Source organism: Aulonocara sp. 'chitande type north' Nkhata Bay, linkage group LG18, assembly GCF_057382095.1.
Source record: "Aulonocara sp. 'chitande type north' Nkhata Bay isolate Kocher_YH1m ecotype deep benthic linkage group LG18, A_spYH_male_GT1.1, whole genome shotgun sequence".
In the NCBI taxonomy this organism is placed as follows: domain Eukaryota; kingdom Metazoa; phylum Chordata; class Actinopteri; order Cichliformes; family Cichlidae; genus Aulonocara; species Aulonocara sp. 'chitande type north' Nkhata Bay.
The window spans coordinates 5,761,426-5,904,377 of record NC_141361.1 but is presented as its reverse complement, the minus strand read 5'-3'; the positions used below and the strand labels follow the sequence as shown (position 1 = coordinate 5,904,377).

The 142,952-nt window shown below is 40.3% G+C and overlaps 12 protein-coding genes, 1 long non-coding RNA gene and 1 pseudogene across 14 annotated transcripts; 1 reads left to right on the top strand and 13 right to left on the bottom strand.

Moving 5' to 3' along the window:
- Positions 1-2,837: 2,837 nt before the first annotated feature.
- LOC147307833 (uncharacterized) lies at positions 2,838-6,125 on the bottom strand (annotated as a pseudogene).
- Positions 6,054-16,619, bottom strand: LOC147307832 (uncharacterized). Its single transcript, XM_086273164.1, has 4 exons — positions 16,487-16,619; positions 13,500-13,764; positions 11,131-12,243; positions 6,054-6,280 (listed from the first exon to the last, which is right to left on the bottom strand). Exons 2-3 carry the CDS (start codon positions 13,747-13,749, stop codon positions 12,176-12,178), a joined length of 318 nt encoding a protein of 105 aa, XP_086129290.1. The 5' UTR covers positions 13,750-13,764; positions 16,487-16,619; the 3' UTR covers positions 6,054-6,280; positions 11,131-12,175.
- A 4,403-nt stretch (positions 16,620-21,022) lies between these two features.
- Positions 21,023-30,786, top strand: LOC147307831 (uncharacterized). Its single transcript, XM_086273102.1, has 3 exons — positions 21,023-21,156; positions 23,372-23,630; positions 26,925-30,786. The coding sequence occupies exons 2-3, from the start codon at positions 23,387-23,389 to the stop codon at positions 27,908-27,910; spliced, it is 1,230 nt and encodes a 409-aa protein (XP_086129228.1). The 5' UTR covers positions 21,023-21,156; positions 23,372-23,386; the 3' UTR covers positions 27,911-30,786.
- LOC147307830 (uncharacterized) lies at positions 27,588-33,265 on the bottom strand. Its single transcript, XR_015126216.1, has 3 exons — positions 32,576-33,265; positions 32,331-32,445; positions 27,588-27,678 (listed from the first exon to the last, which is right to left on the bottom strand). It is a non-coding gene; the product is annotated as an uncharacterized LOC147307830 (long non-coding RNA).
- A 14,571-nt stretch (positions 33,266-47,836) lies between these two features.
- LOC147307829 (uncharacterized) lies at positions 47,837-62,801 on the bottom strand. Its single transcript, XM_086273078.1, has 3 exons — positions 62,632-62,801; positions 59,838-60,072; positions 47,837-50,936 (listed from the first exon to the last, which is right to left on the bottom strand). Exons 2-3 carry the CDS (start codon positions 60,055-60,057, stop codon positions 49,693-49,695), a joined length of 1,464 nt encoding a protein of 487 aa, XP_086129204.1. The 5' UTR covers positions 60,058-60,072; positions 62,632-62,801; the 3' UTR covers positions 47,837-49,692.
- A 2,471-nt stretch (positions 62,802-65,272) lies between these two features.
- On the bottom strand, positions 65,273-68,038 carry LOC147307828 (E3 ubiquitin/ISG15 ligase TRIM25-like). Of its 2 annotated transcripts, XM_086272981.1 has the most exons (2): positions 66,976-68,038; positions 65,273-66,268 (listed from the first exon to the last, which is right to left on the bottom strand). In XM_086272981.1, exons 1-2 carry the CDS (start codon positions 67,777-67,779, stop codon positions 66,212-66,214), a joined length of 861 nt encoding a protein of 286 aa, XP_086129107.1. In that variant the 5' UTR covers positions 67,780-68,038; the 3' UTR covers positions 65,273-66,211. The 2 variants fall into 2 exon arrangements, with proteins under 2 accessions (XP_086129107.1, XP_086129106.1); XM_086272980.1 differs by having other exon boundaries at positions 65,273-68,038.
- Positions 68,039-73,658: 5,620 nt separating this feature from the next.
- LOC147307827 (uncharacterized) lies at positions 73,659-87,790 on the bottom strand. Its single transcript, XM_086273032.1, has 3 exons — positions 87,621-87,790; positions 84,828-85,062; positions 73,659-76,086 (listed from the first exon to the last, which is right to left on the bottom strand). The coding sequence occupies exons 2-3, from the start codon at positions 85,045-85,047 to the stop codon at positions 74,675-74,677; spliced, it is 1,632 nt and encodes a 543-aa protein (XP_086129158.1). The 5' UTR covers positions 85,048-85,062; positions 87,621-87,790; the 3' UTR covers positions 73,659-74,674.
- Positions 87,791-90,821: 3,031 nt separating this feature from the next.
- Positions 90,822-93,297, bottom strand: LOC147307826 (tripartite motif-containing protein 16-like). Its single transcript, XM_086272979.1, has one exon. It carries the CDS (start codon positions 92,828-92,830, stop codon positions 91,151-91,153), a length of 1,680 nt encoding a protein of 559 aa, XP_086129105.1. The 5' UTR covers positions 92,831-93,297; the 3' UTR covers positions 90,822-91,150.
- Positions 93,298-97,583: 4,286 nt separating this feature from the next.
- On the bottom strand, positions 97,584-100,165 carry LOC147307825 (tripartite motif-containing protein 16-like). Its single transcript, XM_086272997.1, has one exon. It carries the CDS (start codon positions 100,047-100,049, stop codon positions 98,376-98,378), a length of 1,674 nt encoding a protein of 557 aa, XP_086129123.1. The 5' UTR covers positions 100,050-100,165; the 3' UTR covers positions 97,584-98,375.
- Positions 100,166-100,720: 555 nt separating this feature from the next.
- On the bottom strand, positions 100,721-104,000 carry LOC147307824 (tripartite motif-containing protein 16-like). The gene has a single exon (XM_086273112.1). It carries the CDS (start codon positions 103,965-103,967, stop codon positions 102,294-102,296), a length of 1,674 nt encoding a protein of 557 aa, XP_086129238.1. The 5' UTR covers positions 103,968-104,000; the 3' UTR covers positions 100,721-102,293.
- A 2,357-nt stretch (positions 104,001-106,357) lies between these two features.
- LOC147307823 (uncharacterized) lies at positions 106,358-111,738 on the bottom strand. Its single transcript, XM_086273116.1, has 2 exons — positions 111,460-111,738; positions 106,358-108,705 (listed from the first exon to the last, which is right to left on the bottom strand). Exons 1-2 carry the CDS (start codon positions 111,629-111,631, stop codon positions 107,795-107,797), a joined length of 1,083 nt encoding a protein of 360 aa, XP_086129242.1. The 5' UTR covers positions 111,632-111,738; the 3' UTR covers positions 106,358-107,794.
- A 12,350-nt stretch (positions 111,739-124,088) lies between these two features.
- Positions 124,089-126,078, bottom strand: LOC147307822 (uncharacterized). The gene is made up of 2 exons (XM_086271977.1): positions 125,829-126,078; positions 124,089-125,168 (listed from the first exon to the last, which is right to left on the bottom strand). Exons 1-2 carry the CDS (start codon positions 126,076-126,078, stop codon positions 124,198-124,200), a joined length of 1,221 nt encoding a protein of 406 aa, XP_086128103.1. The 3' UTR covers positions 124,089-124,197.
- A 2,795-nt stretch (positions 126,079-128,873) lies between these two features.
- Positions 128,874-130,559, bottom strand: LOC147307821 (tripartite motif-containing protein 16-like). The gene has a single exon (XM_086273115.1). It carries the CDS (start codon positions 130,539-130,541, stop codon positions 128,874-128,876), a length of 1,668 nt encoding a protein of 555 aa, XP_086129241.1. The 5' UTR covers positions 130,542-130,559.
- Positions 130,560-140,569: 10,010 nt separating this feature from the next.
- LOC147307820 (uncharacterized) lies at positions 140,570-142,661 on the bottom strand. Its single transcript, XM_086273123.1, has 2 exons — positions 142,412-142,661; positions 140,570-141,709 (listed from the first exon to the last, which is right to left on the bottom strand). Exons 1-2 carry the CDS (start codon positions 142,659-142,661, stop codon positions 140,865-140,867), a joined length of 1,095 nt encoding a protein of 364 aa, XP_086129249.1. The 3' UTR covers positions 140,570-140,864.
- Positions 142,662-142,952: the final 291 nt, after the last annotated feature.

The window sequence follows — 142,952 nt, the reverse complement described above, 5'->3', positions numbered from 1 at the left end:
AACACTAAAGAAATTAACTTCCTTGACAAAAAAGTAACAAAAAAGAGAAATCTCTGTACCTCTCTGTACCCCCAAACCTACTGGAATACATTACATTGCAAAACAAAAGAAAATGCTGCACTGATTAAAATAACTCTACTGTAACTGTGGGAAAGGTTTTGCAGAGTATAATTAAAAAAATCTAGCACTAGGTCTGGGTCATGAAAGTTTCCATCCTAGCCACCTCAAAAAAAGCTTACCTGTAAGCCAATTGATTAGCCTTAAACGTATCTGTGAAATTCCAGAACAATACTATGAGAATAAAGAAGAGATGTTGAAAAAAGTTAAAGAAAGAAATTATGAAGGACTTGATAAGATCTGCAGAAAAAAAAAGGTCGACTCAAAAAGTAGGAAGTTTTATTTAGAGATCAAGAAACCTCCAAAACATAAATCAAATCTTGTCTTCTAGACAACTTTTACACAAACACCCAGGAACATTAAAGAAATCATTTTAAAACATTGGTATAACCTTCAAAGTGATCCAAGCTTATCATTAGGGATTTTTAAAGAACCGCCAATGATAACTTAAGAGAGGTAAAAACATAACAGATAGGCTTGTCAGAGCTTCATTTTCCTTTTAATGTTCCTGTAGGTACTGTATTTTTTATATTAACTTGTTTGCAGGTTTCTGTGTACTTTTTTAGCATGTATTACATTAAGACATGCAGTGATTTTTTACATTGGGGCGATTGTAGCTCAAGAGTTGGGAGGTCGCCTTGTAATCAGAAGGTTGCCGGTTCAAGCCCCGGCTTGAACAGTCTCCGTTGTTGTGTCCTTGGGCAAGACACTTCACCTGTTGCCTACTGGTGGTGGTCAGAGGGCCCGGTGGCGCCAGTGTCCGGCAGCCTCGCCTCTGTCAGTGCGCCCCAGGGTGGCTGTGGCTACAATGTAGCTGCTATCACCAGTGTGTGAATGGGTGGATGACTGGATGTGTAAAGCGCTTTGGGCTCCTTAGGGACTAATAAAGCGCTATACTAATACAGGCCATTTATCTTTTCTCCCCTTTTAATCTGAAGTGGCTCAGTCCAGAACCTATTTGGGCTGTGGCTTAACCAATTTACCAATACCAACCTGTTAAATGATAATTGGTCAACTGCTTTATTTGTGAAGCTGTGATTGGTCTAATTGGAGATTTCTTTTTCTGTTTCCTGATTTTTATTTAAACACAAGCCATTTGACATTTTGCAATGACGCTGATGAAGACTACAAACCGCGTTGGTCACTAAATAAAGCTGTTGCCTATTACTTTACATGTCACTGGAGTTTAAGTCACCAGAGCCTCTATCCACACACTCCGAATGCCTCTAAAGATCCTCGGGAATTGTCCACATGTCCACATGCCCACATGAATCCTGCGATGATCCCGCAACCCCCACATCTCCACAAATTTACACAACTGTATTGTGTGACTTTATCCCGGGTCTGATATCAAGCAGTCTTAGCTGACTAATCTCCTCCTCATACCGGACGATCGTCTTTTTAAACTCTGAGAAGATTTCTTCTGCAGCAGAAGTTAATCTCTCCTTGATAACCTCTCTCAGATGCTGAATTTAAGACATTATTGCAACAACAACCGATACCGCCAAACCAACGTCTTCAAACATAACTCAGGATTGCGATAGAATCTCTCAATGGCGCCATTGCCACTATTCTTCTTCTGTTGTACTTACAGTAGACTGGAGGTGTCAAAGGCGTAATACTGCCCTCATCAGGTCAGTCCAACAAAAATCAATTCCTGACAAAGTCTGGAGCTTTGCAGAAACCTGGATAAAGAATTTATCGTTCCCAATTATTCAAGTTGAGAATTAGCTGTAATGCCCATCTCTGACAATTCATTATGCTTAAGGTGTCTTACTGCAGACCATCAAAGTATGCTTAACACTTTACATGCCTCACACTCACACTGTTGCTTTATTTTCATCACAGCTGCAGTAAAGTAAAGATGCTTTATTGGCAAGGGTAGATTTTTCTTTTCCCTAATTTCCTTCGGGATTAATAAAGTATTCTGATTCTGATTTTCTCCTCTCCATCCTAAAAGCCATTAATACGGTTCATGCAGTAGCTGTGTCCAGAGACAATAGTCCCCAGATTCTTTAGAACATAGGTGTCAAACTCTGGCCCATGGGCCAAATTTGGCCCGCAGCCTAATTACATTTGGCCCGCGAAGCCATACCAAATTATTATTAGAGCTGGCCTACCGGTATTATACAGCTAATATATATTGTTTAGTATTAAGCTTTGCTTGTTCCATGTTCAGTTTTTCAGCAAAACTTGTTTGAGTCCATAAGAAGAGATTCATTCTTAAATCTGGAGGAAGATCTTTTTTTCAATAAATATTAATGTTAGCCCGCGACCTTGTTCCAGTTTTAAATTTTGGCCCACTGTGTATTTGAGTTTGACACCCCTGCTTTAGAAGATCCAAACAGATCAAACAAGAAAAGGTTTCTTGGTTCAGCTGAACTTCCTTCTGCACCACTTCTATTCTTAGTATCAGTTATTGTGTGAGTCTCTTCTTTATAACGGAAACAAAAGGTGATGCATTTAGGTCCATGACTTAAACTGAAAAGCAAGTGTCATAGTGAAAATCAGAATCATTATTCAACAGATATAGTTCTATTGTTTTTAAGATCCACGTTTTTTGTTGTTTTTATGGCATTTTGATTTTACCTTTCCTTTTGACATACTTTATTAACACAGTTTCAAAATCAGACAAAATAAACAAAATCAGAGTACGAAAAAGTTAATTTTTTTACTGTAAAAACCACAAACATGTTTAACAAATAATTTTCTTAACTTGGAATGCAAATAGAAATTGTATGTTTTAAAAACTTATGCACAAGTTTTGCAAACAACAAAGTTATATGCAACTATTTACCTAAAAATAAAGCCAATGCCACAGACATTTTTAACCCATTTTAAATTATTTAGAGAGCAATCAGGTGTTTTGCATCAAATAGGATTCCACAAAAGTTATTTGTGCCACTCCAAAAAACAGTTTCTGTCCTCTGTAAGACTTAGTAAAACATCACAAGCCTGATACCTGCAGGCCTGAAAGCAGGAGGTGTATCACTGCTATTTTCCACCTGGATGCACACACACATGTACGAATACACATACATCCATAAATATTAAATATATGTAAATATGTAATATGTATGTAATATGTAAATATGTGTATATATATACATATGCATACACATATCCACACACCCATACATGTATAAGTTGCATTATGCTTGAGGTGGTTTACAGCTGAGGGCAACTTTGGGCTGTTAAAGTGACTCATACATATAAAATAATTACCACATGCATCTTTCGCCAGTTTCTACCAACCACATATTACAAACCTTTCAAAATGGAACACAACACTATCAAAGTTAAACATTAGTCCAAAATATTAGATAATAACCAATGTTGGAGAGTAACGGAATACATGTACCAGCGTTATGTATGTAAAATACAAAATACGAGTAACTGTATTCTGTTACGGTTACCATTTAAAAAGGTGATATTTAGAATACAGTTAGTTTGTTGAAATAAATGGATTACACAGCTGTTTTGTCCTGTTTCATATGTCAGGCTATCCCCTAAATATTTTTGGTAATTCCACGCTGGTGGAAACCCAAACAAGCCTAATGCCTGGGTCTCAAATACTCTGGCAAATGATGACAATTAGAGACCAGTGAGTACACAGCTGAATATAATCTAACTAATAACACAGTAAGAAGAACTACACATAATGCACATAAACAGAAGGTTGACACAGTTAAACAGCAAACATGAAACCTAAACCATGACAAAGTCTAAGACTGAAGACACTGTGTCAACGATCCAGGAATCCTGGCAGAGTACAAAAAGAAAACATTTTTCATTAGCAGTCAAAAACTAATGTGTACACTTATGTCTGCATTTTTATTTTGGTAAATACGAACGAAATTATAGCAGAAAAGCTGTCACGTGTCTGGTCAAAAGAGAGTATTAATATATTTATTTGGTAGTTCAATAAAAGACTTAAGAGAAAAAAAAAACTGCGTTCACGTTTGCAGTTTTGTCTTGTAATACAATATTTGAAATGGAAAAACAAACAAACAAAAGATCATATTTTAGGAATTGGTTGTGGGTGTTTTCTTGTTTATTTGTTTGGGGTTTTTTTGTACTACCTGAACACTAAAGTGGCCTTCCAATGACATGACAGTGTCAGAAGTGGCCCACAGCTCATTTAAGTTTGAGACCTCTGCTCTAATGTATCATCACACAGTAATATTACATTTTTGTAGTTGTAAAAAGCATTACTCCCATTGATTAATGTAATGGAATACATTACAAATTACATTTGGGGCCATGTATTCTGTAATCTGTAGCGGAATACATTTTAAAAACAACCTTCCTAACACCTATAATAACTTGGCAAATAGTTCTGATTACATTAAGACTCATGTGATCTCAAGCACTGTTGACACCGAACCAAAGCAACGTGAAGAAATGTCCATCAAATGTCAATCAAAAGCCCACGAATAATAACGGAATGGTGTCAGATAAAGGTGGTAAAGGTGCACACCTTTAAAGTTGTGAGACAAACTCTGTTTTTCTTGTCCATATGGAAACACAGAAACTGAGCTTTCAAAAATCTTCAGCCTTCCTAGAAGGATTTAAAAAAAACAAAACAAAAAAAAACAAAACAAAACTTGTTTATACTGTTTATATTGGGTAAAAAGCCAAAACAGTCAGAAAAAGTTACATTTACCAAATGTACCTGTTAATGTAGTCAGAGACACATAAGCTCCGCCACCAACATTTTCTAAAAATGAAACTTAGCATGTAGCATGTTTTCCTATATTTCAACTGTACCGAAGAAGTGAATTTTTTCCCATAGCTGCTACAACAATATAGAGGCCACACAGGTGAAAAACCAATGTGTATTTTCAAACTTGACATACGACTAAAAATTTTCCCACAGACACTGCAACAATGTGGCTTCTCATCTGTGTGGCCTCCCATGTGTCTTTTCAAACTTGACATATGAGTAAAACCCATTTCCACAGGCACCACAACAATACGGCTTCTCACCGGACTCTCATGTGAATTTAAGTTTGTGAGGGAACTAACACTTTTCCCACATGTACTGCAGCAATGTGGTTTCTCACCTGCGTGGACACTGATGTAGGCTTTCCAGTACTCAAGACAACTAAAACTTTTGCCACATGTGCTACAACAATGTGTTTTTTTTTACCTGTATGAACTGTTATGTGACTTCTCAAAGTTGTTGCCACACTAAAGTCTTTCCCACATGTGCTACAGGAATATCGTTTTTTTCACCTGTATGTGATTCCATGTGTATTTTAAAAGAAGCTTTATGATTAAATCCTTTCCCACATGTGCTACAGGAATATGGCTTCTCACCTGAATGAATTCTTATATGACTTCTCAAAGTTCCTTCCACACTAAATTGTTTCCCATAGGTAATACAGGAATTTGACTGCTCACCTGTATGAATTTTTATGTGACTTCTCAAAGCTGCTGCCACACTAAATCGTTTCCCACAGCTGCTACAGGAATATTGCTTTTCCCCTGTATGCAATTCCATGTGTATTTTTAAAGATGTCTTGTGATTAAATCCTTTCCCACATGTGCTACAGGAATATGTTTTTTCACCTGTATGAATTGTTATGTGGGCTCTCAAATTTGCTGCTAAACTAAATCTTTTCCCACAGGTGCTACAAGAATGAGGCTTATCACCGGTGTGAATTCTCATGTGTTCATTTAAATGCATTTTTAGAGTAAAATTTTTCCAACAGGTGCTACAAGAATGCGTCTTCTCACCTGTGTGAATTTGCATGTGTTGTTTCAAGTTTTCCATCCTATTACATTTTTTCCCCACAGGTACTACATAAATGTACTGTCTTGGAATTTTGAACTCTCAGTCCTGCTACGACTTGATCTGACTTTTTTCTGTGTGAGTCACCATCCTTGTTTTCTTCCTGATCAGTGTCAGGAGAGTTGTGAGAAAGGAGCTGGTCACTGCTTGGTTCTGGTTCACTGTGGTCGTTTTCTTCACGAGCAGGAAAAGCTTCTGTCTCCTGCTTTTGTACAAGTGGTTATGCCACTTGAGTGGTACTGAGTTCCTCCTGTTCCTCTTTAATCTGTGAAGAATCCTCCTGGTCCAGACTGGAGTTCTTCTCCTGGTTACGGACCTGCTGATCTGTGAGGCCCTCCTTGTCTTTACAGTCACATTGTGGAGGATCTGAAGGGACAAAATGATAATATCAGAAAAACATAAATTGGATCAACTGTAATGTAACCTCAACAATTAGCAGGTCCTTACATGGTAAACATGGTTCTCACATGTACCAGTAAAAGGTATGTTCTGGGGATAAGCTGTTTAGCTGACTCAGTGATAGACATTTTGGAAATCTAATTTCCGTAAATAAAAAGATGATCATGCATCAGGTGAGATTTAAAAACAGGACAAAAATTTTGCAGTAAAAAACAGATTCTCAGACAAACTAATGCTTCTAAATAAATATTAATGCTGTATTTTCTGTGTTACCAGCTGACTATTGACTCTCTTCAAGTCAATGTTATTGATACAGCACCAAATCACAGCAACAGTCGCCTCATGGGGCAGCTGATCAAGCCTCGTCGGAGGAGCTACTTAAGAGTGTGGTGGAGCTTTCTCCGACGCTGGATCATTGCGTGGCTTTATGTTAGTCTCTTGGCCAGTTAGTAAGTTTAATCTGCTGCATTGTTATTTTCCCAGGAGAAGTGTGGAGATGAGAGGGCAGCGAGCACGGGGTGCTCAGACACTGAGGAGCGGGGACAAAGAACACTAACACTGGGAAGAGGACATGTCACGGGAGTCGGGAACGCATTCGGGTTTTATTGTTATTTTCCATGCACTGTAAATAAACGCACTGCTTGCATTCACAGCTCCTTCCTCACATTCCCACAGTTGGCCAGCGTCAACTGTGACGGTCTGTCTCCCGAATCCAAACTGGAAACTGGTTTTACAGAACAGGGGCCTGAAAACTGAAGGCTCTCCTTCCAATTCTACTTTTAAATACTCTAGGAACAATGAGTAAGCCTGCAGTGCGAGAGCGAAGTGATCCAATGGGGTGATATGGTACTTGCCCTTGTGTGTGAATAGCAGGACTTTGAATTAAACTGTGGATTTAACAGGGAGCCAATGAATGGAAGCCAATATAGGAGAAATATGCTCTCTTTCTAGTTCCTGTCAGTACTCTTGCTGCAGCATTTTGGATTAACTAAAGGCTTTTCATGGGTTTTTAGTACATCCTGATAATGATGAATTGCTCGTTTGTGTTGTTGTGTTTGCACATCTCTGTTGCTTGTGGGGCTCGCACACAAGAATTTCACTCGCATGTGCTGTGCCAGTGTGCCTGCACATGTGATGTGACAATAAAAAAGTGATTTGATTTACAGTAGTCCTAGAAGTAATAAATGCATTAACTAGTTTTTCAGCGTCACTCTGAGACCGGATATTTCTAATTTTACAGATTTTGTGCAAATGGAAGAAAGCAGTCCTCCATATTTGCTTAATATGTTCATTGGAGGACATATCGTGGTCACAAATAAAAATCACAAACAAATAATAATCCCATCCAGAGTATCTCCAAAAGTTGATCCTATTCATCTGGATGTAGCGTTTCGAAACGTTTCGTCACTCATCCATGTGACTTCTTCAGTCTCAGCTGACTGCAGGTTTTCCTAATCTTATAAACTGTAATTTTGCATAATGACTGAACCTAGCACCACTGAAGGATCAATGGGCTGCGAGGTCAGTTCCTTCATCATAATTATGGAAATTCTCACGACCATTGATCAACAACCACTTATCAAAGCCCACTGATCAATGGCCATGAGTACAATTCACAGAGAGTTGGGGAATGGCTGCAATCACAGCATTGTAAGACGGCGAAAGATGTACCTTTAGGCCCCCTCCTCGATTCAGAGATTGTCTTTCCCTTTTCACGTAAATCGCCTCCTTGACTCCGCGCTCAAACCAGTGTTTATCCTAGAGATGGCACGATACCACTTTTTTATGTCCGATACCGATACCGATATCATAAATTTGGATATCTGCCGATACCGATATGAATCCGATATAGTGTTTTTTAATCAACAAAACTGTTTTTTAAAATATCTTGCTGCATTTTGCAAGTCTGCAAGTTCATACTCAAGTTTAAAACAACAACTACACTAAAGCTATTCTGTTATACCTGTATACAAAAAAAATATTTCATAGTTCAGCAATACTGATCAATCTAATAAACTTAGACCTACACCATCCTCCCTATTCTGGTATTTTAAAGAGTACTTAGCGTAAATATTAAGCAACCTAACTAATAGGGTTCCAACTCCCAGCAACAACAAAAATAAATAAATAAAAAATAAGGAACCACCCCTCACGCGCCACCTCATGATGCTTAATCGACGTAATCAACCTTAATTTGATGCAGTGTGAAAAAAAATGCACAGAAATCAATTATTTTTCAAGAAATATTAAATAGATTCAACATCTTTCTTCAACAAAATTGCAGACTGCACAGATGGTACCTTCCCAAAGTAAAAAGTACTATAGCTTACTAGGGTATATATATTAGACTTAATAGTCACTATATACAGTAATTGACTTCTATTCATTTTACATCAAATTAAAAGTTTGGGTGTCAGATAATTATTTATTAAAAGCTCGACATTTTAAATGAGAATAAGAAAGAAAAGTATGTCTTTGTGCCCACTTTTCCCTGTTCATGCCCTATCGGCCCCCCTGGCTAAACTTTGCTAGATCCGCCCCTGCACAGTTACCAGCGTCAGCTACGTAGAAAAAGATCCTGGTGTAGAAAGTAATATTAAATAAATTCTAACAACAGCTTATCAAGCTTAAACGTTCTGCTGTTGTTCAGCCGCTGGTTTCCTCTTTCTGGTGCAAAGTGGGCCAAAAACAAACAAGAGAGATGGACTCGCGACAGAAAAGCCGATCAGCTGATCATTTAAGCAGTTTCATGATTGAAGTAGCAGCCGGAGAGCGAGAGGCAGTCGCTTGTTAAGCTTAACGTGGGAATGCTTTACAAACATTCAGAGATGGACTTACACACTTGCTTTACTTCTCTCGGGGATAACTTTGTCGGAGATGAAATGCCAGGTTGCTAGCGAAGCTCCAAATGCTATCCAGACCACCGACAGGTCCGGCATGCCACAGCTGCTCTATCACGTGATGCATACTGCTCCGACTGCTAACGTTCTGAGGTGAGTTACGGCGTGTTGCAAGTTTTGCGAGGTGCTTTCGTGATATTTAATGGATCGGATTACATTTTTTATTTTTCTCCGATATCCGATCTAGTAATTTAGGTCAGTATCGGACCGATACCGATACGTAATATCGGATCGGTCCATCTCTAGTTTATCCCAGATGTCTTAGCATAAGGGCCCTTTCACAGTGGATGGAGCATGTGTTGCTAATGCTAACTGCTAACTAAAAGCCAAGGATTCAGAATTTGTTGCGCTGGCTGCTGAGCTCTGTGAGTTTTTGTGACAGCTCTATGTGTACTAGATGCGCCTGCTCCTTGTCGTTTCTATCTCTGACTTTATGTCCTCTTCTAGAGTTTGTGTTGTGTTATCTTCAAATGTTCAATAAAAACATGTATTGCTGGCATATAAAAGGGCATTTATTCTTCCAGGACCTGAAGTTCAGTAAAGCACCCCTTCAACAGCCAAACCCATCTGTTCTCTGACACAAAAAGTGGAACTGAGTAAACTGTGTGTCGGTGTGACGTAGTGCAGAAATATATATACGGATTTAGCTGGCAAAGAATTCTGAGCTACAACAAACACAAATCTTTTTTCTTTTTACCACACACACACCAAATTTTCACATATTTTGATTTACAAGGTTACAAAAACTCAGTACACATGTATTTGTTACCTGCTTTAAGGTGCGTATTTGAGAGTTATACTACAGAGTCAGGTACTTCTGATTCTTCTCTTGTCACATGAGCTACAGTATCCAGAGTCGTACGTAGTGAGGAGGTAAAATTATTAACAAGATAATCGACCTCTGTTGGAGTAGCATTCAGGTAGCTGCTCTGCGTTGGTACAGGGCATTAAGGATAACAACAGTGGGTGAATTAAATTCTTAAACCTTGTTACAGCACTTTCAGAAAGACATCGAGAGGCCTTGCCCCACCCTATCATGTGATTTACTGAGGTCACATGGCCCAGGATATGAGTGGGCATTAAGTTATTGTCTGGAACCGTCTTCTGACCTTTCTTGAGCTCAAGAGCTAAAGAGAGATTAGAGCATCCACCAAGCCGGGCATTTTAAAAACTTACACTTCTCTATATTTCATAAACATGTAGCAAGACAAACACAACCCTGTGTATATTGCAGATATTCATCAACAGCTGGCCACACCCTCAGGAAGTCCACCAATAACATCACTACACAGGCCTTGTGCTGGAATCCAAAGGGTAAGACAGGAAGACCCAGAAACGTGGCACAGGGACACACCTATCATAGTGTTGTGTGGTTTGTGAAAAGCTTAGTTTAAAATCGATAATTTATTTTCAAATTAAACATTCGGCACTAATAGGGAAAATTGTCAATTTTTAATTAATTTTAAATTGTCAATATATTTAAAAAGTTTACAAAACAGATGCATTAATGCTGCTTATTGCAGTTGGTCTTTAGATTCTTCATGTGCCCCTATAACATATCTCTGAGGTCTGAATAGGACCCAACATGAGTTTTATTCAGTTTTGTAGTAAGAAATCCATCCATTACAGCTTTGCATACATATTACCGTATTTTCACGACCATAAGACGCACTGTGCTAAAAGGCGCAGTCTCAGTTATGTGTGCCATTACTGTATTTAACACACACATAAGGCGCACTGGATCATAGGGCGCATACAAGTACCGTATGCGTATTTAAAAATAAAGCGGGAGCAAACCTGAGTTCGGTACCTTACTCACATTTTTATTACCAGTAATCGTCATCATCAACAACACACAAGCATACAAGTGTGCGTATTTAAAAATAAAGCAGGAGCAAAACAAAGTTTGGTACTCACATTTTTATCATCAATCAAACCCATTGAAGTCCTCATCCTCTGTGTCTGAATTGAACAGCTGCGCTAAATCTTCATCAAACATGCCAGGTTCACTGTCTTCACTGTCAGAGTCACTTTCCGTGCCGTGCGGCTCCTCGGAAATGATGCCGGCTTTCGCGAAAGCTCGAACAACAGTGCCAGCAGACATGTTAGCCCAAGCATCTACAATCCATTGGCAAATTGTGGCGTAACTCGCCCGGCGCTGCCTTCCACTCTTGGTGAAACTGTGGTCTCCATCGGTCATCCATCGCTGGATGTGTTTGTCGCCGATGTGTTTGCTGCAGTAGGAGCGGAAGATGGCCAGCTTTTCCTTATAATCCGCTGGAAGTTGCTGCGCTACCGTAGTCCTGGTCCGGATGGAAAAATGGCACCGTTTCATAAAAAGTGAAAGTGAAACTGCTTTTAGCTGAATGGTGACCGTCGAAACGCTTCTCCCGCTCGTTCTTTGCTCGATGATCGCCTTATGTCCGCGGAAACTCAGCTGCGTCTTCTTGACCTGCCGGAGCTTGTTTTCCAGCTTCCTCCACTTGCGAACCATCGATTCATTAATCTTAAATTCTCTCGCCGCTGCTCGATTTCCATGTTCCTCCGCGTAGCTGATGGCCTTCAGTTTAAACTGTGCTTCGTAAGCGTGTCTCTTTGCCATTTTCAGGGTTGTTAAAACAACGATGTCCTGCATAACGCACATACCTGTTCTTTTATACAGGTATGTGCAATAAAGTCAACGCACACACTTCACCCTTTAGCGTTCTCATGGTGTTCTCTACTACGTCCTCCTTACAACACACAGGGCGCACTGCGCTATAGGGCGCGCCACACTTTTTGAAGAAAATCTAAGACTTTTAAGTGCGCCTTATGGTTGTGAAAATACGGTATGTGCAACTTTACTTCAGTGTTCCACTTGATGCCCAGCTCCTGCCTGGTCGAGATGATGGTATCTTTGGCTTCCTTCTTCAGTGAAAGCTGCTTTCCTTCCTGACTGATGGACAATTCCTCCTGTTCGTCTTTAGTTTGTGAAGGATCTTTGTCCTCCTGGTCTGGAGTTCCTCTCCTGGTTACATATCTGCCACGAATCTAAAGAAAAAGAAAGACAATAAAAAATCAATCAATTTTATTTTGCCTACATAGTAGAAGGTAACTTTGCTTCTAAACAGGAAAATGTGTACAGTTAGGGGTTCAAGTGGATTTAGATAGTATTCTGGTCTAAATAACCCAAAATGTGATGTCCATATATGTGGATGCCAGGTCCTAGGAGGTTTAACCAACACTGGCCCGGTGGTGCCACCCACAATGCCAACAGTGATTATTAGACTTAATCAAAGTAGATTTTTGCTCCTTTGTCAGCACCTTGAGGTTGACACACTGATCTACGAAGTGCAGTGTTATTACAATAAGGCCAACAAGCTGTGGGCTTCCACTTCAGTGACTGTCAGTGAGATGTTTGTCCATTGCTCTCTCAGAATGTCCTGTAGTTTATCTCTGACCTCTGACACAGCTGCTGTCACATCCTCAAAGTAGCTCAGAGGACGGATATTGATGCTGGATGAGTCTGTAGACTCACTGAGTGCTGACAGTGAGGGGTAGTTGTGTAGAAACTGGATGTGATCCTCTGTGTGTGAGAGCTGCTTCAGCTCAGCATCTTTCCTCTTCAGCTCAGTGATCTCCTGCTCCAGCTTCTCCTGAAGCTCTTTGACTCGACTCACTTCAGTTTCCTGCTGGGATCTGATCTGCTGCTTCACATCAGAGCTTCTTTTCTGGATGAGATGGATCAGCTCAGTGAAGATCTTCTCACTGTGCTCCACTGTTTGATCAGCAGACTGATTGATGGCCTCCACCTCCTGTTGAAGCAGCTTCACATCTTTCTCTCTGTCCTGGATTCTCTGCTGGATGTTTTGTCAACTCACCTCCAGCTCTCTCTGCCTCTCAGTCCTTTCTGCTGCAGCTGAGACTGTGTCGTGGCCTTTATGTTCATCCACAGGGCAGAGATAACAACCCTGGCCGAGATATCAAAAAATGTTGGTTTATGCAATCTGAGCTAAGAAGGATGCAAATCAGCCATCTTAGGGTTGACTGGTTGGGCTCTCAAGCTTTGGCAATACGGACAAGAGAACTGCTGTCTTGTGATAGCCTCATGACCACAAAGAATCCAGAACACTCTTCTGTTCAGCAAAGAGTCGTTCTGCACCTGGTTCCCAAAAGTTGATTCTGTTCAGCAAGTTAAGCAAATTCAAAAAGCACCATACATGTTTTTTGTTGAAGAATAAAAGGAGAGGTAGAGTGTGTCTGTGCACAGAGAAAAACGCCCCCAACAACTATTAAGTTTTATATACCTGTGCAGTGTAAGTCTTCCTCGTGTTTCCAGATGTTATCCAGCACTCTGAATCGCTCTTTCCCAGTCCAGGCGAAGATTTCTTCAGACTCCTGCTTCACTACAACCTGTACTACATCCTGACTGGTGCAGACTTCCTCCTGTTCCTCTTTAATCTGTGGAAGTTGTGGACCATCCTCGCTCAGACCAAAGTTCCACTCCTGGTTATAGATCTCCGGGTCATTCAGACTCTCCTCTTCCTCACACTTCATATTGCTGTAGGGGATCTTAAAGGATAAGGGGACATAACAAGAAGGTTACTAATATGATGACAGGAAGGCACATCTGAGCAAATATATTCTAGCAAGTCTGTACACTGAGAGCATGTTGCTCACATATGTGAGTGAAATTTGGAGTGTACAAATTGGACAAATGTTTAAGAGCACCTGTGTGAGTGACTCGAGTTATCACATTTTTATTGACAAAGTTCAGAGTGCACAACATTCAATTGCTGATGCCAGCTTCATTTAAGGCAGTTTGATTTTCACTGTTGTATACTGAAATAAAACAGTAATTACATGAATTAAAATTTATATTAAAGCAAATGGTAACAATTTTTCAACCATTATTGAAGAAAAAATAATAATAATAGGACAGCAGTAAAACAATACATAAGAACAGATGGTAACACAATGTAACTTGATACAGGGTTCTTGAAAAGTAGCAAGAAGTGAATGTGTTTAACTTTTTTGATTATGGGATTAGGGCTGTGCGATATGACCAAAATCTCATATCCCGATATTAAGACATCCATCGTCCTGGGAACGATATAAATCACAAAAATTTAACATTTTCTATAAATTCTGTGAATCTCGGGCAGCTCGACTTGCATGAAGTGTTTCCAGCTGGGCGTCTCGTACCTGGAGTCGAGTGTTTTAATTGAAACGATACATTTTTAGACATAAGTTGTAACGGTCGCCGTTTTCTTTGTGAGTATTTCTTACACGGCGTGCTGCGGGGAAAAGCCTGTTCTAACGTTTGAGTCTAAGGTTTATTTTTTAGCACCTGGCGGCTCTTTTTTGCTTCTCATCCGTAAATAATCTGCTCTTTCACGTGATTCAGTTTATTTTGAAAAGTCTCAACAGGATCTTGAGCTTTATTGTGAAAGGTTTATGTGGAAAATAAACACGCGGACACATGGTGGTTTTACCGTCATTGTTGCTAAGGACAAGGCAAAAAAACAACAACAACTGCTTCTCTGTCTGTAGTGTGGTTATATCAAATATAAAGAGAACTTTAAAGAAAGAGAGAACTTTAAAAAATTAATATAGCCACTACTGTGACCATCAATATAATGAAAAAAATGTTGCCGTAAACAGTTTATTTTGTGACACCACGAAACAAACGATAGCGTAAAATGAAACATAGACGTTTTTAATATCGTCATCCGATATATATCGTTATATCGAACAGCCCTAAAGGGAAAAAGGAAAAAGGACTGTGGAAGTATACTGCAAAAACTCTCTTGGAAGCAAGCCAAGAGGGTCAGATTATGTGGAACACACAGATTTAAAAAAAGGAATGATAATGAGGCATTTGTAATAACTAAGCTGTAAATATAAAAAGATCATGGTCCTTTGTGTCTGAAGGATTTCCCTCCTCTCTTCATTTCTTTAGTTGTGGAAGGGGGGGGGGGGGTAGTGGGTCACTTCATGTGTTTGAATTAATTTTTAATTTTTATTTAATAACATTTGGAACACATTTCTGACCTATCTTGGTTTGGTTCAGACACCCAGGGCTGAAGAGACGCACACCTCCACGAACACAGAAAAAATATACAAGTTGCTGCTCTTAGCACAGAAAAACTGCTAATCCGGCCAGTATTCACCCCCAGTGAACCACCACGAGGATTATTCTGTGCCATCGCTGCTCTCTAAAATCATGACAAACATGTACCAAGTTCCTGTCCCATAGCCGTCTTTTTTATTGATAAATTTTAATTGTCTATTCCATTCTTATTGTTTAGCTGCTTGCCTTTATTTATACTCCTTTTCTTCTTTAATTGTTGCCGTTCAATTCAAATCAATTTAATTTTTAATTAAATTCAATTTTATTCATATACCACCAAACCACAACAACAGTTGCCTAAAGGCACTTTTTATTGTAAGATAAAGACCCTACAATAATACAAAGAACACACCAACAATCAAATGTTAAGCAACCACTTTGGCAACAGTGGGGAAGAAAAACTCTTAACAATATATCATTCAGTCATTCAGGTAACAGTCGTCTAAGGCGCTTGGAAAGAAAGTAGCTAGATTGCATGTTTCACCTCCTATCCGATACACTTTTTTTTTAAATTCTAAAGCCAAATGGTGGATAGTTCCAGGAATTTAAAACCTGGTGGGAGTTGCCCCTTAAGTTGCCCCTTAAGTCTCTCATCACACAACAAAGGTGTGAAAAGAGGGTCAATATCATAAGAGATTTTGTGTCAAACCATTGTGACACCCTGCCTCAGCTTATCATGTGACTTGAAATCACCTGTTCAAAGATGGTCGTTTAGAGTGCATACAATACACCAAGGGTAGGCAACTCCAGGCCTCGAGTGCCGGTGTCCTGCAGGTTTTAGATCCCACCCTGGGTTAACACACCTGAATCAAATGATTAGTTCATTACCAGACCTCTGGAGAACTTCAAGAAATGCTGAGGAGTCATTTAGCCCTTTAAATCAGCTGTGATGTATCATGGACACATCTAAAACCTCCAGGACACCGGCACTCGAGGCCTGGAGTTGCCCATCCCTGCAATACACTGAACACTTTGTGTGTGTAAACACACACACTTTAATGGTGAAATGTAAATTATGTAACTGTGCACAAAGGTTCTTTTTTCCCCTTTCTTTTCCGTTTCCGTGCTTTGCCTTCACACTACTTCCCGTTGCACGTCTAGTATTGTGTCAAATATTATTGAAGTAAGACGCACGTTTTGTAGTCGATCGTGTTTACATACCTGTTTATTTCGGATATCCAGCAGTATGCGCTCACAGCTGGTCCTCCTCAATCATAGCTTATTAATATTTGAGATTTCTTCGCCTGCAGTACCAAGTCTCTCAGATACTGCACCGAACAGCCAAAACATCGCGTCACGTCCGTTTTTTCTTCTTCTATTGCTTTTCTGGCAGATTGGACTGAAAGGCGTACTAGCGCCCCCTAATGATTCACATTGAGCACTGACTTAAAGGAATAGTGAATGACAGAGATCTCAAACTCATTTTACGTCGTCAATCACATAAACCAAATTTTAATCTTGAGTGGGCCAGACCAGTGAAACTCTGCTTTCTATCGATTTAAGTACACACTTCAGTATCAGTTTGAAATAAAATCAAACAAGCTGAGCTGAACATGATCCCCTCTTTAGCAGAAACTAAAATTAGAGCAACTGAAACAAGAGCATTTTACACATGCTGACGGAGCTGCAGACGAGTAAGGACAAAACGTATCCGCAGGAAGTCCTTTTTTACCATTTTATTAGCTTTTTACGTCTTGATGCATTCTCAAACATCCACTTAGGTAAATCTTCAAAGGTTGATTTTGTTCATCTGGACGTATCGTTTTCAGTGGGAGAAACGTTTCGTCGCTCATCCAAGTGACTTCTTCAGTCTCAGCTGACTGCAGGTTTTCCTAATCTTATAAACAGTACATTTGCATAATGACTGGATCTGCTGTAGGAACAACGGACTGGGAGGTCAGTTCCTTCATCATGATTATGCAAATTCTCATGACCATTGATCACCAACCCTTGATCAAAGCCCACTGATCAATGGCCATGAGTACCATTCACAGAGAGTTGGGGAATGGCTGCAATCACAGCATTGCAAGATGGCGAAAGATGTACCCTCAGGCCCCCCTCCTCGATTCAGAGATGGTCAAAAGGGAAAGACTTTTCATTTAAGTGAAAATCTTTAGGGAGAAACTTTGTGAGCATTGCAAAATGTTGCTGCACTTGTTATCAGAGTGCATAATCCATTCTCACACTCAGCTGCTGTTGACAAAGATACTCAGCAGACTGAGGAGAAAGGTTGTAACAGGGAATACTGGATTCAATTCGATTCAATTCAATTCAATTTCATTTATATAGCGCCAAATTACAACAAAAGTCACCTCAAGGCGCTTTATATTGTACAGTAGATACAGAGAAAAACCCAACAATCATATGACCCCCTATGAGCAAGCACTTTGGCGACAGTGGGAAGGAAAAACTCTCTTTTAACAGGAAGAAACCTCCGGCAGAACTCTGTGAAAGAGGCTCCGATTTCAGATTTCCCAATAGACGTCCACACCGAACGCGATAGACGTGACCAGAGCGTCAGGTTACAGTTTATTGTCCGGAAGGAAGTTATTCTCTCTAATATGATGTGTTCTCAATGAAAATTAATATAGTCATTTATGCATAGTGAGCTTTTTGATTTCCAATTAAAAATGTAGTATTTTATTTACAACTGTACTAGTTCTCACCACATGATCAAACTCCTCACCTTATCACTATGGAAGAAACTAGCCACCCTTTGGAGAAAAGTCATTTACACTGCTTGTATCTGTGATCCCATTCTTTCAGTCACTACACAGAGCTCATGACCTTAGGTGAGGGTGGAACCATAGATTGACCAGTAAATCCATGGCTTACACTAAAGCTGCATCAAAGCTCAAACCCCAGGAGAGTTAATGGCTTTCCACATTTATACATTTGACACCTAAAGTTGATTTTTGATTTCCTGAACTTTCTGGGTTGAAGTTAATCCACAGTTTTCATCAGTGAAGGGTTTTAGGGCTTTTGTAGAGGACACTTGTCTCTCCCATCTTTCCCATGGTCCCTTAACGCAGCATCAGTGTTACAGCTTGTGACTCCGGTGAACAAATTGACACAGTGTGATATTACACATATTTAAATCTCTCTTTACTGATGATGTTGAAGCTGCCGAAGGCACAGTGAAGCTTTTACACTGAGGTTAACAACTGAAATTTGAAAACCAAGAATGCACAACACAAGAGGTTGCCTTCATCCTGCTAACAGGGATGGAGAGGAAGGTAAAGCATTGCACCTTAGTTTGTCCATACATTTGACAATTTGCCATGTATTTAGGACAAGTCCTTTATAATAAAGGTTACATTATAATAAAGTGCACTGTGTCATAAAACATAACATATAACATTTCTACTAAAATATGCCGCAAAAAGGCAAATGTGCATTTTTTTAGTCATAATTACACTCAAACACCGTAGCAAAAGTCAATTTAGTACGTCCTATGTTCTATATATCCTTTTTATTGGATTTATTCTATATGCTGCCGTCATCATCATCATCAACTTTATTTATAAAGCACTTTAAAACAACCACAGCTGACACAAAGTGCTGTACATTGGAACTGTAAAATAAAATTACATGAGATATAAATAAAAAACAAATAAAAGAAGAGTGAAATCATTAATTAAATAACTACTGCATTAAAAAAAGAAACTAAGTCTCACTGAGGTTAAAAGCCAAGGAATAAAAGTGGGTTTTAAGACGTGATTTAAAAGTGGACAGTGAAGGGGCCTCTCTAACATGCATGGGCAAATTATTCCATAATTTTGGAGCCACAATAGAGAAGGCCCTGTCCCCTCTGAGCTTCCTCCTGGATCTCGGTACCTCCAGGAGCAGCTGGTCAGCTGACCTGAGAGACCGACAGGGTATGTGGGGATGAAGAAGCTCAGAGAGGTAAGGCGGGGCAAGACTGTGTAGGCATTTAAAAACAAACATAAGAATTTTAAAATTAACTCTAAAAGACACAGGCAGCCAGTGCAGAGAGGCCAGCACGGGGGTTATATGCTCTCCTTTTCGAGTTCCTGTTAGGAGTCGTGCAGCCGCATTTTGAACCAGCTGCAGACGTGAGAGCAATGACTGACTGACCCCCACATAAAGTGAGTTACAGTAGTCCAGGCGGGAAGAAATAAAAGCATGGATCACTGTTTCAAGGTGCTGCCTCGAAAGAAAAGATTTTAGTCTTGCCAGTCGCCTTAAATGATAAAAACTGGACTTCACCACTGCTCTGATTTGGTTGTCCAATTTAAAATCACAGTCCAACTTAAAACCAAGGTCAGTAACTACAGATTTAAAATAGACTTCCAGGGATCCTAAAACAACAGAGGAGGACTCACAGGGACCACTGGGTCCAAACACCAACACTTCTGTTTTCTTTTTATTAAAATTTAAAAAGTTTCGAGCCAACCAAGCTTTAATGTCATCTAGACATGTCAAGAGAGGTTTTATGGAGATGGCATCCTTGCGTTTTAGTGTCAAATAAATTTGGCAGTCATCGGCATAACAGTGAAATGAGATCCCATGCCTTCTAAGGATAGAACCCAGAGGCAGTAGATACAGAGAAAAGAGCAGTGGCCCTAAAATTGAGCCCTGTGGGACACCACATGACAGAGGAGCAGAAGACGATTCGTAACCGAGAAGGCTGACAGAGAAAGTTCTATCTGACAAATAAGACCTAAACCAATTGAGTGCAGTGCCACCAATACCCACTACATCATGTAATCGAGAAATTAAAATATTGTGGTCTACTGTGTCAAAGGCAGCAGTTAGGTCAAGCAAGACAAGAACAACATGGTTACCAGAATCACATGCCAGAAGGATGTCATTAAAAACCCTTAGTAATGCAGATTCTGTGCTGTGAAGGGTTTTAAAACCTGACTGAAAAACCTCAAAGATTCCATTTTCATCTAGAAAATCTTTCAGTTGACTAAAAACAATTTTCTCTAAAACCTTGGAGACTAAAGGCAGCTTGGAAATAGGCCTATAGTTCGCTAAAACTGTGTGATCAAGGCCAGGTTTCTTAAGCAGTGGCTGTACTACTGCATGTTTGAAATTTGCAGGAACCACACCAGAAGACAGACTGCTGTTAATAATGTCAAGGACATACTGTTGTATACTAGGAAAAATTTCTTTAAAGAATTGTGGAGGGACAGGATCCCGTGGGGAACCTGTGGGCTTAATATGGCGAACCACATCCTCTAAAGAGGAGAGCGTCACAAGCTCAAACTGAGTGAAAACAGCAGCGCAAGGGACAGAGACAGAGGGGTCAGAGTCAGGAGCTGTGATAAGAGCCCTGATGGTGACAACCTTTTCAATAAAAAAGTTCAGAAAATCATTGCAAATCTCAGGAGAAACTTCCAAACAGACATTCAAAGGAGTATTAAGAACAGTGTCAATGGTCCTAAATAACACACGTGGGTTATGACAGTTGGAAGAAATAATATTTGCAAAATATTCCCTTTTTGCCTCTTTAACAGTGTTCTGGTAGCGATGCCAGCAGTCTTTGAGAATTTGAAATGATACATGCAGTTTATCCTTTTTCCGCCGTGAAAAAAGGTTGCTGTCGAAAAGAGCTTTGAAGCACAAAAATACAGGACTTTTTTGTGTAAGGAGGGCAGCAACACACCTTTGATGGGTCTAGTCTGCTGTAAATGCAATAGAAGAAGGAAAGCGGAAGTGACGCGACTCTTACTATTTAGCAGCGTCTTCAGTGTCCGAGAGTTTAAGGAGAGACGAACTGCAGCCGAAGAAATCTCAGAAATTGAAAAGACATCAGTGAAGAGATCAGCAGACTGTTGGATATCCGAGATAAAGTCACACAGGTGTGTAAAACGGCGTCAATGAGCTAACGCGGGAATACGACTCCTGTAGGACCCTGATCAGAGCTCAGTTTGCAGGCTCAGATCTCAAACCAGCAAGGAGCTACGAGCTGTTTATAATAGGAATAACACAAGTTTCTCTCGCTCTCTTTTTAATGAAAACCTTTCAGCCCGAAGTTCAGTGAGACACGGGAGGGGCGTGACTAGTAAAAAGGCGGCTTTACACGTTTAAATCAAAGATACGTACAGAGAAAGTGGGGCAGGTCCAGATAGTCCTGAAATACCTCCTATTATGTCTCCTTATTCTAGCTACTTTTCCTCGACCTTGAAGGAAAGCGTAACGAGACCGATTAAAGGTGTGAATGAGAATTAATAAGCACTTTAAAAGAGAAGCACAGTTCAGAGAGCTGCAGTGACTCCAGACTGTGCAAGAGATGGACTACAAAACCCGCAGCTGGGTTCTTATAAACGAGGTTAACAAGGGGTTCAATATTCGCCATTTCAGCAATGTTTCTGTTATGTATTCAATAAATTATAATGCTGTATACGTATACATCTATACTTATATTTAATAGTCCTTTATTTATCCAGGTAAAAAATCTCATTTCAAAGAGAGTCCTGGCATCATGGCAGCAAAACTCAAAAAACATGTACCACATAAGCACATAACAATTAAATCAAATACAATATCCTGTACAAACATGTGAAAAATATAGAGTAACAGATCATTAAGAGCAACCAGTCTAGACCAGTTAATGGCACTTGTTGGTTTCCCCTAGACTCTATAAGCAGGGAATTTACCCAATGTGTTGTATAATATGTAATATGTTATGTGATTAGGTAGAGGATCTTAGGGGGTCTTTTTGTCCCTCTCGAGGGTTACTGCCACAGGGCTTAAATCTGGAACTCTCCACCATTTGACCCTAGAACTGATGAAGCTTCTCGGATGAGAGGTGAAACGTCTTCAAGCAACTTAAAGAAGTCCAGACACTTTTCTTTCCAAGCTCCTTAGACTATAATATGTAATATAAATTTATGCAATGTCATTTATGTAAATTTGTATAGATTATATTATATCTTATATACCTATTATGATATGCTATCTTATATTACAATGTGAATTTGAAGAGAAATTTATTTTGACAGTAGTCATAACAGCAATAAAAATAATATATTACTAAAAATGACACCACTGATGGTGAAAAAACAACCACATAACAGCAGTAACCTGTTGTGTATCTCTTATGTGTTTGTGGAGATGTGCATGGCTTCAGCCCCAGGTGTCTGACCAAGGTCAGAAACGGATTCCGGATGTCATTAAATTACAGTTTTTGTTACTCTGGGAGGAAGTTATTCTCTGTAATGTGATGTGTCATTACCCAGAGCTCATGAGCGACTAATGTGGAGATGGATGCGTAGGTGAGGGTGGGACCATAAACTGATGGCTTTGCTTTTACGCTCAGCTCTCTCATCACCACAACAGACATCAATGCACTGATGTCTGTTATCGGAGAGTGGGATTATGTCTGGAACCTATCTCAGCTGTCGTAGTGCAGGAAGCTTGGTACACCCTGGACAGGTCGCCAACCTGATGCAGGGCTAACACACAGAGACAGACAACCATTCTTACTCAGATTCTTGCCTATGGGCAACCAGTCACCAATTAACCTAACCCCACTAACTGCATGCCTTTGAAATATGGGAGGAAGCTGGAGTACCCGGAGAGAACCCACATGTACCACATAAGCGATATGGGATATGTTGTCAAAAAGAGTGTGTAATTGGCACGGGTAGATGCCTCAAAGCTTTGAGTAGAGCACCAAAACTTTCTCTATTATGTTACTCTTGACAGAGTCCTCACCATAAGTGTTTACAGTGGACCTGCACATTTTGCTGTTCCTCAGTAATACTGGTATTTGATGAAACATGGCAGAACTTAAATGAACTGTCTTTTCAGTTGTGCACACTGACTGAGCTAATAATGTGAAGATAAATCCAAATGAGAATATTGCAGCTGAAAGCTTTTCACTGCTGTTGCAGTACTCGTTAATACAAAAACCCTGTAAGATGTATCTCGCAAATATTTATAAAAAAAACAATCTTATCATTCCTCCACTTTATTTATCGTTTTCATATTTTGTCTCAAAACATTTGTCACATTTGTGTTTCCCTGTCATCTCATTAGTAACCTTTTTGTTGTGTCCGTTTGTCCCTCAAGACCTCCCACAACAACATGAAGTGTGAGGAAGAGGAGGGTCTGGATGACCAGCAGGTCTGTAACCAGGAGAGAAATTCCAGTCTGAACAAGCAGAGCCCAGAGCTCTCACAGATTAAAGAGGAACAGGAGGAAGTCTCCACCACTCAGGATGTAGACTCGCTTGTAGTGAAGCAGGAGGCTGAAGGAATCATCGTCTGGACTGGGGAAGAGCGGCTCAGACTACTGGATACAATCTGGAAATGTGAAAAACATGACAAAGGCATGTAATATTCTTAGTAAAAACAAATATGACTCGTGTAGGATTCCAAACGAGACACCAAATTACTTTTACTTTTAGAGGTAGAGGATGAATTTAAGAGCCAAATGCAAGTATCATTATACCTCTATTATTATACCTTTCCTAAGCTAACTCTATACTTTCTATCAGTCAGCTGATAAACTGACTTAAATTCTTAGACTGAAGAGGTGAGACTAGATTTTAATGCAGCATTTTGTCCAAACTGAATACAATTCTTTGCTTACTGAAGCTGAATCATTTTTAAATTCTTTATATTTACCCACAAATGTTGCTAAAAGTTTAGAAAGAAACAATCTTGAGAATGTAAATAATGGTACAACCCAAAAATAACATAAAATGGAACTTAATTTATTCCCAGTTAGATGTTTGTGCTCAGTAAACAGAGATGGGCAATAACACGTTACTATAATCCGATTACTTTTTCAAGTAATCAAGTAAGGGATTACTATTGCAAAAAAGGTAATTAGATTACTGTTACTTTACCGTAAGCACGCTGCGTTACTGCGTTACTATAACCGTGATTTATTTATTTATTTTTTTGCAAGAGTGTCTCATGACAATGACGTAAGCGAGTGTGACGTTTGTGGCAACAGCTGTGTGCAGATCAACAATGGATAATATATCGAGTGCAGGAGAGAGTATGAGCATGCAGCGTTTGAAACGTGGAAGTACTGACCTTACTTACTAAAAAGTGACAAAAACATTAGCGTACGCTTTGCACTGCGTGGGAAGAAAACTTCTTTTTACAGCGAAAAAACCCCATAAACTTCCAAGAAAGCACCCAGTACACTACCACGTAATGGGAAATTCAGAGAAACTCGCGGATTCTTCCACTGACCGCTGCGGCACACCTGCACCACTTGCATTTATTTGAAAGACTCAGTACAAACACAAAAAATATTATATTTTTATGTGCTGGAAGGTGCAGAAAATAGGTTTAAATGTTAAAACAATTTTTTTTCCAGTCAGAGAATGTTGAATATAATTAAATTTTTGCTTGATGCATAAAGTTAAAAGATTAAAACTAATAAAACAAGTTTTAAAAAGAGACTTTTCCTTTTGATTACATTTTGTATGATGGATTATGCAGAAAAAGTAGAATTGGGCTGAAAGATCTATCGCTTCATCACCTATTCAGGTTGTAAATCATGTTTTTAAAAAGTAACTAAGTAATTAATTACTTTTGAAAATAAGTAATCAGTAAAGTAACGGGATTACTTTTTGGGGAAGTAGTCAGTAATTAGTTACTGACTACTTTTTTCAAGTAACTTGACCAACACTGTCAGTAAACATAGTAAAAACATTGTTACTGCCTTGAAAACTCCAAGGATAGGAAATGTAATTCCAGCGAAAATAGGACAAGATTCAAATATTTTAATAACAAACAATAAAATGTTATGTTGCGTAGATAAATATTTTTTGTTTAATTCATCTTTTAACTTTTGAATTTTTGTTCAAAATTCTTTTTTTTTTTTTTTGGAGTTAGTTTTATTCAAGTAAAACATCATTCAGTTTTGGTCATAATTTAGACATTTAAATTGTTTTAGTCTAGTTTAAGTTAACTAAATATCATAAAACTTTCATAGACAAAATCTAAAGTTGATTTAATTGACTAAACAATAAAGTGGTTTGTTGGGTTTTTACTGAAGAGTGTTGCTCCACATGGTTTGCAAAGCATCTTATTTTCATTGACATTATATCTGAAATGTCTCTGTGCATGTACTCTTCTCTGCTTCCTAAATGTTGAGATTTCGTCACATTTTGATTAGAAACTGGAGGTATGGGAGTTGGCTAAACCCACTCTCCGAACCTGTTTACCAGGTGCAGATTAAATGTGCACATCTAACGTCACTGCAAAAGAAGATTACTTCTGATTGGATCACTTACAAACTTGTCCAGCCTTTCTAAACAAATGACATTGTTCTGATTGGATTGGAGAGCATTCACACTGTGTGCATAAATGCTTAACAGCTCTTTCATGTGGTGAACAAAATATGGGTTTGATCACTGCGTGCTGTAATGTGATCATATGCCTCCATCTTGACAGTGTAAAACTTTAGGTTCTGCAGCTCTTGGAATAAATATAAAATTTTCACCAAGTGCTATTTTATATCTATTTAATCAAATACAAAAATGTATATTTCTAAATATAATCATAGTAGTCCTAACCAACTGGTATAGTAGTGGTGGACAAGCAGAGGACAATGGCCATAGTAATAAAGGTAGATAATACCAAGTGATAGCAACATCAGGATGAAGGAGAACGAGAAGCTTTGAGAAGCTGAAACATTGGTCTCAGTGGTAATGGAAGCACTCTGTGCAGTGACCTTCAAGCTAGGCGAGTGGCTCCCCGGAACAACATCCAAGATCTCTGTCCAGAACAATGCAGTCAAACATTGTTTGAACAGCGTATTTTGGCCATATCATAATTTTATGCATATTTTTAAACTTTGAGCTGTATAAACTTGAGTGCTTATTGGACTTAAGCATATCAGGTGATGTTTATTTGCGTAATGAGTGAAGGCGTGGTCTAAGGATGTCACCACTTTATAGAAATGTGTGCATAATTTTTAGGCAGCTTCTCTTCCTCAGGCAAAATGGGCCAAAAGAGAAATTTAAAAGACTCTTAAAACTCAAAAAATGTGTACGGTCTTTCAGAGGGATGCAGCACTTTTGAAATTGCTCAAATATTGGGGCGTGACCACAGGACCATCAAACATTTTGTTGCAAAGATTTTTATTTTTTTTTTAGAAGGCACTTTCTTCAAGCAGTGGTACGGGAAAAATCTGCATCTTTCAAGAAGACCATGAATTTTATGCAGGACAATCGCATGCATCGAAGTATTCCACTGAATGGCTAGCCTTAAGGATGAAAAAATAATGACATGGCCCCCTTCCTCACCGGACCTAAAGCCTATTGAGAGCCTGTGGGCCCTGCTTAAATGGGAGATTTACAGGATGGGAAAACAATACACCTCTCTGAACAGTGTCTGGGATGCTGTGGTTGCTGCTGCACAAGCGGTTGGTCATCAACAGATTAAGACGCTGACAGACTCCATGAATTGAAGGGTTATGACAGTTATTGAAAAGAAGGGTGGTTATATTGGTCACTGATTTTTATTTATTTATTTATTAATTTTTTGACACGGCAGAAATGTTTATATGTAAATTTTGAGTTGTTTTATTATTTTCATATGTTTAAAGTGAAAATAATCTTTTATCAGATGCGTTTTTTCTATTATGTTTGTCCCTTCAGACTTCCTGCAACAACATGTCTGTAAGCAAGAGGAGGATCTGGATGACCAGCAAGTTTTTAACCAGGGGGGCAACTTGAGTCTTGACCAGGAGGACCCAGAGCTTCCACAGATTAAAGAGGAACCAGAGGAACTCTGCACTAGTCAGGTGCTTGTGCTGAAGGTCGAGACTGATACCTTTATGGTGACTTCTACTTATGAGGAACCTGAACCAAACAGTGACCAGCTTCTTTCTTACAACTCTCCTGAACCAGAAAGTCGAGATGAGGATGAAAGTGAGCATGTAGACTCAGGATCAAAAAGAAATGCAAAGCCTGAGAAGAGAGGACATCACAGAAACAGTAACACAGCAGACGGCTGTCCTGTGTCAGAGAGTCAGTGTGGAACTGACACAAGTAAAAAGTCTTTAAAATGTGACACTTGTGGAAAAACCTTTGAATATAAATACAAACTGACAAAACACCAGAGAGTCCACACAGGTGAGAAGCCACATTCTTGTAGCACTTGTGGAAAAATTTTTAGTTACATGTCTGCGTTAAAAACTCACATGAGAAGTCACACAGGTGAGAAGCCATATTCTTGTAGCATATGTGGAAAAATATTTAGTTACCTGTCTGCATTAAAAACTCACATGAGAAGTCACACAGGTGAGAAACCACATTGTTGTAGCACATGCGGGAAAAGGTTCAGTGATCTGATGAACTTGAAATCTCATATAAGAGTCCATACTGGTGAGAAGCCATATTCCTGTAGCACCTGTGGAAAAAGATACAGTGATAGGACGAACTTGAAAACTCACATGAGAATTCACACAGGTGAGAAGCCATATTCCTGTAACCTCTGTGGTAAAAGATACAGTGATAGGACAAACTTGAAAACTCACATGAGAACGCACACAGGTGAAAAGCCATATTTCTGTAGCACCTGTGCGAAAAGATTCACTTATAGGATACAGTTGAGAAGACACATGAAAATCCATGTTTGTTAAAAGCTTCCTTCTTAGATAATGTTTGAAAGCTGTTAGGTGGAACAGTTTAATAGTGGAGCACATGTTCATGAGGAACCAAATCACTTCAAAGCCTGAAGGAAGCGCTCATACCATTTTCAGGTCAATATGGTATATATCCTGTCTAGAATAGTAATTAACTCTACTCTCTGAATTGTTTATTCCAATTGTTAGCCTTTTTTTGTATAAGGAAAACACTGATTTTACAGCCATCCATCCCTTTTATGGCACTTTTCCAGGGCCAAATGTTAGGGCAGTCTAGGCAGAGAATTATAGACATCACTCATCCCGACAACCTGCTTCAGCTCATTTGGGGGACACCAAGGCATTAGGTTCTAGGTTAGCGATAATATATAATTTCTGTAGTGTGGCCCGGGTCTGCCCTTGGGCCCCTTTGTGTTGGAACACCTCACCTAGGAAAAGCTCAGGAGGCATCCTATTCAGATGTCTGAGCCACCTCAATTGGCTGCATGCCACATTATTTTTATTATTTAAGTCGTGTACATAGAACAAGATACAAAGCCTTAAAACGTGTTAAAAACACAACAGCCTTGATAAACATGGAGCAGTTAGGATCTAAAAGCAGGGTTCATCACGTCATCACTTAAAGACCAGATGACAACAAGCCAGATACCCCATGCTCCTATGAGGATAAAGAGCTGGACCTGAACCTGTGGTTCGATTAACACAGTCATTTCTCTTGTACCCTGGCATAGATCTTTCCAGGAGTCAGAATAATGTGTTGCCTCTGTAATTGGAGCACATCTTCCAGTCCCCCCTTCTTAGGCTACCACTCCAGTCAGAGTTGTAGCCTTAGATTGAAAAAGCAGAGAGGTGTGTCAGCCAAGAAAGTGCCACAACATTCAGAGTGTTGAGAAACTCATGGTGAATCTCATCCACCCCAGCAGCCCTGCCACCAAGGAGTTGTTTAACTACCTCAATGACCTCAGCCCCAGTTACGGGCAAGTCATCCCCCTAGTTTCCAGACTCTACTTCATGTACAGAAAGCATGTCAGTGGGATTCAGAAAATCCTTCAGGTTGTCTATTTCTTGTTTCCTCAGTTCAAGTCAGCAGCACCCCACCCATACTATACACCATATGAGTACAGCACCACTTTGCCCTCCTGAGTCACTTGGTAGTTTGCCAGAATCTCTTTGAGGGAGATCAAAAGTCTTGTTTCATGGATTAACCAGACTCCTGCACCAGAGATTTTGTTTCAGCTTCTTCCAGAGCCACACTCTGCTTGGCCCAGTGGAATCTGTTTCCTTTGGAATCCCACAGGATAACCACAGGAGCTCTTTCAGTTTGACAACTCCCTTCACCTTGGTTATTCACCATCTGTACAGGGATTACCCCATAACAGGCAACTCCCAGCCATAGCTCTGTGCAGGTGCCTCAACAGTGAAGGTGCAGAACATGGTCCACTCAGACTCAATGTGCCCAGGCTTCCTCAGAAAACTGCTACTTGATCCATCTCACCACCAGGTGGTGATCAGTTGGCAGCTCTGTTCCTCTATTCACTCATGTGTCCAAGACCACCAATAAAACATTGACAAAATCTATCCTTGACCTTTGACCTGGGGTGTCCTAGTACCACATGCACTTATGCGAATAACTTATGCTCAGACATGGTGGTTGGCACAAAAGTCCAGTGACAAAACATCACAAAAAATCACACCCCTCTAATGTTCATGTCTACATGATATTGCACACTAAAGTCTAAAATTAGGAAAATAAATTGTCCAGATGTGTCACTTTCCAGCACCCCACCTACTGACTTTAATAAAGCTGGATATTCTGAACTGTCATTCGCCTATAATCAGGACCAGGACCTGTTCCCTGACCCAAAGGTGCAGGGGAAAAGACACACTCGTCCACTGGGAAAACCCTATTGTACAGACAGTGAACTTGGTGGGATATTAGTATACCCATCCCTGCCTGTTGCCTTTCTGTGTATGGGGAATCTAGAGTTTGGAAGAGTCTGGAACGTCTCCAGCGCCTGAGCCATGCATTCAGGTGAACCTTACTATGTCTATATCCAGTCCCTCTCAATCTCATGCACTAGCTCAGATTTATGTCCTACCAGAGAGGTGACATTCTATTTGTCAACTTCAGTTTTCCTACCATGAGCCAGGGTTACAACTCCTGGAGCCTCTGCCCTTCACTGCGACCCAAAATGCATTGCACCCACCCTCTACAGTGCTTTCTGCAGGTGCGGAGTCTGCAAGAGCCCCATGGGTTAAGGCGTGCCCACCAGGTGTTCTCTCTTAAGCCTCCTCCCTAGGCCTGGCATAGGGATAGGCACCAGTATCCATGTCCTGGGCAGGGTGAACTGGTCCCTTGTTTTTCCTTGCTTCAAAGGGGTCACCTAAATCGCTCATCGCTGGCCCCTCACACAGGGACAATTTGCCTGGGAGACCCTACCAGGGTCAAGCCTCTGACATCATAGCCACTGTGATCACTGGGACAAACAAGCCCGGCTAATTTTACATTTGTCTGTATTTGTACTTTTGTTATTCTTTTAAGTTGTAGAGGTGATACTAAAAACATATAAAACAGCTTAAAACAGCTGTAGATTGAAGTTCTTAATCGTTTTTACTAAACTAAGCTTTGTTGTACAAAATAAAGCATGAATTTTATTTGGCTTGTTGCTTTTGTTTAATAGCCTAGATTTCTCTGTCATTCAATAAAGAGGTTTTACTACACAGGAGTAGAAGCTGTAAATTGACACACACAAGACAAATAATATTGAGTCATTATCAATTCATATGTTGTGATGTAGGCTTAAATTTCAATATGCACTTAAAAGTTATGTTTATAAAGTTTACATAAAACCTTAAATAAATCTTTTTGAGACCAACTCTTTTTCTGAACTGTGATCTCTAAGACAGGTGTGTCCAAACGTTTTGCAAAGAAGGTCAGATTTGGTGAGGTGAAAATGTGTCGGGGCCCACCATTCAGCCTGACATTCTTTGAACCATTAGTATTAAATGCAAATTACGTATTGAAATGTTTTTTTAATTTGAAAATGGCATAGTTATCATGTCTTCACATAAACACAAATAAATTCAAACAAGTTTTTATCCACATACAATAAAGAAAAAGTCTATCTGGGGAAAAAAAAACTTCAGGAAGATTAAACGTATCTGAGTTTGTTTTTAATATTAAATATTATTCACTATTAAATGCTCCCTGTAAACTGCTGGATTCAAAACATGAGCACAGGCATATTGTAACAGTGACTGAATCAGTGGATCACTCGCTCTTCTTTTTTTTAAACTGACAATCAAAGAACAAATATATATTATTTGATTTTGAATTGCCTATCAAAAGGAAATAGTACTTGTTTTGATTATTTCAATTTTAGATTTGGATCAAAAATATGAAATGTAAAAAAGGGCTGCTGGAACAAATTTAATTTTAAAATTCAATTTGTCTGCTTTACGAGACCTGGTTTCATTGTCCATTGGAAAATTAAAGAATTAATGATACACTGATTGAAAAGAGTCTGTGCATATTCAAAATTGGGGTTTTGATCATCAGAAAAAAGAATAGAAGTATGAAATAAATTCGCTGATATTTTAGAATTTATTCACCTCAGAAGACCAAACCAATAGCCTGCATTAATTTGAAGGGTGATACAGAGATCTCAATTACATTGAAAAAGCCAGGTCTTACTCAAAGACAGTGGTTTTATGTTACAGAGGTGACAGTCGGTTAGTCTTTATCTCTATTTTAAGAATAATTTCTCACACAGTACTCTGTAGTAGTAGTAGTAGTAATAATAATAATAATAATTTATTATTGCACTTTATTTGTGGGCACCTTTACTCAAGGTCCTTACAAAGCATAGAAGACAAACTCATTCTCAGGATCATGTTATCTTCGGACTCTACTGCAGAAGAGTATCAAATAAGTTTTCGCAAAATCCGCAGACAGTTACTGCTTGGTTTCTTTAGGAGTATGAAACTGTGATTTACTGTTTACTTCTGTCAGATCAGTAACACCATCTGAGCCGGTTCTAGACAGGCGAGGGGGCAGAGAGAAATGTGAATATTAACAAAACTTTAAAAAGTAGGCCAAGTTACAAAGAAAAAGGCAATAAATCAAGTCTTGAAAAATAAAACTGAAAAATAGAAATACAGAATAAAAAAAAATCTCCATCCAGATCTTTACAACCAACAACATAAAATCTATCTTAATTAAATGGCCTAATTCTCAAATAAATTTGCAAAATAAAGTATGAATAAAATAAGACATTCATTTCATGGAAACTCAAATTAACAGAGTCACATTAAACGCCTGCCGTAGCGTTCTTCACAGCTGCACTTCACCTTAAAGGTAGGTTGATAAATTGCATTTAGCTTAACCACAATACTTTCACATGTGTTCTTTATATACCTGAGTCCAGCTTCAAGGCGGTGGCAAGAGTCAAAACCTGCGGTCCACCCACTTTAGGCACAGTCCGTGTTGAGCGTTACTTCCGCTACACCAAGTTTAAAACAAAGTCTCGCAACTAAAGGAAAAATTAAAAAAATATTTAAAACAAATACAAAATTAAAACATTAAAATAATTCACTGTCAGTTACATTGTGACGATAGAGATTGGCTGCATAATTTTGCTCTGCTCTGATTTGCATACTAACAGTGCTGGGGTGAGTGGGGCAGCCTGCGCACAGAGCACGGAGGGAAACAACTAACAAGACATGAAACCCATTATCTCATCATTATCTTTATGAGACCCGCGATGTAAAATGAGACAGTGCTTAACTTGAATCATTGGGAGGGCGCTAGTACAAGTTTCCGACTAGCCTGCCGGAAACACAATGAAGAAGAAGAAGAAGAAAAACGGAAGTGACGCGGTGTTATCGCTGTTCGGCGCAGACTTGGTGCAGCAGGCGATGAAATCTAAAACCTTACTAAAGCTCGATGAAGAAATCATCCGTGAATGCAGACTATTGGATATCTGAGATAACAGGTATGTAAAACTGTCATGTTAAAAGATCCTCTACGAAACGTGTATCCTACGTCTTTCCCTGCAGGACTTATGAACGACAACCACTGGTAAAAAAGAACGCTTGAGCACAAAGGCGGGAGTTTTAAAGAAAAGCGAAGATATGTTTTTAGATTTACTCACCGTCTACTATGGCGTTATTTTTGTGCCACTCGTCTGAGCGCACGTAAAAAGAATTTGCCAGCACGAGTGTTGCTTTTTGAGGAAAAACTTTTTTTGAGCGAAGAAAGGCTAACTTTTAGCGAACAAAATTCACTGCTGCGTGCAAAAACTTATTTCAGTGTTTGCTTTTATCCATTTACACAGCCCCTCGCTCAGTATTTGCTTTTGCTCAGATCTCTGCGGACCTGCAGATCTGTAAGGCCAAGGGACTGTGCGCACCGCGCTCCCCCAATAACAGGAAGTAGTGTGGAGACAAAGCACGCAACGGAATTGAAAACGTAGAAAAAGAGAAAAAAACATTTGTTTTTACCCAGTTACATAATTTACATTTCGCCATTTGTGTGTGTGCGTGCGTGCGTGCGCGCGCGTCACACACATGTGTGAAGGGGTTGTATTGTGATGTGGATATGTGGGGTAAACGACTATCTTTGAGCAGAAATGTCTAAACCGGTGAGGTGATTTCAGTAGGCACATGATGGGCTGAGCCAGGGTCTCCCAATGCTTTCACACAAAATCTCTTATGATAATGACCCATAGCCTTTTTTTTTCACACCATGGCTTGTCAATGATCATTGACTCACTTAAGTAGTCCCTAAAGTGGGTCAACGATCCTCTTAATGGACAGCTCCCACTAGGTTTTAAATACCCGGGACTAAGGCTGGGCCATATCATACCATTCACGGTAATACTGGTATAATGTTGGGCAACGTTAAGAAGCTGCAACTGAATTCTGGTTGTGTTTACTGACCTCGAAACGATTTTATGTGGTACACGGCGCTCGAAAATGTGTCAAATGTTTTAGTACAACTTTGCTAAGCTATGAACCCGCACCGCTTGATGGATTGTCGAAGCATTACGGCATCGTAAGCAGGAGCCTTGTGGAGTGATACGTGCTGTGCTTCACAATGGGCGATGTATTGAGTTTTAAAATATATCGATATATTTTTATATGAGATGTGACAATATCGTTTATATCAATGTAGTCTATGTTACTTGAGCCGCAAATTTGGCTCTCTTAGGGCTGGGCGATATGGCCTAAAATCCATATTGCGGCACTCCATCCCCTTCAGGTCCCAAAGTCAAAGGAACACTGAGAGTTAAAAACAGTCTAAATTCTTTCATCTTTAATAAAATGATCAGCGTTGCTGCTTTACCGGGTGTAACAATTAAGTTACACCATGAAAACAGAAGTTATTAAATTTAACGGAGTTACAAGTTAACTGGAAGTTAGCTCGCTAGTTTCCACCTAAACATGACATGACATATTCTGACTGAGAGATTTTTGAAACTAATTAAAACGTACAGCTCTGCTACCACTTCCAACATAAATGAAGACAGAAAACTAAGCATTATTATTTAATAAATGCTGATAATTTATTTCTGAGTATTTATTTCTTGTACATCTGTGCTGTATGTTAATAAAAGTGCCTGTGTGAGATTTGGGACGCAGTTTTGACTAAGAACTCTCTTTTTGTTCTTACTTTATGGCTTTAAAAAATATCGAGATACATATATATATATATATATATATCGTATATCGCCATCCAGCTAAAGAATATCGAGATATGAATTTTGGGTCATATCGCCCAGTCTTACTTGAACATAATATTACCGTATTGTGTCTGTATAACCTCTTTTTGCGTTTTGTGGATATTATACATGGTTATGCTGAGGATATGTCGGCTAATTTCCACTGGAAATGCCTTTTGGTGAAACTGTCAGCAAGGAATTTGCATTTGCACTGTTAAATTTTTATATAACTTTAACGCACATAAAAACAGCTGCTTGTTTAAGTGAAAATACATTGATGGTTTTTTTTTTTTTTTTTTTTTTTTTTGCACTAATAAAGTTGTGAGCAACATGCTCACAGTGTACAGACTTGCTAGAATATATTTGCTCAGATGTGCCTTCACATCTGTCATCATATTAGTAACCTTCTTGTTATGTCCCCTTATCATTTAAGATCCCCTACAGCAATATGAAGTGTGAGGAAGAGGAGAGTCTGAATGACCCGCAGGTCCATAACCAGGAGAGGAACTTTGGTCTGAGCGAGGATGGTCCAGAACCACAGATTAAAGAGGAACAGGAGGAAGTCTGCACCGGTCAGGAAATAGCGAAGGTTATAGTGAAGCAGGAGTCTGAAGAAATCTTCGTCTGGACCGGGAAAGAGCGGTTCAGAGTCCTGGATAACATTTGGAAACGTGAGGAAGACTTGCACTGCACAGGTATATAAAACTTAAAACAGTCTTAATAGGGAAAATATGATTGATGTAGGATCATGTAGTGGATATATAGTGCATTTACCTCTTGGTTGAGCCCAGGCTCATAGTCAGGCTCACCTTAACCCGAGAACGCTTTTTCACTGTTTACAACAGTGTGTGAAATATACTGACTACACTTATACGGTTTTAACAAAATAATGAGCCAGCAGGCACGGCCCCTTCTGCTTATTGTGTTATGACAAAAATTTACATCATCGGGACCCAAGCAGACCTTAGAAAGCATTAGAAATATACAGCCCACACTCACCACAGACTTTTTGCACTCTCCCACAGGTCCGGACACACACGATATTATCAAACTAGAAGAAAATGGACCCCTCAAACACGAAGATTCTGACTCTGTAACAGTGCCGGACGAAGATGGGTTTTCTGTCCACTCCTCTGGGCTGGACTCTGCTGATAGTGATGATGAAACTGACTTGAGTGAAGAAATGTATCCGTACTATGACACGTACGTATACATTTATGAAATATTGTTTGTTTCTGAGTTAGAGAAAATAACTATGCAGCATTAAATATACATCATTATATTATTCTCATGGTGAATTCTTCTAACATTGTGCAACTTCTTTGTGTGAAGTGATGATGATTATGAGGAGGAGGAAGAAGAAGAAGAAGAAACCGAAGCCGCCACTACTCTGGTTGGAGGCAGAAGAAGATTAAGGAGTCAGAGGAGTTGGCCTTCAGCAAACAAAGCCAAGCGCTCTAGGTCAGAGCCACTCTCTGGTGATGCAGCTGCCTGGAAAAGTGAAAAGGACCCCGACAACTTGCCACACCCCCTGCCACATTTCCTGCCCACGAGAACGCCAGGTATCCAACTACCTCTTTCAGAGTATCTGACCAATCCATCTCCATCTAAGCTCTTCAAGATGTATTTTAACTGGGCCGCTGTCAAAACACTGTGTGCAAACACAAACAAAAATGCAGAAAAAAATATTGCTGCAGGTAAAAAGTTCAAATGGGCTGAGCTCACAGAGGCTGAACTCTATCGCTACATTGGCCTGACACTGTACATGTGGATTCTGAAGCTGCCAAATATCAGGAATTTTTGGCGTGTCAGTTCCATCTTTTATGCGCCGTATCCTAGCAAGGTAATGTCGAGAACCCGGTTCCTCCTCATCACCTGGAACATTCATATGAGTGACCCTGCTGAAGATGAACTCAACGACCGCAAAAAAGGCACCGATGATTATGACTGCCTGCACAGAATACGCCCCCTGTATGACAGTTTGCGGTTAGCTTGCAAAGCGGTGTACCATCCCCAGAAAAACCTCTCTGTGGATGAGCGCATGGTACCGACCAAAGCCAAAACTGCCCTAAAGAAAAACATAAAGCAAAAAAAGAGGTGGATAAAATTTTTTGTGTTGTCTGACAACACGGGGTACATTTTTGACTTCAAGGTTTATACAAGGAAGTCCACTCTGGCAACCGGGAGGGGCCTGTCATTTGATGCAGTGGTGTCTCTCGTCAACAAAAACTGCCTGGGATCTGGATATCACATTTACTGTGATAAGTTTTATACCAGCCCAGCACTGTTCCGCCACCTTCACGACCTGGGGTTCGGAGCATGCGGCACATTTCGGGACACGAGAATCGGCACCCCAAAAACCAAAGATAATTCCTTGACCAAAGAATCTCCAAGAGGGACAGTCAGGTGGATCAGAGAGGGAGCCCTCATTTTCATCAAGTGGATGGACACAAGGGAGGTGAGTGTGTGCTCCACCATGCACACTGCCTTCTCAGGGGACACTCTGAAAAGGATGTGTAAGGTTGGTGGAAAACGCAGAGTAGTCGAGGTGCCGGTGCCATCGGCTGTGAAAGACTACAACAGCTTTATGGTGGGAGCTGACCTGTCAGACCAGCTGATTGGCTACTATTCCTCATGGAGAAAGAGCAGGGCGTGGTATGTGAGGGTGCTATATCATTTCATTGACATTGCTGTAACAAACAGCTACTTAATCAGCAAGGAGCTGTGTGGCAGACTGGAGGAGCAGCCTGTGAAGCACCAGGCCTTCCTGGAACAGCTGATAACTGAGCTCTGTGAGGTTCCCCTACAATTGGTCCCAGAGAGGTATCAGCACATCCCTGTTGCCATTGTTGAAGGGGCATCTGGCCATAATAAAGCCTCAAAGGGGCGAAGGAAGTGCAAACTGTGTCGGAAGTGCACTCCGTTCATGTGTGAGGCATGTAGAGTGGCTCTGTGTGTTATCGTTGACAGGAACTGTCACAAGCTGTATCACAACTCCTTAAAGGGTACTGAAAATTAAAATTTGACTTCATGCTTCTCTGTATACAAGTTTCCCTGACACTTAAAACTTTGATTACTGTTGAAAATTGTTTATTTTGATATATTGTAACTTTGCAAATGTTTCACATGTACATTTTGTTTTAGTTTTTAATGCTGTTAATGCATTTAAAATGATTGCATCTCAAAAATGAAGCTATAAACATACTAGCAATAAATTTCGAGAGCTTCAAAAGGATTCTGTGACAATTTTCTTTTTCCATTTATAATTTTGAGGCACACAGCTATAAAAAAATTGTATGTAGAAAATTGCATCTTCATAAAAATCAGTTTTTTGGGCTTATTGTACTTTACCCATTTATTAGTTACTAAGAACTTATTACATATTGAATTTGGGAAATGAAGGTTATAATTATGTAGCCAGCTGAAATGGCACATTTCACACAGCATGTAAAAATACAAGGATAAGCTGTAGCAGACTTTATGGGAGATCACAACTTGGAACCCTCTTACCATCTGTAGACCAAAGAAGGGATTGGTCTGTAGGCCTGGATTAGTTCCACAAGTTACCATACCAGCGTATGTGAATGACCTTCATAATACTGAAAACCCAGGTTTGAACTTGAAGTTAACTCGATCAGCCTCAAATTTAGCTTCAAAGTACAAACTTGTGATCACAGTATCTGCAGCTTCTGTGTTTTAGTTGATAGTTGCTATGATAACTTTCTTTACCCTTAAAAAAAAACTCTGGCAGACTTGGAGTTAGCTGAAAATTAAACTTTGTAACAAATTCAAATCATTAAACTAATAAATAATGTCTAAAGATATATTTAATTGATACTATGTAATTTAATTAAGACAATAGAGGCCCTATGGCATACATACAACGACCAAGAAAAAACAAATGAATTCAGTTTTATTTATTTAGCGCCAAATCATAGTAACTGTTGCCTCAAGGTGGTATATATTGTAAGATAAAGACTCCACAACAATACAGTGAGTGAAAAAGAACGTGCATCATGGAAACCCCCGGTAGCCTAACTGCATATTGCAGAATATCTTAAGGCAGTATGAAGGGTCACGCAATCCAGCCCTAATATTTGATTAATATGCACATTGAAGGACATATACTCTTTGAAAATACCTTCAAGATTCCTCAGTGCAACTAGAGGGCAAGGTAATACCATCCACAGTAATAATCTGGTTTGGTACCATATTCCTAAGATTTTTAAGGGGCAAGTACAATAACCTCAGTTTTATATGAACTGAGCAGCAGAAAATGCAAGGCCATCTAGGTCTTCATGTCTTTAACACATTCCTGCAGTTTAACAAATTGGTGTGCGTTATGCCATCTTTGCCTTCTAATGATATTGCCTATAGGAAGCATGTAAACAGAATTGGCCCTAGCACAGAACCCTGTGGAACTCTCCATTTACACGAACAAATTGGAGTCTATTAGAGAGATAGAATTCAAAACACTGAAGCGCTGTAGCTGTTTAAGTAAGTTAAATAACTACAGCATGTTCTAATCACTGTAATAAAATACTATGGCCAATAGTATTGAATGCTGCACTGAGGTGTAGCAGGACATGAGTCCACTGTCAGGGACGAAAGAAGATCATTTGAGACCTTCACTAAAGCCATCTCTGTACTGTGATGGGCTCTGAAACCTGACAAAAAGTCTTCAAATAGGAAATTCCTCTGTAGATGACCGAATCCCCCAGGTATAGTATATTGTAATGTTTAGTGTGTGTGAGGAAATGAACCTTTGTAGATAAATTTTATGTAAGCTTTTATTTTTTAAACATTTTTCTGAACAGCCTCCACCACTTTGCAGTCTGCCTCCCAACCCACTACTAGCAACCATCACGATGCCCTGGCCAGCTACCGGCTCCTTTCACCGCTCCAGCCCAACACACCAACCTACACAACTATACAACCTCCCCAGCAAATAGAGTCTGCGTTGAATAATGAAAGTATGCTTTGATTAAATTAGTTTCATCACAATTTCATTGTAATTTTACCATCGAAACAGTAATTTATGTTATTAAATATCATCTTATTTTGATTTTTTAGATTCCAGAGACTGTGAGTCAACTTTTAAAAGGCAAATTCTAAAATGTGGTACTTTGAAATTTTACATAGGATTTCATCTACAGGCGAAAGGGATAAACTTGTAAACAGTTTGACCTGATTGAACTACTTAAACTTGAAATCAAAATGTGAAACCATAACTTATGGATATAGTTGTTTTTTTTCTCATCACAATGCTGATCTGGTTTATCACAAGCCAGTTTTATTGTTCTTCTTAACAGATGCAGCCTTCCAAAAACTGCTAACTATGGTGACAGAGCTGACCAGAGAAGTCAGGGACCTCCGTGAGGAGTTCAGAGCCTTCCGTCAATCCTGCAGCAATGAACCTGTTGATGCTGGCGTTTTGCCTCTGGATTTGCCTTTACATAATATGGATGAGCTGAACAATGCAGAGGCAACTCTGCAGTTACCGGAAGCAAATAAAACAATGGTAGGTACTTAAAGCTTATGTAACTTTTGTAACTCAGAACTTTATAAATTGTCCAATTTGGTTCAACTTCTTAAAATTGCCTGCTGCTGTATGTCCTGCTTGAATATACATCAACATGCTATCATCGGAAGATCCAACAAATAGGAATTAACCAAAATATTTCCTATTATCTCTGGAAAATTAAGCATTGGGAAAAAAAAACATTGTCTCTTTCAATTATTTCATATCAACTCACAAGCATATTCATACACATTTAAAACATAAGTCACAATAATTCAATTTTTGAAAATATTTTGATAGGTGAGACGCTTTTCTTTGATTGGAGGGACCACACTGGAGGTGCGAGTCCGTCGTATACTAGCCTATGCCATTACAAATGAGCTGGCCTCTGGACTTAACTGGACTGGGAGAAAAAATAAGGACCAGACCAAGCAAAAAAGGGCATTTAAAGAGACAGTGCTCTGCAAGTGCATCTTTGGTAAGTTTTATTGTTTATTGTAGTTTTATGAGCCTTCAGTGAACCAATAGAGTGGATCAATTGAAGTGCTACATGCATCTGTCATTTCCTGTGTCAGGTCTTTGCTAGATTTTTTGCCTCTTTCTTGAGAACATGACTTTTATGTCCTGTTAACCTGGAGATAGTGTTTTAGGTCTTCCACTTCTTTTGTCCTCCATTTGTTCAGTTTCTTCCCTTTTTTTTAAGGATACCTGGCACACAATGCTAAGACGTGCCAAATTTGCAGCTAATAGCTCTGTGGGAATCACCTTGTTGGTAAAAAAAATTCTAGTTATGTCCATCACACTGGCATTTTTCATGATTCAGCTTGACAGTTTAATTATGTATTTGGGACCGCTGAATTGGAGTGACAACCAAAAATTTCTTTGGACAAGCCAAGCCGCAAATGCTGAGCTTTCAGCTAATAACACTCAGAGTTTCTTGAAGTCTCTTCACAGGCACCTTAAAGCCCACCAACATCTCACGTTAGCTGATCTCAATAGGTAACATAATAGGGTGAGGCAAGGTCTCACAATGGTTTCACCTGAAACCTCTGCTGATAATGACACACCCTTTTTCACACCTTGATAAAGTCACCTTTCATGTGATGAGATACATGATCATTAGTGGGTTCTTGACCCTCTTAAAGGACTGCTATCACCAGGGTTTTAGTACTTGGGACTCTCCAAAGAATATTGAAAGACCGGAAACTATGACTGCGAACAAAACAAAGTAGTGTGGCACCTTGGAAGCAAAAAAGAAATAAATTTGGCAGACTTATTTCTACCTTAGCCCAGTCCTCGTTGAGGGATACAGGAAAATGCTTAGGACAATGTGTGTAATTTCAGGCCCCATGTTTAGTCCTGCAGCCAAGCAGATCATGAAATATAGCACACCGGTGAACAAAGTGAGGCAGTAGCTTGCTGATTTCAGCCTTGTGACTTTCATGTTAATCAGTCTACTAGTTTATAGCAGCGGTCCCCAACCTTTTTTGTGCCACGTACTGGTTTAATGTCAGACAATATTTTCACAGACCGGCCTTCATGTTGTCGTGGATAAATACAACAAATTAAAATGATATGACCAAGACAAAAACTGTGGTATTTTGTAAATATAATAATAAAATTCAGCAAATTCACAGTAAAATTGCGCAACTTTATTAGCAGCGTCCTCCTGAAATGCGCCAACAACATTGAGAGTAACATTATCCTCTCCGCCCCTTAATGCTCTCTGGTCACTATGGTAACCTGTAAATATTTCTTTCAAAATAAGAGACACAACTATAACATGGGAAAAGACCCAGGGTAACAGAGTTAACGATTAAAAAAAAAAAACTAACCCTAAACCCTATTCATAAATTTCACACCCGGGCCTCTGTTACCGGTCCGTGGCCCGGGGGTTGGGGAACGCGGGTTTATAGGCTTTCTCCCTGTTTTTTTAAACAATGTCTTTTTTATTAAGAGGTTTCCTTTTGTACACATAAACATCAACATATATATTATACATATAGACAGAAAGAAAAGAGAAGGATTACAGATGATCTGTACATTGAGGTTAAGTAGTACATTTAAGCTGTGAAATGAGTCCAAAAATGTATCTTCGGCTGTGAAATAAAAGAAAGAAAAAAAAAAGGAAAAAGGGAAAGAAAGAGAAAAAAAAAATAATATAAACAAATGTATAATATATCCCAAAGTATTCTCCCTGTTTTTTTTTACAAGAGGTTGTTCATATTTAAGCTCTAATTGGGCCTCTCTTTTTTTTCTCTTTATTTTTTTGCTTATTTGTTTTTGCCCTAGATGGCCTGACTCAGCAGGTGGGGGTAAATGCAGTTTCTGAGTTTGCCTTCGCCCAAGCAGTGCAGAAATGGCTCCGCTATGCTCCCGATCGGATGGGTGGTGCAGGACGCCCGATATCGAGCCCCATCCCGGAGTAAACTAAAAACAGTGACTTGTAAGTCACTGTTCGCCATCAAGCCCCACCCTCAACAGAGCAATCGAAGTCACATTGCCCAGCCTCGCCCCCCTTAGTTCCTTCTTACCACCTTCATGCTCTGTCTCCGCAGTCTGATGTGTGAAGGGTCCGGGCTGTGAGGATTATGGCAGTGGTGACTTTTCCCAGGAGAAGCTGGGACCCTGTTTACTAGAAGGTTTTAAAATCTCTGTACTTTTAGGTGACAGAAGGAGACATGTGGCCTGGTCAAAACACAGAGAGCTGCACTCTAAAAGATCTTTAAACATAGTAAACATACCTTGTGTGCCACAGACTGCTCCCAAACACGAGGGGACAAGTAATGCCTCTAAAACACTTAAGTTGGCTTTATTAAACATTAGATCTTTAGCTGGGAAAACATTTTTAATTAATGATTTAATCACTGAGCACAGCCTTGATTTTATGTTTTTAACTGAAACTTGGTTGGACCAAAGTAACAGTGGAGCTGTTCTCATCGAGACGACCCCTCCTAACTACAGTTTTATCAGTGAGGTCAGGGTGAGCAGGAGAGGAGGAGGGGTCGCTGTCTTATTTAATGAATCATTTCAATGTAAGCAGCTATCTCCTGGAAGTTTTCAGTCTTTTGAATATGTGGCTTTACAGCTGAAGGCCCCATCCAAAGTTGTGTTTCTTAATGTTTACAGGCCTCCCAAATACTGCACAGACTTTTTTAATGACCTCAGTGAACTGCTGTCTGTGATCTGTGTTGATTTTGACTGTGTAATTATTGTTGGGGATTCTAACATCCATGTGGACAACCCTCAGGACAAAGGGACTAAAGACCTGAGTAACACTCTGGGCAACTTTGGGCTGACTCAGCATGTAACAGAGGCCACACATAATAGAGGACACACTCTTGACCTACTGATCTCCAAAGGCCTGAGCATTTCAAAGGTTACTGTGTCTGATGTGGGCGTGTCTGATCATTACTGTGTTTTCTTTGAAAGTAAAATCTCAGCCCACATAAATATATCAACAACAGTGATCACAAAACGGTGTATAACTGAACACAGTAGTGCAATTTTAACCAGGTCTTCCCATTAACACCTGACCTGTCCAGAGGGTCAGTCAATGAGCTCGTCAATAGCTTCAATGCTAACATGTTAAATGTAATGGACACTATTGCTCCCATTAAGGTGAAGGTTATCTCTGGAAGGAAAAAGTCTCCATGGAGAAACTCCACACTAGTGAAAAATGAAAAAAGAGGGTGTAGGAAAGCTGAGCGCTGATGGAGAAAAACAAACCTCCAGGTTCATTATGACTTCTATAAAGAGAAACTTCACAATTATAATTTACAACTGAGAAGTGCAAGGAGGTCCTACTTCTCTGACATCATCACTAAAAACAGCCATAATGCTCGGGTCTTATTTTCTACAGTTGACAGGCTAACAAACCCTCCTGTGTCAGTGGCAGCTGAACTTCATTCGACCATGGCCTGCAATGACTTTGCCAAATTCTTCACAGAAAAAATCCAAAAAATTAGACAAGCAATTGGTACATCAACAGCAGATCCAGGATATGTACTGTGTCCACCAAAAAACTGTTTAAACACCATGAAACAGTTTCACCCGATTAACAGCAAAGACCTGGAGGACATCTTAGGTCAACTGAACTCCTCCTCCTGCTGTTTAGATGTCCTGCCAACAAGTTTTTTCAAAAAGGTCTCAAAGACTTTAGAGTCAGACCTGTTACAGATCGTCAACTTTTCTTTATTATCAGGTGTGTTTCCAGAATCACTAAAAACTGCTGTAATAAAACCTATACTGAAAAAGGACAATCTTAACAAGACACAAATGAACAACTACAGGCCGATCTCAAATCTCCCATTTTTAAGTAAGATCATCGAAAAAGCAGTTTCTCAACAGCTCAGTTACTTCTTAAAACAGAATAACTGCTATGATGCCTTCCAGTCAGGTTTTAGACAGAACCACAGCACTGAAACCGCTCTGACAAAAGTGTTTAATGACATATGTCTGAACACAGACAGTGGAAAAATGTCAGTCTTAGTTTTACTGGATCTCAGTGCAGCATTTGATACAGTTGACCACAACATATTACTCAAACGACTGGAGAACTGGGCAGGTCTTTCAGGAACTGTACTAAACTGGTTCAAGACATACTTAGAAAACAGGAAATACTTTGTATCAATAGGTAACTTCACATCTGAGCAGACAAGTATCACATGTGGAGTTCCCCAAGGTTCCATCTTGGGACCCCTTCTGTTTAACATTTACATGCTCCCATTGGCACAGATTATAAAGAACAACAAAATAAACCACCACAGCTATGCAGATGACACACAAATATATATCACAATGTCACCAGGAGACCAAGGCCCTGTACAGGCTCTTGGTAAATGCATTGAGGAAATTAATGACTGGTTGTGCCACAATTTTCTCCAGCTAAACAAAAACAAAACTGAGGTAATAGTCTTTGGCGCCAAAGAAAAACGATTACAGGTCACCAGAGAACTTCAATCTATACATCTAAAAACCACAAACCAGGCGAGAAATTTGGGTGTAGTGATGGATGCAGACCTAAACTTAGAAAAACACATTAAGACAATAACAAAGTCAGCTTACTATCACCTCAAGAATATTTCAAGGATAAAAGATTGATGTCTCAACAGGACCTGGAAAAACTAGTCCATGCATTCATCTTTAGTAGGCTTGATTACTGTAACAGCATCTTTACAGGTCTACCTAAAAAAATCAGTCAGACAACTACAGCTCATTCAGAACTCTGCTGCTCGAGTCCTCACTAAGACCAAAAAAGTGGACCACATCAGTCCAGCTCTGAGGTCCTTACACTGGCTGCCTGTCCGTCAGAGGATAGACTTTAAAGTTCTGATGCTGGTCTATAAAGCTCTGAATGGTTTAGGACCAAAATACATCAGTGACCTCCTGACCCAGTATGAACCTTCCAGATCCCTCAGGTCATCTGGATCAGGTCTTTTATCAGTTCCCAGAGTCAGAACCAGACACGGAGAAGCTGCATTCAGCTTTTATGCTCCTTATATCTGGAACAAACTCCCAGAAAGCCTCAGATCAGCTGAAACACTCAGTTTATTTAAATCCAGGTTGAAGACTCACCTGTTCTCAGCTGCATTTGAATAAAGCACCAAAGCCACACTTTTAAGCTTAAATTTCAAAACTTACATTAACTACTGATTTTTATCTACTGTTCTGATTTTATCTGTTTTGATTTTATATACTGTTTTGTTTGTTTGTTAATTAGTTTGTTTGTTTGCTTGTTTTAATCAATTTTAAATCATGCTTTTTATTTGTTTTTGTTTCTAATGTCTCTGTAAAGCACTTTGAATCACCTTGTTGTTGAATTGTGCTATACAAATAAATTTGCCTTGCCTTGCCTTGTAACTAATACATTTAACAATAAATCTTCTTTATAAAACAAAGTTTTTTTTATTGATACAAATTTGTCTATTGTCATTTTTTTAATTACATAATGCCCAGTGCTTAATATTATAGGGCTATTGTTATGAACATGATAAATTGTAGGATAATGTTCAACATATAATGGTTATCCTGTTTTTAGATCAAACACAATTGTCTTTTTCACAGGTTTAAGTGTTGATGGTAGCTTTCTGTGGTCTAGGATTGATGGAAATACATATTAAGTCATGTTTTAATCATGATTTTATTGTTGTTTCAATATTAACCAAGGGTACAAAAGTGGTGGAAAATCAACAGCGGAATTCAGCATTGATTCATCATTAACTGAGGGTAATAACTGATATAAAATCAATGCTAAAATTCAACACTGATCAAATATTAACAGAGGATGTAAAGGTGACATCACCTAAGAGCCAACAGAGACCCCTAAACAGGCCATGACCGCAACCCCGGGTTGAGCCCTCCAAGGAAGATGCTCCTGGGGAATCCCCCGACGCCCTAAGCCTTTCCCTTCCCCCACATCAATATGATCAACGAACAGAAAGTTCTGCTAATTTCTGTTTAACTCCATTAAGTTGCAGACAAAAAACAAAAATAAAACTAGGGTAGCGCTCTGCCCATAAAGTTCAACTGATAGCTAATCTATGTGCAGTGCATAAAGAAAATGATGGAAAGACAAACTAAAAGAAAATTTAAACCTCTTACACCATTAAAGACTTCAGTCGTTCGCAGTTTAAGGTTCAAGGTTTTTTATTTGTCACATGCATAGTTATACAAGTATAACACACAGTGAAATGTAGCCTGACACGCTCCTCGAGGGGGGGGGGGGTGTAGAGGAAGAACATATACATATACATACATATATATATATACATACACATACATACATATATATATACACACACATATATATATATATATATATATATATATATATATATATATATATATATATATATATATATATATATATATATATATATATACATACACATACATATAGTATATACACTGGGTGAATGTGCAGTAGTAGCAGCAAGCAGGTGAATTCTGTACATTAATATGAATAGACATCTGACTATTTTACAGGATAGACAATATAAACATATTTAAAATTAAAGGAATTGAAATGTACATTGTGCCTTGGTTTAGTGTCTGGAAGAGTCCTGTCTCAGCCAATTATAGATGATGTGAGAGGGCGGGTGTGTGTGTTTAGGGCACGGATGGCTTGGGGATAGAAGCTCCTCTTGAGTCTCTCTGTCCTTGCCCGGAAGATGCGGAACCTTCTACCAGATTGCAGAAGTTTAATGAACTCAGCAGAGACTCCAATAAAGAGCAGCTGAGTCAATCTGGTCTGGACTCTGGAGGAGAGTCATGGTTTCAGAGCCTCTATAGGACAGAAAACCTGCATTTATAGTGGGATAGTCTTCTGCTTAAATAACAGGATCATTCAAAACCGTTGTGTGACTCTGGAGGCTACACCCATAGACTGTGTATCAGAAATATGATTTGTGTTCAGTATTTGAGCAATTTTATATGGTTTCCATATTCTTAAAATTTACTTTTGAAGGCGAATTATCTCTATTTCCAGTTAGCATCGGACTTCACTGAACAAGCTGGGTGATGGAACAAGCTGATGCTTTAATTTGCTGAATTATTTTGCACATCTTGCCAGTGGTAACAACACAGGCAAAGTTTTCACATCCATTACACAACATGGTGAGCGTCAGTAGTTGAGGGATGAAGTCACATATGTCAACATACATTTGCATCAGAGAACAGTCTCTTCAATTTACTTTTATTTCTATTTCTATAATATGTGAAAACGAGAATATAAAATACCCCCCAATCTAACATCTCTCACAATACAAATGAAACTACAATGCTTTGTAGACTGCCCAAGAATTTGAACAGGGTACTGGGCTTAAGTATAACAGACCCAAATTCAAGCACACTGGGTGAAAAAGTCCATTGTAAAAATCTGAGTTTAAATAAATAGTTTCTCAATTTATATAAAACATAGTCAGACACCAAGAAACAAATTGTGGAAAAAAGCTAAATAAAGGAGAACATTGTTATGTTGTTTGCTGCAAAGAACTGGTTATAATCATTTTTGACATTTCTTTTTAAACTATAAAAATCAGAAAGGAATTTGGTTCCAGTAGATGGTAGTGATGGTGAGATGAAGCCTCATGATGAACTGAAGCTTTCCATCCAATTGGTCGACTCATGGTTCGAAGCATTGTGATGATTCATTTGCTCTACTGCGCCATCAAGTGGACAATTCAAGTGAAGCGGGCTCTTTGATTATAATGATATGTAAACCTTATGTACATCTGGATAATGACACAAACTAGTGTTTGGTGCTTCACTTTTTAATAAACTAAAAGACAGAAATCAGATTATAGGATGTGTAGTGTTGTTTATTTATATTTTGGTGTTTATCATTTGTGATATTTATTACTGTGTGCATACTTTATTAGGAGAGACAAAATTTAAAAAAAAAAAAAAAAAACATCTCTTCCTTGCCGGTTCCATCGAAGAAGAAATGCACAAGTAACTATGTAGCACATACGTAATCCAATTCCACAACACGGTGTGATGGGGAATCAGCTGTTTTCCTGCCCATGTTATTTCGAATCTGGCGCGAACCGGTGAACCAGTCCCTGAATCAGTCACGTGGTACGGACTGCCCGCGAGGCCTCGAACATCACTGCATACGTAATCAAAGCAAGCCTCGATACGCGCTTCAGAAAAACGCCCCCGCGATTACCCGACGCACGATTCGAAGCTTCGACACACAGGACACATCACTAGTAGATGGTGGCTCTCAAGCACAGCAATGTAAATCTCTCTCTTACACACACACACACGCACACCACCATCAACTTTTCTAAATTGCTAATGAAAACATAACTGAGCAGCAAAGTCCATCTAGCTCTTCACGGTTGTTGTGGTCGTGATAATTTTGTGAGGACACATTGAAAAGCCTCGGATGAACTTGCCAAAGTTCTACAAGTTAGGCGTCCGTAGCTTGTGTCCAGATCACATGTGTGTGTGTATGCATGTGTAATGTACATATAGACACGTGTGTTTATATGTACATTACACATGCATACACATACATACACAAAGCTGTGTAAACCAACTATAAATAACTAATCTAAACTTATATACATTAAATACAGAAATTAAATGAGGTGGAATGAATACTACAGAATATACATAAATAAAAAGCACAACTAACTAAATCAACATCACAACATGAAGTGACTTCCAGTCCATAATGACTCCAGATTTTTGGTCTTAGGTATTACTTGAATGATTTCAAATCCTTTGTAGGAAAACCAGAATGACTGATGAATTAAATGTTTGCAATAAAAAAATAATAAATGTTTTTTATAACAAAGTTTTAGGTAAAAAAAATATTAACTAACATCTACAATTAATATATACATGTTATCTGTACAGTTATCTGTACAGAAAAACATTCATCATAGTAACAAACCAATTAGTGTAACAAACAGTTGTTACTGTTACGGACATAAAATACCAAATTGAACTAAATATGAGGTAATCTTTTCCCTCATGCATTGTAGTGAAGCTCCGCTTTGAACATTGCTCCACCTTTGACACTTTCATGTACTGTGAATTCTCATGTGCTTTTTCAAGTGTGCCGCCTGACTGAATGTTTTACCACATATTTTACACAAGTGTGGCTTCTCACCTGTGTGGATTCTCATGTGAACTCTGAATGCTGACGCGTTACTAAAGCTTTTCCCACAGGCGCTACAAGAATGTGGCTTCTCACCTGTGTGGATTCTCATGTGCTTTTTCAAGTTTGGCGCCTGACTGAATGTTTTACCACATATTTTACACAAGTGTGGCTTCTCACCTGTGTGGATTCTCATGTGAACTCTGAATGCTGACGCGTTACTAAAGCTTTTCCCACAGGCGCTACAAGAATGTGGCTTCTCACCTGTGTGGATTCTCATGTGCTTTTTCAAGTGTGCCGCCTGACTGAATGTTTTACCACATACTTTACACAAGTGTGGCTTCTCACCTGTGTGGATTCTCATGTGAACTCTGAATGCTGACGCGTTACTAAAGCTTTTCCCACAGGCGCTACAAGAATGTGGCTTCTCACCTGTGTGGGTTCTAATGTGAGTGTTTAAGCTGTTAATCTGAATGAATCGTTTCCCACAAGTGCTACAAGAATAAGGTTTCTCACCTGTGTGGATTCTCATGTGAACTCTTGATGATGATGAGTGACGAAAGCCTTTCCCACAGGTGCTACAAATATATGGCTTCTCACCTGTGTGGATTCTCATGTGAGATTTTAAGTGGATCAGATGACGGAATCCTTTCCCACATGTGCTACAGCAATAAGGTTTCTCACCTGTATGGACTCTTAGATGGTTAAGCAGTCTGTATTTATACTGAAAGGTTTTTCCACAAATCTCACATTTTACAGACTTTCTACTTGTGTCAGGCTTACACTGACTATATGACATGAGCTGGCTCTCTACTCCACTTTGCTTTCTCTGATTTCTCCTCTTTGTGTTTGCATTTGTAGTTGATCCTGAGTGCACATGCTCACTTTCTTCCTGGCCTTGGCTCCACTCTGGCTGAGGACAGTTGTTAGAAAGAAAGTCACTGCTTGGTTCAGGTTCCTCATGAGTAGAAGTCACCATACATTTATTAGTCTCTTCCTTTAGAAGAAGCCGCTCTCCCTCCTGACTGGTGCAGGGTTCCTCCTGCTCCTCTTTAAATTCTGGAGGCTTTCGATCCTCCTGATCCAGACTGGAGATCCTTTCATGGTTAGAGACCTGTTGGTCTGCAGGAACCTCTTCCTCCTTACAGATCTTTTGATCTGAAAAGTCTCAAGAGACAAAAACAAAAACATAAAATGAAAAAAACCAAAAACTCGAACATTAAAAAAACAAAACAAAACATCTCATCAACTATTAGAAATTCTCTATGAGCATGTCGCCCACGTACGCCAGTGTAATTCAAACAGTTATGCTAGTGATACTGACACTTAGATACACCGGAATAAATTGAAGTTTGGGGAGCTACATACAAATCAAAAGATCTTGCTGCATTTTCTTACATATTAATTTTGTACATTACTACAATGAATTTTAAATAAAACCCCTCAGATGCAGTTTAAGTGCAGACCTTCAGCTTCAATTCAGTAGGTTGAATGAAAACACGGCATAAAAATGTGAGAAAAAAAATCATCATGTTCATTTCTAATACAGATGCTTGCTTTCTCCTTTTTAATACTCTACCAGGCCTTTACTGCAGTGACTTTCAGGTCTTGTTTGTTTGTAGGCCTTTCTGTCTCAAGTTTAGCTTTCAACAATAGAAATGCATGCTCAACTTGGTCAACGCTTGAGGGTTGACGGATGTGCTGACGCGCCAAAAATCAGACCACCAATTTAGGACAACACAGCAACAAGATGCAACGACCCAGAGTCTCCATTTCAACTTGGGTCGAAAGTGCGGACTTCAAACTTTATACCAGTTTTTAAATTGTGTTGACAGGCCACGTAAAACAGACGTATGATAAAAAATACACACAATGTTTTTTTCTGAATAAAATAGTAGTGTTTACAGTGGGAAGAAACTGTAAAAACAGTGTTTTTTTAAGGACAGCGCTAGCAAACACTCCTTTTTATCTTGTGAGAGAAAAAGACAAAACACCCCTTTCCTTCCCCATTAGTGAAAAAATGTACCATGTTGACCAATCGAAAATGATGTGGCAACATGTGGCATTTTGTTGTTTGGGAAGAGGTGGAGGTTTTAGGAGTGACACTGGCGAGTCAGAGCGAGCGAGCGAAAGAAAGCGAGAGAGCAAGTTTTGATGCGTGAGAGATTTGTCATACCTGCAGGTAGGGCTGCCACGATTTGTCGACTAGTCACGATTACGTCGACTATCAAAATCGTAGACGACTGATTTAATAGTCGACGCGTCGTTTGAAGCTTTGTAAGATCCCAAAAGACGCAGGAATAATAGCAGGATTTAAGAGTGTAATAACGGACTGAAACAGAAGATGGCAGCACTGCACGTACAAGGATGCCAGCTGCCGTTAAACCCCGAAGAAGAAGAAGAAGAAGCAGCTGTGTCCCAGAATTCATAGCGCGGCCCAGCTTAGTTTCCAACAATGGCGGCAGCTAGTTAGTTTTAATATTACTCGTATTATTCTTTCCGGGTCACAAAATAAACGTTTAACATATTTTCAGGCGAGAATGTAGCTGTGTAAACCTCAAATATCTGCTCAGTTTATCAGGACACCACATATTTTCAAAAGCGCTCCGACGTTTTCGGAGACGTCTGTTACCCGCTAGCTCGATAGCTAGCCGGGGGCTAGGTCACTAGCGCCGTGAGAAGACCGGATTCCCGGCAAATTGTTTTCAAACCCACCGCCGTCTTTCGCTACTCAGGTTAAATATATATGAGTCACTTAGATAAATTAAAAATGTTGTTGTTTGGCTTTTTTTTTTTTTTGTATTTTATTTGTTCCTGAGTAAATCGGTTTGTCTGAGATTAAAGTTATAGTTTTTACACAGCTGAATAAACGTCAAGCAGACAGCTGATTATCAGAAGTGTGAGATACTGGAGAATATACTCCGGTGTCCTGTTATATTTTAGATAGCAAGGAGTTTATTAAACTTCACCGAAACAATCTGCAAATTTCATTAAAATTGAATAATCTATCATCTTGTCTTTATCTTTAGTTAGCACCTTAAAAGCTTAAAGCTGTAAGCTAATGATAGTCATATAAGAGCAGATGCTGCTGGTGCAATAAGCTGTAGTTTTACGTCCAGTGGATGATGATCTGATTAGTCGACTAATCGCATAAATAATCGGTGACTAGTCGACTATCAAAATAATCGTTTGTGGCAGCCCTACCTGCAGGGTTTATACCTGTGGTGTTCTTCTCAGTCTTATGTGTGCATTTTTAGGTACATAGTGCCATGTACCAATGATATTTGCAAAATGTGTGCATAATTTTTAGAAATGTACAATTTCTATTTGCATTTTAAGTTTCAAAAATGATTTGTTAAACATGTTTGTGGTTTTTACAGTAAAAAATATAACTTTTTTCTACTCGGATTTTAGGTTTTTTGTCTCAATTGTCGTCAGTCGAATCAGAATTTGAATTTTTTTTGAAAACATGGACATGGCATCCTTTGGATTAATGAGGATCACTTGCTTGTTCTCAGTGCTCAGGTCAAAAACTTTCTTCTCTGATGGAATTTCCTATCAAACTGGCTGCTTAGGCGTCAAGTTTCTAACTCAACAATGCTCACATCCAGACGACGGGCTTTTCAGTGAAGGCCTTGCATCAGCTAGACAATATTAAACCACATACTGCATTTATTCCAACAACATGGCTTTGTAGTAGTAGAGTCCAGGTGGTGAACTGGCCTGCCTGCAGACATGGCAAATGTTTCTTTCATCCACTGAAAATATTTTGCATGAAAGTGAAAAATATGAAAATGGAGACCCAGGACTGTTCAACAGCTAGAATCTTATATCAGAGAAAAATGGGAAGAAACTCAAAACAGCAGCTGCTCTCCTCAGGTCACTAACTGTTGTTAAAAGAAGACAGAAAACAGTGGTAACATGGCTCCGTCCTGACTTTTCTGTTGCTATCTTCAATTTCAAAATAAGCAAATGTTTTGTATATTTGTTTGTTTTGTTGTTTTTCTTCTACAATATCCAATTGGGTTTAATTGGGTTTGTATCTGTAGAAATTTTATATCCATTAACAAATAAAGACAATCAGCATCATAATATGAACTCATTTTCAGGTTTCAACATTAACTAGACACAAGATTGTTTCTACTTTCTCAACCAACACACTTCGGCTTGTTCCTTTTAGTTTATATTATTCCTGTACCCCTGAAAATAAAGTTTAAGTTCTAATTAGAATCCTACATTAGTAATATTTGTTTGTCTCATCTATAGAGTATTCCAAACTTTTCATACTTTGTTGGTAAAATTATTTAGCACTAATTTCCTAGCAGTGGCTGTACTGTCCTGTGACAATTACACCCAGCTGTATTAGGAATTAGGTTAAAGAACTGTTTTGCTTTTTCGTTTAACTGTTGTTAGTTTTGCCATATTTGTGCCTTACCAACAGTGTTGGGTAGTAACGGAATACCCCGGGGTTCCCTTTACTACGGTTCGGAGCCACGGACCTGTTTCATATACGTGCGGAATAGTTTTCTATATGAGACCCAGCAAAAAGTGTAGCCGTACCTAATGTCCAACCTACTGATACTCATTTTACATTAAGATTTAAAAGTCTAGTTGGTACTGGTATGGCGAGTATCCTTCAGTAATAGTAATAAATCACACAGCAATTCATGTAGTTGTAAAAAGCATGTTAATATATTAAGTAATCCAAAGTATTCAGAATTAGAGATGGACCGATCCGATATCACATATCGGTATCGGTCCGATACTGACCTAAATTACTGGATCGGATATCGGAGAAAAATAAAAAATGTAATCCGATCCATTAAATATCACGAAAGCACCTCGCAAAACTTGCAACATGCCGTAACTCACCTCAGAACGTTAGCACGTCAGAGCAGTATGCGTCACGTGATAGAGCGGCTGTGGCATGCGGGACCTGTCGGTGGTCTGGATAGCATGTGGAGCTTCGCTAGCAACCTGGCATTTCATCTCCCATAAAGTTATCCCCGAGAGAAGTAAAGCAAGTGTGTAAGTCCATCTCTGAATGTTTGTAAAGCATTCCTGCGTTAAGCTTAACAAACGACTGCCTCTCGCTCTCCGGCTGCTACTTCAATCGTGAAACTTACTTAATTACTTGCTTAATGGGGCGATCGTGGCTCAAGAGTTAGGAGTTCGCCTTGTAATCGGAAGGTTGCCGGTTCGAGCCCCGGCTTGGACAGTCTCGGTCGTTGTGTCCTTGGGCAAGACACTTCACCCGTTGCCTACTGGTGGTGGTCAGAGGGCCCGGTGGCGCCAGTGTCCGGCAGCCTCGCCTCTGTCAGTGCGCCCCAGGGTGGCTGTGGTTACAATGTAGCTTGCCATCACCAGTGTGTGTGAATGTGTGTGTGAATGGGTGGATGACTGGATATGTAAAGCGCTTTGGGGTCCTTAGGGACTAGTAAAGCGCTATATAAATACAGGCCATTTACCATTTAATGATCAGCTGATCGGCTTTTCTGTCGCGAGTCCGTCTCTCTTGTTTGCTTTTGGCCCACTTTGCACCAGAAAGAGGAAACCAGCGGCTGAACAACAGCAGAACGTTTAAGCTTGATAAGCTGTTGTTAGAATTTATTTAATATTACTTTCTACACCAGGATCTTTTTCTACGTAGCTGACGCTGGTAACTGTGCAGGGGCGGATCTAGCAAAGTTTAGCCAGGGGGGCCGATAGGGCATGAACAGGGAAAAGGGGGCACAAAGACATACTTTTCTTTCTTATTCTCATTTAAAATGTCGAGCTTTTAATAAATAATTATCTGACAGCCAAAGTTTTAATTTGATGTAAAATGAATAGAAGTCAATTACTGTATATAGTGACTATTAAGTCTAATATACCCTAGTAAGCTATAGTACTTTTTACTTTGGGAAGGTACCATCTGTGCAGTCTGCAATTTTGTTGAAGAAAGATGTTGAATCTATTTAATATTTCTTGAAAAATAATTGATTTCTGTGCATTTTTTTTTCCACACTGCATCAAATTAAGGTTGATTACGTCGATTAAGCATCATGAGGTGGCGCGTGAGGGGTGGTTCCCTATTTTTTATTTATTTATTTTTGTTGTTGCTGGGAGTTGGAACCCTATTAGTTAGGTTGCTTAATATTTATGCTAAGTACTCTTTAAAATACCAGAATAGGGAGGATGGTGTAGGTTTAAGTTTATTAGATTGATCAGTATTGCTGAACTATGAAATATTTTTTTTTTGCATACAGGTATAACAGAATAGCTTTAGTGTAGTTGTTGTTTTAAACTTGAGTATGAACTTGCAGACTTGCAAAATGCAGCAAGATATTTTAAAAAACAGTTTTGTTGATTAAAAAACATATCGGATTCATATCGGTATCGGCAGATATCCAAATTTATGATATCGGTATCGGACATAAAAAAGTGGTATCGTGCCATCTCTATTCAGAATACATTACACTCACTGAGTAACTATGGAACGCCAGGACTGCCATAATGAATTAATTAAATACACCATTAAATAATTAATTAAATGTGTCAATAATTAATTAAAATTGGAATTAATTAATTAAATAAATAGTTATGACACATGTAATTAATTAATTATTGACACATTTAATTAATTATTTATGTATTTCACATTTTAATTAATTATTGACACATTTAATTAATTATTTATTGACACATTTAATTAATTATTTATGTATTTCACATTTTAATTAATTATTGACACATTTAATTAATTATTGACACATTTAATTAATTATTTAATGATATATTTATTTATTTCATTTTGGCAGTCCTGGCGCCTGGCTCTCGTCATGAAATAATTTTATCTGTCAGCCTCACCCATCAAACTCAGGGGGCGGGGTTAACGCTGCCCATGCAGCTTCTCTAACATTTGATTGGTTGCCGTGCAAAGTAAGTCAAAACAGGTCGATCCTAGATAATCGATTGCTTGTGTAGACTTGGGGCAGCCAGTTATCCCAGAATGCATTTCAAATCACAGGCAGCAATGGTGGTGGTGTAGTTTTAAAATACCCCGTTTTTCTGTCACCAGCTACACTTTTAACAGTGTTTTAGCTGCGAATGTCGCGCCGTATGTCTGGTCAGGTTGTCAACATAGAACATGTTTGCAAAAGTGCTCAGATGTTTTCAGAGATTTCACTAGCTCTGCTAACAGTTAGCATGCAGAGTGCACCGAGGGGGTTACGTTAACCGGTTTGTTTACATATTCCACTCTCCGTGTTCCACATGTTGCATTCGCAGATTCTCATTTTCACCGAACGATCGTCTCTTTCCGCCTGGTCTTGTGTCTCTGTGCTTCTGTAACATAAAGAACGAGCTGACATTTTTCTCACGAAACCAGCGATCAGCTCAGCAGACCCTCAGTTTACCTGCATGCATCCTCCTCCTCATCTGTCAGCTGTTTAACACCTGCTGCTAATTCAAGAAACACGCCTAGTTACCTGGTGATAGTCACAGTTTAACTGGGCAGCCGGTGCTCGATATAACGCAATGTCAGCGCATTTTTCTGCACAAGATAAGGAAATATAGTGTTTTCCCCGAGCGCAGAGCTGCTGGAGCTTGTTTCCTTACAGAGCACTTTATAGGCGAGCCAGCTTTATCAGCGGCTGATGTCCAATCACCAGCACACAGCTTTCAAACCTCAGCTGAGTTTTAGCTCTCAGTGGTTAAACGCTGGACTTCATTCACTCAGGTTCTGTCTGTCGGGTCACGTTTACTTCGCTGTTTTATTTACAACTGAGCAAATCGGTTTGGCTGAGGTTAAAGTTACGTTTCATAACTGCATAGTTTCACAGACGTTCAATGGTTCACTGGCACATGTGTTAGACTGAACTATCATCTAAATATCATCTGTTTTTTAATAGTTATTCAACTGTATTCTAAGCACCAGCTGTCTGTTAGAATGTGATTTTTTCTCTCTCTCTGTTGGCAGAGGTATAAAAATGCGCAGGAAAATCTGACGTGCATGGCAAACTTCACCGACGATATTTAGGGAGGAATAAACACACATCAAACATAAATGAACCATTTGCCTGTCTCCATAATTGAGAGCATTTTCTCTTCTTATGTCAACACTCTCTCTCTTTTTTTTTTTTTTTCTTTTTTTTTGCTTTTTCGGTCATGTTATGTTTACCTGTCAAAGGCTTGTTACAAACTATGAAACACATCGTGCAGACTTCTGGATGTTAGAAGAAAACTAATACTGCTCATGAATGAGACTAAAGGCAGGAAGGTGTCCTTTAAAACTAAACATGTTAATAGGACCTCCCTATTTATATCATAGTTTATGATATAGCACGTGTATTTCAGTAATAGCCTGCTGAGGCCACTATACGTGCTGGCCTCATATCAAATGTGAAGGCAGACTGAGTCTATGTTTGACGTTTGTTTATATCTAATCTTCCTTTTCAAACATTTAAACAGCAGCGAGTCTGCAGCTGAGGGAACACAAACTCAAATTGTCGGAACAGGTTTGCTCGTTTCTTGGATTCATTTGGTGATTTATTAAATGTATAACTGTTATTCTAATCTGCTGCTGGGTCTCTTACACTTTTCTTTATGCTGTATATTTTCACGTCTCTGGAATAGTTGGCAGTTAGTCAGCTGGGAAACTTTGTGTTAACTCATGGAGCTGAGGATATCGTGGATATGCTGACCTCGCTGCGTGGTGTACAGAGCGAGGTCAGCATGATTAATATTCACAATAAAAATATTAGCCGAACATCATGAAGTCTGTATGTGTTTCATAGTGTCGAACAACCTTTGTACAGTTAAAGCCAGCAGTTACTACATGACAGAAACACCAACGTTATCTCTTTTATGCGTTTATACACAGGTCACGCTGATTACTGAACAAAAACCCAAAGATCAGATGTTAAACAGATTTATTTGCTCTCTCTCCTCCTTAAACATGTTTTTAATGTTAGTTATAATTCAGAATTGGCGACTGAAACACGTAGGACACATAAGAACATCAGGAAATAAAACACTGATAAATATAACCTCAGTAAAAGAAGTCAGCGGGGGTTACTACAGCTGTGTACCGGGGCCTGCGCTTTGTCGGTGGGATTGCTTGCGAGGCGAGCGGGTCTATCCCACGCTTTGCCGTGAGACTGGGCAGACGTCTCCGAAATCATCGAAACACTTTTGCAAAGAGGCTGTATCTTGACAAACCGACCAGACACATGAAGATTAAACCACTACATTCTCGGCTAAAAAAATATTAAAACGGTATTTGGTGACACACAAACAGGGTTTTTCAAAGTTCAGTTCTGTTAGCTTCCACATGCCGGTTGTTGTGTGCTAGAAACAATGGCCACCAGGCCTAAGCAATGGTTTTGACTTGATCAGCGTTAACCCCGCCCCCTGAGTTTGATGGGTGAGGCTGACAGATAAAATTATTTCATGATGAGAGCCAGGCGCCAGGACTGCCAAAATGAAATAACTAAATATATCATTAAATAATTAATTAAATGTGTCAATAATTAATTAAAATGTGAAATACATAATTAATTAAATATGTCAATAATTAATTAATTAAATGTGTCAATAATTAATTAAAACGTGAAATACATAAATAATTAATTAAATGTGTCAATAAATAATTAATTACATGTGTCATAACTATTTATTTAATTAATTAATTCCAATTTTAATTAATTATTGCCACATTTAATTAATTATTTAATGGTGTATTTAATTAATTCATTATGGCAGTCCTGGCGTTCCATAAGTAACGAGTTCTGAATACATTACAAAATACATATATTCTGTAATACATTTTAAAAGTAACTTTTCCAACACTGCCTACTATTAGCAAACTTGCGAGCCACATGCTATGAAGCAAATCTATGGTCTACAGTGACCCCTTGTAGACATTGTGAGACATCGTTTCTGCTTCCAGAAAACCACAATTTGTGGGACTGTCAACTGCTCCTAAAAGAAAACTGAGCAACAATAACAGATATTACTTTTCCTTCTTCCCAGTGCAGACATCACTGATGCTTCACTCGTTCCTGCCTTCCTGATAGTTTCACATACCTTTGCTTTGTATCTGTATTTCAGGTTTCCAGATGGTATCCAGCAGTCTGAGCCTCTCCTGCCCGGTCCAGACCATGATGTGTTCAACCTCGTGACTGGTGCAGAGTTCCTCCTGTTCCTCCTTAATCTGAGGAGGCTCTGGGTCCTCCTGCTTCAGACTGGAGCTCCTCTCCTGGTTACAGATCTGTTGGTCTGCGGGAACCTCATCCTTACTCTTCATTCTGTTTTGAGAATTCTTGAAAAGAGACAAGTGATAACGGGAGAAATTAAAAATGAACAAATGTGACAAATGTTTCAAGAGCACCGTGTGAGTGACTCAAGTTCTGATACTTTTATAAGCAAAATTAAGAATACAAAAACTTTCAGGTAGCTGCTGCCAGCTTGGTAAATGGCCTGCATTTGTATAGCGCTTTTCTAGTCCATAGGACCCCAAAGCGCTTCACACTACATTCAGTCATTCACCCATTCACACACACATTCACACACACAGCTTCACAGTTGCGCAACTGTTTGTCATTTTAACCTGCCACAGTAACAACCAAAAGTAATTATATCATTAATTATATTTAGATGGAGGATTTTAGAGTATTTCTCACCACCTGACTATGATCTGAGTCCAAATTTCAAATTAAAAGCTGTTTCACTTTGTTTGCTGATTTGTGCTTAAAGCTGCAGTATTTTGTTTTGTTTTTCATTATTTTCAAACTACGAAATAATTGCAGTCACAATAATGAATTAATATCATGTAAATTATTTAAACGGTACTTAAGATGGTGGTTAACACTGTTGCCTCACAGCAAGAAGATTCTTAATTCGACTCAGGAGTTTGCATGTTCTGCTCCTCAGTGTGTCGGTTCTCTCTGGGTACTCCAGCTAGGGCTGCCACAAACGATTATTTTTGAGATAGTCGACTAATCACATCATGCATCCATTGTTGTAAAACGTACAGCTTATTGCACCAGTATGCACCTGCTCTTATATAACTATCATTAGCTTACAGCTTAAAGTGTTTAACGTATGTGCTCACTAAAAATAAAGACAAGATGATAGTTCATTAAACTTTTAATTAAATTTGCAGATTAAACACCACCGAGACAATCAATTCAGCAGTCTGCTCTTTGCTCCCTCAAATATAACAGGACATTGGAGTAAATTCTCAATCATCTCACATTTCTGTTCAGTTTTCTGTTTATTCAGCTGTGTGAAAACTGTAACTTTAATCTCAGCCAAACTGATGCACTCAGGAAACAATAAAACACTGAAAAAGCCAGATAATAACATTTATAAACTAAGTCACTTATATAACTAACCCTATAGATGAAAGCACATAACATTTTATTTTCAAAAGCAAATAACAAGCTTATAGAGCAGTAGTTTTCGGTTTTCAACAAAAGCATGCAATTTACTTTGTGTACAGTCAAATGGAGTTGAGTCAACTAGTGCCACCCGTGGCAAGGTGCCATAGCCTACAGCCAGATCAACTTGTGACACAGACATCTGCAGCACAATACATTTGTAACTTTCAATTTTTTCTGTTTTTGTGTCTTGCGAATAAACCTTTTTTATATAATTATATTATGCATTTATTTTTGGCCTACATCAGTAGAAAATGCCAAATTATATACACAAAGTTATTGAAATCACCAGTCCTGTTGATTATCATGATTTTAATTTTCTTTCCCATAACAAAGAAATACGTCTTGAACAAATATATGACACATTAATATTTCACATCCTGTTATCATAGCCTGCCTGTGTAGAGAATACATTAACATGGCAAATGTATTGTGCATGAAACAAATTCAAACGAGGTGCAGATGTGTGTCACAAGTTAATCTGACTGTAGGCTTTAGGCACTTGACCACAGGTGGCGCTAGTTGACTCAATTTGAGTGAACATAAAGTAAACTGCACGTTTTAGTTGTGCAGCGAAAACGCTGAAATCGGAGTAATAACACGTACGAGGGGAACAATAACGAAGACAAGATTCTCCCGATCATTTACTCTTGCTGTCCTGTGAACAACATCGGCGTGGTGTTAATTGTTTGCCGTTTTCGCGATCGCCTCGCGCACGAGAATATCACCAGGTAAACTCGCGACATTTCTAAACATTTTGTTATTAAAGAGCAACAAGACTGAGGGAGTGTGTTTGAGGTAACCTTATAAATGTCACGGATGACACATTTGGTGTTTATTTGCTGTTTTGTCGGTAGCGGCTACTGAAAAGCAAGCCTACCACACATCTGTTCGGCCAACGCCAGTTAATCCGGAACACTGGCCGCGAAGGATTTCACTCGCAGAAAAGGCTCATCGATGGTGGCTGGGATCGCGCCACGATCATCAGCCATTGCAGCCTAAGGCTCAGGGAAACGAGCCCGCCAGCCCTTTATAGTGGCCGAGCCCACTGGCGATAAGGAAAGGTAGCTCGTCATAGAGGACTCACGCTCGGGGAGACGTTTTTATGGTCGACTTAATAATGGAATAATGGCATGCATTTATATAGCGCTTTTCGAGACCCTCAGAGCGCGTTACAATCCCACTATTCGGTTCTATACTTAGGCTCCCAGAAGAGCCTCGAGAACCCTGGTGCTGTCTTTGCATACCTCCACAATGCTATGTTATTTAATCTTTTAAAAAAGGAGATTTCCTGCGTACGACCAGAAAGAGCCCAAGTACCGCGCGTTCCACAGTTTTAAAATAAATAACCTACAACATCTGCACGGTAACCACGTGGTGCGAGTTGAAGGTTTCTCTCACAGATTCTTTCGTCCGCGTGTTTAATACTAAAATCTTACCGTTTAAATCAAAGGGACGCACTTATGTGATGAGCTGCTGGTTGAATTTAGTCTGCGCTGATGGTTGATCTCACCCTGGTCGATTGTTTCTTAACCTCCGAGCAGATTTCTACCTTGAAAAACTCTCAAACCACTGTTGTTTGTTTGTTGTGGAGTTTGAGTGACGTCATTTCCGCTATACTTCTTCTATTAGAATTTCGAGTAGAACTGGCGCACTGCTGCCCTCCTCGGGTCATTCGTAGTCCAAATAAAAGTCCTTCCAAACAGTCCAGTGCTTTGCAGAAACCCGAATAAAGAATTTTAGTTCCCCAGTGATCCAAGCCAAGTATTGACTTAAACAGTCTGTAATATTCTGCAGCACAACTGGATCAGACTGTCTAAACATGTAAAGTAATGACACCCATTCTTTTCATTCTGTTATTGCTTTTTCCACATGCTGTTTTTTTGATGATGGATCCACATTCAGAAGACCCAGTGCTTATTAAATTTAATTAATTAATTTTATTTATATAGCGCCAAATCACAACAACAGTCACCTCAATGCCCCCCCCCCCCCCCCCCCCCCCCACAGGTTCTCCAGCCTTTAGATTGATGTTAGTGTCATCTTCATTAACTGAAGTTTCTGTATGTTTCCTTATCATTTCATTCATTTTCTTCACTCCTTAACACATATCTGAGCTCCTTTGTGAACAGTCTTGAACTTCATTTTGGACCTGTTTTAATCACTCTAGCAGCTACTATGTTTGTCATTTCCACTATTTTTCTTGCACTAAACTATTTGCACTAAACAATAATTTCAGATAAACTGTAATTCCATTCATCCATCCTGCTTTTCTCAAATTTCTCTGTGGCTTTTTCACAGTTAGAAGGAAATGCTTCCCAGTCTGCCTTACTGAAGTCAAATGAGCAAAGTCATTTGTTTTATTCAGTAAAGCATTCCAGAGCTTTTCAGAAGACAAGGCCTATGAACCAAGTGATGCTTCTGCAAGGGCCTCAGAAAAGTAAAACGCTACACTCATCCACACAAAAGCATGTCTTTCATCTCTTCTAGGAGGAAATACTATATTTATATTGTTATATATTATAATTAGTCCTCCAGTGAAGTTAGTCTCATATCACATGTGGCTGCATTACATCCTGCAACACCTCGACCGCCCGGGAACTTATGCCATGGTCCTGTTTGTGGACTTTAGTTTGGCTTTTAACACCATTGTGCCTGAACTTCTCTCCTCCAAACTATCCCAGCTCAGTGTGTCACCAGCTGCCTGTCAGTGGATCACCAGCCTGACAGACAGGAAGCAGCAAGTGAGGCTGGGGGAGATCACCTCTGAAACTCGGTCCCTCAGTATTGGTGCCCCTCAAGGATGTGTCCTCCTTCTACACTAATGACTGCACCTCCAAGAACTCTGCTGTTAAACTCCTAAAGTTTGCAGATGTCACCACCGTCATTGGCCTCATTCAAGATGGTGATGAATCTACATACCGACAGGACGTTAAGCAGCTGGTACTCTGGTGCAGTCAGCACAGTCTGGAGCTGAACACTCTTAAGACTGTAGAGATGACAGTGGTGTTGGAGCTATTTGTTCTTTATTTTTTATTATTTTTGAAATTAGTTAAAGTTTGTTGTTAGTTTACTTATATTTTGGGGTTTATTTACAAGTTTATTTGTAGGTTAATATTTGTTTCAATGTTTTGTTTGTTTGATGTTACTTTGTTAAATTAGTCAGTAAAAGCTGTAGGGCCATTTTGTTTCTATAAATAAAGAGACTGGTATAGGACCAGCATGCACTGGGGTGAGCCTATGGGTTTTTACCAGAGCAGGAGAAGCAGCAGGAAGTAACTAAAAATGGATCTTGTTATTGCCAAACTGGATGAATAAACCATAAAAACGCAACTTTCAAGTTTGGACAGTGGACTTCTTTTGCCTGCATACGGAATATTATCGCAGTGCAGCAGTGGCTTGTGGACTTTTAATTGCGGGATGTTTGGTTGGTCAAACAAAAGGAATTGCCACTACAATTGGACTTCAGGAGACATCCCTTAACTCTGCTCCCCCTTACCATATCAGACAGCCCGGTGTCTACTGTGAAGATCTTGAAGTTCCTGGGTACCACCATCTCCCAGGACCTGAAGTGGGAGACCAACATCAACTCCATCCTCAAAAGGACCCAGCAGAGGATGTACTTCCTGAGACAACTGGGGAAGTACAGTCTTCCACAGGAGCTGCTGATCCAGTTCTACACTTCAGTCATTGAGTCTGTCCTGTGCTCCTCCATCACAGTCTGGTATGGTGCAGCCACTAAACAGGACAGGAGCAGACTGCAGCAGACTGTACAGGCAGCAGAAAGGATCATCGGCGCCCCCCTGCCCTCCATCCAGGAGCTGTACCTCTCAAGAACCAGGAAACGGGCAGGGAAAATCATCACAGACCCCTCACACCCTGGACACAGACTTTTTGACCTGCTGCCTTCTGGCAGACGGTACAGAAGCCTGCAGACCAGGACCACCCGACACAGGAACAGTTTCTTTCCCCTCGCCATCTCCCTTCTAAACAGTTGACCTGTATTAAATCCCAGTTCTTTGTATTCCTTACGGCAAAGAAAGACACAGCTCAAAGTGGTCAAACTCAAAAAATGATCTTTATTTTACGTTACCGGGAAGGGAGACCTGAACACACGAACACACAAGCTCAGGTCTGAAGCACAAACAGGAAGCCTAGTTATTTATATACTTCCTCTAGACGTCACACACACTTTAAGTTTCGATCAAACACCCTACTTAGTTTCACTTTCTGCCCGCAACTCATGTTCTCTGCAAAAGCATGCAGTTTCCTGTCAGTACTTTTGGCACAGACTGTACTCAGAGTTGGGCCTCTCTTATCCATAAAACAATATAATCAGCAAAGAAGCATTCAGATTATATTATGTCACACTGCTCCCACTGCCAGACTGCAGCTGCACCTTATGTACATTCTGTAGTATTCATTCCACCTCATTTCATTTCTGTATTTAATGTATATAAGTTTAGATTAGTTATTTATAGTTGGTTTACACAGCTTTGTGTATGTATGTGTGTATATAGACGTGTGTGTGTGTGTCTGTGTGTCAATATACCAAACAGATAAATGTATTTGTTTCTTTCTAAAGTAAAGACAAAAAAAACCTGCTTGACAAAGAATGTTCTGCTAATTTCTCTGTTAAAGCCCATGAAGTAGAAGACAAAAACAGGTGGAGAAATATTTGTGTAAATAAAATTCATATCGATCACTGGTACCTTCAATGGACAAACAAACACAGGAAGGATCCCCTTTAAAAACTCAAAAACATCAAGAGAACAAAATGAAGATGTCAAAGTACCACCCATAATGTTTGACAGACAGCTGATCTCGGTGCAGAGCAGAAATGATGGAGAGAAAATAAAATGGAAACTAAAATATAGATTTAAACCCACAATATGAAAGTCTTCGGTCTATTTCAGTTTAATGAATTCAGCAATATCTCCATAATTGGTGTAAAGTCTAAGCCCAACGTAGAGCGGCTGAGTGAATGTGGTCTGGACTCTGTGGAGGAGAGTCATGGTTTCAGAGACACTGTAGAAGGACAAAATACCTGCTCTGTGATCCAGGTACACTCCTACTCTGGAGGAACAAGGACCTGAAATGGGAATTTCAGTGTTGTTATGCCAAAATGTGTAACTATTTTTGGAACAATCTAGTGCCCAAGACTTGTCATTACGACCAAATCCACATTCATTTCGAGTCCCTGCTCTGCTGATATTCCTATATGCAACTGCTACAAAAACTCCCCCTCTCCTCACCACCTCCCAGTAACAACGTCCGGTCAGGCTCTCTCTACTCAGGACCTGCCACCATCCAGTAAATCTGTCTGGATGATCCAAAAAGGATTGTTGATGATACATGAATGTTACTTTTCTGTTCTCGTCTGATAATAACAGCTGTTTGTGTGCTGTGTTTGGATCCAGTGAGATTTTACATGAATATTTTAAGAATCCAGCTCTGGTCTTTGGCTCTGCTGGTGGATCTGACAGTAAAACATCCACTTCAGTGACTGTCAGTGAGATGTTTGTCCATTCCTCTCTCAGAATGTCCTGTAGTTTATCTCTGACCTCTGACACAGCTGCTGTCACATCCTCAAAGTAGCTCAGAGGACGGATATTGATGCTGGATGAGTCTGTAGACTCACTGAGTGCTGACAGTGAGGGGTAGTTGTGTAGAAACTGGATGTGATCCTCTGTGTGTGAGAGCTGCTTCAGCTCAGCATCTTTCCTCTTCAGCTCAGTGATCTCCTGCTCCAGCTTCTCCTGAAGCTCTTTGACTCGACTCACTTCAGTTTCCTGCTGGGATCTGATCTGCTGCTTCACATCAGAGCTTCTTTTCTGGATGAGATGGATCAGCTCAGTGAAGATCTTCTCACTGTGCTCCACTGTTTGATCAGCAGACTGATTGATGGGCTCCACCTCCTGTTGAAGCAGCTTCACATCTTTCTCTCTGTCCTGGATTCTCTGCTGGATGTTTTGTCGACTCACCTCCAGCTCTCTCTGCCTCTCAGTCCTTTCTGCTGCAGCTGAGACTGTGTCGTGGCCTTTATGTTCATCCACAGAGCAGAGATAACAGATACTCTGCTGATCAGTACGGCAGAACATCTTCATCACCTCATCATGACGAGAGCAGATGTTCTCCTGGAGCTTCTTGGAGGGCTCCACCAGCTTGTGTTTCTTTAATGGAGCAACATCATAATGAGGCTGAAGGTGTTTCTCACAGTAAGAGACCAAACACACCAGACATGATTTCACAGCTTTCATTTCTCTTCCAGTGCAGAAATCACAGGCCACATCTTCAGGTCCAGCATAGCAGTGATCAGCAGGAGCAGCTTGGAGTCCAGTCTTCTTCAGCTCCTCCACTAAAACTGCTAACATGGTGTTTTTCACCAGGACAGGCCTCGCTGTGAAAGTCTGTCTGCACTGAGGGCAGCTGTAGATTTTCTTCTCGTCCTCTCCATCCCAAAAGCCATTAATACAGTTCATGCAGTAGTTGTGTCCACAGGGAATAGTCACTGGCTCCTTCAGCAGATCCAAACAGATCGAACAAGAGAAAGTTTCTTGGTCCAGCTGAACTCCTTTCTGCGCCATTTCTCCTCTCAGTATCAGCAACTGTATGAGTTTCACTTCCTTATAATTGAAAGCATTCGGAGCTCTTATCTAAACAACATGAGTTAGCTCTTCTGCGTCGCTGCACATTGATTACAGCCATGTTCAAAGTGCAGACCTGAAGGGGAGGGAAGAAGGAAATATATGGACAGACAGTAGGTGCTGAGTCAGAGAGCAGGAAGAGGAGGGAGGATTATCAGGCTATGATTAATTCTAAGAAGAGGAAAGATGTGTGATTAGTACTTCTTATAACAGAGCTTGCTTCACATTTTAAACAGTTTTAAACAGTGTGTTTTAAAAGGTCTTTTAAAATAATCTAAGTCTGCGAAATTAATTCATCTTTTTATTTGTTTCAGTATTTAAAATACTCCATATAAAGAGAGAACATAGTGAATAACTTTTCAAAACTGAGCTGAGAACAAATGTAGTCCATTTATTTTTTATATTTTTTAGTTACAAAACAGAAAATTCCAAATGCTCCTAAAAGAAAACCGAGCAACAATAACAGAGATTTATAACGTCTCTTCCTTCGTCACCTGTTTGTTTTTCAAGTTGCTTTTGACAGTTAGTTCTTATACTCTTGTCTCATGTGTGACAATATAGGGCACATGCCTTTATTGTTCATAGCAGGAGGTGTTTAAATTTTCATCCTCTGACTTGTTCTCAGGACGTCTAGAGACAATAATCAAGTGCACTCAAAGGAACTTTGCTTCAGTGACCATGCCCTTAGCCCACAGTGGATATTTGTAAGGGGGTGATTGCAAAACATTGCCGCTGTCACGCAGTTTCATATGATTGAGTCGTGTGTTTATGAGTCAGTAACTGTTATTTCATTGGCAGGTTAAGTGGATTATGCTGGTTATAACTGTTAAAGTTATATGTCTCATTTACAGATTATTCCAAACTTTTCATACACACTAAAAAATGCTGGGTTATTTTCATAATCAACTTCTGTGTAAAAGCTGTAGGTTCGTAAATCGGGTTATTGTGACCAAATATTGGTGCAAAAGTCATGACTCAGGAGTTGGGATGATGATGTGCCGGGTTCTTCAGTTCACTCCACAGCTTGACTAATCCTGTTGGGTCACAGGTTGGGCAGCTTTGATAAAACATTGAGTCAAAATTTCACACAATTGTTTGGGTTGAAGATAAGCCTCAGAAGAAGCCACATCAGTTTTCACACTGCCATGTTCAACTAGAAATGACCTGATCAGATATCACTGGACTTCTCCACTACTCAGGGGCGATTCTAGGATCAGAGCTTTGGGGGTGCTGAGCACCAGGAGAGCTGCCCAGCCAGGCAAGATAAACTTTACTTGTCACAATGAGACTTCTTCCCCATCTCTGTCAGTCCTGATTTTATGTCTTTATTTCCAGAGCCGGAAATTAGTGAGCCGAGCCGAAAGAGCCGGTTCTCTAAAAAGAGCCGAAAATCCCATCACTAGTATTAAGCCTTTTGGTTCTTAGTCAACAGAGATTGACAGACCACGTGACTTTCGCGCATTGCTTTGTGGGTACCCGTGGCAACAACATCAAGACACTGCATCAAACACTAGCATTTCCAGCACCGGTAATCATTAATTCTGAGGTTTTAATCCCTACTTGCATTTTATTTGCCCCAAAAACAGTTATGTACAAAACGACGAAGAACTCGGCAGGTCCGTACGAAGACAGACTTGACGAAAAGACCAAAAAACAAAGTACGAGGAAAAAATCAAAGGAGAGATTTTCAATCTCTACACACAACGCTAAGTTGTTAAAGGGTTAACCTGGCAGGGCTGAGAATGTTGGTTGACCCTCCTCAGTATACAGCTAATCTGTTCTTCACTTAAGCTGGGCATACAGTGTGCGATTTTCGGCCCATTTTGAGATGATTTTTCAGTTGTGCGTTGACCGTTTTGGGGATCGGCCCGAGTTTCACCTTAATCGTGTGTCTTGTAGTATACATGGGGTAACAAGAAGTGATTAACACCTCACGACCAGCTCCCAATCAGCAATCGTATGGTTGAAAGAAAATCAAACCTTTTTGAAATCCTGGTCGCCCCTCGTGAGCAGAGATGGGCAGTAACGCGTTACTTGTAACGCGTTACTGTAATCTGATTACTTTTTTCAAGTAACTAGTAAAGTAAGGGATTACTATTGCAAAAACGGTAATTAGATTACCGTTACTTTCCCGTAGGAACGCTGCGTTACTGCGTTACTAAAACCGTGATTTTTTGCGAGAATGGCTCACGACAGTGACGTAAGCGAGTGCGCCGTTAGTGACAACAGCTGTGTGCAGATCAACAATGGATCATATATCGAGTGCGGAGAGAGTATGAGCGTGCAGCGTTTAAAGCGTGGAAGTACTGACCTTACTTTGAGTTTGATTCCATAAAAAGTGACAAAAACATTAGTGTCCGTTGTGTGTGGGAAGAAAACTTCTTTTTACAGCGAAAAAAACCCCTAAACTTCCAAGCAAGCACCGAGTGCGCAACGACGTAATGGGAAACTCACAGAGAAACTCATGGATTCTTCAACTGACCGCGGCACACCTGCACCAGGGTAAACCTCCGCCTACCCCACTCCTGCTTTACAGGTGAAAATAGAGCAACAGGACCGCTGAGTCTTTGACTTTATTTATTTTCTGCTGTGTTTTACTTACATCTATTTGAAAGACTGAGTGTAAACACAAAAAATATTTTCTTTTATGTGCTGGAATGTGCAGAAAATAGGTTTAAATGTTAAACTAATTTATTCAAGTCAGAGAATGTCGCATATAATTAAATTTTTGCTTGATGCATAAAGTTAAAAGATTAAAACTAATAAAACAAGTTTTAAAAAGAGACTTTTCCATTTGATTACAGAGGGGCCGATGGCGCGATATGGCAGCCTCGCTTCTGTCAGTCTGCCCCAGGGCAGCTGTGGCTACAACCGTAGCTTGCCTCCACCAGTGTATGAATGTGAGAGTGAATGAATAGTGGCATTGTAAAGCGCTTTGGGTGCCTTGAAAAGCGCTATATAAATCCAATCCATTATTATTATTATTATTATTATTATTATTGTATGATGGATTATGCAGAAAAAGTAGAATTGGGCTGAAAGATCTATCGCTTTATTACCTATTCAGGTTGTAAATCGTGTTTTTAAAAAGTAACTAAGTAACTAAGTAATTAATTACTTTCGAAAATAAGTAATCAGTAAAGTAACGGGATTACTTTTGGGGGAAGTAATCAGTAATTAGTTACTGATTACTTTTTTCAAGTAACTTGACCAACACTGCTCGTGAGGGTATCGCATAGTAATGTGCAGCTCGATACTGAAATACCGATTCGTACGATACCAGTCATTTATGTTCTAGAATCGATTCTCATAATAAAATATCGATATTTTAGTAATTTAGGGTAAGTTTGTAGTTTATCATTAACAGGAACACAGTGGAAAGAAACTATATCATTCGGATTGTCTACATAGGAAGGAACTACTTCCTCTTCCACCTTTCATAGTCATGTGCGAAATACGGCTGCATAAATGTGTCGCAGCCCCTTGGCGTGTGCACTCACAATAATGGCTGAGCATAAATGGAGTCATGTGTGGACGTATTTTACCTCCACAAACAGATGAGACATGGTTTGCAATACATGTGGCAAGAAAGTGAGGTGTTGTGGCAACATCACTAACCTTGTCAAACACCTCAGAATAAATCATATCACAGAATATGATGAGCGTATGTTGAGGTGAACAGAAGAGGAGGAGAGGACAGGGACAGATGCTGCTAGGGCGAGACAGACGTCTCTCACGGAGTCCTTTAGTGCTGCAGGCAGGCAACGTGTTCAAATAGCGCACAGCTTCAGTTTCTTTATTTCTATATGATGAATTCTGCATTTTTAAGTGATAAGAACAAGTAATCTGATGTCCTGTAATCATTATGAAGCTATAATTTGAGATACAATAAATAAAATAAGTTTTTGTACAAAGTATTGGTATCGGATCAGCATAAGAGACCAAGACCTCTGATACCCGACCTGACATAGACACAGACAAACAGGCACCCACAGATACAAAGACTCCAAACCTCCCTCCGCCCGCTCATATGTAGTGTTGATGCATGTGTGTTCTAAAGTGCATTTAAAACCCAGGAGGGCATGGAGCTACCTGCCAGAGAGCAGCAGTTAAGCGCATAGCCCCTCCTGATAGCCCTCATTGTCTATGTGTATTTAAAATTGAGAGGTGGGCAACAATGCTAGGGGTGAGGTTGTACACCCTAAAGGTCTTCTGGATGCCGTGTAGTGTGCACACCCCCAAGATCCTATATGTATGTGTTATGAGAGTGTGAGTAATGTCTAAGTTGTGGGATAAAATTGAGGGACAGGCAGCCAGAAGGGGACAGAGGGGGGGATGCCTTACCTGCACCCTGGTGACACACCTTTACCCCAAGGACCTACATGTGTGGGTGATTGTGGTGGAGCGGGAAGACTGAGGCAGCTGGAGATGGGGAGGGAAGGAAGGGAGGGGCAAGTGACCCCTCCCTGGGGCCAGCTCCCCCGCTGACCCCAGTAGGCACCCCCATACTCTGCAACCCACCAGGGAAAGGGGGCCCAGGCCCATCCGGACCGGTTCAGCAGCGCCGCCCGACCCCACCACAGAGAAAACTGCACCCACTCTGTCATCCACTCAGCTTCCAGACTACACAAGACAATAGACACCCAGGCTGAGATGTTCCTCCACCTCTCCTATATCTCCCCCTCCTGCAGAGTGAGTTCCTGGAGAGAGGAGACCTCCTGCAAGATGTAACACCCCCCCCACCAGTTGAAGAGTCCCCCAGGTGGCTCTGGCGGCACCCTGTGCCAGGGCTGGGCCCGCATACACCCGCTCGCCAACAACCCCGGCGACACACCAACCAGGACCCAAACCCCAAGGCCCAGCCAGGGCCCCAGCCAAGAAGAAGGCGCACCCCCAGAACCCCACGCCCGTCCCGGACCCACCCAGGGGCAGCCAGGCTACCAGGTCAGTAACCCATGTCCGTCAGCACAGACCCTCCCCTAGGCCCACTGCACGCATCCACGAGGAAACCGTCACCTAAGAGCCAACAGAGCCCTAAACAGGCCATGACCGCAACCCCGGGTTGAGCCCTCCACGGAAGATGCTCCTGGGGAATCCCCCGACGCCCTAAGCCTGTCCCTACCCCCACATCAATATGATCAACGAACAGAAAGTTCTGCTAATTTCTGTTTAACTCCATTAAGTTGCAGACAAAAAACAAAAATAAAACTAGGGTAGCGCTCTGCCCATAAAGTTCAACTGACAGCTAATCTATGTGCAGTGCATAAAGAAAATGATGGAAAGACAAACTAAAAGAAAATTTAAACCTCTTACACCATTAAAGACTTCAGTCGTTCGCAGTTTAATGAACTCAGCAGAGACTCCAATAAAGAGCAGCTGAGTCAATCTGGTCTGGACTCTGGAGGAGAGTCATGATTTCAGAGCCTCTGTAGGACAGAAAACCTGCATTTATAGTGGGATAGTCTTCTGCTTAAATAACAGGATCATTCAAAACCGTTGTGTGACTCTGGAGGCTACACCCATAGACTGTGTATCAGAAATATGATTTGTGTTCAGTATTTGAGCAATTTTATATGGTTTCCATATTCTTAAAATTTACTTTTGAAGGCGAATTATCTCTATTTCCAGTTAGCATCGGACTTCACTGAACAAGCTGGGTGATGGAACAAGCTGATGCTTTAATTTGCTGAATTATTTTGCACATCTTGCCAGTGGTAACAACACAGGCAAAGTTTTCACATCCATTACACAACATGGTGAGCGTCAGTAGTTGAGGGATGAAGTCACATATGTCAACATACATTTGCATCAGAGAACAGTCTCTTCAATTTACTTTTATTTCTATTTCTATAATATGTGAAAACGAGAATATAAAATACCCCCCAATCTAACATCTCTCACAATACAAATGAAACTACAATGCTTTGTAGACTGCCCAAGAATTTGAACAGGGTACTGGGCTTAAGTATAACAGACCCAAATTCAAGCACACTGGGTGAAAAAGTCCATTGTAAAAATCTGAGTTTAAATAAATAGTTTCTCAATTTATATAAAACATAGTCAGACACCAAGAAACAAATTGTGGAAAAAAGCTAAATAAAGGAGAACATTGTTATGTTGTTTGCTGCAAAGAACTGGTTATAATCATTTTTGACATTTTTTTTAAACTATAAAAATCAGAAAGGAATTTGGTTCCAGTAGATGGTGGCTCTCAAGCACAGCAATGTAAATCTCTCTCTTACACACACACACACACACACGCACACACACACGTCTATATATACATTACATATGCATACACATACATACACAAAGCTGTGTAAACCAACTATAAATAACTAATCTAAACTTATATACATTAAATACAGAAATTAAATGAGGTGGAATGAATACTAATGAATATACATAAATAAAAAGCACAACTAACTAAATCAACATCACAACATGAAGTGACTTCCAGTCCATAATGACTCCAGATTTTTGGTCTTAGGTATTACTTGAATGATTTCAAATCTTTTGTAGGAAAACCAGAATGATTGATGAATTAAATGTTTGCAAAAAAAAAATAATAAATGTTTTTTATAACAAAGTTGATTAGGTAAAAAAAAAAATTAACATCTACAATTAATATATACATGTTATCTGTACAGTTATCTGTACAGAAAAACATTCATCATAGTAACAAACCAATTAGTGTAACAAACAGTTGTTACTGTTACGGACATAAAATACCAAATTGAACTAAATATGAGGTAATCTTTTCCCTCATATATTGTAGTGAAGCTCCGCTTTGAACATTGCTCCATTTGAACTCTTTCCTCCACCTTTGACACTTTCATGTACTGTGAATTCTCATGTGCTTTTTCAAGTTTGTTGTCTGACTCAATATTTTACCACATATGTTACACAAGTTTGGCTTCTCACCTGTGTGAATTCTCATGTGAACTCTGAATGCTGACGCGTCACTAAAGCTTTTCCCACAGGCGCTACAAGAATATGGTTTCTCACCTGTGTGAATTCTCATGTGAACTCTGAATGCTGACGCGTCACTAAAGCTTTTCCCACAGGCGCTACAAGAATATGGCTTCTCACCTGTGTGGATTCTCATGTGTGTTTTTAAGTGGATCAGCTGACGGAATCCTTTCTCACATGTGCTACACCGATAAGGTTTCTCACCTGTATGACTTCTCATGTGAGTTTTGAAGAACAGAATGCAACTGAATTTTTTTCCACACAGACTACAAGAATATGGATTCTCACCTTTGTGGATTCTCATGTGTGTTTTTAAGTGGCTCAGCTGACGGAATCCTTTCCCACATGTGCTACAGCAATAAGGTTTCTCACCTGTGTGGATTCTCATGTGAGTTTTGAAGCACACAATGTCACTGAATCTTTTTCCACAGCTGCTACAAGAATATGGCTTCTCACCTGTGTGGTTTCTCATATGAGTTTTCAAGCTGTCCAAATCACTGAATTTTTTTCCACAGGTGTTACAAGAATGTGGCTTCTCACCTGTGTGGATTCTCATGTGCCTTTTCAAGTGTGCCCCCTGATTGAATGTTTTACCACATATTTTACACAAGTGTGGCTTCTCACCTGTGTGGATTCTCATGTGAACTCTGAATGCTGACGCGCCACTAAAGCTTTTCCCACAGGCGCTACAAGAATATGGCTTCTCACCTGTGTGGGTTCTAATGTGAGTTTTTAAGCCGTTCATCTGAATGAATCGTTTCCCACAGGTGCTACAAGAATAAGGTTTCTCACCTGTATGGACTCTTAGATGGTTAAGCAGTCTGTATTTATACTGAAAGGTTTTTCCACAAATCTCACATTTTACAGACTTTCTACTTGTGTCAGGCTTACACTGACTATATGACATGAGCTGGCTCTCTACTCCACTTTGCTTTCTCTGATTTCTCCTCTTTGTATTTGCATTTGTAATTGATCCTGAGTGCACATGCTCACTTTCTTCCTGGCCTTGGCTCCACTCTGGCTGAGGACAGTTGTTAGAAAGAAAGTCACTGCTTGGTTCAGGTTCCTCATGAGTAGAAGTCACCATACATTTATTAGTCTCTTCCTTTAGAAGAAGCCGCTCTCCCTCCTGACTGGTGCAGGGTTCCTCCTGCTCCTCTTTAAATTCTGGAGGCTTTCGATCCTCCTGATCCAGACTGGAGATCCTTTCATGGTTAGAGACCTGTTGGTCTGCAGGAACCTCTTCCTCCTTACAGATCTTTTGATCTGAAAAGTCTCAAGAGACAAAAACAAAAACATAAAATGAAAAAAACCAAAAACTCGAATATTAAAAAAACAAAACAAAACATCTCATCAACTATTAGAAATTCTCTATGAGCATGTCGCCCACGTACGCCAGTGTAATTCAAACAGTTATGCTAGTGATACTGACACTTAGATACACCGGAATAAATTGAAGTTTGGGGAGCTACATACAAATCAAAAGATCTTGCTGCATTTTCTTACATATTAATTTTGTACATTACTACAATGAATTTTAAATAAAACCCCTCAGATGCAGTTTAAGTGCAGACCTTCAGCTTCAATTCAGTAGGTTGAATGAAAACACGGCATAAAAATGTGAGAAAAAAAATCATCATGTTCATTTCTAATACAGATGCTTGCTTTCTCCTTTTTAATACTCTACCAGGCCTTTACTGCAGTGACTTTCAGGTCTTGTTTGTTTGTAGGCCTTTCTGTCTCAAGTTTAGCTTTCAACAATAGAAATGCATGCTCAACTTGGTTAACGCTTGAGGGTCGACGGATGTGCTGACGCGCCAAAAATCAGACCACCAATTTAGGACAACACAGCAACAAGATGCAACGACCCAGAGTCTCCATTTCAACTTGGGTCGAAAGTGCGGACTTCAAACTTTATACCAGTTTTTAAATTGTGTTGACAGGCCATGTAAAACAGACGTATGATAAAAAAATACACACAATGTTTTTTTCTGAATAAAATAGTAGTGTTTACAGTGGGAAGAAACTGTAAAAACAGTGTTTTTTTAAGGACAGCGCTAGCAAACACTCCTTTTTATCTTGTGAGAGAAAAAGACAAAACACCCCTTTCCTTCCCCATTAGTGAAAAAATGTACCATGTTGACCAATCGAAAATGATGTGGCAACATGTGGCATTTTGTTGTTTGGGAAGAGGTGGAGGTTTTAGGAGTGACACTGGCGAGTCAGAGCGAGCGAGCGAAAGAAAGCGAGAGAGCAAGTTTTGATGCGTGAGAGATTTGTCATACCTGCAGGTAGGGCTGCCACGATTTGTCGACTAGTCACGATTACGTCGACTATCAAAATCGTAGACGACTGATTTAATAGTCGACGCGTCGTTTGAAGCTTTGTAAGATCCCAAAAGACGCAGGAATAATAGCAGGATTTAAGAGTGTAATAACGGACTGAAACAGAAGATGGCAGCACTGCACGTACAAGGATGCCAGCTGCCGTTAAACCCCGAAGAAGAAGAAGAAGCAGCTGTGTCCCAGAATTCATAGCGCGGCCCAGCTTAGTTTCCAACAATGGCGGTAGCTAGTTAGTTTTAATATTACTCTTATTATTCTTTCTGGGTCACAAAATAAACGTTTAACATATTTTCAGGCGAGAATGTAGCTGTGTAAACCTCAAATATCGGCTCAGTTTATCAGGACACCACATATTTTCAAAAGCGCTCCGACGTTTTCGGAGACGTCTGTTACCCGCTAGCTCGATAGCTAGCCGGGGGCTAGGTCACTAGCGCCGTGAGAAGACCGGATTCCCGGCAAATTGTTTTCAAACCCACCGCCGTCTTTCGCTACTCAGGTTAAATATATATGAGTCACTTAGATAAATTAAAAATGTTGTTGTTTGGCTTTTTTTTTTTTTGTATTTTATTTGTTCCTAAGTAAATCGGTTTGTCTGAGATTAAAGTTATAGTTTTTACACAGCTGAATAAATGTCAAGCAGACAGCTGATTATCAGAAGTGTGAGATACTGGAGAATATACTCCGGTGTCCTGTTATATTTTAGATAGCAAGGAGTTTATTAAACTTCACCGAAACAATCTGCAAATTTCATTAAAATTGAATAAACTATCATCTTGTCTTTATCTTTAGTTAGCACCTTAAAAGCTTAAAGCTGTAAGCTAATGATAGTTATATAAGAGCAGATGCTGCTGGTGCAATAAGCTGTAGTTTTACGTCCAGTGGATGATGATCTGATTAGTCGACTAATCGCATAAATAATCGGTGACTAGTCGACTATCAAAATAATCGTTTGTGGCAGCCCTACCTGCAGGGTTTAAACCTGTGGTGTTCTTCTCAGTCTTATGTGTGCATTTTTAGGTACATAGTGCCATGTACCGATGATATTTGCAAAATGTGTGCATAATTTTTAGAAATGTACAATTTCTATTTGCATTTTAAGTTTCAAAAATGATTTGTTAAACATGTTTGTGGTTTTTACAGTAAAAAATATAACTTTTTTCTACTCGGATTTTAGGTTTTTTGTCTCAATTGTCGTCAGTCGAATCAGAATTTGAATTTTTTTTGAAAACATGGACATGGCATCCTTTGGATTAATGAGGATCACTTGCTTGTTCTCAGTGCTCAGGTCAAAAACTTTCTTCTGTGATGGAATTTCCTATCAAACTGGCTGCTTAGGCGTCAAGTTTCTAACTCGACAATGCTCACATCCAGACGACGGGCTTTTCAGTGAAGGCCTTGCATCAGCTAGACAATATTAAACCACATACTGCATTTATTCCAACAACATGGCTTTGTAGTAGTAGAGTCCAGGTGGTGAACTGGCCTGCCTGCAGACATGGCAAATGTTTCTTTCATCCACTGAAAATATTTTGCATGAAAGTGAAAAATATGAAAATGGAGACCCAGGACTGTTCAACAGCTAGAATCTTATATCAGAGAAAAATGGGAAGAAACTCAAAACAGCAGCTGCTCTCCTCAGGTCACTAACTGTCGTTAAAAGAAGACAGAAAACAGTGGTAACATGGCTCCGTCCTGACTTTTCTGTTGCTATCTTCAATTTCAAAATAAGCAAATGTTTTGTATATTTGTTTGTTTTGTTGTTTTTCTTCTACAATGTCCAATTGGGTTTAATTGGGTTTGTATCTGTAGAAATTTTATATCCATTAACAAATAAAGACAATCAGCATCATAATATGAACTCATTTTCAGGTTTCAACATTAACTAGACACAAGATTGTTTCTACTTTCTCAACCAACACACTTCGGCTTGTTCCTTTTAGTTTATATTATTCCTGTACCCCTGAAAATAAAGTTTAAGTTCTAATTAGAATCCTACATTAGTAATATTTGTTTGTCTCATCTATAGAGTATTCCAAACTTTTCATACTTTGTTGGTAAAATTATTTAGCACTAATTTCCTAGCAGTGGCTGTACTGTCCTGTGACAATTACACCCAGCTGTATTAGGAATTAGGTTAAAGAACTGTTTTGCTTTTTCGTTTAACTGTTGTTAGTTTTGCCATATTTGTGCCTTACCAACAGTGTTGGGTAGTAACGGAATACCCCGGGGTTCCCTTTACTACGGTTCGGAGCCACGGACCTGTTTCATATACGTGCGGAATAGTTTTCTATATGAGACCCAGCAAAAAGTGTAGCCGTACCTAATGTCCAACCTACTGATACTCATTTTACATTAAGATTTAAAAGTCTAGTTGGTACTGGTATGGCGAGTATCCTTCAGTAATAGTAATAAATCACACAGCAATTCATGTAGTTGTAAAAAGCATGTTAATATATTAAGTAATCCAAAGTATTCAGAATTAGAGATGGACCGATCCGATATTACGTATCGGTCCGATACTGACCTAAATTACTGGATCGGATATCGGAGAAAAATAAAAAATGTAATCCGATCCATTAAATATCACGAAAGCACCTCACAAAACTTGCAACACGCCGTAACTCACCTCAGAACGTTAGCAGTCGGAGCAGTATGCATCACGTGATAGAGCGGCTGTGGCATGCGGGACCTGTCGGTGGTCTGGATAGCATTTGGAGCTTCGCTAGCAACCTGGCATTTCATCTCCGACAAAGTTATCCCGAGAGAAGTAAAGCAAGTGTGTAAGTCCATCTCTGAATGTTTGTAAAGCATTCCTGCGTTAAGCTTAACAAACGACTGCCTCTCGCTCTCCGGCTGCTACTTCAATCGTGAAACTTACTTAATTACTTGCTTAATGGGGCGATCGTGGCTCAAGAGTTAGGAGTTCGCCTTGTAATCGGAAGGTTGCCGGTTCGAGCCCCGGCTTGGACAGTCTCGGTCGTTGTGTCCTTGGGCAAGACACTTCACCCGTTGCCTACTGGTGGTGGTCAGAGGGCCCGGTGGCGCCAGTGTCCGGCAGCCTCGCCTCTGTCAGTGCGCCCCAGGGTGGCTGTGGTTACAATGTAGCTTGCCATCACCAGTGTGTGTGAATGTGTGTGTGAATGGGTGGATGACTGGATATGTAAAGCGCTTTGGGGTCCTTAGGGACTAGTAAAGCGCTATATAAATACAGGCCATTTACCATTTAATGATCAGCTGATCGGCTTTTCTGTCGCGAGTCCGTGTCTCTAGTTTGCTTTTGGCCCACTTTGCACCAGAAAGAGGAAACCAGCGGCTGAACAACAGCAGAACGTTTAAGCTTGATAAGCTGTTGTTAGAATTTATTTAATATTACTTTCTACACCAGGATCTTTTTCTACGTAGCTGACGCTGGTAACTGTGCAGGGGCGGATCTAGCAAAGTTTAGCCAGGGGGGCCGATAGGGCATGAACAGGGAAAAGGGGGCACAAAGACATACTTTTCTTTCTTATTCTCATTTAAAATGTCGAGCTTTTAATAAATAATTATCTGACAGCCAAAGTTTTAATTTGATGTAAAATGAATAGAAGTCAATTACTGTATATAGTGACTATTAAGTCTAATATACCCTAGTAAGCTATAGTACTTTTTACTTTGGGAAGGTACCATCTGTGCAGTCTGCAATTTTGTTGAAGAAAGATGTTGAATCTATTTAATATTTCTTGAAAAATAATTGATTTCTGTGCATTTTTTTTTCCACACTGCATCAAATTAAGGTTGATTACGTCGATTAAGCATCATGAGGTGGAGTGTGAGGGGTGGTTCTCTATTTTTTATTTATTTATTTTTGTTGATGCTGGGAGTTGGAACCCTATTAGTTAGGTTGCTTAATATTTATGCTAAGTACTCTTTAAAATACCAGAATAGGGAGGATGGTGTAGGTTTAAGTTTATTAGATTGATCAGTATTGCTGAACTATGAAATATTTTTTTTTTGCATACAGGTATAACAGAATAGCTTTAGTGTAGTTGTTGTTTTAAACTTGAGTATGAACTTATACAAAATGCAGCAAGATATTTAAAAAACAGTTTTGTTGATTAAAAAACACTATATCGGATTCATATCGGTATCGGCAGATATCCAAATTTATGATATCGGTATCGGACATAAAAAAGTGGTATCGTGCCATCTCTATTCAGAATACATTACACTCACTGAGTAACTATGGAACGCCAGGACTGCCATAACGAATTAATTAAATACACCATTAAATAATTAATTAAATGTGTCAATAATTAATTAAAATTGGAATTAATTAATTAAATAAATAGTTATGACACATGTAATTAATTAATTATTGACACAATTAATTATTTATGTATTTCACATTTTAATTAATTATTGACACATTTAATTAATTATTGACACATTTAATTAATTATTTAATGATATATTTATTTATTTCATTTTGGCAGTCCTGACGCCTGGCTCTCGTCATGAAATAATTTTATCTGTCAGCCTCACCCATCAAACTCAGGGGGCGGGGTTAACGCTGCCCATGCAGCTTCTCTAACATTTGATTGGTTGCCGTGCAAAGTAAGTCAAAACAGGTCGATCCTAGATAATCGATTGCTTGTGTAGACTTGGGGCAGCCAGTTATCCCAGAATGCAGATCAAATCACAGACAGCAATGGTGGTGGTGTAGTTTTAAAATACCCCGTTTTTTCTGTCACCAACTACACTTTTAACAGTGTTTTAGCCGCGAATGTCGCGCCGTATGTCTGGTCAGGTTGTCAACATAGAACATGCTTGCAAAAGTGCTCAGATGTTTTCAGAGATTTCACTAGCTCTGCTAACAGTTAGCATGCAGAGTGCACCGAGGGGGTTACGTTAACCGGTTTGTTTACATATTCCACTCTCCGTGTTCCACATGTTGCATTCGCAGATTCTCATTTTCACCGAACGATCGTCTCTTTCCGCCTGGTCTTGTGTCTCTGTGCTTCTGTAACATAAAGAACGAGCTGACATTTTTCTCACGAAACCAGCGATCAGCTCAGCAGACCCTCAGTTTACCTGCATGCATCCTCCTCCTCATCTGTCAGCTGTTTAACACCTGCTGCTAATTCAAGAAACACGCCTAGTGACCTGGTGATAGTCACAGTTTAACTGGGCAGCCGGTGCTCGATATAACGCAATGTCAGCGCATTTTTCTGCACAAGATAAGTAAATATAGTGCTTTCCCCGAGCGCAGAGCTGCTGGAGCTTGTTTCCTTACAGAGCACTTTATAGGCGAGCCAGCTTTATCAGCGGCTGATGTCCAATCACCAGCACACAGCTTTCAAACCTCAGCTGAGTTTTAGCTCTCAGTGGTTAAACGCTGGACTTCATTCACTCAGGTTCTGTCTGTCGGGTCACGTTTACTTCGCTGTTTTATTTACAACTGAGCAAATCGGTTTGGCTGAGGTTAAAGTTACGTTTCATAACTGCATAGTTTCACAGACGTTCAATGGTTCACTGGCACATGTGTTAGACTGAACTATCATCTAAATATCATCTGTTTTTTAATAGTTATTCAACTGTATTCTAAGCACCAGCTGTCTGTTAGAATGTGATTTTTTCTCTCTCTCTGTTGGCAGAGGTATAAAAATGCGCAGGAAAATCTGACGTGCATGGTGAACTTCACCGACGATATTTAGGGAGGAATAAACACACATCAAACATAAATGAACCATTTGCCTGTCTCCATAATTGAGAGCATTTTCTCTTCTTATGTCAACACTCTCTCTCTCTCTCTTTTTTTTTTTTTGCTTTTTCGGTTATGTTATGTTTACCTGTCAAAGGCTTGTTACAAACTATGAAACACATTGTGCAGACTTCTGGATGTTAGAAGAAAACTAATACTGCTCATGAATGAGACTAAAGGCAGGAAGGTGTCCTTTAAAACTAAACATGTTAATAGGACCTCCCTATTTATATCATAGTTTATGATATAGCACGTGTATTTCAGTAATAGCCTGCTGAGGCCACTATACGTGCTGGCCTCATATCAAATGTGAAGGCAGACTGAGTCTACGTTTGACGTTTGTTTATATCTAATCTTCCTTTTCAAACATTTAAACAGCAGCGAGTCTGCAGCTGAGGGAACACAAACTCAAATTGTCGGAACAGGTTTGCTCGTTTCTTGGATTCATTTGGTGATTTATTAAATGTATAACTGTTATTCTAATCTGCTGCTGGGTCTCTTACACTTTTCTTTATGCTGTATATTTTCACGTCTCTGGAATAGTTGGCAGTTAGATAGTCAGCTGGGAAACTTTGTGTTAACTCATGGAGCTGAGGATATCGTGGATATGCTGACCTCGCTGCGTGGTGTACAGAGCGAGGTCAGCATGATTAATATTCACAATAAAAATATTAGCCGAACATCATGAAGTCTGTATGTGTTTCATAGTGTCGAACAACCTTTGTACAGTTAAAGCCAGCAGTTACTACATGACAGAAACACCAACGTTATCTCTTTTATGCGTTTATACACAGGTCACGCTGATTACTGAACAAAAACCCAAAGATCAGATGTTAAACAGATTTATTTGCTCTCTCTCCTCCTTAAACATGTTTTTAATGTTAGTTATAATTCAGAATTGGCGACTGAAACACGTAGGACACATAAGAACATCAGGAAATAAAACACCGATAAATATAACCTCAGTAAAAGAAGTCAGCGGGGGTTACTACAGCTGTGTACCGGGGCCTGCGCTTTGTCGGTGGGATTGCTTGCGAGGCGAGCGGGTCTATCCCACGCTTTGCCGTGAGACTGGGCAGACGTCTCCGAAATCATCGAAACACTTTTGCAAAGAGGCTGTATCTTGACAAACCGACCAGACACATGAAGATTAAACCACTACATTCTCGGCTAAAAAAATATTAAAACGGTATTTGGTGACACACAAACAGGGTTTTTCAAAGTTCAGTTCTGTTAGCTTCCACATGCCGGTTGTTGTGTGCTAGAAACAATGGCCACCAGGCCTAAGCAATGGTTTTGACTTGATCAGCGTTAACCCCGCCCCCTGAGTTTGATGGGTGAGGCTGACAGATAAAATTATTTCATGATGAGAGCCAGGCGCCAGGACTGCCAAAATGAAATAACTAAATATATCATTAAATAATTAATTAAATGTGTCAATAATTAATTAAAATGTGAAATACATAAATAATTAATTAAATGTGTCAATAAATAATTAATTACATGTGTCATAACTATTTATTTAATTAATTAATTCCAATTTTAATTAATTATTGCCACATTTAATTAATTATTTAATGGTGTATTTAATTAATTCATTATGGCAGTCCTGGCGTTCCATAAGTAACGAGTTCTGAATACATTACAAAATACATATATTCTGTAATACATTTTAAAAGTAACTTTTCCAACACTGCCTACTATTAGCAAACTTGCGAGCCACATGCTATGAAGCAAATCTATGGTCTACAGTGACCCCTTGTAGACATTGTGAGACATCGTTTCTGCTTCCAGAAAACCACAATTTGTGGGACTGTCAACTGCTCCTAAAAGAAAACTGAGCAACAATAACAGATATTACTTTTCCTTCTTCCCAGTGCAGACATCACTGATGCTTCACTCGTTCCTGCCTTCCTGATAGTTTCACATACCTTTGCTTTGTATCTGTATTTCAGGTTTCCAGATGGTATCCAGCAGTCTGAGCCTCTCCTGCCCGGTCCAGACCATGATGTGTTCAACCTCGTGACTGGTGCAGAGTTCCTCCTGTTCCTCCTTAATCTGAGGAGGCTCTGGGTCCTCCTGCTTCAGACTGGAGCTCCTCTCCTGGTTACAGATCTGTTGGTCTGCGGGAACCTCATCCTTACTCTTCATTCTGTTTTGAGAATTCTTGAAAAGAGACAAGTGATAACGGGAGAAATTAAAAATGAACAAATGTGACAAATGTTTCAAGAGCACCGTGTGAGTGACTCAAGTTCTGATACTTTTATAAGCAAAATTAAGAATACAAAAACTTTCAGGTAGCTGCTGCCAGCTTGGTAAATGGCCTGCATTTGTATAGCGCTTTTCTAGTCCATAGGACCCCAAAGCGCTTCACACTACATTCAGTCATTCACCCATTCACACACACATTCACACACACAGCTTCACAGTTGCGCAACTGTTTGTCATTTTAACCTGCCACAGTAACAACCAAAAGTAATTATATCATTAATTATATTTAGATGGAGGATTTTAGAGTATTTCTCACCACCTGACTATGATCTGAGTCCAAATTTCAAATTAAAAGCTGTTTCACTTTGTTTGCTGATTTGTGCTTAAAGCTGCAGTATTTTGTTTTGTTTTTCATTATTTTCAAACTACGAAATAATTGCAGTCACAATAATGAATTAATATCATGTAAATTATTTAAACGGTACTTAAGATGGTGGTTAACACTGTTGCCTCACAGCAAGAAGATTCTTAATTCGACTCAGGAGTTTGCATGTTCTGCTCCTCAGTGTGTCGGTTCTCTCTGGGTACTCCAGCTAGGGCTGCCACAAACGATTATTTTTGAGATAGTCGACTAATCACATCATGCATCCATTGTTGTAAAACGTACAGCTTATTGCACCAGTATGCACCTGCTCTTATATAACTATCATTAGCTTACAGCTTAAAGTGTTTAACGTATGTGCTCACTAAAAATAAAGACAAGATGATAGTTCATTAAACTTTTAATTAAATTTGCAGATTAAACACCACCGAGACAATCAATTCAGCAGTCTGCTCTTTGCTCCCTCAAATATAACAGGACATTGGAGTAAATTCTCAATCATCTCACATTTCTGTTCAGTTTTCTGTTTATTCAGCTGTGTGAAAACTGTAACTTTAATCTCAGCCAAACTGATGCACTCAGGAAACAATAAAACACTGAAAAAGCCAGATAATAACATTTATAAACTAAGTCACTTATATAACTAACCCTATAGATGAAAGCACATAACATTTTATTTTCAAAAGCAAATAACAAGCTTATAGAGCAGTAGTTTTCGGTTTTCAACAAAAGCATGCAATTTACTTTGTGTACAGTCAAATGGAGTTGAGTCAACTAGTGCCACCCGTGGCAAGGTGCCATAGCCTACAGCCAGATCAACTTGTGACACAGACATCTGCAGCACAATACATTTGTCACTTTCAATTTTTTCTGTTTTTGTGTCTTGCAAATAAACCTTTTTTATATAATTATATTATGCATTTATTTTTGGCCTACATCAGTAGAAAATGACAAATTATATACACAAAGTTATTGAAATCACCAGTCCTGTTGATTATCATGATTTTATTTTCTTTCCCATAACAAAGAAATACGTCTTGAACAAATATATGACACATTAATATTTCACATCCTGTTATCATAGCCTGCCTGTGTAGAGAATACATTAACATGGCAAATGTATTGTGCATGAAACAAATTCAAACGAGGTGCAGATGTGTGTCACAAGTTAATCTGACTGTAGGCTTTAGGCACTTGACCACAGGTGGCGCTAGTTGACTCAATTTGAGTGAACATAAAGTAAACTGCACGTTTTAGTTGTGCAGCGAAAACGCTGAAATCGGAGTAATAACACGTACGAGGGGAACAATAACGAAGACAAGATTCTCCCGATCGTTTACTCTTGCTGTCCTGTGAACAACATCGGCGTGGTGTTAATTGTTTGCCGTTTTCGCGATCGCCTCGCGCACGAGAATATCACCAGGTAAACTCGCGACATTTTTAAACATTTTGTTGTTAAAGAGCAACAAGACTGAGGGAGTGTGTTTGAGGTAACCTTATAAATGTCATGGATGACACATTTGGTGTTTATTTGCTGTTTTGTCGGTAGCGGCTACTGAAAAGCAAGCCTACCACACATCTGTTCGGCCAACGCCAGTTAATCCGGAACACTGGCCGCGAAGGATTTCACTCGCAGAAAAGGCTCATCGATGGTGGCTGGGATCGCGGCACGATCATCAGCCATTGCAGCCTAAGGCTCAGGGAAACGAGCCCGCCATCCCTTTATAGTGGCCGAGCCCACTGGCGATAAGGAAAGGTAGCTCGTCATAGAGGACTCACGCTCGGGGAGACGTTTTTATGGTCGACTTAATAATGGAATAATGGCATGCATTTATATAGCGCTTTTCGAGACCCTCAGAGCGCGTTACAATCCCACTATTCGGTTCTATACTTAGGCTCCCAGAAGAGCCTCGAGAACCCTGGTGCTGTCTTTGCATACCTCCACAATGCTATGTTATTTAATCTTTTAAAAAAGGAGATTTCCTGCGTACGACCAGAAAGAGCTCAAGTACCGCGCGTTCCACAGTTTTAAAATAAATAACCTACAACATCTGCACGGTAACCACGTGGTGCGAGTTGAAGGTTTCTCTCACAGATTCTTTCGTCCGCGTGTTTAATACTAAAATCTTACCGTTTAAATCAAAGGGACGCACTTATGTGATGAGCTGCTGGTTGAATTTAGTCTGCGCTGATGGTTGATCTCACCCTGGTCGATTGTTTCTTAACCTCCGAGCAGATTTCTACCTTGAAAAACTCTCAAACCACTGTTGTTTGTTTGTTGTGGAGTTTGAGTGACGTCATTTCCGCTATACTTCTTCTATTAGAATTTCGAGTAGAACTGGCGCACTGCTGCCCTCCTCGGGTCATTCGTAGTCCAAATAAAAGTCCTTCCAAACAGTCCAGTGCTTTGCAGAAACCCGAATAAAGAATTTTAGTTCCCCAGTGATCCAAGCCAAGTATTGACTTAAACCATAGGTGTCAAACTCTGGCCTGTGGGCCAAATTTGGCCCGCAGCCTAATTACATTTGGCCCGCGAAGCCATACCAAATTACTATTAGAGCTGGCCTACTGGTATTATACAGCTAATATATATATTGTTTAGTATTAAGCTTTGCTTGTTCCATATTCAGTTTTTCAGCAAAACGTGTTTGAGTCCATAAGAAAAGATTCATTCTTATATCTGGAGGAATAAATATATTTCAATAAATATTAACGTTAGCCTGCGACTTTGTTCCAGTTTTGAATTTTGGCCCACTGTGTATTTGAGTTTGACACCCCTGACTTAAACAGTCTGCAGCACAACTGGAACAGACTGTCTAAACATGTAAAGTAATGACACCCATTCTTTTCATTCTGTTATTGCTTTTGCCACATGCTGTTTTTTTTTTTTTGTTTTTTTTTGATGATGGATCCATATTCAGAAGACCAAGTGCTTATTAAATTAAATTACATTTTATTTACATAGTGCCAAATCACAACAACAGTCACCTCAAGGCCCCCCAGGTTCTCCAGCCTTTAGATTGATTTTAGTGTCATCTTCATTAACTGAAGTTTCTGTATGTTTCCTTATCATTTCATTCATTTTCCTCACTCCTTAATACATATCTGAGCTCCTAGTTTGAGCAGATGACAAACTTGACACCAAGTTTGTCATCTGCAAACTTGGTGTCAAGTTTGGATTTAGTCCATAAATGATTGAAAACCAACAACAAGGCTACAACAAGACAGCAGCAATGTGTAGGCCTGTACTAAAAAAGGGAAAACAGTCATCCTGGGTCATCCATATGCCAAACAGTAGATAACACATGAGGATCCTACTTACCACCCTTTAACAGTTATACAGAGTGAGGAATTGCCAGGGGAAATGAATCCGGTCTGCAATACAGCCTGTAATCTTTGCCACCCTGAACACGAATAAGTGGACCAAAGCACCACTATAACAACCTCTGATTAACAGGTAAGGGAGAGGTGAATGTTCATGCTGCATTCACTGACACATGTATGGACCAACCTCCACCAAATCTACCCCACTACAAGTGGTAAACATGGCCCTGTCCTGACTTTTCTGTTGCTGTATTCCATTTCAAAGTAAGCAAATGTTTTTGTATGTTTGTTTGTTTTGTGGCACAAGTTCCCATTTTCTTCTACAATGTTACAGCTGTACCATACATTTTATTTCCGTTAACAAATGAAGCCAATCAACATCATAATATGATCTCATTTTCAGATTTTAACATTCATTGCACTCAAGGCTGTTCATGTGTCTTCTCTGTCCAAAATGTGTTAAACAAATGTGAACATGGTTTGAAAAAGGAGTGAAAGAAGCGATCTATGTCCACTTTGAACAGAGGTGGTGGCTTACGACACCAACTGTCTGCCATCTATAATCCAGAGATTATATCTTTGAGATCCTTTCCCAGATGCCTTAACGCCCACTCACATTCACTCACAGCCTTTTGACCCCCTTGGCTCATGTGATTAGGTAAAATGGTAAATGGTAAATGGCCTGTATTTATATAGCGCTTTACTAGTCCCTAAGGACCCCAAAGCGCTTTACATATCCAGTCATCCACCCATTCACACAGGTAGAGGATCACTAGGAGGACCAGACATCAGCTAGTTCCTTTTAGTTTTAATCATTTAAATTTGTGGCGCTTGGACCTTAAATTCTTCCTGTACCACTGAAAATACACTTCAAAGCTTTAATTAAAATCTTAGTAATATTAGTAATATTTGTTTATTTATTTTATTAAGACCATGAAAGTTTCACATACCTTTTCTGTGTATCTTCATTTCAGATGGTATCCAGCACTCTGAGCCTCTCCTGCCCGGTCCAGACGATGACACTGTTTTGAAAAGTCTCGACAAACAAATAGACACAAGTGATAATGGGAAAAATTAAAAATGAACAAATGTGACAAATATTTCAAGAGCACTGTCCGAGTGACTCAAGTACTGACACTTTTATTGGAAAAGTTAAAAGTAGAAAACATTCACGTAGCTGCTGCCAGTTTCACAGTTGTGTAACTGTCTTTTTAACCAGCAACAGGGAAAACCAAAAGTAAATATATAATTAAAATGTGTATTGGATGGAGAATTTTAGGGTGTTTCTCACCATGTCACTATGATCTGAGTCCATATTTCAAATTAAAAGCTGTTTCGCTTTATTGTTTGTGACAATTGCCCGCACGTGAGGAGACACGTCAGCGTGTGGTGACTCCGCCCCAAGGTGGAGACATCTGCTCAGAGGCAAAACACCTGTACTCACCCGGACCATGGACACAGCTGCTGCTTTAAAAAGCACCTGAGACCTCAAAGGCCAACAAGTAAAAGAAAAGTTCACAGACTGAGGAATCTTCCTTTGTGAAAACATGAACTCTGAACTTTGAGGTGTTTCAGGATGATAACTACTTCAGTTATTCTCTCAGATTAGTTTGACATTTTCTCAATTAGATTTGAGTGAGATCCTGGAATGAAGACGGACAAAAATTGTTTGTTCAACAAAGTTTTCTTTATAGTAATAGTCTTCGGTTTGTTCATATGTTTCATCACGACAAGAAACATATGAACAAAATCAGGTTTTAGATCCCCCTGAAAACTTTGGTCTTCCAAACAGGAAAATATAAATGTAATTTATATTAAGAAGGAAACAAAGTTTTCAGTATTTTATATATTATATAAATAAATATAAATATTTAGTGTTTTTAGTATCTAATAAAAAATACCAGGTTTTTTTTCAGATATTAAACAAAAACTTTTAAATGTAGTCATAGATATGTTTAAAAATGTACAAACTGGTGAGAAAAAACAATTGTCATAAAGGAAACCCAGCCTATTTCTCTGTTAAGGTTTATTAAGTGGAAGAGGAAAAAACAACATACAAATCCATCAATACAAATACAGAGAGCACAAAAAATTTTAGATTTTCATATGGAGAAATATTTTTATACATGAAAATAATCACGAGCAGTGATAGGCTACAAGGCTAAAGAGTAACAGGAAAGAGCTCCACTGAAACAAACAAGATGCTCAGGTACCACCCATAATATCCAACCGGTAGCTGACCATTGTGCAGGTGCAGAAATGCCACAATATTGCTGCAGAGAAAATAAAATGGAAATTAAAATGCAGATTTCAACCTACAATATGAAAGACTTCAGTCTATTTCAGTTTAATGAACCCAGCAGTGTCTCCAAAATTGTGGTAAAACCAGAGTCCAGCATAGAGCGGCTGAGTGAATGTGGTCTGGACTCTGTGGAGGAGAGTCATGGTTTTAGTGACACTGTAGAAGCACAAAATACCTGCTCTGTGATCCAGGTACACTCCTACTCTGGAGGACCCAACATTTGAAATAGGAGTTTGAATGTTGTTATGCCAAAATGTGGAACTGTTTTTGGAACACTCTAATGCCCAAGACTTGACATTACGCCCAAAGGCACATTCATTCCTCCACCATGCTCTGCTAATGTTCTTGTATGCGACTGCTATAATAACTCTCCCTTTCCTCTCCACCTCCCAGTAACAACGTCCAGTCAGACTCTCTTTACTCAGGACCTGCAACCATCCAGTGAATTTGTCTTGATGATCAAAATAAGACTGTTGATGCTTCATAAATGTTGCTTTTCTGTTGTCCTCTGATAATAACAGCTGTTTGTGTGCTGTGTTTGGATCCAGTGTGATTTCACATGAATATTTTAAGAATCCAGCTCTGGTCTTTGGCTCTGGTTGTGGATCTGGCACTAAAACATCCACTTCAGTGACTGTCAGTGAGATGTTTGTCCGTTCCTCTCTCAGAATGTCCTGTAGTTTATCTCTGACCTCTGACACAGCTGCTGTCACATCCTCAAAGTAGCTCAGAGGACGGATATTGATGCTGGATGAGTCTGTAGACTCACTGAGTGCTGACAGTGAGGGGTAGTTGTGTAGAAACTGGATGTGATCCTCTGTGTGTGAGAGCTGCTTCAGCTCAGCATCTTTCCTCTTCAGCTCAGTGATCTCCTGCTCCAGCTTCTCCTGAAGCTCTTTGACTCGACTCACTTCAGTTTCCTGCTGGGATCTGATCTGCTGCTTCACATCAGAGCTTCTTTTCTGGATGAGATGGATCAGCTCAGTGAAGATCTTCTCACTGTGCTCCACTGTTTGATCAGCAGACTGATTGATGGCCTCCACCTCCTGTTGAAGCAGCTTCACATCTTTCTCTCTGTCCTGGATTCTCTGCTGGATGTTTTGTCGACTCACCTCCAGCTCTCTCTGCCTCTCAGTCCTTTCTGCTGCAGCTGAGACTGTGTCGTGGCCTTTATGTTCATCCACAGGGCAGAGATAACAGATACTCTGCTGATCAGTACGGCAGAACATCTTCATCACCTCATCATGACGAGAGCAGATGTTCTCCTGGAGCTTCTTGGAGGGCTCCACCAGCTTGTGTTTCTTTAATGGAGCCACATCATAATGAGGCTGAAGGTGTTCCTTACAGTAAGAAGCCAGACAGACTAAACATGATTTCACAGCTTTTAACTTCATCTCAATGCAGAAATCACAGGCCACATCTTCAGGTCCAGCATAGCAGTGATCAGCAGGAGCAGCTTGGAGTCCAGTCTTCTTCAGCTGCTCCACTAAAACTGCTAACATGGTGTTTTTCACCAGGACAGGTCTCGGTGTGAAAGTCTGTCTGCACTGAGGGCAGCTGTAGACTTTCTTCTCGTCCTCTCCATCCCAAAAGCCATTAATACAGTTCATGCAGTAGCTGTGTCCACAGGGAATAGTCACCGGATTCTTCAGCAGATCCAAACAGATCGAACAAGAGAAAGTTTCTTGGTCCAGCTGAACTCCTTTCTGCGCCATTTCTCCTCTCAGTGTCAGCGACTGTGTGAGTTTCACTTCCTTATAACTGAAACTAATGCAGTAAATGGGGCCTGTCAGCTATTCCACGTCACTACATGCTGGTTATGTCATCCAGGGAAGGACGGACGTTGTTTTGCTGTGCTGTATTTTAATGTGAAGTGTACATATTTATTTTTTATATTGCATGCATTGGTTATATTTTTGTGCAGTGTTTTATTTAGTTTGCATGTTTTAGTTGCCGGCAAATTGTCCTGGAGAGACTCCGCCTTTTCCCCCGTTTTTACTAATTGGACACACCTGAGAGAAAAGAAAAGGTAATTTACAGAGTGCTCAAGGACACATAAGAGGTTTGGAGCCGGTGTTCAACGAAAATGTAACACGGAGAATGCGAGACAGACAGAGGAAAGACACAGACGATCAGAGGGGAGAGCGAGAGACGATCAGAGAGTAGAGATGATCAGATGGAGCAGACGACCAGCGACTGGAAAGGGGAAACGATCAGAGGAAAAAAAGGCAGATGACCAGCGACTAGGGACGCGTAGCGGCAGTCTGGTGGCAATAACGACAAGAGCCAGCTCGTGCACTGCGGGAGAGCAGAAGCAGTGAGACCGCGGTGCCGATTGCAGTTTGAGGAAGCGGCGGGCGGAGTTGAGAGCTCTGCCCACCCGGGTAAGTCTTTGACTTATCCTTTTTATAAAGTAAACTGCCAAAGGAATAGTGACTGCCGCTCCCTCCCTTTCTTCAGTGCACCAGGACGTGGAATGCGGGGAGGAAGGCGAGGACTCCGCTGGGTTTCCCTCTTTGACTACTATGCTGGACCTCTTAGTTTTCTGTGACTTTTAGGCCGTGGTGGATTCCACTGGACTTTTAATGTTGTGTGTTATTGATTTTTATTGTGTCTTCCCTTGGCCAAGGTTGTTTTAATTCATTTTATATTTTTAACTATTTAAACATAATAAATTATATTTTTAATTCTACACTTTTGTTTCGTGTGCTTTTCCCTCGGCGGCTCCATTGCTCTGCCCGTTTTGAGGAAGGTTTCCTTCCTTTAAAAAACACAAATCACCTGTGGAAAGAAGATAAGAGAAAGATAAAACTCAGCCTTTCCACACCGGTGTCACAGTTACACCCATCTTCAAAGTTTAGATCTGAAGGGGAACACAGAAACATGTGGACAGAGAGGAGGTGCTGAGTCAGAGAGTGGGAGGAAGTGGGAGGTTTATCAGACTGTGTGTCATTAACACTTTTTATAACGGAGCATTTTTCACATTTTAAAAATACTATTCAAACTTTTTAAAAATTATCTTCTACATCTGCTAAATTAATCATTTTATTCATTTCAATAACCACTGACACTCTAACTACATGTCTCTGGACTCTGAGGAAGCCAGAGTGCCCAGAGATAAGGACAACATGCAAATCACATCGAAAGGCTTGTACAGATCCTGCACAGGACATAGTATGAGACCAGTATCACCTTCAGTGTCATACACACTGAATTGTAATTGTTAGGGTGCCTGGGTCGTTGACCCAGAGGTTTAAGTTTTCATTATTATTGTACTTTGATTTTTGCCTTTATTTATCATTTCTAGTCTTTTGGTTTCTTTGTCTGAGTTGTACCTGCTGGTTTCTGTTCTGTGTTGCCTCCCCTGTCTGCTGTATCCCCATGTCAAGTCTGCGTCTCTGTGTTATGTTTCCATTTTTACTTTGAAAGTCCGTGTCTCATGTTAATGTGTCTGGTTTTGCTTCCTTTGTCTTTTTAGGCCTGGGTTTCTGTCCAGCCACCTGTTGCTGCTGGAGGGTCCGAGAGGCCCGTCCAGCAACCTGCCTCCGCTGGAGGGTCCGAGAGGCCCGTCCAGTCTTCGTTGCCTGCAGTGCCACCACCTGCTTCTCCATCTGCGGCTTCCACGCTGTCGTCGCCTGGTCCTGCCTCGCCTGGTCATGAATAAACTCTATGTAGAGGGGAAATGTACATACCAAGTCTACATTTGCACAAAAGTCTACAGGAGAAGCAGCAAAAGTGCAGACATTCTGAGCAGATACTCTGTACAGATGCTAGTGTTAGACATTCTCAAGTAAAAGTAGAAATACTGATTCAACTTCTTTACTCAAGTAAAGGTGAAAAAGTCAGCAAGAACAAAGCAAAAGTAAAAATCAAGTTTTTTGCTGGATTTCAAACATATGAAATACTCTTGAGCAAATTTATTTAGCAAAATCCACAATGGTATAACCATGCAAAATAAAAGATGCCCAAGTGTGCACCCTCATGCTTGTCTTTGAACTGTATGTGAAGCGTACATCTACAGCTGAAAAGAGACTGTTTCCATAATTTGTGAATTTACTGATTTGTTGTTAATGTGACACTTTTTTTCATGAACTGCAGATGATGAAATTCTCTTTATTTGAGAAAATATATCCTTATACTAGTAACAACTTCTTTACTATGTGAATAAACTATTTGAACAACTAAATCAGAATCAGAATATTTTATTGATTCTGATTCTGATTCAGTTAATGGGTTCAGAGTGAAATCCAATACACACAGTTTAGTTTAGAATCACAAATTAATCTAACCCCACTAACTACATGTCTCTGGACTGTGAGGAAGCCAGAGTGCCCAGAGATAAACACAAGGACAACATGCAAATCACACAGAAAGGCCTTGCACAGTTGCACAGTGCTGGAGGCCTTAAAGCCTTTCAATAGATATAAGAAGATGGTTAAGGCAAGAGATTACTATTTTGTCTTTTACATTGGTGCAAATGGAGGAATAAATGCCCAAAAAAGAAAGAAGGTTTTTAAAATTGACCACGTAAAACAGTTCAAGTACCTCTGTGTTTACGGAGAGAAGGGGATATATGTGGCGGACAGATAGTCGCTTCACCAATGACCTGGGCTACTTTGAGCTGGTTAACATCAACGACAAATGTAAGACTAAGTGCACAGACACAATTGATAATCTGGACAATAAGAAAATCCAGATATGTTTTCCACAGGGAGCAATACAGAAATAAAAGATGTAAAACAAGTAGCCATCCTGGGCAACAGAAACAGCAGAATCCGCCACATGCATCAAATATTGCAGAGCGCAGGGGTGGAATGATATCAGTCACAGATGCAGGGCTGCAGAACGGAATCAATCTAAAAACAGCAATCAAAGAAACAGGCAGCAACATTGGCCCGAGGAGGTTTATGACCTACTTTGTCAGCATAAAGAGTAGATTCCTCCAAAACTCTTTCCAGGAAGCACTGAAATGCAGGAATGAGAACTTTGGAAAGATCCGACAGTCTTTGTTGTTATCTGTTTGTGCTGCTTTTTAAAGGAACAATTGGATTGTTTATAATTTGCAAGAGTACATGTATTTGTTTGGTTGATTTAGCAGAAGCACTGTGGAAAATTTTACAAGGACGTGCGCTTACATCCATGTAACAGTACAAGAGAGGCACGGCTCAGCAGGTTCTGAGGTACCTGTTTACAAAATGTTGTATCCTATCTAAAGATTCTTTACAATTTTACATTGAGAAACATTATTCTTGAAATATTTGACCTGTATGAAGTATCATGTCTTAAATGTATTTCACATCATTCATTTTTGAACCATAAGACTAACAAGCTGAAATGTAACAGGAGGGAACTTAAATACTGACTTAGCTAAACCCTATGACACACGAGGGGGAAGCAAAATAGCTGCCCTATAACTACCTAATGCAAAACAATTAAGCAAACTCAAACACCCCCCTGGCAATGAAGCATGTTGTTCAGTCCAATGAGGCTGTCAGCAGTACTTCCGATCCCCCAGCCTTTTGCCAACTAGGAAGGAGAAGCCAAACCTGCAGGTATCTCAAACAAAAAGACTTATTAATAAAACATAAAACATAAATTTGACCATGCAGTGTTGATATGGGTGCACTCCATATAAACATTGTAAGGTGTGATGGAAAAGGTAAACTAATTTAATAAAGAAACAATATAATAGACAATAAATAAAATATATTTAAAGTAGGGACTGCAAAGTAAACTAAAGTGAAGCAAACTAGTGGTGAGGTGTGGAGCTCACCATGTGTGGCTTGCCATCACAAACACAAAGCCAACAACAAAATGCAAAGATGAAAACCACCGCAAGAATTTTTTAAAGCAATCAAACCACTGTGAATTCTACTTTAGAAACAAGAACAGATAGAAACGAAGGCTGCAACCTGACTGGTTACACGTTTGTTACCTGTTGAAGTTCAGAGTCTGGCTGCTGTGCTGGGGTCGGCATTGCTCAGCTTTAACATCACTCTGGGTTCTTGGCTAGCTTAGTGTTAAAATGCCATCTGTGCAGGTTGTCTGTGCGAAGTTGTGTTAGCAGGATCATGCAGCTGTTTCTGTCCTGGACACAGTTTACACTTTACCATCTCACGCTTATCCTTTTGTTTAAAAAAAAAAAAAAGAAGTAATGTCCATGTCCAAGCTGTAGACTGTGCCACTATTTTCCTCCTGCAGCACACAAAATGAGATCAATTCCACAAATTTACCCACTTGAAACCAGTTCTCTACAAGAACTTGATTCTTTTATATAATTCAATTCATTTTTATTGATTTGGCGCCAAATCACAACAACAGTTATGTCAAGGCACTTTATGTTGTAATGTTTTCTTGTTGTCATGTCTGTCGTTGTCCACCAGGTGTCTCCTTTGGATCATTTTTTCTGTGTAACTGTTGTTTTACACCAGTGATCAGAGTTTTGTTTGTTGGTTTTTGGTGGTTTGTTTCTTTGTTTGGATTTGTTTTTATCCACATTTGTACATATGTCCATATATTTTCACCAATAGCTATGACAGGAGATGGGACAACCCTGGAAAAGTAGTGCCAAAACAACCATCTATGCTGAAATGTCTTCAAGACAAAGGAGGTGTTTTTGTTAAATGAAGGGGGGGCAAATCATTCATCTCCCAGAGATTCACAAATCTCACACCGGCAGGCTAAGAGAGCAGTCCATCATATCTGACTGAAGAGAAGAAAAATCTAGCACGGAGAGGCTGTGAGTCACAACCAGTAATGCTGATGCTGCACTGAGAGACCATGGGAAAAACTGATAAGTTTGCAGTTTATAAATATGAAATAAAACACTTCAGTGCTTTAAAATGTTTAATAACTTTGTCCATGATGACCTAAATTAAAAAACTTCTCTATATACTGATTGAAAGACGTTGCTTTAAAAATCAACAAGGATGAGATTGACTGAAAAGTTAGTCTTCCAGTTATACATTTCTTTCCAAGTGTATAAAGTGATGATCACTACTCATTTAGAGATCAGCTCTTTTTATGCAGTGAAATGTTTTTGTAGATGAAAATGATCATGAGCAGTCATAGCCTCCATGGCTAAACAGACTTAGGAACAGCTCGTTATAAAACGCTCAATAACATCATTCAACATCTAGAAGATGTTGGGGTAACACCCATAATGATTGATTTACAGCTGATCTCTGTGCACAGCCAAAATGTCACAACAATAATGAAACTAAAATACAGATTTAAACCCACAATATGAAAGACTTTAGTCTATTTCAGTGTGACGAACTCAGCAATATCTCCATAATTATAGTAAAGACTCAGTCCAGCATAGAGCGGCTGAGTGAATGTGGTCTGGACTCTGTGGAGGAGAGTCATGGTTTTAGTGACGCTGTAGAAGGACAAAATACCTGCTCTGTGATCCAGGTACACTCCTACTCTGGAGGAACGAGGACCTGAGACAGGAGTTTGGATGTTGTTGTGCCAAAATGTATAACTGTTGTTGTTGCAACACTCTAATGCCCAGGATTGGTCATCGTGCCCAAACCAACATTCATCCTGTGCTGTCCTGATACTTTTAGATGCTACTGCTACAATAACTCCTCTTCCTCTCCTCAACACTTCCCAGTAACAACGTTCAGTTAGACTCTCTCTACTAACGACCTGTTTATAAGAAGTGAATCTGTATGGATGATCAGAATAAGACTGTTGTTGTTTCATTAATGTTACTTTTCTGTTCCCCTCTGATAATAACAGCTGTGTGTTTGCTGTGTTTGGATCCAGTGTGATTTCACATGAATATTTTAAGAATCCAGCTCTGGTCTTTGGCTCTGGTTGTGACAGTAAAACATCCACTTCAGTGACTGTCAGTGAGATGTTTGTCCATTCCTCTCTCAGAATGTCCTGTAGTTTATCTCTGACCTCTGACACAGCTGCTGTCACATCCTCAAAGTAGCTCAGAGGACGGATATTGATGCTGGATGAGTCTGTAGACTCACTGAGTGCTGACAGTGAGGGGTAGTTGTGTAGAAACTGGATGTGATCCTCTGTGTGTGAGAGCTGCTTCAGCTCAGCATCTTTCCTCTTCAGCTCAGTGATCTCCTGCTCCAGCTTCTCCTGAAGCTCTTTGACTCGACTCACTTCAGTTTCCTGCTGGGATCTGATCTGCTGCTTCACATCAGAGCTTCTTTTCTGGATGAGATGGATCAGCTCAGTGAAGATCTTCTCACTGTGCTCCACTGTTTGATCAGCAGACTGATTGATGGCCTCCACCTCCTGTTGAAGCAGCTTCACATCTTTCTCTCTGTCCTGGATTCTCTGCTGGATGTTTTGTCGACTCACCTCCAGCTCTCTCTGCCTCTCAGTCCTTTCTGCTGCAGCTGAGACTGTGTCGTGGCCTTTATGTTCATCCACAGGGCAGAGATAACAGATACTCTGCTGATCAGTACGGCAGAACATCTTCATCACCTCATCATGACGAGAGCAGATGTTCTCCTGGAGCTTCTTGGAGGGCTCCACTAGCTTGTGTTTCTTTAATGGAGCCACATCATAATGAGGCTGAAGGTGTTTCTCACAGTAAGAAACCAAACACACTAGACAGGATTTCACAGCTTTTAGCTTCATGCCAGTGCAGACATCACAGGCCACATCTTCAGGTCCAGCATAGCAGTGATCAGCAGGAGCAGCTTGGAGTCCAGTCTTCTTCAGCTCCTCCACTAAAACTGCTAACATGGTGTTTTTCACCAGGACAGGCCTCGCTGTGAAAGTCTGTCTGCACTGAGGGCAGCTGTAGACTTTCTTCTCGTCCTCTCCATCCCAAAAGCCATTAATACACTTCATGCAGTAGCTGTGTCCACAGGGAATAGTCACCGGATCCTTCAGTAGATCCAAACAGATCGAACAAGAGAAAGTTTCTCGGTCCAGCTGAACACTTTTCTGCGCCATTTCTCCTCTCAGTGTCAGCGACTGTGTGAGTTTCACTTCCTTAAAAATGAAACTAGTCTGAGCTCTGATCTAAACAACATGTGTTGCTGCTGTGAATGTGGCCTGTGAGCTCTTACAGATTGTCACATGTTGCTTACACCCATCTACAAGTGGAGATAAGAAGGGGAGGGAACAAGTGAACATGCAGACAGACAAGAGGAGCTGAGTCAGAGACCGGGGGGGAGGGGCCTTATGGGGCAGTGACTCATTACAGGAAGCCAAGAGATGTGTGTTTAACACTTCTGCAGCTATGGCAGACAATTAAATACTCCGATGGCAGAATTTACAGTCTGATATGCTCTGATAACTGTAATTTAGTGCTGCTGAGCTTTGTGTGTTGTAAACTATTATCTATTGTTTGTGATAGCTTGTTGTTTCTTATAACATGTATGACTGTCAAGCTGACATTAGTTGTCTTTTATTGGCATATACTTTGTTGTGCAGTCAGAAACCCTGACCAGGAGTCTTTGACTGAGGTTTCCTGCTTGTCTCTAAACACTGCATCAGTGTTTATGTCCAAAACTCTCAAAATGTCAGAAAATAATTATCTAGACAGAATTTCACCAATATCTGTAAAATTAAAACAAATAGAAATAAAATGAGCAGATTTAAAAATGAAGAGACAATCCCTTTATTGATTCATCTGGTGACACAGCTGATTAAACCTCAGCATGTTTATTTATAAAATGCTTTGTACAGACATATAATCACTAAGTACTGTACAAATAACAGACAAGGGGCTGTGCTCTGAACCCATTCCTACACTCACTCTGCACCCATGACAGCTTGGGGTAAAAAAGAGCTAATAACACAACTGAGAGGTTTACAGGATTGAGTTCACTTGCTGATGAGACAGCCCTGGAAAATTATTGCCAAAACAAGCATTTATGCCTGAATATCTCAGAAAGAAAGGAGGTTATTGTGAATTACATGAACGTGGAGGAGCATTCATCTGCCAGTACTCATGAATAACTCAACTGTGGAAACAGTGGACAGCTTTAAATACCTCTGAATACACAAAGACTTTATATGGGCTACTCATTAAACTGTTGTTAAAAAGAAAACCAACACCTTGGACCTGAAATTCTCAAAGGAACTTCAACTGCAACACAAGAGTGTGCTCTATATTTTTATGTTTATATATTACAGTTAGTCCTTGAGGTTAAGTGGCTTGAATCAACCTTTGTTGTGATTTGGTACTATATAAATAAAATTGAATTGAATTTAAATTGAATTGAAAGTATTTCAGGTGTTTCGGGAGAAAAACTGAACAAAAAGTTATTTATAGTAAAAGCCTTCACTTTGTTCACATGCTAAACATTAAAAACAATGCATGAAGTTATCATTGATTGCAATTATCAAAGGTATAGGATTATAACATCTAAAGCTGGGGATACACTGTGTTTTTTTCAGTCGCAGTATTCAACTCCTGCTCAAACTGTACCACTGAATCGCAGGGGTTAGAAGTTCGTAGGTCATCGTTCTCGCATTATACGCCCCGATGCGACCTGCGTGCTCACAGTGTGCGTCCAAATTTTAGCTTGGTAACATTTTGTGTTACCAAAGGTTATATTATTTAGCTAATATATGACACAAAATCTGTCTCTCGCTCTCCTTCGCTGACACACACACACACACACACACACGCACACACACACACGCACACACACACGCACACACACGCACACACACACGCACACACACACCACCATCAACTTTTCTAAATTGCTAATGAAAACATAACTGAGCAGCAAAGTCCATCTAACTCTTCACGGTTGCTGTGGTCGTGATAGTTTTGTGAGGACACATTGAAAAGCCTCAGATGAACTTGCCAAAGTTCTACAAGTTAGGCGTCCATAGCCTTTGTCTAGATCACACGCTGCACTGCCATGTTGCTCCGACTTTTTCGCTTCTGTGTTTGGGCACGCGCAGTGTGAGAGGTTGCGTTAAATTGGCTTGTGGCACTGCTTCAACAGTGGATACTCTCACGAGGGGCGACCAGGATTTCAAAAAGGTTTGACTTTCTTGTGACCATATGATTGCTGATCGGGAACTGGTTGTGAGGTGTTACTCGCTTCTCGTTACTCCATGTATACTACACAATGCATGACACATTAAGGCGAAACTCGGGCCGATCCCAAAAATTCTAGCTCAAGTGAAAAATCCACTCCAATTTAAACCCACAACAATATGAACGAGTTCAGTCTATTTCAGTTTGATGAACTCAGCAATATCTCCATAATTATTGTAAAACCAAAGTCCAGCAAAAAGCGGCTTAGTGAATGTGGTCTGGACTCTGTGGAGGAGAGTCATGGTTTCAGAGACTTTATAGAAAGACAAAATACCTGCTCTGTGATCCAGGTACACTCCTACTCTGGAGGACCCATGACCTGAAACTGGAGTTTCAATGTTCTTATGCCAAAATGTGTAACTGTTTTTGGAACAATCTAATGCCCAAGATTTGTCATTACGACCAAATCCACACACTTTTCCACACCCTGCTCTGCTAATGTTCTTGTATGCGACTGCTACATAAACTCGCCCTTTCCTCTCCACCTCCCAGTAACAACGTCCAGTCAGACGTTCTCTACCCAGGACTTGATAACAATATCTGAATCTGTTTGGATGATCAGGATAAGACTGCTGATATTTCACAAATGTTGCTTTTCTGTTCCCCTCTGATAATAACAGCTGTGTGTTTGCTGTGTTTGGATCCAGTGTGATGTTACGCGAATATTTTAAGAATCCAGCTCTGGTCTTTGGCTCTGGTTGTGACAGTGAAACATCCACTTCAGTGACTGTCAGTGAGATGTTTGTCCGTTCCTCTCTCAGAATGTCCTGTAGTTTATCTCTGACCTCTGACACAGCTGCTGTCACATCCTCAAAGTAGCTCAGAGGACGGATATTGATGCTGGATGAGTCTGTAGACTCACTGAGTGCTGACAGTGAGGGGTAGTTGTGTAGAAACTGGATGTGATCCTCTGTGTGTGAGAGCTGCTTCAGCTCAGCATCTTTCCTCTTCAGCTCAGTGATCTCCTGCTCCAGCTTCTCCTGAAGCTCTTTGACTCGACTCACTTCAGTTTCCTGCTGGGATCTGATCTGCTGCTTCACATCAGAGCTTCTTTTCTGGATGAGATGGATCAGCTCAGTGAAGATCTTCTCACTGTGCTCCACTGTTTGATCAGCAGACTGATTGATGGCCTCCACCTCCTGTTGAAGCAGCTTCACATCTTTCTCTCTGTCCTGGATTCTCTGCTGGATGTTTTGTCGACTCACCTCCAGCTCTCTCTGCCTCTCAGTCCTTTCTGCTGCAGCTGAGACTGTGTCGTGGCCTTTATGTTCATCCACAGAGCAGAGATAACAGATACTCTGCTGATCAGTACGGCAGAACATCTTCATCACCTCATCATGACGAGAGCAGATGTTCTCCTGGAGCTTCTTGGAGGGCTCCACCAGCTTGTGTTTCTTGAATGTAGGTGAATCATAATGAGGCTGAAGGTGTTTCTCACAGTAAGATGCCAGACAGACTAAACAGGACTTGAAGGCTTTCATTTTTCTTCCAGTGCAGACATCACAGGCCACATCTTCAGGTCCAGCATAGCAGTGATCAGCAGGAGCAGCTTGGAGTCCAGTCTTCTTCAGCTCCTCCACTAAAACTGCTAACATGGTGTTTTTCACCAGGACAGGCCTCGGTGTGAAAGTCTGTCTGCACTGAGGGCAGCTGTAGATTTTCTTCTTTTCCTCTTCATCCCAGAAGCTTTTAATACAGTTCATGCAGTAGCTGTGTCCACAGGGAATAGTCACCGGATCCTTCAGTAGATCCAAACAGATCGAACAAGAGAAAGTTTCTTGTGTCAGCTGAACTCCTTTCTGCACCATTTCTCCTCTCAGTGTCAGCGACTTTGCGAGTTTCACTTCCGTATGACTGACACTAGTCTGAGCTCTGATTCACCAGTGTCAGCACATGTTTGTCCCATTCATCTTCAAACTGCAGATCGAAAGGGGAGAACACGGAAACATGTTGACAGAAAGGAAGTCTTGAGTTAGAGAGCAGGAAGAAGATGAAGGGTGTGATTCATTTCAGGAAGAGGAGAAATACTTGCTGAACACTTCTTATAACAGAGCTTGTTTCACATTTTTTTCAAAACTTGTTTAAGTCTGCTAAAATAATTTTAGCTTCTTTTCCTTCATCCCAGTGCAGACATCGCTGCTTTTTCTGTCTATTCCTGTGTGCCATTTATATAAAAGGTAACTTTTGACAGAAATAGACCATGTGTCATGTGAGAATATGGAGCCCATGCCTTTATTGGACGTAAATGTAATATTTTTTTTAAAAATACACATAGTTAATTAAATTATTTTAGTATCATGTCATGAACAATCTTTTCTGACCAAACAGGCTCAGACACCGTTATCCACAAAGATATCAAAACTGGAGCAGTGAGATACAGACAGGTGACAAATTAAAGGAAAAAACTTCTTCATGAGGTTTTTGTGTACCATGTGCCCTCAGAACAGCTTCAGTCTTTCACGGTATTGATTCTGCAAGTCTCTTAAAATCTAAAGAACAAATGAAATGGGGAAAAAAAAGTTTTTTTTTGAGTTTTGATGAAATTGTTAAGATCACTTTATTTTACGACATTCAAAAGATAATGATGAAATCATGAATCATGAAAGATGTTCAACTTGGTTGAGACTGCCTGGCTTTGATGGCCAAAGCGCATGACTCACACCATTTTCATACTCCTGAAATATTCTATGATCCTGCTGCAGTCCAGTCCCATCAATATAGAAATGTTTCACCCTACAAAGTGCCTGTGAAAGTGCTGTGGTCAGACGGTCCAGTCTGAGTATTTCAGACACTTGCTGATCTATTGGATTTTCTATCACAACCACATCTAAGATCTACAGAGAACGGTCTAAAGAAAGTCTAGCAAGCTGAAGTTTTCTGGGTGAACATTTTTTGTTGATGTCAGAGGTCAGAGGAGAATGGCCAGAGTACTTTGAGCACTTTTGAAGGCAACAATGACTCAAGTAGCCGCTTGTTACAAACTAAGGCAAGCAGAAGAGCATCTCTGAACATATAACATGTTCCTCTTTGAAGGAAATGCCCTGCAGCAGCAGAAGACAATGCTAGGTGCCATTGCCATCAGCTAAGGATGAGTTTTGTGCTGCAGCATTTGAATTATACCTCTGGTATCATCTCATCCTTTTGTGCAATAAAAATAAAGGTTATGTCCATATCCACTCTGCAGACTGCACCGTATTTTCCTAATCTGGTACACTCTGTGCAGAGGTGGGTTTTTTCTGTTCTCAAACTGATCTCCCTGTTGGAGCTCAGTCTGGGGAGACTTATTTTTTTCTCCTTATCTTTCCTCATGTGGTGCATTTTCCATTGTTATACCTCTCTGACCTGTCTTCCCCATGTGATGTTTCTGTGTAATGTATGTATTGTCAGAGGTTAAGATGGCGCCGCCATTGCGTGCAATAGGTCGGCAGCCTTAACATGAAATTTCCTACTCGTGGGACTAATAAAGGTATCTTATCTTAAACTGTAGCAAGTGTGAGTGGAACTGATGAGCAGAATCAACAGGCAAGGAGATTAACAAATCCAAGGAATTTAACTGTTGGGAACCAGTTTGTGACTCCCATCCCTAATGATGACAGATTTCATTTATAGAAAGTAAAACACAAGCAAAGTGAAATCAATCAAAAAGGATGAAAAGTATAAAAAAAATACAGATTTTTTGTTCAAAGGCCAAACGTTTTAGTGAGTCTGGATGTGTGGGGGCAGTTTTATACAACTCAGTAACTTATACTTATCAAAATCCTAAAATATTCAGAAGCTTTGTACAATTCAGATTTTAAAAGATAGCTCAGTTTAAGACCGTAGAAAACCAATATCTCATGTCTGTGGCGTTTGAAAACTAAAGTCAACTGAATACAAATTTTGTGGGAAGATGATGAAGTGTTGTAATGATTACCACAAACACTACTGATGTTATACATTGTGGATGTAGTGAAGAAAAAGACGAAGAGGGCTGGCATAACTAAAGAGGATGCTAGAAACTGTGTGATATATTGGAAGATGAGTCACTCTGGCGACCCCTAAAGGGAGCAGTTGAAAGAAAAAAATGATTTAAATCATTTTATTTTTCTTACTATGTTGTTGTTGTAATTTTGCTCCCAAGAGCTGACATACTGGTTTAATGATGCTGAAATGTTTCCTGCAGTTTCCATCAGTGTTTCTGTCAAACACTCTCAGATTTTAATAATATAATGTCAAAACTCTAAAACGAATTTCACCCAAATCTGTAAAACTAAAACAAATAAAAAGAAATTGAGCAGATTAAAAAATGAAGCAAAGGAAGAAAAATTCCTTCATTAACTTAGCTGATTAACCACAGTCAGTAAATTTATTTACATAGCACTTTTCACAGACATGTAATCACAAAGTACTGTACAACAAAATTGATAAACTATATATTAAAAAAATAAAAATTACAGTAGAAAATTAAAATAGAGGTAAAACAAAACCAGTTACCAGTACTGTGCAAATGTATTGAGCACCCCTCTTTTCTTTACATTTTACTTTCAAGGAGCCAGAGTTGTAATTTTTGACAGTTGGACAGGTAATCCATTTCTAGGTCACAGCAGCAAGTATAGCAGCAGGTATAAGCAGAGACACCCAGAGTTTAATTTTTCCAGCCACCTCCTCTAGTTTTTCCTAAGGGACACCAATGAGTTCCCAAACCAGCTGAAAGATATAATCTCTCCATTGTTTCTCCTGGGGCCACATCCTGCAGTGCCCAGAACACTTCACACTGGACACTTTCTGGTTATATGCAAAAACCACCTTAAACATCTCCTTTTGATATTTGGGGAGTAGGAGCTCTACTCCGAGACAGAAAAACACGTGAAACGGTCCATTCAGAGTCAATGTCCCTAGCTCATCAGAATGCAGTTAAAGCTCTCAGAGTTGAAGATCTTGTGAACTGGAACCTCTACCAGATGCTTTCAGCACATCTACAGTATGGGTATGCAAGGTCGTTCTGGCATCCTTCCCCACCACTTCCTCCAACTCACCACTAGCTAATGATCAACTGACAACTCATAACCTGACAGTTCAGAACATACAGCTGCAGACCTGACTATATGATTACAAAATTGATCAGCAATCTATGGCTCAGGTGCGATGTGCACTCATAGACACACTTGTTTGAAGATGGTGTTGATTATGAATAAAGTAGGACTATCACAGAAGCCCGACAAAGCACTGCTTGGATTTAGACTGGACAGGCTATTCCCTTCAATCACACCCCTGCAGGTTTTACTTCACTTCTTATGTTGAGTGTTGGGGACCCTAAGTAGCCCAGGTACATGCTGAATAGTTCTCGGATAGTATTCGGCATGTAAGCACAGACATCAGCCAGGAAACGTTCGCCAACCCAAAGATGCAGGGGAAAAACTGTTTTGTTCTCTGGTCACCACGTCACAATTTATTTTTTAAAAAAAGTACAATAAAAAAAGGTTCCAATGCGTCATAATAATAAGCCAAATAAAAATTTTGAGAGTTCTGTACACGTCTCAACCTGAATATGAGGTCACATTTTCCCTTAGTTGTTGCAGTGATTTGGTTTGTCACCAGTGTGGGCTCTATCATCGGCACACTGCCATGTCTGACAGCTCTCACTCATTTGTGATCTTTAACTAGTATGAATTCCCATGTGTCGTTTCAGGTTTGCCATCTGACTAAATCTTTTCCCACAGATCGCACAAGAATGTGGCTTCTCACCTGTGTGGATTCTTACATGAGTTTCCAGTGTTGATTTCTGACTGAATCTTTTACCACAGGTGCTACACGAATGCGGCCTCTCACCTGTATGAATTCTGATGTGAGTTTTCAAGTGTATCATACGACTGAATCTTTTCCCGCAGGTGCTACAAGAATGCGGCTTGTCACCTGTGTGATTTTGCACGTGAGTTTTCAAAGTTATCATGTGACTGAATCTCTTCCCACAGGTGTTGCAAGAATGTGGCTTCTCGCCCGTGTGAATTCTCATGTGTGTTTTCAAGTTTGCCATCTGACTAAATCCTTTTCCACAGATGCTACATGAATGTGGCTTTTCACCTGTGTGTGTTCTCAGATGTTTAGTCAGGTTGGATTTACACTGAAAGGTTTTTCCACAAGTGTCACATTTTACAGACTTTCTACTTGTATCAGTTTTACACTGGCTGTCTAAAGCCTGAGAGTCATTTACTCTGCTAATATGACTTCTGTCTATTTGATGTCTCAACAGATCTGCACATCTAGTCGATCCTGAGTCCACATACTTGCTTTCTTCCTCGTCTCTGCTCTCTGGTTCAGGACAGTTGTGAGAAAGGAGCTGGTCACTGTTTGGTTCACTTTCCTCATAAGTAGAAGTCACCATAAAGGTATCAGTCTCCTCTTTCAGTATAAGGTGCTCTCCCTCTTGACTGGTGTAGAGTTCCTCTGGTTCCTCTTTAATCTCTGGATGCCCTGGGTCTTTCTGATCAAGACTGGAGTTCCTCTCCGGGATGCAGACCTGCTGGAGGAGACCCTCCTCTTCCTTACATTCATGTTGTTGTGGGATTGCTGAAGGAACAAAAGGACACAAGAAAAAAAGCTTCCTAATGTTATGACAGGAAAACACTAAAAACAGCATGGTATGTCATTCAAAATATTAAACCTGACCTGTTTGCTTCAAAAGTCAATCCTATTAATTCCAGTTTGCATAAGTCAGTTTTTGTTTCCAGTTTAGAAGTCAACTGCATGTGATCTTAATGTTCTGGATCTTCAGTCCTGGCTTCAACAACTTGAAAAAGAAAATGCTCAGCAAGTTGATAAAGTAGAATACTTGGAAAACTAAAGCTGACTGAGTTCCCCCTTTTGTTTTCTTTGTCTTCGTCCGCTGCCATAAAGAAGCTGCCTTCATGTCATCCATGAACTCACCATCATAACATTGACCTGCTGAGGTGCATTCTGTTATTTTCTTTAGTCAGTTATTACTTTTTAGTGGATCGTTCAATGTGATTTCTAAAATTATATTATATATGGGTTCGTATACAAAGTGTAAACCTGCACGTTGAAAGGAGCGATTTCAGATGGTTCGAGGATGCCTCGTGGGCACCTCCCTTTGCAGGTGTTCTGGTCATGCCCAGAAACCTGCTGGAGACATAAAAATTACTCATCTAGCCCGGGAATGCCAGGCTAGATGATCCAGTTCCACAGGATCCCTCAGTTGGAGAGGAATGTCTGGAAAAGTGTGCTTAGCTTACTGACCCAACTTCGGATAAGTGGATGGATGGAAGAATAGTACTCATCTGTTATGTAGAAAACATAACAAGCAATGGGAAAACAACATAAATTGAATTGCTTGTTTGCTGTATCCCACATTGTAGATGAGTTACCAAACATTTGAATAACACAAAGTCAGTGTTCATTTCACAGAAACAGAATTCAACCTGTCTTGTTCTTACATCTTTCTCTGTCTCTGAATAAACATTCTCACCCTGCAAAATAAAGCAGTGATGCATTTAACTAGCAAATACACCGTGTAACATGTAAACTTAAGAAAATCAGATATAATGACAGCCCTAAAAAGCAAATATGTCAGGCTCATAGCCTGGGTTTATGCCCCAGTACAGTCCTGCATATAACTAAACAGGAGTAATGTTTAACCACATTAAGATGTGTGGACCTGTGAAAAAAGTAGGCTTGCTTGTTAGCACTTATAACATTAGACACACTTGACTAACTAGTCTGACATTTGGGGTATTTTAAATTATTTTATAGTGTGTTATAATGATCTCTACCAACCTGATCTATGTACTATCTAAAAGCCTGCAGGTCCCGTGTTGGGAAATGAGCTACATTTGTTGTATTTTTAGTTGTAATGAATGTTTTTTGTTTGCAAGCCCTTTTTGTGTATGTTTGGACAAACTGTGTAATTTCTCTCTATAGTTTCATCATTAATGTCCATTTTGTATCTGAGGAAGTTGGTCTTTGGATCAAAGATTTTATTTTTTTGGCTCTTTCTGTGTGAAATACTACCTTTGAATATTTCAAATTTCTGCTCCATGTTAGCTTTTTACTTATTCAAACATGTTTTGTTTCTCAAACCAGACTACATATATTTTCATTAAGTTCATCAGTGTTCATTAAGTGTGCCTATGCCAAAAGGCACACTTCTTATTTGTTTTATCGCTGCTTTGTAAAAAGCTATCATTTTATTTATTTGTCTTGTGACCTTTTGTTTTCTGTTTGCTTGTCTTATTCGTTCTGTGTTAGTTGTGCATAGTATGTATTGTTTTCTTATCATTTGGTGCATGAATTTTTGTTTTGACCCCTTCAACAAAGAGATGCTACAGCTCAAGAGGTTTATCAACATATAATGAATCTGATTGAGGTGTGGAGCTGTGTGATGTCATGTCGTGTAATGAGACTTATGACTATGACTCAAACTAAATGACTAATATTAAGGAAAGAGGTGCGATATATGGTCATCTCCATAGAAGCTTCCAAAATATTATTTATATTTATATTATTTATTATTATTATTTATTACTTTGTAATTTTCCACAGTTTATGTGTACAGGAAGTAAGTATGCAGCCAGTCTGAACCAGTTTGCTCATTGTAGCTCTTTTCATTCAGTCTCAAGGTCGGTCTTTCTTTATCAGGCAGGCTCACTCAATAACTGTCTCTCAGAGTGCAGTTCTTCGTTATCCAGCCTGCACAAAATGCTTTGTGTGTCTGTTCATGCTGGTCCTTCTGCAGCTTTAATGAAAGACTCAAAGACATTGGAAGTGGGCTTTTTCCCCCAGATTTCCTCCACACAGCTGAATCATTTTAGTCTGAGCTAAAGCTGCTGCAAAAGCTTACAGCAAAATTCATAATCATGATTATTTTTGGTCACATAAACCTATTGCAGTTTCACTTATTTAACAGGGTAAATTTTGAAAATAAAACTTACATTTAAGTCGAATCGATTTGTTTGTTTAAAAGAGACGAGAGTGATGGGAGACACAGGGTCGTCTTGCAGGGAGTTTGGCCCTGATTAGGCGGTGATTTTAATCACTAAACACATCTCAAAGGATGAAGATGGGTGGTGAGGAGCAGATGACTCCTGCTTCAGGGCACACAGGGTAAGGGACAGAGAGATCAAGCTGTCAGCCAGCTGTGGCACAAGTTTTGTCTCACATTTTAACCTCAAAAGTGACTTTCTCTGCGCCTTACTCAGTGTTTAATGCTAAAAGTTTACGTGTGTGTGTGTGTGTGTATATATAACTCTATTAGCCTAAAACTGAGCTCTGATCAGGGTCCTACATGATCATCGCAGTTATACATACCTGTCATGTGTAACTTTGTCTCGGGTTTCCGGCTGATATCCAGCAGTCTGCGCTGACGGCTGATCTCCTCCTCATACTGGACCATCGTTTTTTCAGCCTCAGAGGAGATGTCTTCAGCTGTAGCAGTTAGTCTCTCCCTGATAAAGTCTCTCAAATGCTGAACTGAAGACATTGTTGCTTCAGTAACTGAAATATTTGTCAAACCAAAATCTTCCAGCTAACTGCAGACATATATGTATCACACCTGAAGATAACATCCATCAGAGCCCTTGAGTACTAAAGCTGTGTCCCAATTCAGGGGCTGGATCCTTCTCCGAGGCTGCTTTAATTGAGATCGTCTAGCCTACGACGCGCTGCTCCTGTTGCTTAGCAACCCTGACAGTAGCAGCTGAGAGCCTTTTTTACAGCATTGCTTGACAGATGTGCAAATGTCAATTGTATCTCATTTATTTAATTTTTACAGGAGATGTGACGTGCCTTACATTAAGAGAGGACAACACCCAGGTGCAGTAATTTTAACACTAGGAAACAACAGTTAGGTATGTAGATAAAAGCAGAGTCATTTAAATCTAACTGTATTTAGTTAATAAAGGGATTCTCCTTTCTTTGCTTTATTTTAAACCTGCTCAGGTTAATTTTATTTGTTTTATTTTTAACAGATTCGGGTGAAATTATTTTTGTCCAGAAGCTCTGACTGTTATGTGTGTGCAGGAGCCAAATGCAGATTCTCAGACGAGTGAGTCAAAAGAAAATACTTTTAATTTTATAGGTGGAAGTTCAGCCTCTCTGGGTACTCCGGCATTCCTCCCACAGTCAAAACATACAATTAGTGGGGTTAGGTTAATTGGTGATTCCAAAATAACCATTCACATTCACACAAATGGGTATCTCTCTCTCATGGAACTCATGGTGGGTTCACGCCCTCAGCCCACGCCTTCCTGGATTGGGAACACCTGGGCCTCATCAGACCAGCGGGTATTTAAGAGGGAGAAGGTCTGCTGTTTGACGCTGGATTGTTGTGAAGACTCTCATTAGTACAAGTCTAGCTTAAGTTTCCTGTGCTGACATGTCAGACGTTAAAGTGTGTTTCTGTGTCTCTTCCCCTAACCCGTCCCCGTGTGGAGTGTGGAGAGAGGTCGGTGTGGACGTGTGTGTGATTTCCCTTTTTCCCTGGAACCCCGCCCCTCACGTCTTGTAAATAGCACAATTTCCGCACTGCCTGTAAATACACTTGGTGAAGAAATTGTAAATAAAACTTTCTCTGTTAAATCACAACCCCGGAGTCCTGCGTGTGGATCCTCAGAGCAACCCGTGACAGTCCAGCAAGAACACCACAAAAATTCAGAAGAAAAGCAACAAACAAAATCCCGACTGAAAAACAGACAAGGTCACAAAGAACAAAGGATAACTGAAATTATGTATACTAATACATGTTGTGCTTTTCATACTAATTTATACACATTAGAGCTAATCAGGGGAATAGGGAACGACTGAACACACAGGTGAGACTCATCAGAATTAATGACGCAGGAAGTAAAACTAAATACAAAGCATAAGAGACAAATGACCATCAAATAAAAGGGGAAGTCAATAACTAACACTTAGACAAGACCCTGACACACTGAAACGTCACATAAAAGAACATGGGGGGGAAAGTTGGGAAAAATAACATAAGCAACTTTTTGCAAACTGCTTCTGAGCAACACAAACTGACCTGCATAACTTATTTTTCTTCACTTGGGCACACTGGATGCTGGTAGTTATTCCACTTGCTTTCGATAGTTAAATCTTACTATAATAAACTTTTACTCGTCTATGAAAGGGCCCTAAAGTATGTTAAAGGAACCACCTTCAGAATAAGAAACCTCTAACTGCAAGGCAAAAACTGTAGCAGCTGAACATCCCTATGCTATCAGACCAGGGCCCTGTGCTTCGTACGTCGCTTACTACATCCAAGATCAAATGAAACATCCAAGACCAAATCATCGCGCTAACTCTGAGCTCGCTATTCCGGTTCTCCAAACACACCTGTTGTTGACGATTAGTATAGCTGGATGAAGTAATGTGAGATCACTGGGTGGCCCAACAGGGGCTACGCATCGATAGTAGAAACACTGATCGGCAACCCTTTGATTGGTCGGCGAAAAATGTCGAAGGAGCGCGCTCGGTATTTTTCGGCAGCAGAGCAAGAACTCTTGAGTGAGGGATTTCAGGAGTTTCAGAGTTTAATTAAAACGCAAGGGAACACTGCAAAGGCTGCAAAAGCAAGGAGAGAGGGCTGGCAGGAAGTTGCTGACAAATCAAACTCGTAAGTAATCCAATAATAACAATAATAATGGAGTGGATTTATATAGCGCTTTTCAAGGCACCCAAAGCGCTTTACAATGCCACTATTCATTCACTCTCACATTCACACACTGGTGGAGGCAGCTACAGTTGTAGCCACAGATGCCCTGGGGCAGACTGACAGAAGCCAGGCTGCCATATTGCGCCATCGGCCCCTCTGGCCAACACCAGTAGGCGGTAGGGTAGATTTATCATATCACACCATATTATATTACATTATATTATCTTATAATATGTTATATTATATCCCCTTTCACATTAGAGCCACAACAGGACCCACTAGAACATGGGAACAAGTAAAAGTGAAATATAAGAATATTCTACAGAATGGTAATATTTATCACTTATATTGCTTGTCGTCTCTTGGAAAGAGACCCTGGAATAATCTGTTTGTTCATAACAGCAACCAAGAAAAGGGCAGAGCAAAAAAAAAAAAAAGACAGGTGGTGGTCCTGCACCCCCTCGTCAACAAGTTGGTTAAGTGAATAATACCCTCACGGGAATATCGATATCTCTCTATGAGCACACTGTCGCGCTGAGCTAAAGGATCCTGTCTGTCCCGCAATATACGCTGAATTCTGAGGACTCTCCTTATCAATCTTGCACCTTCCGCAATGGGTTGCTCGCGTAAACGGACAGGATATGACTGCGACAGACTTCCCAAATCCACCTTCGCTTTTATAGCCGTGGTCTCTCATCTTGATTACACGAAGTAATTTACAATTACTACTCTGAAATATGAATTACATCTGTAATAATCACATACATGTAATAGGATGTTAATAGTACATTTCCCTTTTTTAGGAAATGACCTGTATGTATCTGTGTGAAATCAATAAAAGGATCAAGTGCTGCATTATCTTTGGTTACAGTGATGTTATTTATTTATGGTGAAACAGTGGTGGAATATCGCTGTTGCTTTCGTATGAATGACGCGGGCATACCTGCGTGGCCGCGATCTAATCCTGTTTACATAAAGTAAACCTGCTCCCCAGCAGGTTTACGCTTACGGCTCTGTTGCTATGACAGCAAGTCCTGGATGGGCTTCGGGGAACCGAACGATCCAGGATCACGCGAAATCGTCAACAATCTCATCCAGCTAACTCACTTAGCGCGGTACGAAGCACAGGCCCCTGAAGATGCTTTTAGCTACCTACAATCAGGCACTTGACCTGCCACAAGGACAGAAAGAAAAACAAACAGAGACAGGACTTACTTCATACAGGAGACTTCAAAAACAGAGACGGGATAAGACAGGACATGAAAGGAAACTAAGATCATCTGATTATCATAGAAAAGAAAACTCACTATAATACTCAAAGGACTTAAGAGTTCTCTTAAATCCAAAAGAAAAAAAAAAAATCACGAGCCACCAAAAATCTTAAGACTCTGGGCCAAACACACTGAACTATGACAGTGAGATGAGCAGTCAGAGACTAATTATTCTTAATCTTTATCCTTTGTCTCCCCATATTCTCCTCCTCTACCTCCACTCCTTCATTTTCTTTGTAAAAGAGGAAGACAGGGAGAAGCCGCTCTCTTCCCCCCCCCACACACACACACACTCTCCCACCTCTGACTCTCCATCATTAGTTACGACCACAGGCGGACCTCTGCAAGAATGTGAAAATAAAAGGTTTTGTTTTGCACTGCATACATTAACATTAAATTCAAAGCTGATTTCAGAAAACACAGTGCATTCTGTAATCATTATGTCAACATTATGTGCAAACAGAAATTTACTTTTACTGCTCAGCCTTGTAAAAGGTGTAACTGTCGCGAACATTTAGAAAGCTTCATATGTTTATGAGGTATTATGTAATATTTACAGAATCCGTTTTACTTTGTGATGCAGTATTTGAAAAGAATTCCTGGAATCCGAAGCCTTTTCTTACATGTCTGTGTGCGCATTAATTTCTCATTTCATTTATACGATGATGTGTTCAGGTTTGAGGACCTCCTGCGGCTTTTTGGAGACTTTCATTGATTTTAATATAACACTGGGTATGGACCTAATAACAGAGTTAAATTCTGTATAATGTAAAAACCAAAGAATAGACCCCAAATTCCAAAGGAAAACACACCCAAACTAACACCAGTCTGATGTCAAGATCCTGGAATGAAGACTGAGGAAAAGACTTTGTTCAAAAATTTATTTATTAGAAAACCCTTCAGCTGGTTCCCACATTAAACAATGAACATAATGACTAATCTCCTCGTCAAGTGTGATCACAGAAACCTTGTTCTGATAACACCCCATTTGCTTTTTGATTTAGAAAATAAAACTGTGATAATGGAAAGCCCATGAAGTGAAGGAGAAACAATAACATACAAAAGCATTAATATACATGTTAAATAAAATTTTTGATTTACATTTAGATTTAAGATTTACATTTGGAAAAATATATATGTTTAAAATGAAAATCATAAAATTATTATGAGCAGTGATAGCCTCCACGACTAAAGAGACACGGGAAGTTTCCCTTTGAAAAACTAGCAAAACTAACTAATAAAATAATCAAGGAAATATAAAATACCTACAACAAAAATAATACCAACCCATGAACAGACAAATCTAGAAGTGTACTAGAAGCAACACTAACAACACTCAATGGGGAGGGCTCCACACAGGAGGCGTCTCTCCTGCCTCTTTAGCTCTGATGGTGTAAGTAAAACATCCACTTCATTGAATGTCATTAGAATTTTTTTCTATTCGTTTTAAAATTTTCCAGTTGGCTCACGCGTGCCCTTCTTCTTGGATCTAAGAAAGCTGATTGATGATGTACACTGGAAAACGATACACGGGGAACCACTAAGGGGGTGTGGGGAGGCAATACGCGAGGGAGGTGAAATGCACCCACAGGGCGTCTCTCCTGACTAGGTAATAAAACATCCACTTCAGTGACTGTCAGTGAGATGTTTGTCCGTTCCTCTCTCAGAATGTCCTGTAGTTTATCTCTGACCTCTGACACAGCTGCTGTCACATCCTCAAAGTAGCTCAGAGGACGGATATTGATGCTGGATGAGTCTGTAGACTCACTGAGTGCTGACAGTGAGGGGTAGTTGTGTAGAAACTGGATGTGATCCTCTGTGTGTGAGAGCTGCTTCAGCTCAGCATCTTTCCTCTTCAGCTCAGTGATCTCCTGCTCCAGCTTCTCCTGAAGCTCTTTGACTCGACTCACTTCAGTTTCCTGCTGGGATCTGATCTGCTGCTTCACATCAGAGCTTCTTTTCTGGATGAGATGGATCAGCTCAGTGAAGATCTTCTCACTGTGCTCCACTGTTTGATCAGCAGACTGATTGATGGCCTCCACCTCCTGTTGAAGCAGCTTCACATCTTTCTCTCTGTCCTGGATTCTCTGCTGGATGTTTTGTCGACTCACCTCCAGCTCTCTCTGCCTCTCAGTCCTTTCTGCTGCAGCTAAGACTGTGTCGTGGCCTTTATGTTCATCCACAGAGCAGAGATAACAGATACTCTGCTGATCAGTACGGCAGAACATCTTCATCACTTCATCATGACGAGAGCAGATGTTCTCCTGGAGCTTCTTGGAGGGCTCCACCAGCTTGTGTTTCTTTAATGGAGCCACATCATAATGAGGCTGAAGGTGTTTCTCACAGTAAGATGCCAGACAGAATAAACAGGACTTGAAGGCTTTTATTTTTCTTCCAGTGCAGACATCACAGGCCACATCTTCAGGTCCAGCATAGCAGTGATCAGCAGGAGCAGCTTGGAGTCCAGTCTTCTTCAGCTCCTCCACTAAAACTGCTAACATGGTGTTTTTCACCAGGACAGGCCTCGCTGTGAAAGTCTGTCTGCACTGAGGGCAGCTGTAGATTTTCTTCTTTTCCTCTTCATCCCAGAAGCTTTACAGTTCATGCAGTAGCTGTGTCCACAGGGAAGAGCCACCGGATCCTTCAGTAGATCCAAACAGATCGAACAAGAGAAGGTTTCTCGGTCCAGCTGAACTCCTTTCTGCGCCATTTCTCCTCTCAGTGTCAGTGACTGTGTAAGTTTCACTTCCTTATTATAGAAACTGGTCTGATCTGAACAACAAGTGTTGCTGCTGTGAATGGGACCTGCCAGCTCTAACACATGTTGGTTACACCCATCTTCATAATGTAGATCTAAAGGGGAGGGAACGCAGAAAGATATGGACAGACAGGAGGTGCTGAGCTAGAGAGCAGGAAGAAGAGGAAGGGTTTTCATGCTGTGATTCATTCCAGAAAGCAGGAAGAGGCTCTGTGTTTAATTGTTTTCTGTTCAAACCTTTAACTAAATAATATAAATGTCAATAACTGGATGCCTCTCTATTCTTTTTGTTAATCTGCTAAATGAATAGTTTGTTTCTTTTAACAATTCAAATAGCAGAAATGAACAGCTGACAGCTTGTCAGACTCAGACTGTAAACCATAGAGACAGTTTATATATACATTTAGTCAGGGCAGTGCAGAGATGTTTAAAGGGGCGGGTGCTCACAGTTAAAAAGGGCACATAGAAGCAGGCTGAAGAACAACAACCCACATTCATCAAGAATCTAATATGGAATCACATCACACTACATCACTGTCATCAGGTGGGCACAATGCAAAGCAAACGTAGCCCATTTTTTACCTGATGGGGTACAATGTTGCTGTTTGGGGGGTTGCTTCTGCTCTTGCTGCTGATAGTGCTGGAGGGCAGGGCTGTGTTGATCTGAGACTGTAGAGATTAAACAGTCCACAGGAGAGAGGGTAGCTGATTAAACAAGTGTTATGAGATAATAATAAAACGCAAAGATTGGTCACCGCGCTTGGAACCATAAGGCAACAAAACTGTGGGAAATAAACTAAGCTCTGCCTGTGAATCACTCTTTGCCTCTCTTCTTCCTTCCATCTCCTCATCTCATCTATCACATTCCACTTGCTGTCCATCTGAGAACGAGGCACAGTTTGCTATTGAATTCATCTATTATTTAATTATACATTTTAACAACTCTTGCACCTAATCCATAATAAAGCAATGATAGAAAAATGTTATAGAACCAAAACTTTGTGTTTATTATGTCTGTGAAGGTTCTCAGTCATCCAGGTCATCGTAGTCAAATCAGCTTGCAAAGAAAAGCGTCTGGACTTGTTTAAGTTGCTTGAAGACTTTTCACCTCTCATCACCTCTCATCCGAGAAGCTTCTTCAGTTCTTAGATCAAATGGTGGGGAGTCCCAGATTTAAACCTAGTGGGAGTATCCCCCCACAGAGGGACAAAAGGACCCCCTGATGATCCTCTAATCGCCTGAGCCAAGGTATGAAAGCCAAGGTGGCTTGCCTGTTCCATTTGCCCATTAGTTTGAGATGGAAACCAGATGGTAAGCTGACTTGAGCCCCTAGTTCCTTGCAAAACTCTCTCCAAACCCAGAACGTGAACACATGCTGTGTAAGAATCTGGCTGGTGTTCAGAGCTGATGGGAGCTTAGGCAGAGCAATGAAATGCACAGCTTTGGAGAACCGATCGATGATGGTCAGAATAACTGTTACCTGAGGATGGTGGGAGACCAGTGATGAAGTCCAGTGCGATATGAGACCAGGGGCATCTAGGAACGGGCGAAGGAGGCCAGCAGGAGGTGAAACCTAAACTGGAAAAAACTAACACAACACAGAACTGAAACCTAAAATGGAGATGCAGGGAGACGACACAGAATGATGCAGGAAAAAACACAGATGAACCGGCGAGGAGCACACGAGGACACATAGTATAAATACACACAGGGGGAGACATGGAATGGCAAAGACACAGCTGAACCTAATTGACTACACGAGACAGGGGAAATGTGAACAGAACACACTAACATAAGACATGGACCTTCACAATAAAACAGGAAATGCACAGAGACATGATACAGACACTAAATAGAGGGGAACACAGAAACCAAACTCTAAGAACTAACTAAGGCTACATTCACACTGCAGGCGAAAGCGCATTAAATCCGATTTTTTTGACCCTATGCGACCCTATATCCGATCATGCTATGACAGTGTGAACGGCACAAATCCAATATTTTCAAATCTGATCTGGGTCACTTTCACATGTGGTACTGAATACTGAATCTGAATATGCAAATTAGGGGAAATTTACATCAAATTAAATGAGTAATGGCTGATTTGATGACCAAAATCAATGATGGTACTTAGAAACACATGACATTACACATTACATTTTCATGCAGTTAGAAGTTTGAACCTGCAGCTTTATTAAATGAACACCTGGTATCCAACAAGAGTTTAGTTTAAACTTTAGGAACAAAAAAGTAAGAATCAACAGAATTAAACAAAGAACCAACAGCACAGGAAAGTTTAATCTTCATGAAAAACACATGCAGTGACTTCAACGTCCACAATAACACAATGTGTTTGGGCTTATGTGTGTCAGTTTCCAGCTTTAATCTTATGTAACAAGACCTCTTTATAGGTCAATAGAGGAATGAAGTCATTGTTGAACTACAGCTTGTGTGTGTGTCACCTCCACAACCTACAACAATAAAATATGATCTTTGAGTAGTGATATGGGAGTAAAATATACCATACTGATGTGAATAGGAGGTCATCTTTTCCCTCGGCTGTTAGGGTACCTGGGTCGTTGACCCAGTGTTTTGTGTTTGTGGTTTTTTGAGTCTTGTTTAATCATTATTCTGTTCTCTGTGTATCTTATGTTTCCTAGTTATCAGAATCAGAATACTTTATTAATCCTGAAGGATTAATAAAGTATTCTGATTTACTTTATTAAATCTTGAATTTATTCAGTATTTGTTGTTTAGGTTGTCTTGGTTAGTATTTGGTCCCGTTCATGTCTTTGTCTCATGTCTTCTCTCGTCCCTTGCTCTCTGTCCTTTTTGCTCTGCTGCAAACAGAAGCAGAGAAAACTGGAGCTTCTGGTCTTGGCCAGATCTCTTTTGAAAAAGACATTTTAAAGTCAATGAGACTTTTTACCAGATAAATAAATAAAGAATATAAAAGTCTTCTACTTTATGATGGAAATGTTCTTCCTGGCTCAAAATGACATCATTTATCTGAATCTGTAGAAGAAGAAACAATCTCGGAAAGTCACTTTACTCTGTGTCTCACTGGATGTTCAAAGTTTTTAACAAAAGAGAAAACGGAACGGTTCGCAGCCGAGTGTGAAGCAGCGGGAATGAGGATCAGCACCTCCAAATCTGAGGCCATGGTTCTCAGCCGGAAAAGGGTGGAGTGCCCTCTCCGGGTCAGGGATGAGTTCCTGCCCCAAGTGGAGGAGTTCAAGTATCTCGGGGTCTTGTTCGCGAGTGATGGGAGAAGGGAGCCGGAGATCGACAGACGGATTGGGGCTGCAGCTGCTGTAATGCGGACGCTGCACCGGTCCGTCGTGGTGAAGAGGGAGCTGAGTGTAAAAGCAAAGCTCTCAATTTACCGGTCGATCTACGTCCCTAACCTCACCTATGGCCACGAGCTGTGGGTAGTGACCGAAAGAACGAGATCGCGGATACAAGCGGCGGAAATGAGCTTCCTCCGAAGGGTGGCTGGCCTCTCCCTTAGAGATAGGGTGAGAAGTTCGGCCATCCGGGAGGGGCTCAGAGTAGAGCAGCTGCTGCTCCACATCGAAAGGAGCCAGCTGAGGTGGTTCGGGCATCTGACAAGGATGCCCCCTGGGCGCCTCCTGGGTGAGGTGTTCCAGGCATGTCCCACCGGGAGGAGGCCCCGGGGAAGACCCAGGACACGCTGGAGAGATTATATCTCTCGGCTGGCCTGGGAACGCCTTGGTATTCCCCCGGATAAGCTGGAGGAGGTGGCTGGGGAGAGGGAGGTCTGGGCCTCTTTGCTTAGGCTGCTGCCCCCGCGACCCGGCCTCGGATAAGCGGTTGAAGATGGATGGATGGATGGATGGAGAAAAAGAGAAGCATTCTTTGATTTTAGTCTGTTAGCCCACAAGCTGAGTCCTGCATGAGTCAGTGTTATTTCACTGACACCATCACAGTTTTACACACCTGTTCTGTATGACTTTGTCTCAGGTTTGCGGTGATATCCAGCACTCTGAGCTGATGGCAGATCTGGTCAGTCCACAGTAGCTTCAACCACTAAATTATCTCTAACGCATCACCAAACCAAAGTCTTCCTGCTAAGAGTACATCAAAGGTGAAAAGCGAGCCTAGAATGTCATCATTTCTGCTCTCCTCTTTCTTCTTCTTCTACTTCTGGACCGCACACATCTGTCGCTGCCCTACTCAGGTCGATCTAATGAAAATCAGCCAGAAATAATAATCAGAAATCCAAATGTAGAATTTATAGTTCCCCATTGATGCAATTTGGTTATTAAATTTAAGAAGCAGTCTGTAATGCTCACCCCAGCATAGTTGAAGCAGATCATCAAAGCATGCTGAACACTTTCTACCATTCCACATGTGCATTTTCTATCCAGGTACTCAACAGCACCAAACCATAATTGTGAATCCATGGCTTTGATCTGGTGAAAATCACCCTACCCCTACTGTTCATCTTTACACACAACAGATGGTGTTTCTGTATCTTAATATATGACTGAATGAAAAGTAATGACAACCGTTATTTTCAATCTTCCATTGCTTCTACCTGTTGTTTCTCTGTATTATTGTCGGATCTTTACCTTCAAATAAAGTGCCTTCAATATAAACTGCCTTGAGGTAACTTGTTGTAATTTGGTGTTTTATTAAGAAAATTGAACTATTGTGGCAGAAAAGTTGGATGCAAACCAAGACTAAAAGTCCTCAGGCAGGAGTCATAGCTGGGCTTTAGCATCTGGGTCACCCACTTTACCCAGGGAGCTAAACCAGCATCTCCAACAGGTGATTTGTTTGTCTGGCAGTTTCAGGCTGGGAAAGCTTGTTAAACTTTAACAAAACATTATTTGGCACCAACGTGAATGATTTGGGTCATGTTTATCACGTCTGAGTCAGGGAGCAAAGGTCACCTCCTTTATGCAGGATTTCACCTTATGCCAACAGGGGAAAAAAATCACGAGTTCTTAAACAAGCTGTAGGTCATGTTACTACACACATTTCAATATGTAAGCATTTCATCATGTTTTAGAGTCTCAGAGTTATTTCAGCCTCATCTTCACATATTTTCACAAATATTCACATTATCTCCGAGATCCAGTTGTGAAATTTTTTCCCTCAGTGTAACCGATTGCAACACAACAAATGACTGACCAGTGATTAGTGTTTTACAGTGATTACGACAGACAGCCTGTTTCTGCCACTGCTGCCAAGCATTTGCTCTTTTCAGCTTGTTCAATTGTGGAGGTTTTTACATTCTTTACCTTACAATATAAAGCACCTTGAGGCAACTGTTGTTTTTTGGCACTATATAAATATAAATGAATTGAACTGGTAGCAACTTTATGAATGAGAAAATGAAAACAAGTGTCAGTCAGCTGGTTCATGTCCAGCAGGTGGGGAGGAATCAGTGAGTCTGTTACTCCAGTTACTTACTCAGAGGTAAAGTTAAAGAAAACGAGTTTCCTTCATCGCACTAAACCTGCCCACTAAACATGACCCTGAATGAACCCATATGTAAAGGACTGTAGGTTTTAAGCAGGCTCAGGTAATGGCAACACAATAGATGAGGAAAGTGGGGGAACTCTGACGACATCTAGTGGACATCTTGAAGATGACGGGTCTGAACAGAGAGCAATGCAGGTCTGTGGAGAAGATTGCAGCACACTGTGAAATATGAACTATGAATAATATCTACATCTGTAATGATGTAATCAAAATAGGCTCCATGTAGTTTAAGTTCTGTTACTGTACTTATGAAGCAAACTGCACACACAGAGTTGGCAAACATTGAGTTTACTTGCATTTAGGCAAAATGATATAAACACTTATCATGAGCCAATATAGCACATTTAACTGCTTTTATTTAGCAGGGATTACACAATACACAAAATTAGTCACAAAAAATTTAATCAAATCTTGCAACATGTTGCTAAGAAGAACCAGGACAACCAGGTCAAAGCCATACTGAAGTATAACCTTCATTAACATAAATCACAAAGAAAACATATTTAAATAAAAATTGTATACTTGTCTTGAACTTTTTTAAATCTTTAGTCCTGTGTATCAAAACTTATTTATTGGCTGATAAAAAGGAATCACATCATGGTTGTTACAAGGAACAAGTGATGAAAAACTCATTTTCATGTTTGTTTTCTTCTATACTGAAGAAGAAATACAAGTTTCTGTGGTAAATATTAAAAGAGCATCCATGTTCAATAAATATTTGTGTCACCTTTAAAGACCAATAAAAAAATATCAAGCTTAGAGAAACATAAAGTCAGGGCTGGAACAAACAACATAGAGTGCCCTTCACTGCTGTGGACAGGAAATGTACCGTGACTTGGAGCATGAGGTCATTTTCTACCTCGGGTGCTGCAGTGATTTGGTTTGTCACTCAGGTGGATCCTTAGATGAAAATTCAGCCCTGATTTCCAACTGAATCTTTCCCCACAGGAGCTACAAATATATGGTTTCTCACCTGTGTGGATCCTTCTGTGACTTTTCATAGTCGACAAGTCTCTAAACTCTTTCCTACAGACGTTGCAAGAATACGCTTTCTCACCGGTGTGGATTCTCAAATGAGTTTCTAGTCCTGATTTCTTACCAAATCTTTTCCCACATGTGCTACAGAAATACGGCTTCTCGCCTGTGTGGATTCTCACGTGACTTTCAAATCCGGATTTCTTATTAAATCTTTTCCCACAGGTGATGCAAAAATATGGCTTCTCGCCTGTGTGGATCCTTACGTGAGTTTCCAATCCTGATTTCCAAATGAATCTTTTCCCACAGGTGCTACAAGAATGTGGCTTCTCACTTGTGTGAACTCTCATGTGTCTCGTCAGGTTGGATTTACACTGAAAAGTTTTTCCACAAGTGTCACAGCTTACAGATTTTTTACTTGTATCAGTTTCACTCCGAGACTTATCTGTTCGGTTTTTGTGACGTCTCCTTTTCTTCAGCTCCGCATTTCTAGTTGATCCCGAGTCCACATGCTGGTTTTCTTCCTGTTCCTCAAGCTCTGGTTCAGGAAAGTTAAGAGCAAGGAGCTGGTCATCGTTTGGTTCTGATTCACTGAGGTCACTTTCCTCAAAACTAGAAGTCACCATAAAACTATTGATCTCCTGCTTCAGTACAATCTCCTCCAGCTCCTGACTGGTGCAGAGTTCCTCCTGTTCCTCTTTAATCTGTGGAGGATCTGGGTCCTCCTGGTCCAGACTTGAGTTCCTCTCCTGCTGATTGGCGACAAACTCCTCCTCCTTACAGGCAGTTTGCTGGTGGAGGTCTAAACGAACAATAAAAAAAATGTAATTATAGAAAAACACTTCTGAGAAGATAAAGTTTTAGTTAAAGTCTGTAATGAGGGCATGTTGCTCACATTTGCAGGTGAAATTAAAAGTGTGTAAAAATGAAGTTATTTGTGCACTCTGATGCAAATGAGAACTTGAGTTCTGACATTTTTCAGCAACATTAAGAGTAAAAAAAACCTTTCAAACAAAAAAGAACTCACTTATTACTGACTGACTGATGATCTATTTTGGAGTTGATCTCGAAACTGATCTACATCTTGATATTTTTCAAAATAATCTTCACTATTGGGGGTGGCTGTAGCTCAGGCGGTAGAGCAGATCATCTACTGATCGGTTCGATTCCCGGCTTCACCTAGTCTGCATTTCAAATATCCTTGGGCAAGATACTAACTCCAAGTTGCCTCAAGTTGCTCTTTGATCTGTGGAATGTGTGTCTGAATGTTGGTAGAAAGCACTAAGAAAAATGTGCTTGTGCGAATGGGAGTGAGTGGGTGAATGCACAAGTTTTGTAAAGCGCTTTGAGTGCTCAAGATTGAGTAGAAAAGCGCTATATAAGAACCAGTCCATTTAAAACTCCCTGTCATGTTTTCACGAATACACATTAAATAGATCTGACTGATACAAACTGTAGGTTTAATATTAATGTTAACACTTCAGAAAAGCGATTACAGTTTTACCGCTGGTCTGTAAATCTTTCTCAGGTTTCCAGATGTTACGCAGCTGTCTGAGCCGCTCTTCCCCGCTCCAGACGACGATGCCTTCATCCTCGTGTTTCACTACAAGCTGTTCTCCCTCTTGACTGATGCAGAGTTCCTCCTGTTCCTCTTTGATCTGTGGGGGATCTGTGTCCTCCTGGTCCAGATTGAAGTTCCTCTCCTGCTTCCAGACCTGCTGGCCAGCCAGATCTTCCTCCTCCTTACACTTCATGTTGATGTGGGACTTGAGGAACAAAGTAAAAAGAAAAAGATTAGACAGGTAAAGGTGCAGCCTCAGTCAGCAGGGCTGTACACTGTGAGCATGTTGCTCACATATGTGAGAGAGGTTTGTACAAATGTTTCAGAAGCACCATGTGACTCCCTCTCTTTGTTGGAAAGTCTTATTAATTCACTTTATAACTATTACTTTGAAGATCAATTTCTACCATCACAAAAATATTATGACCTCTTTAAAAACAAACAACGGCAACTACATGACTTAAATTCCATGTTTAGATGAAGGTAATGGTCAATGCCTTTTGACAGGGGAAAAACCTCCACACAGAAGAATCTTACTTGGCTGAATCATAAATTATTCACCATGATTAAAACTGCAGATGAGCAATAATCTGCATTTTATTTTAGCCAAAGAGGAATGTTTCTGTTTGTCTGTGATCTGACTTTTTCTGCTGGCTCCAAATTTCATTTTATCCTGTGTAAGTTTGTTTCTCTTCCTGTTAACTAGCAAAGTCAAAATCACCTTGATTCATTTAACTTTAATTCAATTATAAATGTAATCATTTTATTGAACAATTCATTTCATTTCAATGAAAAACAATTACTTAAAAGAAAGAGATTAAGTTGGAGAGAGACATGTGGCCATCTTTTAGTGAGTTAGACCCTGATTAAGGGGTATTTTTAAAAGTAAAGCCCATCTCTCAAAGTCCCTGCCGGCCTGCCTCCACCTCGGGAAGTCTGTGGGTGCAGACGGAGGTGAGGAGCACCACAGGCGGCAGAGAACTGTCTGTAGCCCCGGAGTGAGGCGTCGTGAACCGAAGCAGACAGCGAACTGTGGCACAGTGCAGAAAACCGAAGCTTTCCCTCCCTGTTTGGTTTTGATGTGTCTCATGAAAGTCTATTGTTAAAAGTTGACCTTTAAAAAAAACGGACGCACTTGTTTGATTAGCTGCTCTCTGATTTTAGCCTGTTAGCTTACAGACTGAGCTCAGATCGTTCCTGTGTTAGTTCATTGAGAACATCACAGTTTTACATACCTGCTGCGTGACTTCATCTCGGGTCTCCGGCTGATATACAGCAGTCTGAGCCAGTGGCGGATCTCATCATCCTGGACGACTGTTTTTAATGTTTTTAACCACGGAGATTTCTTCTGCATCATCAGTCTCTCATTGTTAAACTCTCCCAGAAACTGAAGACAGTTGTGCCATTTCCGCGCTTCTTCTTCTTCTATTGAGTAGACGGCAGACTACACATGTCCAAGGGTAATACTGTCCTCCTCAGGCCATTGGCATCAAGTCAAAGCCTTAAAGTCTGGTACTTTGCGCATGGTCATTTTTTACGAACAGCAGAATCACAAGACAAAGCGTGCCAATGTTTATACTTTTCACTGTGACTGCCAAATAGATGAAAAAGTAGATGTTAAAAAACAACTTATAGTTTTGTCATTGGGCTGGTAGAAAGCTATGAGTTTCTGTCCCTTTGTCTGACCTTAGAGACTTATTTTAAAAGGAAACATTACAATCCTTTAAAGCAAGTATTTTCACCTCTGTTCCCCCCTCTGTACTTAGCTTTTTTGTTGTCATGTCAGTAATTGTCCAGTTGATGGCTCCCTTGGATCACAAGCCTGTCTCATGAGTCCAAGTGAATATATTCTTAATAAACAGCTTTGAAGAATTTGTGACCAACTTTGTTTAATTCGGAACATCATCATCATGAGTCAAACTCACTCTTGGATCTACAAAATATTTAACAAAAACAAACATCACTGAATCATAAGGTATTTGCTCCAACTCTTAGTCCAGAAACACATGAGTGAACTAGATCAGCTGCTCCTCCAGTTCAGCTGTGGATTTATATCATTATTTATATTTGTAAAGTGGATATGCAGTTTTTCAGTACTAATATAAGCATTTTATATCATTGCTTTATTGACAGATGTTTGGTGTTCAAGGTCAGGCATCAGTTTGAAAAAAACAAACAAACACACTGAGTTGAACTTGAACTTCCTACTGACAAAAACTAAAATTGGTGCAAAAATAACCAGAAACATATAAGAAGCATCCTGGAGGTGCTGCAGACAAGATAGGACCAATAACATGTCAACAGGAAATCCTTTTTACTAATTTGTTTATTTCTTTTTAGATTTTTACTCTCCATTTTAAGCCATGATGTTTGCTGATACTGTGTTCCTACTGTTTGTTCTCATTAATAGTTCTGTTTTTAACATTCTGTGCTGAAGCTGGAGGAAATGTTTCTACAGTGTCAGATGATACAGCTCCAAACTAAATAAGTGACTAACTAACGATGCTTTAATACACTTTACTATAAATTATGATATAGTGCACTTTCTTAAAATTTCTTATTGCTCTGTAATTAATTGTTTTCTTTATAAATGTACAAATGAGAATAAAATCTGTGTGATAAAGGAAGGTCTGTAGACTTCTCTGTTAAGATCAGTGAAGAGAAACAACAACATACAAATACCTAAGAAAAATATTCAGTAAACATTTAGAAGATAGAGAAGTTTATGTTGTCATGTGGAGAAATTTTTCAAATAAAAATATCCATAAGCATTGATAGTCTCCATGGCTGAACAGACACAGGAAAGAGCTCCACCTATAAAACGTAAAAACATCAAGACAACATGTTGAAGATGTCGAGGTACTGCCCATAATGTTTGACTGACATCTGATTTATGTGCAGCACATAAATACCACAATAATGATGGAGAGAAACTAAAAGGGAACTAAAATACAGATTTAAACTTACAACAATATGAAAGACTTCAGTCTATTTCACTTTAATCAACTCAGCAGTGTCTCCATAACAGTAAAGCCCCAGTCCAGCATAGAGCGGCTGAGTGAATGTGGTCTGGACTCTGTGGAGGAGAGTCATGGTTTCAGAGACGCTGTAGAAGGACAAAATACCTGCTCTGTGATCCAGGTACACTCCTACTCTGGAGGAACGAGGACCTGAGACAGGAGTTTGGATGTTGTTGTACCAAAATGTAAATCTGTTGTTGTAACAATTTAATGACCAAGATTTGTCATTATATCCAAATAAACATTCACCTCCTTTTCTGCTGATATTCTTGTATGCGACTGCTACATAAACTCCTCTCCCTCTCCACTCCACCTCCCAGTAACAACGTCCAGTCAGACTCTCTCGACTCAGGACCTGCCACCATCCAGTGAATCTGTCTGGATGATCAGAATAAGACTGTTGTTGATTCATATATGTTACTTTTCTGTTCCCCTCTGATAATAACAGCTTTTTGTACGCTGTGTTTGGATCCAGTGTGATTTCACATGAATATTTTAAGAATCCAGCTCTGGTCTTTGGCTCTGGTTGTGACAGTGAAACATCCACTTCAGTGACTGTCAGTGAGATGTTTGTCCGTTCCTCTCTCAGAATGTCCTGTAGTTTATCTCTGACCTCTGACGCAGCTGCTGTCACATCCTCAAAGTAGCTCAGAGGACGGATATTGATGCTGGATGAGTCTGTAGACTCACTGAGTGCTGACAGTGAGGGGTAGTTGTGTAGAAACTGGATGTGATCCTCTGTGTGTGAGAGCTGCTTCAGCTCAGCATCTTTCCTCTTCAGCTCAGTGATCTCCTGCTCCAGCTTCTCCTGAAGCTCTTTGACTCGACTCACTTCAGTTTCCTGCTGGGATCTGATCTGCTGCTTCACATCAGAGCTTCTTTTCTGGATGAGATGGATCAGCTCAGTGAAGATCTTCTCACTGTGCTCCACTGTTTGATCAGCAGACTGATTGATGGCCTCCACCTCCTGTTGAAGCAGCTTCACATCTTTCTCTCTGTCCTGGATTCTCTGCTGGATGTTTTGTCGACTCACCTCCAGCTCTCTCTGCCTCTCAGTCCTTTCTGCTGCAGCTGAGACTGTGTCGTGGCCTTTATGTTCATCCACAGGGCAGAGATAACAGATACTCTGCTGATCAGTACGGCAGAACATCTTCATCACCTCATCATGACGAGAGCAGATGTTCTCCTGGAGCTTCTTGGAGGGCTCCACCAGCTTGTGTTTGTCAAATGCAGGACATTCATAATGACGCTTAACATGTTTCTCACAGTAAGAGACCAAACACACCAGACAGGACTTGAAGGCTTTCATTTTTCTTCCAGTGCAGACATCACAGGCCACATCTTCAGGTCCAGCATAGCAGTGATCAGCAGGAGCAGCTTGGAGTCCAGTCTTCTTCAGCTCCTCCACTAAAACTGCTAACATGGTGTTTTTCACCAGGACAGGCCTCGCTGTGAAAGTCTGTCTGCACTGAGGGCAGCTGTAGATTTTCTTCTTTTCCTCTTCATCCCAGAAGCTTTCAATACACTTCATGCAGTAGCTGTGTCCACAGGGAATAGTCACCGGATTCTTCAGTAGATCCAAACAGATCGAACAAGAGAAGGTTTCTCGGTCCAGCTGAACTCCTTTCTGCGCCATTTCTCCTCTCAGTGTCAGTGACTGTGTGAGTTTCACTTCCTTAATATAGAAACTGGTCTGACCTGATCTGAACAACAAGTGTTGCTGCTGTGAATGGGGCCTGCCAGCTCTAACACACGTTGGTTACACCCATCTTCATAATGTAGATCTAAAGGGGAGGGAACACAGAACGATATGGACAGACAGGAGGTGCTGAGCTAGAGAGCAGGAAGAAGAGGAAGGGTTTTCATGCTGTGATTCATTCCAGAAAGCAGGAAGAGGCTCTGTGTTTAATTGTTTTCTGTTCAAACCTTTAACTAAATAATATAAATGTCAATAACTGGATGCCTCTCTATTCTTTTTGTTAATCTGCTAAATGAATAGTTTGTTTCTTTTAACAATTCAAATAGCAGAAATGAACAGCTGACAGCTTGTCAGACTCAGACTGTAAACCATAGAGACAGTTTATATATACATTTAGTCAGGGCAGTGCAGAGATGTTTAAAGGGGCGGGTGCTCACAGTTAAAAAGGGCACATAGAAGCAGGCTGAAGAACAACAACCCACATTCATCAAGAATCTAATATGGAATCACATCACACTACATCACTGTCATCAGGTGGGCACAATGCAAAGCAAACGTAGCCCATTTTTTACCTGATGGGTACAATGTTGCTGTTTGGGGGGTTGCTTCTGCTCTTGCTGCTGATAGTGCTGGAGGGCAGGGCTGTGTTGATCTGAGACTGTAGAGATTAAACAGTCCACAGGAGAGAGGGTAGCTGATTAAACAAGTGTTATGAGATAATAATAAAACGCAAAGATTGGTCACGGCGCTTGGAACCATAAGGCAACAAAACTGGGAAATAAACTAAGCTCTGCCTGTGAATCACTCTTTGCCTCTCTTCTTCCTTCCATCTCCTCATCTCATCTATCACATTCCACTTGCTGTCCATCTGAGAACGAGGCACAGTTTGCTATTGAATTCATCTATTATTTAATTATACATTTTAACAACTCTTGCACCTAATCCCCTTAGGCAGAGCAATGAAATGCACAGCTTTGGAGAACCGATCGATGATGGTCAGAATAACTGTTACCTGAGGATGGTGGGAGACCAGTGATGAAGTCCAGTGCGATATGAGACCAGGGGCATCTAGGAACGGGCAACGGAGGCCAGCAGGAGGTGAAACCTAAACTGGAAAAAACTAACACAACACAGAACTGAAACCTAAAATGGAGATGCAGGGAGACGACACAGAATGATGCAGGAAAAAACACAGATGAACCGGCGAGGAGCACACGAGGACACATAGTATAAATACACACAGGGGGAGACATGGAATGGCAAAGACACAGCTGAACCTAATTGACTACACGAGACAGGGGGAAATGTGAACAGAACACACTAACATAAGACATGGACCTTCACAATAAAACAGGAAATGCACAGAGACACGGTACAGACACTAAATAGAGGGGAACACAGAAACCAAACTCTAAGAACTAACTAAGGCTACATTCACACTGCAGGCGAAAGCGCATTAAATCCGATTTTTTTGACCCTATGCGACCCTATATCCGATCATGCTATGACAGTGTGAACGGCACAAATCCAATATTTTCAAATCTGATCTGGGTCACTTTCACATGTGGTACTGAATACTGAATCTGAATATGCAAATTAGGGGAAATTTACATCAAATTAAATGAGTAATGGCTGATTTGATGACCAAAATCAATGATGGTACTTAGAAACACATGACATTACACATTACATTTTCATGCAGTTAGAAGTTTGAACCTGCAGCTTTATTAAATGAACACCTGGTATCCAACAAGAGTTTAGTTTAAACTTTAGGAACAAAAAAGTAAGAATCAACAGAATTAAACAAAGAACCAACAGCACAGGAAAGTTTAATCTTCATGAAAAACACATGCAGTGACTTCAACGTCCACAATAACACAATGTGTTTGGGCTTATGTGTGTCAGTTTCCAGCTTTAATCTTATGTAACAAGACCTCTTTATAGGTCAATAGAGGAATGAAGTCATTGTTGAACTACAGCTTGTGTGTGTGTCACCTCCACAACCTACAACAATAAAATATGATCTTTGAGTAGTGATATGGGAGTAAAATATACCATACTGATGTGAATAGGAGGTCATCTTTTCCCTCGGCTGTTAGGGTACCTGGGTCGTTGACCCAGTGTTTTGTGTTTGTGGTTTTTGAGTCTTGTTTAATCATTATTCTGTTCTCTGTGTATCTTATGTTTCCTAGTTATCAGAATCAGAATACTTTATTAATCCTTTGGGATTAATAAAGTATTCTGATTTACTTTATTAAATCTTTAATTTATTCAGTATTTGTTGTTTAGGTTGTCTTGGTTAGTATTTGGTCCCGTTCATGTCTTTGTCTCGTGTCTTCTCTCGTCCCTTGCTCTCTGTCCTTTTTGCTCTGCTGCAAACAGAAGCAGAGAAAACTGGAGCTTCTGGTCTTGGCCAGATCTCTTTTGAAAAAGACATTTTAAAGTCAATGAGACTTTTTACCAGATAAATAAATAAAGAATATAAAAGTCTTCTACTTTATGATGGAAATGTTCTTTCTGGCTCAAAATGACATCATTTATCTGAATCTGTAGAAGAAGAAACAATCTTGGAAAGTCACTTTACTCTGTGTCTCACTGGATGTTCAAAGTTTTTAACAAAAGAGAAAAAGAGAAGCATTCTTTGATTTTAGTCTGTTAGCCCACAAGCTGAGTTTTTATCAGAGTCCTGCATGAGTCAGTGTTATTTCACTGAGACTGTCATGATCCAAGCCGCCAGGAACACACAGGCACAAATGTAATCTTCAAAAAAATGGGTTTTATTATACCCCAAAAAGGACAAAATGATTACAAAAATTCAAAATAACAAAAAATAAAGTTTGTAAGAACCAAGTGGGCCCATAAAAGAGGTTACCTTAACAGACCGCTACTCAAAAATCACTTAACAAAAACATAACTCAAACTGACCTGCCCAAATGAGAAACAGCTCCAGTTATATAGCAAATGAATAAACCATTATATAAACCAAAGGTGAAAACTAAAGGGATAACAGATAACCATCATTCAAGAAGAACCCCATTCCCCCTGCATGATCACAATAGATGGTCCAGTCCACTTTATTGGCTTCTGCATTTAAACCAGCTCCACCCTCAGCCTCCTCTTTCAGCCAAACCAGGAAGGACTGGAGCGGAGGTCAGGTAACTGAGAAAGAGCAGAAATATAATCAATATAACATACCTATATAAAATAACAAACAATGCAAAGCAAAGTCTATGCCACCATTTGGGCTATAGTTTAGTGCTGTCATGCATTACAGGTAACCTCAAAATATCAAATTAGTTAACTTATGATCACAGAAACTTTAAAGCATAACGTAAACATAAGACAAAAGACCAAATGAATATTACCTAAGTGTCTCAGTTGTGTGGTTGCATGCACCCATCACACACTCCCCCCCTTCAGCAGTGAGCTGGAACAGCGAGAGAGATAGTCCGCTGTGCAGTTGTTCCTGCCTGCGATATGCTGGATGGTAAAACGGAATGGCTGCATCGCAAGGTACCATCTGGTAATTCGTCCATTCGTATCCTTCATTTTCTCCAACCACTGGAGCGCCTTGTGGTCAGTTTCCAGTGTAAATTCCCGGCCTAGGAGGTAATACTTGAGGGAATCAAGTGCCCACTTGATTGCTAAAGCCTCCTTTTCCACCGTCGAGTATCTCGTCTCTCTTGGGAACATTTTACGGCTAATGAAAGCCACTGGGTGTCGCTCATTGGGTGGTCCCTGTAGAAGAACAGCCCCCAGACCCCTGTCAGAAGCATCAGTTTGAAGAATAAAAGGTTTCTCAAAATCTGGGGTATACAAGACTGGAGTCTTACTGAGGGATTGCCTGATGTCCTGGAAAGCTGCCTCAGCCTCCTCCGTCCACTGAATCTGGTTAGGGCACCTAGAACCTGTTAGATCAGTGAGGGGAGACGCCCTGGCAGAGAAATGAGGGATAAATCTGTGGTAGAACCCTGCCATGCCAAGAAATGATCTAAGTTGTTTCCTTGTCTGTGGCAAACTGCAGGATTCAATGGCGCTGATTTTGCTCACTTGTGGTTTTATCACCCCATTACCTATGACAAATCCCAGGTATTCAGTTTCAGCCTTGGCAAAAACACATTTTGCCGAATTAGCAGTCAGCCCAGCTTCTCTGAGACGCTCTAGTACCTTTTCTAGATGTTTGAGGTGCTCCTCCCAGGTTTGGCTGTAAATCACAATATCGTCCAGATATGCTGCCGCGAACTCTGACAAACCACACAGTACCCGATCCATCAGCCTCTGAAAGGTTGCAGGGGCTCCATGCAAACCAAAAGGCAGGACTGTGAATTGGAATAGCCCCCATGGTGTCCGGAAGGCAGTCAGTTCCCTTGAGCGCTGAGTAAGTGGCACCTGCCAATAGCCTTTGCAGAGATCTAGAGTCGTCAGGTACTGGGCTTTCCCAAGTCGCTCAATCAGATCATCAACCCTAGGTGTAGGGTATGAATCGAACTTTGAGATGGCATTCAAGTACTTGAAATCAATACAAAACCGCAGGCTACTATCCTTCTTTGGGACCAAAACCACTGGGTTGCACCACTCGCTCTTAGATGGTTCAATGATCCCTAGAGACAACATTAAATCCACCTCCTTCCTCAAAGATGTTAACAGCCGCTCTGGAATCCTATAACTCATACGTCTCACAGACGCTCCATCCTTTAATATAATGTCATGTTCAATAACATCCGTCCCCCCAGGATTCTCCTGAAACACCCCAGAGCTGCATAACTCTTTCACCTGAAGCTGTTTTTCTTCTGAAAGGTGATTAAGGTCCACCTGCTGGAGCACCCCTGAAGGAAGATACTGCTCCTCTACCTCTTCCTCCTCATGAATCTCCCTTATCAAAAGAACTTCTGCTCTCTTTGGCCTCTCCACCCACTCCTTCAGGAGATTTACATGCAAAACTCTACTGGAGCGAGAGTGACCCGGAGTTGCCAGCCGATAGGTGGTTTCTGCTGAATCTGAAAAGGTCCCTGCCATTTAGCTAACAGCTTACGGTCATCACTCGGAAGGAGTACAAGTACCTTTTGTCCAGGTTCAAATGACCTCTCCCGAGCTGACCGATCATACCAGACCTTCTGATGTTGCTGGGCAGCTCCCATATGAGCTTGGGCTAGCTCAGTCATCTTCTCAAGTCGCTCCCTCATCTGTATAACATATGAGATGACATTAGTAGCCCCTGCCCCACTTCGGTCACCCTCCCACATTTCTTTCAGCAAAGAGAGGGGCCCCCTTACTTCGTGACCATATAACAGTTCAAAAGGTGAGAAGCCAGTAGAAGCTTGGGGTACTTCTCTATACGCAAAGAGCAGATAAGGCAGCCACTGATCCCAGTCAGTACCAGTGTCATTCACAAACTTGCGCAACATCTGCTTCAGGGTCTGGTTAAAGCGCTCCGTCAGGCCATCCGTTTGAGGATGGTATGGAGTAGTCCTTAGCCCTTTGATGCCAAGAAGCTGGTGGACCTGCTTTAATAAAGTTGACATAAAATTAGTCCCACGGTCTGTCAGGATCTCACGAGGGAATCCCACCCTTGAGAAAAATTGCACCAGACAAAAAGCCACAGACTTGGCCTTTACAGATTTCAGAGGAAAAACTTCAGGGTACTTTGTGGCATAATCAGTTATTACCAGCATGTAACGGTTCCCTGCCCTGCTTTTCTCAACAGGTCCGACAACATCCATCCCCAACCGTTCAAATGGGGTGCTAATAACTGGCAAAGGCTGAAGTGGAGCCCTGGAGGGGGTTTTGATGGAAGTCTTTTGGCACTGAGGGCAGCTTTTACAAAATTGGGCCACGTCAGCACGCAGGCCCGGCCAGTGGAAATACTTCCTAATGCGAGCCATGGTTTTATGCTTCCCTAAATGTCCTGCCCACGGCACAGAGTGCCCCAAATTCAGTACCACCTCCCTGACTCCACTAGGAACCATCAGCTGTACCTGTGATCTTTGCCGGCGATAAAGAATGCCATCTTTCAGAAAAAATTCCTCACTGCTGTTAATATCTGGTTCCATCTCATGTCCTTGTTTTTTGGCTTTCTGAAAAAAGGGTGCTAATACTGGATCATTGTGTTGCATCTCAGTGATATTAGCTGGGACTTTAAAGTCCAAAGGCATCTCAGGTTCACAGACGGGAGATGCTTTCACAATAGTATGATGAAACTTCTCTCGCCTCCTCTCCCTGCGGGACTTGCGCAATTTCCCGGGTGCCGTCTCTAATTCTGCCTCATAAAATGGCAGAGCACTAAGGGTCTGAGTGGCATCTGCTGGCAACATTGCATGTGTGGCTATAATCCAAAAGGTCAAACAGCACAGGTAGATCTCGGCCTAATATAACAGGGAATGGCAAATTATCCGCAACCCCAATATTCAGGAGATAAACCTGTCCTTGCACCTTGATGTATAGATCCGCTGTTGGATAAGGCTTTTCATCTCCATGAACACAACAAACAGGAATCGTTTCAGTCATATTAATACTATTTAAGGGGACAAACTGTCTGTGTACAAGAGTCTGTGTACTACCTGTATCAATTAGTGCCTTTAATGTATCACCATTAATCTCAACTGATGTCATCTTTAACCCTCTGTCTAATTTTATCTCAGTTATCATGGCTTCGGGGCACAAAGCACATTTGGGTTAATTTAGCTGAGTTTTCAGGGCACATGGGCTTTGTATGACCTTCCATACCACAAAGATAGCATACCAAGGTTTTGGCCGGGGACTTCAAAGACCCATCGGGTGAATGGCTATATGAAGCCCTACTCACATTGGCAGCTCGTCTCTGCGGGAGTGATTTCCGGCTGTCCTTCGTTTTCCAAGTCATAAAGCTCCAAGGCTGTCCCTTTTTCCGTGCCGCCACAAAAACATCAGCCAGCTTTGCAGCCTCTGCAGCAGAGGGTGGATTATGCTCTTTTATCCACACCTGCAACTCAGGAGATAGCATTCGTAAATATTGCTCAAGAATGATGATTTCCCCAATGTCCTGAACGGTTTTATCTTCAGGGTGGACCCATTTTACATAAAGCTCCTTCAGCCGTGCATACAACTCTTTAGGGCTTTCTGCAGGGTTTACATCAAGAGATCGAAATCTCTGCCTATAGGTCTCAGGATTGATATCATGTTTATAAAGAATAGCTGCCTTAACCTTATCATAATCCAAAGAATCATCAACATCCATATGTACATATGCACCTCTTGCTTTGCCCGTAAGCAGCGGTACAAGGTGAAAAACCCAATCATGTCTCCGCCACCGACAGGCCAGTGCAATGCGTTCGAAGGTAATCAAAAAATGTTCAATATCATCCTCGTTGGTAAGTTTTTGCAACTTAGGCTCCAGAAAATGGGACTGACCTGATAAACCAGTAGCTGATATACTAGGACCAGCTTGAGGAACAATGTCGTCATCTAGAGATTCTGGATCAGGTGATTCAGCTGCCTGACCTTCAGGCACTGGAGAAGTGCGGGCTTGTACTTCTACCTGTAACAACTGAAACTGGTGTTGAAGTGCTTTAAAATGTTCTTCTTGCTTTGCACTTTCCTCCTTCTGTTTAACCTCTCTGGCCTCCTGCTGCCCCATATGTGAACGGAGAAGAGAGATCAGATCCGATATCGTTGGTTCCCTACCTCGGCCCTCAGTGCTGTCTACCCCTCCAGAAGTTCCATTCTCCTCCTGTTCTCCATCGACTTGTCCTTCTGAGCCCATTTGCTGGCTTGGTACATCTCCTCGGACTGCTCTCGCACTCCGTGCTCCTCTGCATGGTTTGATAAGGAGTGGGGGGGGAAGAGAAAAAAAAAACAAAAAAAACCTGTGCCTTTTTTGTGTGTGTATTTTTTCTTTTACACTGGCTGAATCCCACTGCTGCCACCAATTGTCATGATCCAAGCCGCCAGGAACACACAGGCACAAATGTAATCTTCAAAAAAATGGGTTTTATTATACCCCAAAAAGGACAAAATGATTACAAAAATTCAAAATAACAAAAAATAAAGTTTGTAAGAACCAAGTGGGCCCATAAAAGAGGTTACCTTAACAGACTGCTACTCAAAAATCACTTAACAAAAACATAACTCAAACTGACCTGCCCAAATGAGAAACAGCTCCAGTTATATAGCAAATGAATAAACCATTATATAAACCAAAGGTGAAAACTAAAGGGATAACAGATAACCATCATTCAAGAAGAACCCCATTCCCCCTGCATGATCACAATAGATGGTCCAGTCCACTTTATTGGCTTCTGCATTTAAACCAGCTCCACCCTCAGCCTCCTCTTTCAGCCAAACCAGGAAGGACTGGAGCGGAGGTCAGGTAACTGAGAAAGAGCAGAAATATAATCAATATAACATACCTATATAAAATAACAAACAATGCAAAGCAAAGTCTATGCTAGTGATGGGCAGATGAAGCTTCGTGAAGCACTGAAGCTTTTCATTAGTGATGGGCAGATGAAGCCCCATGAAGCACTGAAGCTTTTCATCCAATTGGTTCACCCCAACGCGAAGCTTCATGAAGCTTCATTTGCTCTAGCAGGACACCTACTGGACGTAAAAATAATAGCTGGCATGAATTTGAAGAGTGTGGCATTTTGCACACAGCCTGTAAATGTCAACAACAAAAGGAGTGTGTAAAACATGTATATTGTAGTGATGGCAGTATACTGTGTATATTTATACTGGCAGTATGGAAAATGATCATTTGGAAATGCTTGAAATGGAAATGATCATTTACTGTGAGGTGAGGTGTGGTTGGGGTGTGGACAGTGGTTGTGCTTTTGTAACGTTGAGGTATGGACAGCTACACACTGAGGCTTTGAGCCTCAGTCCTGCCTGTTCACATTTTATTCTGTAAAAACTAAATTTTCACTGCTTTTATGACCTTTTTAGTGGGGAGAACATAGCTAGGATTTAATGATTTAACAAATCTTTTGAATCCTTTGTCCTCCACAATGCTAAATGGCTGGGAGTCCTCAATCACCATGCTGACCAGGTCTTCATCTATTTGAGATTGTTCTCCTGAGGAAAGACAATAAAGATAAAGCACAAATATAAATATCACATACGTAACTTATAACAGTTGTATAATATTGTTATATCATTTAGTAACATTACTGCATGCTATATTATCATTGCATTTGATGGCTCACCTGGTCTTGCTCCACAATCGGTGTCCCCCTTATTCTCATGCAAAGCTCTGTAGTGCCTAAGCATGGATGAGGTGTTGTTGTTGTTGTTGAGTGTCAGTCAGCTGGTTCATGTCCAGCAGGTGGGGAGGAATCAGTGAGTCTGTTACTCCAGTTACTTACTCAGAGGTAAAGTTAAAGAAAACAAGTTTCCTTCATCGCACTAAACCTGCCCACTAAACATGACCCTGAATGAACCCATATGTAAAGGACTGTAGGTTTTAAGCAGGCTCAGGTAATGGCAACACAATAGATGAGGAAAGTGGGGGAACTCTGACGACATCTAGTGGACATCTTGAAGATGACGGGTCTGAACAGAGAGCAATGCAGGTCTGTGGAGAAGATTGCAGCACACTGTGAAATATGAACTATGAATAATATCTACATCTGTAATGATGTAATCAAAATAGGCTCCATGTAGTTCAAGTTCTGTTACTGTACTTATGAAGCAAACTGCACACACAGAGTTGGCAAACATTGAGTTTACTTGCATTTAGGCAAAATGATATAAACACTTATCATGAGCCAATATAGCACATTTAACTGCTTTTATTTAGCAGGGATTACACAATACACAAAATTAGTCACAAACATTTTTAATCAAATCTTGCAACATGTTGCTAAGAAGAACCAGGACAACCAGGTCAAAGCCATACTGAAGTATAACCTTCATTAACATAAATCACAAAGAAAACATATTTAAATAAAAATTGTATACTTGTCTTGAACTTTTTTAAATCTTTATTCCTGTGTATCAAAACTTATTTATTGGCTGATAAAAAGGAATCACATCATGGTTGTTACAAGGAACAAGTGATGAAAAACTCATTTTCATGTTTGTTTTCTTCTATACTGAAGAAGAAATACAAGTTTCTGTGGTAAATATTAAAAGAGCATCCATGTTCAATAAATATTTGTGTCACCTTTAAAGACCAATAAAAAAAATATCAAACTTAGAGAAACATAAAGTCAGGGCTGGAACAAACAACATAGAGTGCCCTTCACTGCTGTGGACAGGAAATGTACCGTGACTTGGAGCATGAGGTCATTTTCTACCTCGGGTGCTGCAGTGATTTGGTTTGTCACTCAGGTGGATCCTTAGATGAAAATTCAGTCCTGATTTCCAACTGAATCTTTCCCCACAGGAGCTACAAATATATGGTTTCTCACCTGTGTGGCTCCTTCTGTGACTTTTCATAGTCGACAAGTCTCTAAACTCTTTCCTACAGACGTTGCAAGAATACGCTTTCTCACCGGTGTGGATTCTCAAATGAGTTTCTAGTCCTGATTTCTTACCAAATCTTTTCCCACAGGTGATGCAAAAATATGGCTTCTCGCCTGTGTGGATCCTTACGTGAGTTTCCAATCCTGATTTCCAAATGAATCTTTTCCCACAGGTGCTACAAGAATGTGGCTTCTCACTTGTGTGAACTCTCATGTGTCTCGTCAGGTTGGATTTACACTGAAAAGTTTTTCCACAAGTGTCACAGCTTACAGATTTTTTACTTGTATCAGTTTCACTCCGAGACTTATCTGTTCGGTTTTTGTGACGTCTCCTTTTCTTCAGCTCCGCATTTCTAGTTGATCCCGAGTCCACATGCTGGTTTTCTTCCTGTTCCTCAAGCTCTGGTTCAGGAAAGTTAAGAGCAAGGAGCTGGTCATCGTTTGGTTCTGATTCACTGAGGTCACTTTCCTCAAAACTAGAAGTCACCATAAAACTATTGATCTCCTGCTTCAGTACAATCTCCTCCAGCTCCTGACTGGTGCAGAGTTCCTCCTGTTCCTCTTTAATCTGTGGAGGATCTGGGTCCTCCTGGTCCAGACTTGAGTTCCTCTCCTGCTGATTGGCGACAAACTCCTCCTCCTTACAGGCAGTTTGCTGGTGGAGGTCTAAACGAACAATAAAAAAAATGTAATTATAGAAAAACACTTCTGAGAAGATAAAGTTTTAGTTAAAGTCTGTAATGAGGGCATGTTGCTCACATTTGCAGGTGAAATTAAAAGTGTGTAAAAATGAAGTTATTTGTGCACTCTGATGCAAATGAGAACTTGAGTTCTGACATTTTTCAGCAACATTAAGAGTAAAAAAAACCTTTCAAACAAAAAAGAACTCACTTATTACTGACTGACTGATGATCTATTTTGGAGTTGATCTCGAAACTGATCTACATCTTGATATTTTTCAAAATAATCTTCACTATTGGGGGTGGCTGTAGCTCAGGCGGTAGAGCAGATCATCTACTGATCGGTTCGATTCCCGGCTTCACCTAGTCTGCATTTCAAATATCCTTGGGCAAGATACTAACTCCAAGTTGCCTCAAGTTGCTCTTTGATCTGTGGAATGTGTGTCTGAATGTTGGTAGAAAGCACTAAGAAAAATGTGCTTGTGCGAATGGGAGTGAGTGGGTGAATGCACAAGTTTTGTAAAGCTCTTTGAGTGCTCAAGATTGAGTAGAAAAGCGCTATATAAGAACCAGTCCATTTAAAACTCCCTGTCATGTTTTCACGAATACACATTAAATAGATCTGACTGATACAAACTGTAGGTTTAATATTAATGTTAACACTTCAGAAAAGCGATTACAGTTTTACCGCTGGTCTGTAAATCTTTCTCAGGTTTCCAGATGTTATGCAGCTGTCTGAGCCGCTCTTCCCCGCTCCAGACGACGATGCCTTCATCCTCGTGTTTCACTACAAGCTGTTCTCCCTCTTGACTGATGCAGAGTTCCTCCTGTTCCTCTTTGATCTGTGGGGGATCTGTGTCCTCCTGGTCCAGATTGAAGTTCCTCTCCTGCTTCCAGACCTGCTGGCCAGCCAGATCTTCCTCCTCCTTACACTTCATGTTGATGTGGGACTTGAGGAACAAAGTAAAAAGAAAAAGATTAGACAGGTAAAGGTGCAGCCTCAGTCAGCAGGGCTGTACACTGTGAGCATGTTGCTCACATATGTGAGAGAGGTTTGTACAAATGTTTCAGAAGCACCATGTGACTCCCTCTCTTTGTTGGAAAGTCTTATTAATTCACTTTATAACTATTACTTTGAAGATAAATTTCTACCATCACAAAAATATTATGACCTCTTTAAAAACAAACAACGGCAACTACATGACTTAAATTCCATGTTTAGATGAAGG

What these genes read in the sequence shown, in the direction of transcription:
- LOC147307832 (XM_086273164.1), bottom strand. Translation starts at nt 13,749, where the DNA reads ATGAAGTGTGAGGAAGAGGAGAGTCTGAATGACCCGGAGATCTATAAC. An exon ending in GGAAGACTTACACTGCACAG is followed by an intron (nt 12,244 to 13,499) that starts GTATATAAAACT and finishes CTTTTTCTTTAG; the next exon opens with ATTCGTGGCAGATATGTAAC.
- LOC147307831 (XM_086273102.1), top strand. Translation starts at nt 23,387, where the DNA reads ATGAAGTGTGAGGAAGAGGAGGGTCTGGATGACCAGCAGGTCTGTAAC. An exon ending in ATGTGAAAAACATGACAAAG is followed by an intron (nt 23,631 to 26,924) that starts GCATGTAATATT and finishes TTGTCCCTTCAG; the next exon opens with ACTTCCTGCAACAACATGTC.
- LOC147307829 (XM_086273078.1), bottom strand. Translation starts at nt 60,057, where the DNA reads ATGAAGAGTAAGGATGAGGTTCCCGCAGACCAACAGATCTGTAACCAG. An exon ending in AATACAGATACAAAGCAAAG is followed by an intron (nt 50,937 to 59,837) that starts GTATGTGAAACT and finishes TTGTCTCTTGAG; the next exon opens with ACTTTTCAGATCAAAAGATC.
- LOC147307828 (XM_086272980.1), bottom strand. Translation starts at nt 67,779, where the DNA reads ATGGCGCAGAAAGGAGTTCAGCTGGACCAAGAAACTTTCTCTTGTTCG.
- LOC147307827 (XM_086273032.1), bottom strand. Translation starts at nt 85,047, where the DNA reads ATGAAGAGTAAGGATGAGGTTCCCGCAGACCAACAGATCTGTAACCAG. An exon ending in AATACAGATACAAAGCAAAG is followed by an intron (nt 76,087 to 84,827) that starts GTATGTGAAACT and finishes TTGTCTCTTGAG; the next exon opens with ACTTTTCAGATCAAAAGATC.
- LOC147307826 (XM_086272979.1), bottom strand. Translation starts at nt 92,830, where the DNA reads ATGGCGCAGAAAGGAGTTCAGCTGGACCAAGAAACTTTCTCTTGTTCG.
- LOC147307825 (XM_086272997.1), bottom strand. Translation starts at nt 100,049, where the DNA reads ATGGCGCAGAAAAGTGTTCAGCTGGACCGAGAAACTTTCTCTTGTTCG.
- LOC147307824 (XM_086273112.1), bottom strand. Translation starts at nt 103,967, where the DNA reads ATGGTGCAGAAAGGAGTTCAGCTGACACAAGAAACTTTCTCTTGTTCG.
- LOC147307823 (XM_086273116.1), bottom strand. Translation starts at nt 111,631, where the DNA reads ATGTCTTCAGTTCAGCATTTGAGAGACTTTATCAGGGAGAGACTAACT. An exon ending in GACAAAGTTACACATGACAG is followed by an intron (nt 108,706 to 111,459) that starts GTATGTATAACT and finishes TTGTTCCTTCAG; the next exon opens with CAATCCCACAACAACATGAA.
- LOC147307822 (XM_086271977.1), bottom strand. Translation starts at nt 126,078, where the DNA reads ATGAAGTGTAAGGAGGAGGAAGATCTGGCTGGCCAGCAGGTCTGGAAG. An exon ending in GAAAGATTTACAGACCAGCG is followed by an intron (nt 125,169 to 125,828) that starts GTAAAACTGTAA and finishes TTATCTTCTCAG; the next exon opens with AAGTGTTTTTCTATAATTAC.
- LOC147307821 (XM_086273115.1), bottom strand. Translation starts at nt 130,541, where the DNA reads ATGGCGCAGAAAGGAGTTCAGCTGGACCGAGAAACCTTCTCTTGTTCG.
- LOC147307820 (XM_086273123.1), bottom strand. Translation starts at nt 142,661, where the DNA reads ATGAAGTGTAAGGAGGAGGAAGATCTGGCTGGCCAGCAGGTCTGGAAG. An exon ending in GAAAGATTTACAGACCAGCG is followed by an intron (nt 141,710 to 142,411) that starts GTAAAACTGTAA and finishes TTGTTCGTTTAG; the next exon opens with ACCTCCACCAGCAAACTGCC.